Raw genomic sequence first — 144,179 nt, forward strand, 5'->3', positions numbered from 1 at the left:
TTACGACTTGCCTTACGCCTTTTGACTACGACCTTGCCTCTCGTTTTGGTTTGTTCGCCTGCCTCATCTATCACCCGTGCCTGCGTCTGCACAGGATCCGTGTATCTTCCCACCAGGGATTCCTAACATGAATGTACAGTAAGAGTCTTTCCATGTCTGGTGTCTCCATGGATATGGGCACTAACAGGACTTTGTTAGTGAATAAAAATTAAATATAAATAAACAAAAACTAACACAAATCTGTCACGGGAGCCAGTCCTGACTGCCGTAAAGTGCGTTGTTTTGGACCCTATATGGACGGTATAATGGAAATGACGAGAGAAGGACAACATGGAAAACACAGCTGGTACAGACAGGGGAGTGGTGACAGCAGTGTTACGGTGCTCAGGGGGAATGGTCAAGGCGAACGAGTCCGAAACAGTCCAAAGGAGAAATCAGGACGCAGTCCAAAATCCAATGTCGGGAGGTCCATCCAAGACAACACAAGGAACAGGGAACTTGGAACTAGGAACACAGAAGTTAAAATCATAACGGAGCCAGGCACTCCAAGCACTGGATGGTCAGGACACCGTTCTGAAGCCTATGCCGTCAGGTCTCTCCTGGACCTGCTGGTAGGCGGGCTTCCAGGCATCCGTCTTCAAGTGCTGAGCCCTGAGCTTTGGAGGCATGGGATTCAAATAATAAAGGGGAAACCAGGGACAGGTGTAAGTAATAACGAAACTAAAATACAAAAGGTTCGGGGCGCCCTCTAGAAGAGGGATGACGATCGTGACAAAATCTATATTTAGATGTCCTTATTCTGACAGGAATGAGTATCCCTCGATAATTTTTCTTTTTTCATTGTGTGATTCTACAAAAAGATGTACATAGAATGAATGTATATAAGAATTATAACACAATTTTCAGTGAATGCTGAATTTGATAGAAAACAACAACAAAAATGTTGCAAGATGTAAGGAAATCATTCCATATTTGTGTTTTCATTTAATAGGAAAATAGTGTTTCTCCCATTTTTCTTTTAGATAGGTTTCAGATAAAAAAAAATATTATGATGAAAAACCAAATCGTATATTGCAAAAATGACAAATAGACTATTCATAGACTAGTAATGTTTTGTAAATTAAAAGTGCATCTCATGTGAAATAATGAAGCTTAAACTAATTTGGGATGATACAAACTCAAATACTCTATAACATCAAAATGGAAACCAATAGGTGGAGTTCTAGGGGGGAAACTGGGGGTGCTCCGCCCCTTCCTCTAACATTCAATTATCTTTCCTATTTAAACCCTAACCCTGCTAACACACACATCTAGAGTTTTTTCAACTTACTTGAATTCTGAGCACTAGACCTATGGCTCACAGGCCCAACTCTCTATCCTTTCCAAACACCCTTCCTCTCCTCAAAGCACCTTGAAGATTCTCCAAGGCATTTGTGTTCTGCTGTTTCGCCATCTTGACCTTCTAATTTTCAACCTTATCCTCCTCTTCCCCATCACCGATGCTCCTGCTTCTTCCATCCAGCCTCCCGCATTACGCAGTCCAAACGCTGCCACACCAAGCCTCTTCCAAGGCTTCTCAAATCACTGTTTGACAGATGTATTCCTTTTCCTCCTCACTCGGACCGTTTAGCCCCTTTTTTCTACTTTTATGCGATTCCATTTCAGCTCAACCAGTCCTTAACATTAACATGGTACAGTCTGCTGTATTGTGGAGAGAGATAATCACACCCCCCTGAACCTGATGTGCATTATTATATGAAACTGAGCAACTCTTCTGGGTGCCTATTGCCTCACTGTACTGTGCTGAGTCCCAGCATACATTTAAATTTGATGGGGAGCTTTTCAGTAACCCAGGAAGTCAAAAAACATAAAAACATTATGAAGTCCTATTAGACTCAGCAACTTGCATTTGTCATGGTTAACAGAGCTATGTGCCCAGTCCTTGGATAGTGCAGATGTAAAATGTGCTCCACAGGTTGTACAGTAATTCTGCCGGGTTGCTCTCCTTCTGTTCACGATGCCAGTGGAATGCAGGAAGAACCCTGAAGGGCAGTGCTTCAATAACAACACCTTCTGGGAAAAGCCTAGGTAGCAACAGCTTCAGCTGGGCGGCCAGCGGGAGTGCTGGCTGTGACGAATTAAACCGGTTTCACAGGTATTTTCAAAGTAGAAGGGGGCGAGATTTCCAGCGAAAAACACCTCCCCCCCTCCTAAACCACCCAGTAAGTACAGTACTTACTAGTAAAGAAAGCTAGGCTCCTCAATGAAATCGCTTTAACATGCTAATGCGTTGGTGTAACAGTCCGGGCGTGGCAAGCTTCTAATGTCAACCCGACTACGGCGAAAGGAACCCTTCTTTCATTGGAAGACAATGAACATATTCTAGCCCTAAATGAATTAGCAAACATGGTTTACATAAAAGACATTTTTCCAAGAAAGTTTAGCCTTTGTCACTACTGAAACCACTAAATAAAGACATAAATATAGAAATCTTAAGATTTTTAAAATACATGACTTTGCTAAAATTTATTTAAAAATAAAAACGATTACAAACGCCAGCGGAGAGAGAGAACAGGGGAGGGATGTTGGTTTTGCATAAGGGGCGGGACTATGGAAATGAGGTCTATTTGGGAATGTGGAGTTACATGTTCTGGCTGTTTGTGAATTATCGTTGTTGAGTATGGAGTGTTGAGGTATTGATTTTGTGTAATGCTTTATGTTGAAAATTGAGGTGGATTTTGTTTATGATAAAGAGGATAAACTGGGATGTGAGGAGGGTTTGGTTTTGCATAAGGGGCGGGATTATGATAATTGGAGGAATTTGAGAGAGTTTGCGGGCTATTTTTGGTTTGTATTACGAATAATTCGTACAAGATATTGAGATTTGTTGATAATTGGAGGATGGTTTTGCTTTAATGGTTTGATATATTTGATTTTGTATTGTGGTTGTTATCTATGTTTTTGGTTGGTATTATGTTTATATGGTTGTTTTTGTTGGTTGGTTGTTATTATGGTTATTATGTTTATTGTGTCATTTTTGATTATTGGATGTAATAATCAAAAGAGAGAGAGAGTGAGCGCCTTCTTTTTACTTTTGTAGCCAAAGGGCCTTGCAGATCAGATTCCCTTCCCCCTACGGAAAGACAGACACATGTTTTCACAGTTTAGAAGCCGCTCTGGAAAGATTAGATTTAGAAGCCCGTGGAAAGATTAGATTGTAATCGTTTTTATTTTTTAAATACATTTTAGAAAAGTGTAATCTATACTAAAAAGCTGTAGACCACCTGCTATAAAGATACATATTGTAATACTTTGGGGTTCGGATAGGATGGACATAAGAACTCAGACTTCAGAACTCAGACTTGCGGAGTTAAAGCAAGTTAAAGTTAAAGCACCTTGAATTGAATTGAATTGAGAGAGAGAGCACAGCCAGGACAGACAGTCAAATAACATACGCTCCACAGACATTCACAACAGCGACATATCATAAAACTTTTGTACATATTGTTAAATTATTACTTGTTTTTCAGGAAGTTAAAAAAACACTTGAATTACTTATCCAGTCTCTCGAAATAAAATTATTTTTCAAGCAATGCAACTAACGTCGGGCAACGTGTTTTTTTAATCCAACATTGACAGCCACATCTTAAATCTTGTCAGTCAGCTCTTTTTTCTCTATTTGAATTGTGGCGATTCAAACAACTTGGGATAACAAATGATATTAGTTTTGGAACATAAACATACAGTATGTAAACTGTATATGGCTGGTCTCTGTACTTTAAAGAAAAAATACACACCAGTATTCCATTTCTCCCTAAACATTTTAAGCATCGCAGTCTTTAACTAACGTGAAATAACATGTGTATAAAAAGTGTTAGTTTTAAGCTTTTCTGCGAATACGCTCGATACCGGAGTCAACAAGCATACTTTTAGAATTTGATTAATAGGGAATATAATGTGGAATCGTGTATCTAAAGAAATTAATAACGATATAATTTGGTTTCTGTCAAAGCGCAATGAAACCTATAACGTGATTCTTATGGACGCCCGGTCCCGCCAGGGATTAAAGAAAAACATGGAATCGCGTATCTAAAGAAATAACAGTATACAGTAACTATGTTCATGCACAAACAGTAGCATGTTACATTATTAATTTGGGGGTCTCCTCTTGCCAGAAAGCGCTAAATTGCATTTTGAGTGCGGATTTTGACTTTTTTTAAATTACAACCTATACATAAGCTGATACTGTTTAGACTTTTAATTATTTTAAACTGTATTACAACAGCACAATGTGCTTTTTCACGAAACCTAGAGTAACGAAATGTCTTGCGTTGTACAGCTTTTCAGCTAAATATATTTATCGCTTACACCTGACACTTGAGGTGCCCGACAAAAACTGGTTGAACAGCTCTGTTGGAAGTTTGCAGATCAGATCAGATTCCCTTCCCCCCACAGCAAGACACTGCAACTCCAATTTCAGGCGTAAGCGATAGATCACAGTTTAGCCGATCTTGTTACAGCATGTTACATTTTACTCTTATTAACCATATTAATTTTAAGTGCTTAAAGCCATTTTTTGACCACGCACGAATATTCTTATGTCAATATCTTCGCAAGGGAATCAGTGCGAATTGTAATACTAATTAAATGACCGCGGGCACTTTCCACCCCCTCTGACAGCAGGAACATAACCCATTCTCAGCTCAGCAGCTCATTACAATATAGGGTGTTCGAATCTTTTGCTGCCTTTTGCTGCCTCCCAAAGCTTTAGAGAACTTAACATTTCTATTATCAACAAATTGTAAATACGACGTTTACATTTACTAATTTTTCACTTGAGTGTATGGAGGATTGTCAGCTGTCACTGAGAGCAGTTAATTAAATGTATATTTTGATTCACAATCAGACAAATGCAATGTAAATTTTTATCTTTGTCTTCTAAGTATATTAATAAACTTTCAGCATAGCTTTCTCCCCATTTAGATGTATTTTTCTTGGAATTTTGGGATCAAACGTGGAAAGATTAGATTAGTAATCGTTTTTATTTTTTAAATACATTTTAGAAAAGTGTAATCTATACTAAAAAGCTGTATTTATTTAATACCACTCGATACTTATATTAATGGAGTTTAGTTGATACTGTTTAAACTTTTAATTATTTTAAATTGAATTACAGCATTGTACACATGCTGAAAAGAGGAGAAAACGCAAGCCTTCTTCAGGTGTGAGGGTCTTCTGCTAAGAATGAAATGCTAAAATGTAATGTAGGCTCTGAATGTGTTCAATTATGATTTGGGCTTGATTGAGGTCGCTGCCTTTCATCTAAAATCCTGCTTGAATCCTTCTAAACTAAAAATTAGACACAAGAAGGGGCTCTGGTGAAATTTCTCTTTTTTTAATTTCTCTTTTTTTCTTGGAAAAATATCTTACCCGCTGCAATCCGGGCACAGAAGGATTAAAAGAAGCCAGACAGGCAGGGGGAAGAGTGAGTTCTAAATAAAGAGGTATCCAGGTAACAGTGAAGGTAACAGCCACAGACGTGGCCTACTAAGCCCGCCAGGGTTACCCTACTCTCCCGGAGGAGGCCCACCGGAGGATAGCGCTCCAGGCGTTCCTCTGGGCCCTGGCGCCGACTGAGGTGCAGTGCCACGTGATGCTGGCTGCGCCGGTTCTCTTGGAGCAGGCCCTGGCTTTGGCTGAGCAGGCTGATGCCGTATTCAAGGAGACCGGTGGGCACCAACGAAGGGGCGTACGGGGAATCAGATGGGGAGGAGGAGACGCCCAGCGCGGCGATGCTGGGGGAGCGACGACGGCTAGTCATCTGCCACCGTTGTGGGGAGAGGAGACACATTGCTGGAGCCCCGGGGACTCCGGAGGCCATCGGGAAACGGGAGCGGGGTGGCCTAAAGAGGGGAAGGCCGCCCTTGAGCGACTCTACACCCACTCCGGAAAGCCGGAAGGAGCACTTCACCCCACCTGCTGCCGTGGGAATGGTTGGCCACAGCAGGGGCTTATTTCTTCCCTGCCTCATCGAGGGCAGACCCTGCCAGGCCCTCGTCGACACCGGTTCGACCATCACTCTGCTGAGGCCTGGTATCCTGCCGAGCACCAAACAAGGCAGCCAGATCCCCAGGGCGCTCACCGTGCACTTTGGGGCTGCGAGGGTGAAACACCCCTTCTACAGTACCTTGCCCCAGTCCGTGAGGACTGTATCCTGGGGTTGGACTGGTTGCAGCTGGTGGGTGGTTGCCTTGACTTGGGCCGGCGAGAGTTGGTGGGGCAGGGGGAATGAATCAGTTTCACGGTGGGTGGGGCGGGAGGTGTCCGGGGTGTGTGGGATGACCAGAGCGGGAAGTGGAGGTGGCAGCGGCGTGCGTCGCCTGGGCCTGCCAGAGCCGCAGGTGTCGGGGCGAGCGTGCCAGAGCTGACTCCCAGTACGGTGAGATAAGCTTGCCCCTACCCGGTCTGTAAGGCACTCTGTGCACTGTGGGAGGCCTTGGAGGTGAGGGACTGGGTGCTGCGCTGGGGGTGGCAGGTGCCCTCCAGCAGCGAGGTCACTGCTTGGCAGCCTCCGGCTGGCCGTGCACCGCTTGGAGAACTGGAGAACTTGGAGAACTGCCACACAGAGGGACTGCAGCAAACAAACTGCCACCTGACCTCGCCGCTGGAAGGTACCCACCAACCCCGGCGCAACACCCCGTCCCTCACGCCCAAGTCAAGGCAACCACCCACCTGCTGCAACCAGCCCAATCCCAGGATACAGTCCACATGGACTGGGGCAAGGTAGAATGGGTTTTTCCTCCTCTCAGCCCCAAAGTGCACGGTGAGTGCCCTGGGGGTCCAGCTGCCTCGGTGCCCGGCAGGACACTAGGCCGCAGCAGGGTGATGGTCGAACCGGTGTCGACGAGGGCCTGGCAGGGTCTGCCCTCGGTGAGGCAGGGAAGGAATTAGCCAGCTCTTCCCACAGCAGGCAGGGTGAAGCACTCCTTGCTTAGAATAGCAATATTATGGACAATCAATTGACAATAAACATAGAAAAGCACATATTAAATTTGGGAAAGTTGGTTTCAAAAGTCCTCATATCAACGATGCCTATACTGTGTTCCTCTACAGTATGCTAATCTATTGTAGTGCATTTGCCCCCCTCTTAAGCTGCACAAACGATCTTTTAGATTTTTATAGAGAAATAGAGGGGGTACAGTATGCGTTACAATATAAAAATTTACTGTCAACCTTTAAATCAACAATTGATTTAAAGACGATCTGTCAAAGCGCAATGAAACCTATTACTCGATTCTTATGGACTCCTGGTCCCGACAGGGATTAAAAAATAACATGGAATCGCGTATCTAAAGAAATAACAGTATACAGTAACTATGTTCATGCACAAACAATAGCATGTTACATTATTAATTCGGGGGTCTCCTCTTGCCAGAAAGCGCTAAATTGCATTTTGCCTCAACACTCCATACTCAACAACGATAATTCACAAACAGCCATGTAACATGTAACTCCACATTCCCAAATAGACCTAATTTCCATCCGTTTAGGGAGAAATGGAATACTGGTGTGTATTTTTTCTTTAAAGTACAGAGACCAGCCATATACATGTTACATACTGTATGTTTATGTTCCAAAACTAATATCGTTTGTTATCCCAAGTTGTTTGAATCGCCACAACTCAAATAGAAAAAGAGCTGACTGACAAGATTTAAGATGTGGCTGTCAATGTTGGATTAAAAAAACACGTTGCCCGACGTTAGTTGCATTGCTTGAAAAATAATTTTATTTAGAGAGACTGGATAAGTAATTCAAGTGTTTTTTTAACTTCCTGAAAAACAAGTAATAATTTAACAATATGTGCAAAAGTTTTATGATATGTTGCTGTTGTGAATGTCTGTGGAGTGTATGTTATTTGCCTGTCTGTCCTGGCTGTGCTCTCTCTCTCAATTCAATTCAATTCAAGGTGCTTTAACTTTAACTTGCTTTAACTCCGCAAGTCTGAGTTCTGAGTTCTGAAGTCTGAGTTCTTGTGTCCATCCTATCCGAACCTGAAAATATTAAAATATGTATCTTTATAGCAGGTGGTGTACAGCTTTTTAGTATAGATTACACTTTTCTAAAATGTATTTAAAAAATAAAAACGATTACAATCTAATCTTTCCACGGGCTTCTAAATCTAATCTTTCCAGAGCGGCTTCTAAACTGTGAAAACATGTGTCTGTCTTTCCGTAGGGGGAAAGGAATCTGATCTGCAAGGCCCTTTGGCTACAAAAGTAAAAAGAAGGCGCTCGCTCTCTCTCTCTTTTGATTATTTCATCCAATAATCAAAAATGACACAATAAACATAATAACCATAATAACAACCAACCAACAAAAACAACCATATAAACATAATACCAACCAAAAACATAGATAACAACCACAATACAAAATCAAATATATCAAACCATTAAAGCAAAACTGTCCTCCAATTATCAACAAATCTCAATATCTTGTACGAATTATTCGTAATACAAACCATAAATAGCCCGCAAACTCTCTCAAATTCCTCCAATTATCATAATCCCGCCCCTTATGCAAAACCAAACCCTCCTCCCATCCCAGTTTATCCTCTTTATCATAAACAAAATCCACCTCAATTTTCAACATAAAGCATTACACAAAATCAATACCTCAACACTCCATACTCAACAACGATAATTCACAAACAGCCAGAACATGTAACTCCACATTCCCAAATAGACCTCATTTCCATAGTCCCGCCCCTTATGCAAAACCAACATCCCTCCCCTGTTCTCTCTCTCCGCTGGCGTTTGTAATCGTTTTTATTTTTAAATAAATTTTAGCAAAGTCATGTATTTTAAAAATCTTAAGATTTCTATATTTATGTCTTTATTTAGTGGTTTCAGTAGTGACAAAGGCTAAACTTTCTTGGAAAAATGTCTTTTATGTAAACCATGTTTGCTAATTCATTTAGGGCTAGAATATGTTCATTGTCTTCCAATGAAAGAAGGGTTCCTTTCGCCGTAGTCCGGTTGACATTAGAAGCTTGCCACGCCCGGACTGTTACACCAACGCATTAGCATGTTAAAGCGATTTCATTGAGGATACTAGCTTTCTTAACTAGTAAGTACTGTACTTACTGGGTGGTTTAGGACGGGGGGAGGTGTCTTTCGCTGGAAATCTCGTCCCCTTCTACTTTGAAAATACCCGTGAAACCGGTTTAATTTGTCACAGCCAGCACTCCCGCTGGCCGCCCACGTGTTATGCTCGTCGTTAATGTCTAAGCCGGAACACATCATTATATCTCATTTTGTATTTCTTTAAAAAAAAAATCGTTTGCCCAGCCTAACAGTATTGTTGTTAATGTTTTTATCCTGTAAAGCGCTTTGAGGAGCCACCTTTAAAGGCGCCATATACAATAAAGTTCATTATTATTACTATTGTAAATTTGCTGGACAGAGAGGTGAACATTATTACACAGAAGACAAAGATAGCGATTTATGTTGCATTGTGTATCGTGCTGCTTTAATACAGTTTTTAATAATTAAAAGTCTAAACAGTATCAGCTTTATTTATGGGTTTTAAATAAAGGTGATTTAAACGCGATTTAAATCAATATAAATGTTTATATTGTAACGCATAGGTGACTATTCATTGTTATTAAAATGACTTAAATTCGATCATGTTGTGATATTTAGAAATATACATTTGTTTGGTGCGAGTGAAGTTTTATTTAATCTCTGAGCCATACTGATTCTTCTGGAAGCCAGTTTCCGCCAGGGAGTAAAAAAAAAAAACACACTATGGTATTCTCTCCAATGCAGTGCAGTTAAAAACATACCTCTGATGCTGCTCCTAAATGAATATCGTTTATGACCATCAGAAGCTTTATGCTCCTTTTCTTTTTTCCAGTGGATTGAACAGGGAGAGGCATTTCATGATGTACTTTTCACTGATGAAACAACAGTGGCTCTGGAACAGTTTTCAACCATGTCGTTTTATAAAAAGGGGAGATATGTACACGTTACTGAAGCTAAAAGTTTAGCCTCTGTCACTAATGTAACCACTAAATAAAGACATATAGAAATCCCTACGTAACAGACTGTATATGGCTGGTATTGGTAGTTTAAAGAAAAAATACACACCAGTATTCCACTTTCTCCCTAAACATTTTAAGCATCAGAGTCTTACATGTGGTTATTTCGGAAACGTTTGTACGTGCTCCTTCTGACCATGTTACTGTTTACTGTTACTGACCATATTAAGTTTAAGTGCCTGTGGGCACTTTTCCTGTCCGTGGGGGGTGGACCGTCTTTCATTAGAAGGTTAGTCTGTTCTACTCTGAGAATGTAGAGGGGGTGGAAAGTGCCCGCGGTCATTTAATTAGTATTAAAATTCGCACTGATTCCCTTGCGAAGATACGGACATAGGAATATTCGTGCGTGGTCAAAAAATGGCATAAAAACGACAAAGTGAAGGCTGTGAAAACATTCACAATGTACTTTATACACAAAGCAAATATACCCCCCCCCCCTCTCTCAATTCAATTCAAGCTGCTTTATTAGCATGACAGATGGGTACAATCAGTGTTGGGTATTTACTTTGCTTTGAGATGCCACTTTTAAAGGTGATATATAAAATCAAGGCTTTAACTTGCTTTAACTCCGCAAGTCTGAGTTCTTGTGTCTGTCCTATCCGAACCCGAAAGTATTACAATATGTATCTTTATAGCAGGTGGTGTACAGCTTTTTAGTATAGATTACACTTTTCCAAAATGTATTTAAAAAATAAAAACGATTACAATCTAATCTTTCCACGTTTGGTCCCAAAATAAATCTAAACGTGGAGAAAGCTATGCTGAAAGTTTATTAAGATACTTAGAAGACAAAGATATCAATTTATGTTGCATTTGTCTGATTGTGAATCAAAAAACACATATATTTAAACCCGCATTTGCGATTTAAATCAAAACGTTATTTAAATCAATATAAATGTTTATATTGTAACGCCTTGGTGACTATTCATTGTTATTAAAATGACTTAAATTCGATCATGTTGTGATATTTAGAAATATAAATTTGTTTGGTGCGAGTGAGGTTTTATTTAATCTCTGACTCAGTGATGGCCTGGCATGGTGAGGTGCGCTGGCAGCTATGTGGTGTTACGCAGTGGTGGCCTGACACGGTGAGGTGCCCTGGCAGCTGTATGATGCAGTGGTGGCCTGGCATGGTGAGGTGCGCTGGCAGCTGTGTGATGCAGTGGTGGTCGGGTATGTAGAGGTGCACTGGCAGCTGTGTGTTGTGACGCAGTGGTGGCCTGGCACGGTGAGGTGCGCTGGCAGCTGTGTGATGCAGTGGTGGCCTGGCACGGTGAGGTGCGCTGACAGCTGTGTGGTGTGGCGCAGTTGTGGCCTGGCACGGTGAAGTGAGCTGGCAGCTGTGTGATGCAGTGGTGGCCGGGCACGGTGAGGTGCGCTGGCAGGTGGGTGATGCAGTGGTGGCCTGGCACCGTGAGGTGCGCTGGCAGCTGTGTGGTGTGACGCAGTGGTGGCCTGGTACGGTGAAGTGCACTGGCAGCTGTGTGGTGTGACGCAGTGGTGGCCTGGCACGGTGAAGTGCGCTGGCAGCTGTGTGGTGTGACGCAGTGGTGGCCTGGTACGGTGAGGTGCGCTGGCAGCTGTGTGGTGTGACGCAGTGGTGGCCTGACACGGTGAGGTGCCCTGGCAGCTGTATGATGCAGTGGTGGCCTGGCACGGTGAGGTGCGCTTGCAGCTATGTGACGCAGTGGTGGCCTGGCACGGTGAAGTGCGCTGGCAGCTGTGTGGTGTGACGCAGTGGTGGCCTGGTACGGTGAGGTGCGCTGGCAGCTGTGTGGTGTGACGCAGTGGTGGCCTGGCACGGTGAAGTGCGCTGGCAGCTGTGTGGTGTGACGCAGTGGTGGCCTGGTACGGTGAGGTGCGCTGGCAGCTGTGTGGTGTGACGCAGTGGTGGCCTGACACGGTGAGGTGCCCTGGCAGCTGTATGATGCAGTGGTGGCCTGGCACGGTGAGGTGCGCTTGCAGCTATGTGACGCAGTGGTGGCCTGGCACGGTGAGGTGCGCTGGCAGCTGTGTGATGCAGTGGTGGTCGGGTATGTAGAGGTGCACTGGCAGCTGTGTGTTGTGACGCAGTGGTGGCCTGGCACGGTGAGGTGCGCTGGCATATAATGAATATATTCATGTGCATCCAACACACAGTTCAACGCTAGCAACTACACAAAATCTAAAATATGAGCTCTACTTGCCACTTACAATACCAACAGTACCAGCTAACTTTAGTAGTGACATTTTCATGGATCTTTTTAACAATAAAATTTACAACATCAGACTTCAGACACAATTAAACAGGCCTCAAAAAAGTCTGGTACAAACATTTTCAGCATGGTGAAACATGGTGAACATTTCCACCACTGCGTCACACCACACAGCTGCCAGCGCACCTCACCGTGCCAGGCCACCACTGCATCACCCAGCTGCCAGCGCACCTCACCGTGCCAGGCCACCACTGCATCACACAGCTGCCAGCGCACCTCACCGTGCCAGGCCACCACTGCGTCACACCACACAGCTGCCAGCGCACTTCACCGTGCCAGGCCACCACTGCGTCACACCACACAGCTGCCAGCGCACTTCACCGTGCCAAGCCACCACTGCGTCACACCACACAGCTGCCAGCGCACCTCACGGTGCCAGGCCACCACTGCATCACCCACCTGCCAGCGCACCTCACCGTGCCCGGCCACCACTGCATCACACAGCTGCCAGCGCACTTCACCGTGCCAGGCCACAACTGCGCCACACCACACAGCTGTCAGCGCACCTCACCGTGCCAGGCCACCACTGCATCACACAGCTGCCAGTGCACCTCACCGTGCCAGGCCACCACTGCGTCACAACACACAGCTGCCAGTGCACCTCTACATACCCGACCACCACTGCATCACACAGCTGCCAGCGCACCTCACCGTGGCAGGCCACCACTGCGTCACATAGCTGCAAGCGCACCTCACCGTGCCAGGCCACCAGTGCATCATACAGCTGCCAGGGCACCTCACCGTGTCAGGCCGCCACTGCGTCACACATATTTCAGTGCCATATATTTCATGGATATTATGGAATATAATGGATGGATATCTTAGTTATCTTTCTAGTTCACAGGTTTGCATGCATAATTTAATTTTGAAAGCCACTGAGACATCAGGTGCTACTGTTGTATTTATGAAAAAGAAACAAAACAAAAAACATACTAACAACTGTGCCATCCTACTCCTTAGTTAATACATTTTATTATTCATAAACAGTTAACATTGTTAGCAAAATATTTTGAATTATATTTAACCCTATTTTTTCTTTAGTTTTGTATTTAACTTATTATATGATAGTCAGACTTAATGTATATTTGAACAATGAAAATATATTTTTACAAGATTTTACATTAAGCACTTAAAATTAATATGGTTAATAATAGTAAACTGTAACATGCTGTAACAAGATCGGTTAAACTGCGAAGAAAATGCTTTCAGAGAAAATGTTTCAGGTGTGAAGAACATAGATCTCCAATGCAATTTCAACCAAACCTGTTCCCACACACCCTGCCCTCACTACCATTAGAATATACACAAAGCACTCAAATCTTTCGAGCTAATGATCAGGTGACCCTAGAGAGAGCGAGAGAAACACTAAGGGGTGCGGAACCAGGGAACTATTTACATGGAAAACGGGCGATCTCCCCAGACTATCCGCCCGTTTCACTGTTACCTGGATACAGTACCTCTTTATTTAGAACTCACTAACACTGATTTTTAGTTTAGAAGGATTCAAGTAGGGTTTTAGATGAAAGGCAGCGACCTTAATCAAGCCCAAATCATAATTGAACCCATTCAGAGCCTAAATTACATTTTAGCGTTTCATTCTGAGCAGAAGACCCTCACACCTGAAGAAGGGGGAGGTGTTTTTCGCTGGAAATCTCGCCTGCTTCTACTTTACAACCGGAGTGCTGGCTGTGACGAATTAAACCGGTTTTACAAGTTTCAATCACAGACCATGTGACATGGGAGTCAGGAAACTAACACACAGCGCCACCAGATTTGATAACGCTATAAAAACGCTATAAAATAATGTGACTTGGCACAGAACAAGTTTACAGCACAGTACAATAATAAATGCTGACCATGACTTTAGAAGCATAAATTGCCTTATACTCAATTTAAACACAAGCTGTCTTTAGCCCTCTAAGCTGGTTCATACAGAAATGTAGAGATCCAGGCTCAGAACACACAGCTTCATTAGCGAATACATATGCAGGACAACTAGAGAAGACGTTTTACAGAGGATGGATTTTTAGAAACATCCCATCAGTGACATCACTGAAGTCAACTCCTAGGTACTGTAACTGTCGTGTGGATAGTTTCACAAGAATCAGACAAAGGTTTAAGCATCGCTTGTTCTAGATAAAACTGCAAAAAAAAAAACAACAACCCATAATGTACTTCTTTGCGGCTCTGTTTGCCCAAATCATATATTCACAACGTGAAATCTAGAAAATAATATTACGTAACCAAAATCCGCAATATGGAAACAGAACCTGTGTAATTATTGATAGATGATGTACTCGTAACATTTTTTCAAGACGAACTACAACATTTAAAAAATGACTTGTATGTACTTGATATCTCTAATCAATCCACGGGTCCCAGCACGAAACGAAACTAAAACGCATACCGTTTCGCGCTTCTTATTAGTTGCTCAAAGGTAATTTGACCGTATGAAATGCATAATATAAACCTAGAAACATATACGTGAGCAGTACTTAAGCACTGTAGTATCGGTGTTAAGACATACCTCTCAAATACTGTAAATCAAGTTAAAAATATCTCAAGACCGATTCTGGTCATAATGAAACCATGTTTCGTGTATGTTTTCTTTAAAGTACCGAGACCAGCCATATACTGTATGTTTATGTTCCAAAATTAATATCGTTTATGGCCTTCACACGCGTTGCAGTATGCCCCTATTCTTTTTATGCTCAGCTACTAAGATTTCCCTTCAGTGGTAAAATTAGATATGAATATTCAATACTTAAACGGGCACAGTTAAGACATTAAATATACATATACATACTGTATACAGTACAGTTTGCATACGGTAATATGTTTATGTTCCTAAATCAATCTCTTTTATGAGCATGTGAAAGGCATGGTGAATCACTGTACTTTGCATGATTGGAAACAAATGCGTGATTGCGAAATGCTGTGGTGTTACTTTTACAAAGATGGTCAATGAAAAAAAGAATGTTGACCAGGGCAATACTTTGAGTTTACACTTACAGCTTGTCCAAGGTCATTCATTATTAATACTATTAGTAATATCTTCGTTAAAGACTTTGATGGCCACAGCTCAAACATGAGAGGTTGAGCTTTATTAGCTCCACCTTGCGGAAATTCCGGATACTATTATTTTGCTTGTCGTATTATAGGAGAATTTACGGTAACTCGCGGTATTTACCGGTAGCTTGCGGTAGACTGCGTACAGCGTACCGCAAAATAATGCGGTATCGCCCGCGCATTTTGAATGGCTGCATCTGTATATGGCCTGGTCTCGGTACTTTAAAGAAAAAATACACACCAGTATTCCATTTCTCCCTAAACATTTTAAGCATCGTAGTCTTTAACTAATGTGATACCGGAGTCAACAAGCATACTTTTAGAATTTGATTAAAAGGGAATATAATATGGAATCGCGTATCTAAAGAAATTAATAACAATATAATTATATTCATGTGCCGCAACACAAGAATAGTGCACGCTGTACAATGTCGTTGATACTGTTTCAGTAGGGCTTTTTCAACAGCCTTCCTGTGACCTTGCCAGTGGCGCTATGGGCTAGGTCCCTGACTTATATATCATATGTTGCATGTTTGAATTGAGCTGGAGCCATGACTTTATTTTTAACAAACATTTCTTTGAAAAAATAAAATAGGGTTAGTGTTAGGGTTAATGTCAAACTTTAAATCAACAATTGATTTAAGGACGATCTGTCAAAGTGCAATGAAATACAATATTGTTGTTGTTGTTGTTGTTTTTATCCTGTAATGCGTTTTGAGAAGCCACCTTTAAAGGCGCTATATAAAAGCATTGATTCTTATGGAATGTGTTTTCTTTCTTCTTTTTTTAAGCATGGAATAAACCTATTACTTGATTCTTATGGATGCCCGGTTCCGCCGAGGATTAAAAAAAAAAACCCATGGTATCGCGTATCTAAGGAAATAGCAGTATAACCTTATTCATGCACAAACAGTGGCATGTTACATTATTAATTTGGGTGTCTCCTCTTGCCAGAAAGCTCTAAATTGCATTTTGAGTGCGGTTTTTGACTTTTGTTAAATTACAACCCATAAATAAAGCTGATACTGTTTAGACTTTTAATTATTTTAAACTGTATTACAGCAGCACAATGCACAATGCAACGTAAATCGCTATCTTTGTCTTCTGCGTAATAATGTTCACCTCTCTGTCCTGCAAATTAACAATAGTAATAATAATGAACTTTATTGTATATAGCACCTTTAAAGGTGGCTCCTCAAAGCGCTTTACAGGATAAAAACAATAACAACAATACTGTTAGGCTGGGCAAACGATTTTTAATTTTTTTAAAAAAGAAATAAAAAATGAGATATAATGATGTGTTCCGGCTTAGACATTAACGAACAGCATAACGAAGGTCATAAAGGTCATAAACGATATTAATTTTGGAACATCATTATGTAAACTGTATGTTGCAGTTATTGGTATTTTAAAAATAAAATTCTGTAAAATCTTGGGTTTGGTAAAATGTTTCAGGCATTCATGTGAAGGACAACAGAGCTTTCACTGGCCGATTATCAAACTTTATTGATAAAACAAAAACAAAAACTATCCGACCAAACCAGAAAAAGAAAAAAAGAATCAAGAATAACGGACACAGCGCGAGCCTGCATTCTCTCCTCATGTACAGCATTTGAGCTTTAAATTTAAACTGTGTATTACAGCATGTTAATCATCAGTCATTAAAAAGTTGGTATATTTTATGAAAGCAAGACTGCTCAGTTGAACTAAAGTACACAACCTACCTTTATCATAAATATTTTAATTATGCAGAAATATTTTATGCATCAAAGCCTTTACCGAAGATATTACTAATAGTATTAATAATGAATGACTTTGGACAAGCTGTAAACTCAAAGTATTACGCTGGTCCACATTCTTTCTAGCCGTCATTTTAAATGAAAATACTTTTATTTTTTTCTTTGACAAACACCACAGCATTTCGTTGATCTAAATAACGAGGACAGGACATTAGCTAGCCAATACGATAAAGGAATGACTTTTTTTGCTCATTTCTTTAGCACATTTGTACAAGCACTTGGAATCTGTCCAAGCCCTACTTTGTCAGGCATTTTCTTTTACTGTAATGGACATAAAAACTCCCTTGCTTTTAACAGAGCGTTTTATAATTTCTAACTACAAAAATTATTTAAACTGCGACACTTATCATTCAACCAGAGCTCAAAATATCACAAGGATCCTCAAGAGCACAGCAAAGACTGTATTAAAAGATACTTGTATCAGATACATGAGAATCCAAGCTTTTTTATCTACGCTTTCTTCTCCGTATACCAGATATTATGGAACCACTTCAGAAGGGTGTCAGCCAGTCAGATTCCAGGAATCGGTACTTTAAAGAAAAAATACACACCAGTATTCCATTTCTTCCTAAACATTTTAAGCATCAAAGTCTTTAACTAACATGTGAAATAGCGTTTAAAAAAGTGGTAGTTTTAAGCTTTTCTGCTAATATAATTTGGAATCGCGTATCTAAAGAAATTAATAACGATATAATTATATTCATGTACTGCGACAGGGCTGTGTAGGGCTGTTTCACCTCTCTCTTCATATGCTTTCCCCAGTAGCCCACTGGTCTATGTGCCTGATTAATAACCTACAGGTTGCAATCTCAAATCCAGCTGGTGCCATGACTTCTTTTAACAAACATTTCTTTGAAAAAATAGAATAGCAATATTATGGACAATTAGTTGACTTTTTATATTTCTAAATATCACAACATGATCAAATTGAAGTCATTTTAATAACAATGAATAGTCACCTATGCGTTACAATATAAACATTTATATTGATTTAAATCGCGTTTTGATTTAAATCGCAAACGCGTGTTTAATTATATGTGTTTTTTTTAATCATAATCAGACAAATGCAACATAAATTGATACAGTATCTTTGTCTTCTAAGTATCTTAATAAACCTTCAGCATAGCTTTCTCCCCGTTTAGATTTATTTTTCTTGGGATTTTGTGATCAAACGTGGAAGGATTAGATTGTAATCGTTTTTATTTTTCAAATACGTTTTAGAAAAGTGTAATCTATACCTGCCCAGACTGTATGCCCGCTTCACTGTGGGACAGCTGCACTAGTCGGCGGCCTTCCTAAACCCCGCCCTGACCACTTTCACTCCTGTCCTGCTCTTCCCCGCGCACCCCAGCCGGGCGCTCTTCGGCCTCTGCCCGGGACGAATGTATATTTAGATATTTACAACCGGCACGGCACCGAGGGAGCGTCTGCATTTATAACTTAGTTTTTAAAATTAGTCAAGCAATATGAAGCATCTCCTTTTACTTTTAAGTCCCTTAAATACATTGAGCACAGCTTTCTCACCACTTAGATTACTTTTTGATACCATCCTTACACAAAGCAGAAACTTCTTGTATTTTCCGATGACATACAGTACAAGTGGAAAGATTACAGATTTTAATACGTTTTAGGAACGTTTCATCTATACAAACACCACAAAACTATTCTCGATTGTATTTCTGAATGTTATGTTACACCTACATTAGTTCACTGCTTTAAATACATCTAATTAAGAAAGTTAGGTGTAGCACTTTAGATCTTTTTTTCTGAACCGGGGAAAATCTGATCATGTTTCTCTATAACAATAATAAAAAACTTTATTTTACATATCACCTTTAAAAGTGGTATCTCAAAGCAATACAGTAGATGTAAACCACAGATTACAAAGTAAATACCCAGACAAACACAAACGCGTTTTTAATAAAATGCTTTTATTCATTCAGCAGAGAGAGAGAGAGACATCCAGCAGAGAGACACACACACACAGGTTTTCATTGACAAAAAGTAATTGTTTTTTTTTACATTCCTTTTGTCTAACAGGAATGTTTTGTTTGTTGACAGACTGTCCAAAAACGTGAGACTGTCTTTCTCAGACTCACATTCCCGAATGTCCCCCGCCCCGGTCAACAATCCTAGGAAGAACACGAAACAGCCTGTTAATAAAATTGTTACAATTTTGTTCGGTCAGTTCTTCTTTCCAGAATTTATAGTTCGTATCGATCAGTTCCTGCTTTGTGACGGGCTTAGCAGTTTTCCGAACGTAGTCTTTCAGCAAATGCCAAACCATCTCTATCGGATTTAGATCTGGGGATTCGGCTGAAGTTTTCACCCAGTTCACTCCTTCTGCTACAAGCCTCGCCCTTGCTGCTGTGTGTTTCGGATCGTTGTCTTGAAAGAGACGGTGCCTTGATCCAAAGTGCTCCCTGATATATGGGGCGGCATGCTGTGTGACCACAACTTCCTCGAAGAATTCACGGTCCATAATTCATTCAAAAATAACAAGTGGTCCCGGGCCTCTTCTAGATATACCCCCCCAGACGTGAACCTTCAGTGGATGTTTGGGCTTTGGCTTGTCCACATATCTCCCCTTTTTGCAAAATGACATTGTTGAAAACTGTTCCAGAGCCACTGTTGTTTTGTCGGTGAAAAGTACATCCTGAAATGCCTCCCCCTGTTCAATCCATTGGAGCGCTTGTTTGAGTCTTTCCTCTTTGTTTTTTAGCCTTATCATGGGGCATGTGTTGGTTTTTCTGTATCTCCATCCAAGCCTCCTGCGCACTCTTCTTATCGATGTCGGACTAACGGTCGCACCGAGGTCAGCCCATAGCCGTCTTTGGACTTGCATCGCCAGTAGCTCATCATTTTCATCAGTCAGTTTGTCGATAGCTCGCACAATAGGACTTGAAAAAAAAGAGATCAACGGTTAGTTTTAAAAATAATGTGCGTAGTTGTATTTACATGCAAGAAAGTATTTTTAGAAAGTTATTTACCTTTGAATCGTCCTCGGTTTAGATTCTCTTTGCCTCTTCTCCCCTTTATAATGTCGTCTCACTGTGCTTTCAGAAACGAAGATGTCCATCGAAGCCAAATGCTGTACAATGTCCCGTGTTGACTCCCCGTTTCTGTTTGTCTGTTTTTTTGTGCTGTCCTTTGACAAAACAAGGCTCGCCAAATAATGTGAATCGAAACCTGTTTTTCTAGCTTTGTGTAAGCGGGAACACATCATTATATCTTACATATGAAAAATACATAATATAGCTCCCAAACAAATGCAAACGTGTTTTTAATAAGATGCTTTTATTCACTCATAATCTGACAATTTCAGGAAGACTAAGGAAGGACTAAGGGAATTGTCATCTGTTGTTGAAGCTCTGTGAGCTCGGTGACTTTGAGACCACTTGTTATCCCAGGTTGTTTGAATCGCCACAATTCAAATAGAGAAAAAAGAGCTGACTGACAAGATTTAAGATGTGGCTGTCAATGTTGGATTAAAAAAAACACATTGCCCGACGTTTGTTGCATTGCTTGAAAAATAACTTTATTTCGAGAGACTGGATAAGTAATTCAAGTGTTTTTTTTTAACTTCCTGAAAAACAACTAATAATTTAACTATATGTGCAAACGTTTTATGATATGTTGCTGTTGTGAATGTCTGTGGACATGTGCTGGCTGGACAGGAGGCTCTACTGTACACAGAGAGGGGCGGGAGGGGGGGACAAGCCGATACATACTCTTAGAGTTTGATTAATAGGGAATATAATATAAAAATATAGTACTAAAAATAAGATACACTCTACAGACATTCACAACAGCGACTGTCAGAAGATAGGACACAGCGGCTCAGACACCCACTGAATGGAAAGGGGCACTTTAATGTTCTGTATGGCTAATACTAAAGCCAATACTTTAATATTCTTTTCTGTATGTTTAACAATAGTGGGTACTGGCCTAATTCGGCCCTGCTCCCGTTGTTAGGTGTTAATGTGTTGTTGTTAAGTGTGAATTTGTCCTGTTTCCCTGAGGTCTGGCTTTTTTTCTGGAAAACCATAACTCTGGTCTTGTCCAGATTGACTGTCAGCGCCCTGTGAGCGACAGCAGGACCAGGTCGTCTGCAAAGAGCAGGGACTCGATTTCTGTAATTAATGCAGATCAGTAAATCAAGGGACAAAACAATTGTTGTACCCGGCTCCTCAATGGGCTTTGACGTGCTAATGCGTTGGTTTAACAGTCCGGGTGTGGCAAGCCTCTGATGTCTCCCGACTTCGGCAAAAGGAACCTGCCTTTCATTGGACGGGAAAGCAAGAGCCGACTGCTACGCCGCCCTCATGTTTCGAAATCTTGTGACTTTTGAAATTTACTGGGGGTGGACCACGTCTGTAAATTTCGATGGGTCCAGAGGCAAAAGTGCCTTGCCTTGCAATCTCCGGGAAACCATTAGTAGCATGGTGAATCGGAGATTCTCAACCCTTACTTCGTGCGACTGGAAAAGAATTTGTGATCGGATCAACGGAATGCTCCGTAGAAGGAGGCGCTCTTTTCCTGTAGTCTAACAGTCTGTCCACAAACAAAACATTCCTGTTAGACAAGAGGAATGTAAAAAAACAATTATTTTTTGTCAATGAAAACTGGTGTGTGTGTCTCTCTCTGCTGGATGTCCCTCTCACTCTCTGCTGAATGAATGAAAGCATTTTATTAAAAACGCGTTTGCGTTTGTCTGGTATTTACTTTGGTCCTTTTAACTGTTTTTCCATCTACTGTATTGCTTTGAGATGCCACTTTTAAAGGTGATATGTAAAATAATGTTTTTTATTATTGTTATAGAGAAACATGATCAGATTTTCCCCGGTTCAGAAAAAAAGATCTAAAGTATACTAGTTTGTCACTCTTCTCATCCCCTCTCTGCTAAATGGCTTTTGAATAGAGTCACATGAAGAGAGAGGTGAAACAGCCCTACACAGCCCTGACGCAGTACACGAATATAATTATATCTTATTAATTTCTTTAGATACGCGATTCTTTTAATACAGTCTTTGCTGTGCTCTTGAGGGTCCTTGTGATATTTCGAGCTCTGGTTGAATGATAAGTGTCGCAGTTTAAATAATTTTCGTAGTTAGAAATTATGAAACGCTCTGTTAAAAGCAAGGGAGTTTTTATGTCCATTGCAGTAAAAGAAAATGCCTGACAAAGTAGGGCTTGGACACATTCCAAGTGCAGTTTTGCAATTTACGTTGCATTGTCCATTGTGCTGCTGTAATACAGTTTAAAATAATTCAAAGTCTAAACTGTATCAGCTTTATTTATGGGTTGCAATTTAGAAAAAGTCGAAAACCGCACTCAAAATGCAATTTAGAGCTTTCTGGCAAGAGGAGACACCCAAATTAATAATGTAACATGCCACTGTTTGTGCATGAACAAACTTATACTGCTATTTCCTTAGATACGCGATTAAAAAAATAAATAATTTTTGAATCCCCGGCGGAACACATTCCATAAGAATCAGCGCTTTTATATATCGTCTTTAAAGGTGGCTTCTCAAAACGCTTTACAGGATAAAAACAACAATAACAGCAACAACAACAATATTGTATTTCATTGCACTTTGAAAACCAAGTAATAACTTAACTATATGTGCAAACGTTTTATGATATGTCGCTGTTGTGAATGTCTGTGGAGTGTATCTTATTTGCCTGTCTGTCCTGGCTCTCTCTCTCGCCCTCCCCCCCTCTCTCCCTCAATTCAAGGTGCTTTATTAGCATGACAGATGGGAACAATCAGTGTTGGGTATTTACTTTGCTTTGAGATTCCACTTTTAAAGGTGATATATAAAATCAAGGCTTTAACTTGCTTTAACTCCGCAAGTCTGAGTTCTCGTGTCTGTCCTATCCGAACCCGAAAGTATTACAATATGTATCTTTATAGCAGGTGGTGTACAACTTTTTAGCATAGATTACACTTTTATAAAATGTATTTAAAAAATAAAAACGATTACAATATAATCTTTCCACGTTTGATCCCAAGATCCCAAGAAAAATAAATCTAAACGGGGAGAAAGTTATGCTGAAAGTTTATTAAGATACTTAGAAGACAAAGATATCAATTTATATTGCATTTGTCTGATTGTGAATCAAAAAACACATATATTTAAACACGCGTTTACGATTTAAATCAAAACGCGAATTAAATCAATATAAATGTTTATATTTTAACGCATAGGTGACTATTCATTGTTATTAAAATGACTTAAATTCGATCATGTTGTGATATTTAGAAATATAAATTTGTTTGGTGCGAGTGAGGTTTTATTTAATCTCTGACCAAGGGAAACGTTTCATTTTTTCAAAGAAATGTTTGTTAAAAAAAAAAGTCATGGTTCCAGTGGGATTCAATTACAGACCACATGACGTGGGAGTCAGGAACCTAACCCACAGCGCCACCAGCAAGGTCACATAGAGAGTGTTGAAAAAGCACTACAGAAACATTATCAACAGACAATGTACAGTGTGTACTATTCTTGTGTTGCGGTACATGAATATAATTATATCGTTATTAATTTCTTTAGATACGCGATTCCATATTATATTCCCTTTTAATCAAATTCTAAAAGTATGCTTGTTGACTCCGGTATCTCGTTAGTTAAAGACTTCGATGCTTAAAATGTTTAGGGAGAAATGGAATACTGGTGTGTATTTTTTCTTTAAAGTACCAAGACCAGCCATATACTGTATGTTTATGTTACAAAATTAATATCGTTTATGGCCTTCACACGCGTTACAGTATGCTCCTATTCTTTTTATGCCCAGCTACTAAGATTTCCCTTCAGTGGTAAAATTCCATATAAATATTCAAGAGTAAAACGGGCACAGTAAAGACATTTAAATCTTTCTACGACTGACCAACGCACCACGAGTGCCCCTGTCGGTCAACCAATCACGTAATAATAATAAGGTGAATGTCTTTGTGACAGCTGCTTTTCAAATATCAGCCGTACAACAGTGTTCTATTTGGGCAGCAAGGGCTTTCTCCTGGCTATCCTTCCATGAAAACCATTCTTATACAATCCTTTCCTTATTGGCTATTATTGCAATTTTATTGCATTACCCTTCCCACACCCATCAACAATTCTTTCTCAAAGACTGTCACAGATTTTTTGTTTAATCTGGGCATGATGTGTTACCACAGAACTGGGTGCACTTTTTCACCACACTGTGGTATTATGAAACCTCTGACATAACTCTCTAATAGGCAAATTATTGTACAAAATGCACAGTTCACATCACTGTTAAACATTTTTTTTATTTTGAACTCATTTGTAAAAAGCATCTTCCAGGAATGTTTTTTCTATAAACAATCATCTTCTTTTACTTTGATATTTTTTATCAACAAAGGTTTTCAGGATGAATATGCACAATCAACACCTCATTTGTAGTTACACTAGGTTGTTAGCAAGAATTCTACTGGATCATCTTCAGTAATATAGAGAACATAATAACACTTCTGGATAATTTGGGTTTTCTGCTTCATCTGGTACTGGTTGTGCATGCTCTCCTTAGAATCATACATTATCTCTCTGTGTACATTATCAATGAATGACTACACAATTTAACACAAGTGATGGAATTATGTTATGTGAGACATAATTGATATGAGATATACTGTATAATGTCCAGTAAAAAAAGTTTCTGATGCCAAATGAATATGTAAATAATTATCTATGACAATAGACTATGAGATTGATTTTAGTTACCACAGCATATGTTCTAAATTATGTTTTCTCCATAATAGTCCATAATCTCTCCAAAATCACAATACATTACTAGCCATGGTTGCGTCTTTTAGAGAGAAAAAGGTTTCTGTCTCACATTGTTGTAGCTGCCAAATATAAAATAATAATAATAAAATTATCAAGATATGTCTCATTTATAGTGATGACCTGACCAGTAGGCTTATATTAATGTAACATACTGTATATATATGTATTAAAAAATAACAGGAAATGTCAGAGTTAACAATTGCAAATGTCAGGCAGGAAAGTTTTAATTATTCCACAGAAAACACCCTTACAAAACAAAGATGTAACTTGCACATCATTATTTTATGTCATTTTTCTATCCGAGCAGCACATATTAAGCCCAAATAAGATATGAGTCAATGTGCATACTACTGAAAAAAAAAAAGGTGACTTGAATAATTGTTGTGAACAACAGATGCATGATAAGATGCTTGTTTTATAGTTCTGACATAATATGAGTGTAGGCAACTGTTGTGTGGTTTCATGGATTTTCGTTAAAGAAACAGTTATCTTGTTAACCAGTCTAAGGTGACCTATTTTTTAAACTTTATTCCAGGTAATGCTGCACAGAAAAACATTAACCATCATTAAACATCAACAAGCATCTCAACCTTTGTAAGGCCACTACTAATTATTTAGTTCAAGGTTAGCAGAATCCTTTTAAAACCTACATATTCCTTTTATACTACTGATAGCCAAGTGATCACTAATTAAGTCATAATGTATCAGGAAAAGTTAAACTCCTTTTGCAGACCACCAGTATGGGATTGCATATACTGTACCTGTACATATAGAGAGACTACTGTATTTTATCACTGTTTGTGAAAGGCTCAATTGAAAATTTATATGGAGGATCAAAATGCAAAATTAGTAATAATCACGTTCTCAAAGACAAGAGGTCAGGGTACAATTACGGTACTGTTATGTAATTTACCTTTCGCCCTATCCCTTGGATGAACAGTTATCCCTTTCCATCTCTTTCCAGCCTGCATTCCCACTCGTTTTCCTCCCTTGCCCCCCAGTGGTGGGACCAGCTGTCAGTGTATATCAGAATTGCTCTGTATCAGTTAATATCTGAACAACCCTTTTAAAGTGAAAATCATAACTGCCCTATTTTAGTGAACTCAAAATTGCTCTGTTTTAGTAAAAAAACATTGCCCTGTTTCATACCACAGTCAGACACCTTGTGTCTGTTGAACCTGTGTACTGGTATCCAATTTTCTGCTCCTATGTATGCCATTGTTTTCTACACAAAATAAAAAAATACTTTTTATCACCAGTATTATTATTTTTTAACCAATTTTTTGCTTGCATGTTCTGAAACGTGCACCCTTTTGCTAAGGTTTGGCTTTAATGTCCCTCTTTATAAAATAAAATACTGTGGACATTTAGGGAAAGTGAAAATTGTTATTTTGTACCATCTCTTTCATTGGCTCAACATTATTATTAGCAAACATGCCATTGTTTAAGAGAACACCTATGCAACCACATTCAAAAACATTAGGACACACTAAACACCTTAAGTGGCATTGCCATTTGATCACTGAAGCTTCCTCTTACTGTACCTTTTCTGTTCAGTGTAGTACACATGTCCTTATCATGTGAATGGAGTTGTCTTTTTGAATATGTATGTGCTGTATGTCAGAACTCATTTACATTCTACAGTACATATTGTTATAAACAGTGCTTACATAATATTGAAAAATGTAACTTTTTAAACATGTTTTCAATTTGTGTTAAATGCTTTGATTAAAGAATGATATTTCATTACAAATTATTATTTTCTGTATATTTTCAATATTCAATGAATATTGACATAGTTTAAAAAGCACATAGTATGAAAGCCTAGTATATGTAAAATATGTTTATATAAGCGTCTGAGTAATCTCATCGAATCCAATGCTGTCATGCATGCAGTTTTAGACGATTTGTGGCATTGCTTCCATCGATAGATCGACAGATAATCAAAATAAGCAAAGAAAATCTTAACGGTAGTTTAAAGGTTAATTGCTTCCCAAAGTAAATACAGTTTTCACCTTCTATCGTTCTAAAATGAATTCCATTTTGATGTGGTAGAGACGTTTTTGGACGTCTGATGCGTATTAAATGGTGCAAGTGTCTGTAATTGCGATATGTTCCTTCACTGAAATTCGACTGACCTTGAATTGTAGGTAAACAAATGGTGCTACAGTAGATGCATTGAAATTACCGATAAACAATTGCTAAGTGTAACTTAAATACACGTGAAATGTGTAACCCATGATCAATGCATATTTGTGAACGATGATGAATTTTATTACTGACGGTCCAAAAATCGGATTTTTTGTGCTACGGAGGCAAAACCCAGTTTTAAAATAAAACGGAGCATATGCTTGTGTCACCTCCAGTCTGTTGATCATTCAAGTAATACGATCATGTGAAAAAGATGGTTATTTTTGGGTATTCGCCACCAACAGAGTTACGGGCTGGGGCACATTTGTCTGGCGACAACAAGCAAGATAACAGTAAGTAGGATCTTCAGCACAAGCGAGCTTTTTTTTCCTTTCCAAAAGAGATTGCGGGAAATGCAGGCGTTCGATTCATACAGTTCTGTTGATTTCTTCTCGGCTATAATCTTTCCTCGGGACAAGACATTTGGTGAGGGGAAATGTGAACAGGCTTAAAGTATGGCATGCAAAGATGGTTTCTGCCAAGAAGGAGATGGTGATTGCGATGTCCTCCAGTTACATTTCCACTCTGATTTACTTTCTCTGCGTGACAGCATGGTGAGTGCTGAAAAGCTATCTGATTCACTGGTCAATTTCACCTTTTATTTACTAGATCACTGTGGTTTATGCTTTAGTATATCAGATTACTACCTTGACTATAAAAGTAGTAATAATAGTATTATTAGTAGAGATGATAACATTATTAGTAATATGTAGGAATCGTTTGTTGTCAACGGCTATATATGTATGGCACAATTTATATCTGTTTTGCAGTATAAAGAAAAGCTCTGGACAGGTCAGAAAGGATGAGAAATTATATCCTGAAAATTTCACTCGCATATTAGATCGACTTCTGGATGGCTATGACAACAGGCTGCGACCTGGATTTGGGGGTATGTTCCGAAACCTTAATAAGTAGTTTCTTTTCCCAAGTAGTCGATCCACTTTGTGTGAAGAAAGGACAGAGCTAAAAAAAAAAAGAGTAAATGATTTGTCAGACGAAAGTAAAAGACAACTTCTCGAGCGGGATATGAGAGTAGGATTTTGGATAAAGACGTATGCATCAATAATAATAATAATAATAATAATAATAATAATAATAATAAGGTAAGGGCGTTTAGCTTAGGAAGCTGCATCAAGAAGACTGAGATCTGTTTATATACAGAATTTGCAAACGGCATGGAAGGGTATAAACTTTCGGGGAGGCGACTTTGGATTTTGATAGAAGGGCTGTTTTCTTTATTCGTATATTTATTTAAGAAGAATCTCTATAGTCAAAAATCGAGATATAAATGTTATATAATCGGAAATATACTGCTTAATGCTCAATTTAAGGACAGCGAGTGCAGATGTTCTTTTTTGTTTAAACCGTGCACGACGGCAGCAGGAGCGTGAAGTATTTGCCTCAGAAACGTGTTGTATTCGATTACTATGTGATTATAGATGAATAATGTGATTATTTGAATAAAACAGCTACAAACAATTAATAGTGAGGGATGTTTTTTTCCTTCTGTATTGTCTTCAACTTCTAATAACAATTACACGTACACGTATCTCCTTTGGAAACTAAACATTGCATTATAGCTGGTAATCTGCTTATGTCCCGGAAGGTTTTACAGTTTAAACGATTTTATCTGATTTTTTATTCGGTTATATAAAACGTAGTGGTACAGAAGTAATCTAGAATTCTTCGTGGAAATATTGTCTATTTCGTGGACACATGCAGTTTGCATAACAATTCATCTTCCGTTACCAGTTAGTGTTAGAGATTGCTTGTCCTGTTGGTTGCCAAGCTAAGCAATGTGGCAGTGCCTACCTGCAGCACTACCAGCTGCTGTTGTTTTTCTACATTTAGAAAAAAAACGTACTATCGTAACTCATAAATGCGCTTGTTGTCCTAGATATCATCAACGTAGTTAAGCAGATGAAACCTGCGAATTAGCTGTAAAGAGTTAATGCTACTAATGATACAGTCGATTAACGTTTCATTTCCGAGCCCTTTTTCTAGTTTCATAGTTCAGCTGTTGCATCCCATCAAGGGAAGAAATAAATAAATTTGGTTGCCTAGAAACTATAAGAACTTAAAAAGTCCCAAACTCAAAACTTGCTAAAGATGTGATTACCAATTTATCACAGTATGGACTCATCACACAGCACATTTTGAAATTGTCACAAGAATAAACAGAATCTGAAAGTGCAGAAGGTACAGTAATATACTGTAGCACTGTCACAATTCACAAGATTCTGTTTTGTCAAAAAACAGCAAATGTTACTCTTTATAAAGCTGTCTAGTCATGAAGATGGATGAAAACTGATTACCATAATACTGGTAGCCTACTACATCAGTATGTGTATACTGAAAGAAGCAATGAATTGACTGTTGATGTTCAATTGCAGAAAGAAAAGGTAGTACAGTATGTATGTTTATGTGTATGCAGACATTTGATATAAAAATGTCAAGACTCAGAAAAAACATTCTAAATATTAGTAACAGTAGGGTTTGTAGTTTGTTTATAATTTGTGTTGTCCAGGACTAAAAGATGTTTACACTTTGTGTGTACAAGATCAGTGATCCTAGTCAGCAGGGTGTCTTTCTGTTCCTGACACAGAATCTCTTTAAGCTAGACTTGGGAAGCAAGTTTAAAGGGGTGCTTTTGTGGGATTCGACTGAAGATTACACAAACATGCTTGCCATTCCAGAGTTGTGTTCCATATGTAGTAAGAACCTGGACAACAACTTTCTTAAAAGTACTCATCATTTCATATGCAAATTGCAGTTGATCCCCGTGAAAGACCTCTAGTAAAGCCACTTAACAGGTATCCCATATACAGTAGGTTCTGTGACAGGGATGACCTACTGTATAATGCCACACGATAAAGTTGTTGAGCTTTTCCACTTTAAATAAGCATGGTGTTGTGTTGTATCAGTTGTTACAAAGTATTCAGTTTACTTAGCATTTACCAGGAATAAGGCCAGTTCTAGAACTAACTGTGCTGTACAAACGTTGGTATATATTTATGTTGGTATAATGTTGGTATATATTTATGGTTATCCATGTTTTATTTATCTCAATTTGATTTTAGGATATGCAGTCGAATTGCAATTATACATATACAATAATCTGTAATTTTCACTGATTAAACTATTTTAAAAGAATCTAGCTCATCACCATTTTAGTCAAGAGCCAAAGGTAACTAAAGGTTTAACTAAAAATAAATGTATCTAAGTTTATTTAAGATTTTGTTGCACAGTATACGGCAGGAGATGAAGGCTGTAGTCTTATTATTTGAGACAGTATCTTTAGAGAGGAATAAATTAGAACAATCAAACTAGTAATTATTTCAATTAATAAATTATGAATAACAAAATTATGAATGGTCACAGTTAATGGCCACTATATTTATTGTACTAAACTGTAGTGTTGATATTCAGCTTGAACCTGTTCCATTCCACAGTTTTGACAGACCCACCTCATTAATTCCAATATTGATGCTGCTGATGATCAGTTAAAATATAAGGAGTTGATTATAGCAAAATTGTCAAATGAAGCAAACTGTAAGGACTGAAAGCTGTAAAGTATATAGTTATAATGCTTTCAAAGCATGTACTTTGAGAAAACAGGAATATTCGTTTTTAATAATTTTCTGGCTGATTAATAAATCATTTTGTAGTCACTAAAGTATTACATATACTCATCATGTTAACTTAAAGAAGTAAAACCAATACAGGTTACATAGTAGAATAAGTTCAGTAAGGTGATACTGCTAAGTCCAGATCTAAAAATTTGAGAGATTTTTATTACTTAGGTGTTTTTAAATGATAAACATGTTAATACATTTAAAGTGATTTGCAAAAGTATTTACCTTAATCCATTGCCTACAAATGTTATATATGTGTTTTTACAAAGTGAATTAATCAAAATGTTAATGTTCAATTTGACCAATTTTATGGATGAAATAATTTGAATGTCCGCAGAAACTGCAAAGAAAAATCTAAAATTAAAATATGTTAATTGCATAAGTATTGACCTCTCTGAGTCAATACCTGGTAGAAGTAAGTATGGCAGAGATTAAAGTTGTGATCTTTTTGGCCTCTACCAACTTTACAACCTGGGATGGTGCAAGTTTCACCTATTCTCCTTTGCAAACTTGTACAAGTGCAGCCAAGTAGTTTAAGGAACTTTGATGGACAGTAATTTTCAAGTCTTGCTATAGACTTTCAATGGGATTCAAGTGAGGACTTTGATGGGACCACTGTAGGGTGTTCATGTTATTTTTGTTATTACGCTTCAGTGTAGTTTGGTCTTGTACTTTGGGTCATTATTCTGCTGAAAGGTGAATTTTCAACCTCATTTTAGGTCTTTAGCAGGATCAATCAACAATTTAACTTTCCTCTAAAATTTTCCTGTACTTTTCTCCATCCATTTTCCCCTGTCTTGACAAGCTTTCCAGTCCCTCCTGATGAAAAGCAGTCCCATAACGTTATACTTTAATGCCATGACAGTAGGAATGGTGTTAATTGAGTGCTGTGCACTCTAATGAGTTTGTACTAGATATGATGCTTTACATTTAGACCAAAAGGTTCCAGTTTTTGTCTTGACCACAAACATTTAGCCACATGTTTGCCATATCTATTACATTCTTTATCTTACCTTCCTGAATGCCATACTGGAGCAACCAGGATATTATAGACTCATCTTCTCCCATTTGAGCTCTGTAGCTCTTTTCAAGTTGCTGTTGACCTTACAATGGCATCCCTAAACTGTCTTTATGTTGTCTGTCTGCTCAGTTTGGAGGGACAGTCTCTAGGCTAAGCTGAGTGCTATGGTTTAATTTTCTCTTTTTTAATAATCAATTTCACTTTGCTCAAAATAACATTCAGTTTTTGAAATATTGTATCCCTTTCTCGTGATCTGTGTTTTTTCACAATCTTCAGCGAAAGCCCTTTGGTCTTCTCTGCTGAACCTTTGCTTGAAATTCCCTATCTTATTGAGAGAGTATACAGACAGATGTATTCAGTAAAATCACATGACCCACTATTATTTGAGACAGATGAGCCCCAATCAAAGGATTGTGTGACTTGCCAAAGCAATGTTGCACACCTGAAATCAGTTTTACATTAATCTGAAAACTAATTTTTCACAATGGCAAAACAGCCTATATGTATATGTTAAATATACATTATAATTCACTGATTTTTCTTTTATTTTCTTAAATTAACAGGCTTGAGGACATTTCCGTTTTTAAAAGTGGCACAATAAAGTTTGTAAATGGCAAAGCAGCTTGTTATTGTACAACTGTTTTGCGATTTACAAAACAATGGCAACAGAACATACATGTACATTTATTTTTTGTAGCTTCTACTTTTACTGATACTACACATTGTTTTTTCTCAAGATTTACATACATTATGTAATTAATGTTTTAGGTCCAGTTACAGAAGTTAAAACAGATATTTATGTAACAAGCTTTGGACCAGTTTCTGATGTTGAAATGGTAAGTTATTTTACATTTATTTTTCCAATACTAATTTGTTTGCAAATTTAAGTTATAAATTTGATAAAAATTGATGATTAGTAATGAGTCTGAAGACAATGCAAAGATCTTGCAGTTTAAAAATTGCATCATTCTCTTCATATTGTGCTGTCGTGCTATTTAAAAATATTCTGTTTGTATGACATAATAGGGATTTATGAAAAATAAATTAGTTGCATTGTATTTCTTTTTTGTAAAATTTCATAGAAGCACTGAATTATATCATTGAAAAATTATGTTTATGTAATAAACTTTAAATTAATTTAAAATGATCTATTAATGTAACCAGAAAACAATTTCAGTTATTTTGTGAGCATTCAAAACAGAAATAGTAAGATTTTTAGAATCAGTGTTCTGTAAACATTTTATTTTTTTTCTGTTTTCCTAATGTAGGAATATACAATGGATGTTTTTTTTCGCCAAACATGGGTAGACAAAAGATTAAAATATGACGGCCCCATTGAAATCCTAAGGCTAAACAACTTAATGGTCACAAAAGTGTGGACACCTGATACTTTCTTTAGAAATGGAAAAAAGTCTGTCTCTCATAACATGACAGCTCCAAACAAATTATTCAGAATCATGAGAAATGGTACTATTCTGTACACTATGAGGTATGTTTCTTTCTTATCATTTGTTCATTTTACAGATTAGAAAATAAGCTTTTTACCATTCAAGGCATTTATGTCAGCTGTGTCACACATTAAAATCATGTTTTTGATTCCAGGCTTACAATAAGTGCAGAGTGTCCAATGAGACTTGTGGATTTCCCAATGGATGGACATGCTTGCCCTCTTAAGTTTGGAAGCTGTGAGTTGAATGTCAACATGATTTAAAAACACTGAAAAAGTGGGAATATTGTGAATTACTTCTTATGCTTTTTGGTTGATTGCAGTTGACAAGCATGCTGTCTGTAGGGATCTGCTTTACTGATAGAAAAGCAGTTTATTTGAAAATAAGTCACTATGAATAATAAAATAAAGGATAAAAAGTATAATGCTACTTAATTACTCCCTAGCACTTATTTCTGTATAGTTATGATGTTTTAGTTACTGGAACCAATAAAATTAAGACTTTCACCACAAGCATTTTAGCATACTCTTTCAGGCAATGACGTCAATGTGGGTAAAAAGGAAAATAGGCTGAATGTTCCCTGGGGGTAGGGGGTGTAGAGATACACACACATTTGTTCTCTCTGTAATGTCCATTGGTCAGATGTATACTGTATGCACCTCATTACAGAAACAATGAATGATTACAATTTATGGATAACTTTGACATTTTGCTTAAGCATTTTTGATTTAAGGATAGGAAAGGGAAAAAAAGCATTGTCAACAAATGTTATAGTTGCACAACAAACAGAAATTAGGAAGTCTGAATGTTTTTGAATTTTTTCTGATGTATCTTACTGTTTCTGTTTTTTATGTAGTAATTACAATTAAAATTATCTTTGTGTTAAGCATCTCCTTCCTACAATTCTGCCAGTCCTTAGAATACAAATAAAGAAGCACAGAAGCTTATTGTGTTATTGTGTCTCAAAAGGTTAGAATTGCATGTGCTTCCCAGGGTTAATGTGGACCTATTGAGCTTTCCAGTATCCCTGCATAACTTGTGATGAAAGTACAGTAGTAGCATTTTGAACATATATATTTCTGCTTTTAATAATGTTATCCAGAATTCCAGAGGAGGAATACTTAACAGAATTAACTTAATCTAGTATTGTTCCCCAAATCTAATAAAAAAATTAGAAATGTTTAGAACATATAAAATTAATTTTCATACTTTATGCATCTATAGTGCATACCAAGATATTTTTTTGTTTCCTTTTATATCCTTAAAAGTGGATCAATGTAATTACAACAGAACAGAAAACATTTCTTGCAATATACACATTTAATGGGTTGCATTTTACAACAACAACAAATGAGTTCTTAAGACTTAAATCGACACAGTTTCAGTATGAGTGTACTATTCATACTGAAAAACATTTTTTCAGTGTTATTTAGCCATTCATTAGTCTAGAGAAAAATATTTATTCTAAAAGGGATTACCTTTAAAACAGTTAAACGTATTTGAAAAGTACTAGGGAGTTGGAGTGGATTTTTGTGGATGTATTTTCTTTAGTAAAGCATTGATCCATTAACTCATGTTTAAAAATGTACTGCAGATGCATATCCCAAAACTGAAATGATCTATACCTGGACCAAAGGACCACAAAATTCAGTGGAAGTTCCTGAAGAATCATCAAGCTTAGTACAATATGATCTGATTGGACAGACTGTTTCTAGTGAAACTGTGAAATCAATTACAGGTAATGTCTTATTTATGTGCTTTCAGGGAGTGCTACAGTATGCTAGAAATAATCAGGTTCTTGAAACGTTTAATTAAAAATTATAAATTGGTTTTAAAAAGGTACTAAACGTTTATTTTCTATAACAATTGAAAATATAATCAATGTTAATTTATTTCTTGTATTCTATGCAAAATATCCTTTCATTGTAACAGAAATGTTTGTATGATTAAAGAAAATGTAGTTTTGAAGTATTTGTTTATACTTGCAATTTAAGATATGTATCTGCTTAAGTGCTTGGCTATTGCTTTTTTATTTATGGAAGTAATCAAGCTTTTATCTTATAGGTGAATATATTGTGATGACAGTTTATTTTCATCTGAGACGGAAAATGGGCTACTTTATGATTCAGACATATATTCCATGCATTATGACAGTAATCCTTTCTCAAGTGTCATTTTGGATAAATAAAGAATCCGTCCCTGCAAGAACCGTATTTGGTATGTATTATTCATAAAGCTCTATACATTTTATTGAGGGCAAAGTTGTCTATTATAATGCAAATTGTAAGTCTTCTGTGAAATTAAATTTATTATAATTTTTAAAGAATTTATATTGCCTTAGCGTTTAGTTTTGTCTATAGAAATTTTGAACCTGATTAAACAAATATGAACAGTAACAAAACAATAATAGTGTATACACTATAAATGTCATAATGGAGAATGCTGTTAAAAGCAGTCCTGGAATAGTTGTTTATTTTAAATAATTAATTTGAAATGTCACTAAAGAACCTTGATATATTTGACTAATTCATCTTATTTAAAGAAACAAACTCTTTATTAATATAACTTAAAACAGTATGTACAGTACAGTACAGTACACTACTATATTACCAAGAGTTTTGGAAAACAATTCCTTGCCAGTAATAGCTTCCAACAGATATCATGTATGGCATTATAAATCCAGCTTTTCAAAGTCGCATTCTACCTCTGTTGCATGCTTCATTGTTGAACTGTAATTTGTAGCTGTGTCACTGATGTTGGTGGTGAGACCGAGGAGCTTCTACAGTTTTTCATGGCCTACTGTTGAAAATATTGTATAAACGTGCATAGGAAGTGCCAGAGTAGAAACCAGAGCAGCAGCCCAAAAATATGATGGTCCAGGCAAGGCAAATAATGAAATGAGTCATAGAGACAAACCAGATGATCATTAAGTATTAAGTGTACAGATGCAGCCATTTAAAGTTTGCTGTACAAACCCGTACCGCACGCATCTACACACAAACCACTGCGGCGTACCACGGTACGTGGTTGACTGGCCAAAATGACCGACAGGGGCACTCGTGGTGCATTGGTCGGTAGTGAAAAGATTTAATCATTTAATCTCTTTACTGTGCACATTTTAATCCACTTAGTATTGAATATTTATATGGAATTTTATCACTAAAGAGAAATTTTAGTAGCTAAGCATAAAAAGAATAGGAGGATAACGCATCTGAAGGTCATAAACGATATTAATTTAGGAACAGAAACATATTATGTAAACTGTATATTACTGGTATTGGTATTTTAAAGAACAAATACACAACAGTATTCCATTTCTCCCTAAACATTTTAAGCATCAAAGTCTTACATGTGGTTATTTCGGAAACATTTTTACGTGATCCTTCTACCCATGTTACTGTACGTTTATATACAGTACTTTGTGAGAAAAGTGATAGTTTTAAGCTTTTCTGCGAATACGGTCGATAACAGAGTAAACAAAAGCATACTTTTAGAATTTGATAAATAGGGAATATAATATGGAATTGCGTATCTAAAGAAATTAATAATGATATAATTGTATTCATGTACTGTAACACAAACAGTAGTATATACACATATCTATTGATATGTATACGGCTGTTTCAGTGTTTCTCATGTGCCTGCGTCAGTGGTGTGATGGTTTAAGTGACTGACTTATAAGCGTGAGGTCAGGTGTTCATATTCAACTATCACTATGAGTTTTCTTTTAAAAAAATAAACATTTCTTTGGACAATGTTGTGAGGCTAAAGAAATCAATAACGATATTAATTCAAAGATCTAAATATATTTAACGCATACGCCTGACATTAGAGGGTGTGTCTGCTTGCCTGTGCAGTGACGTCACCGTCTTTCCCTCTGAATATCTAGCAGGAACCTGTACCTTGTGGATCAGGTAAGAAAGACATTTTCCCAAGAAAGATCTGATAACGAGGAAGAAAAATCACCCGTTTTTCGTGCACAAAAACTGGTTATTAACTATTTAAACATGTTTTTATCACTTTTAAAGTCATGCAATTTCTAAGTTAAGCAGGAACACATCATTACATCTCATTTTTTATTTTTTTTTAAATTAAAAAATTCGATTAGCCAGCCTAAGGGGCGTTTATAATATTGTGGCATTATTATATAGGATGGACACAGTGACTCAGGCACTCGTTGAATGAAAATCAGTGCTTTATTTTTCAGTACAGCTGAGTACAGAGAGACACACACACACTTTTCATTGACAAAAAGTAACACCACACTCTCTTGTTTAACACGCGCAGGCAGCTGAAGCACCACGTCTCTTCCCGTAAAAAGTCTTTGTCTCCATACTATATACTCGCAGATTTTTTTGTAATGTGAACTCAGCCCAATCCCTTGGTGTATTTATAGTATATTCTCATGTACGAGTAGAATAGGTTCATTGTCTTCCAATGAAAGACAGGTTCCTTTCGGCCAAGACAGTCAGGGGACAGTAGAAACTCGCCACACCCGGACTTTTACAGTAACTCAGTTAACCTTAATAGCCTTGCAGATGAGCTCACACTGTTGGATATATACTCGACGCTCCAGAGATGTCACATTTTACTGTACATGTCAAACCGGTTGCTTTCTATTGCAGATGTGCTCCTGCTGAGACTTTTTTTCCTCATAGCACTTAACACTTAGTTTAAACTATTGAATGAAATAGGTTTAATACAGGTCAGTAGCCGTGTACAGCATGTATAGGCTGCAAAGGAACAAGTAATAGGTTTATTCCATGCTGAAAAGAGAAGAAAGACAACACAACGTTTCAGTCGTTTCAGGCTACGCTGATTCCTATGGTGATATACGGGTTTTTTGCACAAAGCCATATTGAGCAGTATTTCTCGCATTATGAACATGTGTACACAGCGGTCCCCTCTGGGTTCCACTAAGTGCGTAATATGCATCGATGAAAAACTGGAGGTTTAAAAAAAGAGAATTAGCTCACTTATAGTTTTATGTGGAGGCTGTGAACATTTTCCCATGTCGTGGTCTTTAAAATGCATTTGGTTTGAAGGCTTTCTGTGTTTTCCTTCCAAAGATATGGACAGAAGAATATTCGAGCATGGTCAAAAAAATGGCTTAAAAATGACATAGTTAAGGCTGTGAAAACAGCCACATGTACACACAGCAAGTGTTTTCGTAACTCTAGGAGGTTTCGTGAAAAAGCTACAGTCGTGCCAATTGTAATCGTTTTTATTTTTAAATACATTTTAGAAAAGTGTCATCTATACAAAAAAGTTGCATTTAATACGATATTAATATATTAATAGAGATAAGCTCTCTATTAAAGCTCAGATCAAAGATCAAGCACAGATCAAACAGCAAGATCTCACACACTGGGACTGATGTGTGATCTGTGATGTGGTTGAGTGTGAATTGTGGTGCTCTAGCAGGGCTGGCTGTGCAGAAAAAAAAAATGGTTTAACAACTCTTAAGCATACTGTAGTTTTTGTTAATACAAGTTTATCAGTGAAAAGACCACGGGCATTTTTCCTCCCCCCTACATTCTCAGAGTAGAATAGAATGTATTATTAGCACAATTTATTACAGTGCTAAATTTAATATTATTGATTACTAATGTATGTATTAAAATGTATTTAAAACAATGAACTAAGTGTAACATAGCATTCAGAAATACAATCGAGAATAGTTTTGTGGTGTATGTTTAGATTAAACTTTTCTAAAATGTATAACAAAATTAAAAACGATTAAAATCTGTAATCTTTCCATGCATCTTTTTATGAATGCAGACGCCATTGGTGCTTTACGGCCATTGTGCAATACTGAGTTTAGCGTTTCCTCCCTCTCTCGGTGCCGCCTCCTCCTCTGACGCAGCGCAGTGGGCGGCACGCTGTTTTCAGAGCCTGTGATTGAGGAAAAAAAGACCTGCTGATCTCTTCTACATACCAGGAAGACAACAAAATATGATTTTTTCTATGGGAAACGTGTATTTTAAACATTTAATTAAGAAGTAAAAGCCTTAGAGCGTACACAGGGATTCTAAGCTGATCAGGAGGAATAAAAATCACCCCTTTTTGCGCGGATAAAAAGTGGTTATTAACTATCGAAACCTGTTTTTACAGCTTTTAAAGTCGTGCAATGTCTAAGCAGGAACACATAATTATATCTTGTTTTTGCTTTATTTTTTAAGAATTAAAAAAAACAACCTAATTTTAAAGACCTCTACTTGTGAATGTTTTCGCAGCCTGTACATAAAACTATATACACAACACTACTGACAGCAAGAACATTCCCATTCTTTACTCAGCAGCTTATTAAAAACAGCACCCATGGTGTTCAAACCAATTTTTTTAACACAGAATACTGACACAGCTTTGCGTTGTGAATCTGTTTTTCCGTGTTTACAAAGAAAGTGGAATACAGTAATACTGCCTGCTATATAGATACATATATTTAGATATTTAGATCCTTAAATTAATATCATTATTAATTTCTTTAGATACATGATTCCATGCTATATTCCCTATTATAAAATGGATAATTCCGGTCCTGAAATCTGATTCTCTGATATACAGACACCCCGGAATTTTGACTTTTTACTGTGTGATAAAGAAATTTTAAAGACTTAAAAAAATTTAAAATTTTTTTAAAGATTTTACATTTTATTTTTTTTTATTTCTTAGCGTAAATAAAAAAGCTTGAATTCTCATGTATCTGATACACGTATCTTTTTCTGCTGTCTTGGTTGTGCTCTTGAGGATCCTTGTGATATTTTGAGCTCTCATTGAATGATAAGTGTCGCATAGTTTAAATCATTTTCATTCTTAGAAATTATGAAACGCTCCTGCGGTGAAAAAGAAAATGCCTGATGAACCAGGGACTGGACAGTTTTTCAGTGCTTGTAGGATCGATGGAAATGTTACTTGTGGCTGTGTTTCTGCATTGCGTAGCAACAAGAGACTACATTCTCCGGCGGAGGAACGTAAACAGCTTAATTTTCGTGTTAAATACATTTTTAAAATTAAAATTTATTCTATACAGCAATCGCATATTTGGGGACCGTTTTATAAAAACAATAAGGCACTCGAGGCCTGTGCTATATCATCACCTTTAAACTATGACTATATCCACGATATACAGTAGCACGGCCTCTCGTGCCTTATTGCTTAAATAATTAGATTCTGAAAAGTATGAGTTTCTTTTACTGCGATAATGAGCGCAAGTATTCATGGAAAATGGTAATCCCTTAACTCACTTTGAACGTTTTGTGACAGAAAAAACAACAAATTCAATATAGTGTCGATAATATTTAATAAGTAATAATATCAGTAGCAGTTTGAAATTATTCGTTGTTACTAATAAATGACTTAGCTTTAACTTGTTGTGATATTTAGAAATATAAAGAATGTCAATATACAGTAGTGTCCATAATATTTGCTATTTTAGTTTTTCAAAGAAATAATGAAATATTTCTGCATAATTATAATATTAATGATAAAGGTGGTAGGTTGTGTACTTTTGTCCGACTGAGCAATCTTGCTTTCATAAAATATACCTACTTTTTAATGTAGAATGATTAACATGCTGTAATATACAGTTTAATTTTAAAAGTCTAAAGAGCATACAATAAAGATTGTCCGTCAGCAGTGATCGGGATTCGAAACCCAGTGTTTTCTGTTGACAGCTCAAATGCTGTACAGGAGAGGTTAAGCTTTATTAGCTCCACCTGCCGGTTTTACAAGGTGATTCCGGATACTATTAACATAATTGAATTTGCATATGGTAAATTGCGGTATACTGCGACACGCCCACCGCGTTGTACCGCAGCATACCCCGCTTGTTTTGAATGGCTGCATCTGTATGTTTTTTGTTTTTTGTTGAGGCAGCCATACACATGGAGACACAGCAAGACACATTGGAAGCAAAGATAGGTTCACCACACAAAATGTTCTGTCTGTGTTTGTAGTGAACCTATCTTTGCTTCCAATGTGTCTTGATGTGGGAGGTTGAGAATGCTTTTGGTCTGTAGTACATTCTTCAACTATCTGTTTTTTTAAAACCATTTAAAAGTGGTTGAAATTTGTAGGGTTAGTTCTTTGTTTTAAACTAAGCTATCATTAGTTTGTACACTTTAGGCGTGCTGTGTTAAATGCCTTAACTTTGTGTAGGGATGGATAAATTGTGTAGGGAATAGGATGAATTTTCAAGGTTCTCTTTGGTTTTTTGGTAAAGTACTACTTTATTATACAGCTGCCTTATTTCTAAAAAACACCCTTGTCTGAGTTAAGAACTAAAGTAGGGCATAATAACAGAGAAAAAGGAGGAAAATCATTTTATTGGTATACTGGTGTTATGATCTCAAACAATAACCAAAGAGAGACACAGTTAAATAATAAATCATTCATTCAATATATTTGAAACACATCATTTTTGTGAATTGACAGACAACATTTATTGCTACTACAGTAAGTGGTCATGTCAGTTACTGTATTTCTTTCTGTTGTGTACAAAAATACTTAAGTAGTATATCCCCTGATATGGATAAAACATGTTGCACAGAAATTGCTTCTATGAATGTGGATAGGCTTCAAATAGCTCTTTTTAGTGCTGTGTCTTTCCTTCATCTCCATGTGATGTAGTCCACATTCCTGAGTGGACTATGCAGCTAAGATGTCTTCTGTCTGAAGTAACCATTTTGGCTCATCTGGCAATCAAAGGTACTCAGTAAGCCAAAATGGTAACTGACAGCATAGTAGCTTGGAATATAAGCTCAATTCAACAGAACAGGGTTGTCTTTCTTGTGAAGAGACTAGGACAGAGAGGGACAGAAAGGATAAATGTGACTCAAGTTAAAGTGGTAGCCAAATCAAACCTGTGTTTTCAGTTATTAGGAATTAGTCCTGCTTCGGTTGAGAAGTTAAAGTGAAGTTAAGACTCTGCCAAGGAGTTAGGTTTGGGGGGGTTGAATGGTGCCTAAAGAATTCTTTGGCCTGTAAACAGTAAAACTATGATTATGTTCTAAATAAGAGAGATTATTTGTTATTAGTTGGCTATCCAACACCCAATAATACATTTGCAAATTAAAGGTAGCCACATCACATTCTTGCAGACCTAAATCAATTACATGCCATGAATTCAATTTGGTCTCAATGTATTTTTGTGTTGCAATATTTAAATTAGCATCTTAACAGAAACACAAAAACACTAAATATATCACATAAATATTACACAAAATATGACATATTAATAAGATAATTACCAAGTGATCACAGCACATTTTAATGTACTCAACATTTTTTATAGATCATCAGATTATTTTAATGCAGTACTATATACATATTTATTGGAGCATCTTAATATTTGTCATTTGAGTTATAAACACAAAATAAATGTTTAATTTCTACAGACATAATATTTTACCTTCAACTAATCCAAAACAAAAAAATTGGGCTTATTTCTTAAAGGTGTAAATATAACATTTCAATTTTAAATGTTATATTTAATCAAGAGCTGTTTTCCACTTTTGTTGTTTTTGACACCAAAAAGTCCCCCACATTGTACCAATTGTAGTCTTTCCCTGTTTATACTGATTTAAATAAATTTAAGGAAAATCGTAAATTTGCTTTTTGGAAATTTTCCAGTATTTCTATTTACAAAGGCAACAAATGAAAACAACAAAAGCAATTGTATATTTTATTCACACAGCTGTAGGGAGAAATGTATTGGTAACTCAGTTAAAATCATATACAGTATACAGTAGCACAAATCATCAGCTATGCCTTGGCAGTTTTGAATTACTCTTAAGTTTTGTTGCTAAGTAATGCTGTGCAAAAACTAAGACTTACAGTAATTGCCTATGACTTCTGTTTGAAATCATTTTGAGTGTATTCATGTTGATGAAGCTATAGCAAATAGTGATATTAAAATAAAGGTTTAACTGAGATGTATTACTATTACTCAACAATATATTAACCAATATATTATTATTAACTACAGTGTTGCTTGAAAGTATGTGAACCCTTATATTTCATACAGTATGTCTTAGACAAATAGTCTTAAAAAACCTTTATGTGAGCTCCAATATTTAATGAAGATGACCTGAATAATGGACACAAAAATATTTTGTTTCATTATTTATTAAAACATGTTAATTTAACAGAAATTCAATGATCCTTTTGTGCAAATGAAAAGATGGTGGCACATTCTTTAGCAGCTATGACAGCACCCAACATTTTATATAGTTGCTAATCAGTCTTTCAAAATCTGCTTTGAGGACCCTTTTGCCCATTTTTCCTTACAAAACTGCTTTGACTTCTCCAGTTTTGTTGGTTGTCTTGCATGAATAGCCTACTTTAGGTCTTGCCACATCTCTATTAGGTTGAGATATGGAATTTGACTTGGCCATTACAAAACATTTCTCCCTTTTAATCCATTATGTAGTTAGAGTTGCTGGAATTTCAAATTGTATGATCTATTTTTGGCTTAATTTCAACTCACGGACAGACCGCAAGATGTTCTCATGCGATTTTGGTACAGTATGACTCTGAATTCATAGTCCCCTCAATATATTTCAGTCGTCCAGGTCCATGGGCAGAAAAGCGGGCAGAAAAGCAGCCAGAAACCATGATATGCCCACCACCATGTTTGACAGTAGGGATACAATTATTTTGGTGTTAGGTTTTAACTAAAAGTGGCTTTTTTTTCTTATGGTCAAAAAGATTAATTAAATTTTACACTCACCTGTCCAGAGAACTGTTAAAGATAAATTTAGGGATCCTATGCAGAAGAGGAATCAGTTAAAGTATATCCAAAACGCAGTCCAAAATCATAGCAAAGAAGCCAAAGCCAAGAGTCCAATTAACCACAGAACATATAAAGCCAAGTCCAAACTGTAATCCAAGGATCGAAGTCAGTAAGGGAAATACAAAATGTAGCCAGGAAAACAGTGGCGGATTAAGGTGATCAGAGGTCCCTAGGCTGCACGTTGTCTACTCCCCCCCAAATACTGTAATAATTCAGTGACGCGTTTGGAGTAAGAGCCTGCTGCCGCCTCAAACGGAATGTAACACCTCAAACGCAGGGAACACACACGAACACAGGGAGCCCAAATACACACACTACTATAGCCTGTAATATAAGTATAGGATTGCAACCAATAAATCAGACCAGCAAGCTGACAACAGAAATCATGTGCACACTTACTTTGAAACCGACGATACACAACAACAACAAGATCAGCACAGCAGAGACCAGTGACCACCCTGTTTGAGCGCATTATTTCAAGAACAGCAGGACACTCCCCACTCGTGCAAGTCCAATGCAGTCAATAGACTCAAATCAGTCAATACACTGCATCGATGATTAGATATTTCTCTATATGGGCTTTCAAGAAGGGATCAAACTCACTGATAACTTTGAGGACACCCATGAAGATCCTGTTGTTGGGGTTCCCGAACATTTTGCTGCGCCCCTAAAAGGCAGCCCTCACTCTGCTAAAAACTTCAACACTGCAACCACCCTTTTCAAGACGTTACTCCAATACTCATTCATTGTCAAGCTGTCTTTTTAGTTTTGAATCTATTAGACCATTATCAGCACAGCGCATAACGTATGCAACCATAGCCTATGGCACTATAGCCTATGATCAGTCCGGACTGATAATCTCTGTCCCCAAATAATTGACATGGGAAACAAAACACTGCACCTTTCAAAGGGGAATACAGCAGCCATTCTCTTGACACACACTCGCCATTTACGAGTTTTCTTTTGAAGAGGGTTTTACAGAAATACCTCTTTTGACGTTTATGTTGTCTTTCCAATGCCCCGATAACACTCTCCAGACTGATGAGCACAGACCCCTTTCTTAGGTTATCTCAGGTCTCTTTTGATCACGGCATGTTGTAATTACACTAACTTATATGGGTAAGACCAAATTGAACTAGGTTTCATTATACCTTTATACAGATGCAGCCATTCAAAATGCGTGGGCGATACCGCATTATTTTCCGGTACGCTGTACGCAGTCTACCGCGAGTTACCGGTAAATACCGCTAGCAAAATAATAGCATCCGGAATTTCCGCAAGGTGGAGCTAATAAAGCTCAACCTCTCATGTTTGAGCTGTAGCCATCAAAGTCTTTAACGAAGATATTACTAATAGTATTAATAATAAATGACCTTAGACAAGCTGTAAACTCAAAGTATTGCCCTGGTCCACATTCTTTTTTTCATTGACCGTCTTTGTAAAAGTAACACCACAGCATTTCGCAATCACGCATTTTTTTCCAATCATGCAAAGTACAGTCATTTTTGAGAATCGATTCACCATGCCTTTCACATGCTCATAAAAGAGATTGATTTAGGAACATAAACATATTACCGTATGCAAACTGTACTGTATACAGTATGTATATGTATATTTAATGTCTTAACTGTGCCCGTTTAAGTATTGAATATTTATATGGAATTTTACCACTGAAGGGAAATCTTAGTGCCTGAGCATAAAAAGAATAGGAGCATACTGCAACGCGTGTGAAGGCCATAAACGATATTAATTTTGGAACATAAACATACAGTATATGGCTGGTCTCGGTACTTTAAAGAAAACATACACGAAACATGGTTTCATTATGACCAGAATCGGTCTTGAGATATTTTTAACTTGATTTACAGTATTTGAGAGGTATGTCTTGACACCGATACTACGTAAATACTGCTCACGTACTGTATATGTTTCTAGGTTTATATTATGCATTTCATACGGTCAAATTACTTTTGAGCAACTGATAAGAAGCGCAAAACGGTATGCCCAGGGCGTTTTAGTTTCGTTTTGTGCGGGGACTGCTTTAACTATATCGCCGTGGATTGATTAGAGATATCAAGTACATACAAGTCATTTTTTAAATGTTGTAGTTCGTCTTGTAAAAATGTTACGAGAACATCATCTGTCAACAATTACACAGGTTCTGTTTCCATATTGCGGATTTTGATTACGTAATATTATTTTCTAATTTCACGTTGTGAATATATGATTTGGGCAAACAGAGCCGGAAAGAATTACATTATGGGTTGTTGTTTTTTTTTGCAGTTTTATCTAGAACAAGCGATGCTTAAACCTTTGTCTGATTCTTGTGAAACTATCCACACGACAGTTACCTACAGTAGGAGTTGACTTCAGTGATGTCACTGACGGGATGTTTCTAAAAATCCATCCTCTGTAAAACGTCTTCTCTAGTTGTCCTGCATATGTATTCGCTAATGAAGCTGTGTGTTCTGAGCCTGGTTCTCTACATTTCTGTATGAACCAGCTTAGAGGGCTAAAGACAGCTTGTGTTTAAATTGAGTGTAAGGTAATTTATGCTTCTAAAGTCATGGTCAGCATTTATTATTGTACTGTGCTGTAAACTTGTTCTGTGCCTAATTACATTATTTTATAGCTTTAACAAATCTGTACATTGTCTGTCGATAATGTTTCTGTAGTGCTTTTTCAGCCCGCAGCATGTGACCGCACTGGTGGCGCTGTGTGTTAGTTTCCTGACTCCCATGTCACATGGTCTGTGATTGAATCCCATGGAACTATGATTTTATTTTTTAACAAACATTTCTTTGAAAAAATGAAACGTTTCCCTTGGTCAGAGATTAAATAAAACCTCACTCGCACCAAACAAATTTATATTTCTAAATATCACAACATGATCGAATTTAAGTCTTTTTAATAACAATGAATAGTCACCTATGCGTTACAAAATAAACATTTATATTGATTTGAATTGAGTTTTGATTTAAATCGTAAACGCGTGTTTAAATATATGTGTTTAAAGGCGATATACTGTATAAAAGCGCTGATTCTTATGGAATGTGTTCCGCCGGGGATTCAAAAAATTTATTTATCTAAGGAAAATTCAGTATAACTTTGTTCATGCACAAACAGTGGCATGTTACATTATAATTTGGGTGTCTCCTCTTGCCAGAAAGCTCTAAATTGCATTTTGAGTGCGGTTTTTGACTTTTTCTAAATTGCAACCCATAAATAAAGCTGATACAGTTTAGACTTACTGTATTCTAAACTGTATTACAACAGCACATTGGACAATGCAACGTAAATTGCAAAAATGCACTTGGAATCTGTCCAAGCCCTACTACGAAAATTATTTAAACTTACGACACTTATCATTCATCTTTAAATAAACTTTATTTTATATAGTGTTTTAAGCGAATAGGTAATTAGATTGCTCATAAACCTAATCACTTTTTCTACATAAACACAGCGTGATTGCTCTCTGAAAATGCTTTTCCTTTATATTTAGGCTCAGATTTCAACTATAGATCGTATTATTATAAACTTTCTTGGAAAAATGTCTTTTATGTAAACCATGTTTGCTATTAATTCATTTAGGGCAAAAATACGTTCATTGTCTTCCAATCGAGTCGAGTTGACATTGGAAGCTTGCCACGCCTGGACTGTTACACCAACGCATTAGCATGTTAAAGCGATTTCATTGAGGAGCCTAGCTTTTTAACTAGTAAGTACTGTACTTCCTACTTTGAAAATACCTGTGAAACCGGTTTAATTCGTCACAGCCAGCACGCCCGCAGAGAGGGGAGTTGTACTCGTTAATGTCCGATGACATACAAGTGGAAAGATTACAGATTTTAATTGTCTTTTTTCTGAACCAGGGAAAATCTGAATGCTGAATGAATAAAAGCATTTTATTAAAAACGCGTTTGCGTTTGTCTGGTATTTACTTTGGTCCCTTTTAACTGTTTTTCGATCTACTGTATTGCTTTGAGATGCCACTTTTAAAGGTGATATGTAAAATAAAGTTTTTTATTATTGTTATAGAGAAACATGATCAGATTTTCCCTGGTTCAGAAAAAAAGATATAAAGTGCTACACCTTACTTTCCTAATTCGATGTATTTAAAGCAGTGAACTACTGTAGGTGTAACATAACATTCAGAAATACAATCGAGAATAGTTTTGTGGTGTTTGTTTAGATGAAACGTTCCTAAAACGTATAACGTAACAAAATTAAAGACGATTAAAATCTGTAATCTTTCCACTTGTACTGTATGTCATCGGAATGTTTCTGCTTTGTGTAAGGATGGTATCAAAAAGTAATCTTAAGTGGTGAGAAAGCTGTGCTCAATGTATTTAAGGGACTTAAAAGTAAAAGGAGATGCTTCATATTGCTTGACTAATTTTAAAAACTAAGTTATAAATGCAGACGCTCCCTCGGTGCCGCGCCGGGTGTAAATATAAAAATATACACAAATATAATCATATCGTTATTAATTTCTTTAGATACGCGATTCCATATTATATTAGCAGAAAATCTTAAAACTACCACTTTTTCACACGCTATTTCACATGTCAGTTAAATACTTCAATGCTTAAAATGTTTAGGGAGAAATGGAATACCGGTGTGTATTTTTCCTTTAAAGTACCGATTCCTGGAATCTGACTGGCTGACACCCTTCTGAAGTGGTTCCATAATATCTGGTATACGGAAAAGAAAGTGTTGATAAAAAAGCCTGGATTCTCATGTATCTCAGAGAGCGAGTGATCAGAAAAAGGAACAGCTGTTACACTGTTTATTAAAAACGTGTTTGCGTTTGTCTGGGTATTTACCTTGTAATCTGTGGTTTACATCTACTGTATTGTTTTGAGATGCCACTTTTAAAGGTGATATGTAAAATAAAGTTTTTTATTATTGTTATAGAGAAACATGATCAGATTTTCCCTGCTTCAGAAAAAAGACGATTAAAATCTGTAATCTTTGCCCTTGTACAGTATGTCATCAGAAAATACAATCAGTTTTTGCTTTGTGTAAGGATGGTGTCAAAAAGTAATCTAAGTGGTGAAAAAGCTGTGCTCCTCAAAGCGCTTTACAGGATAAAAACAATAACAACAATAGTGGCTGGGCAAACGATTTTTTTTATAGAAATACAAAATGAGATACTGTATAATGATGTGCATGAACAAAGTTATACTGCTATTTTCCTTAGATACGCGATTAAAAAAAAAATAAATTTTTTGAATCCCCGGCGGAACACATTCCATAAGAATCAGCGCTTTTATACAGTATATCGCCTTTAAACACATATATTTAAACACGCGTTTACGATTTAAATCAAAACGCGATTCAAATCAATATAAATGTTTATTTTGTAACGCATAGGTGACTATTCATTGTTATTAAAAAGACAAATCCGATCATGTTGTGATATTTAGAAATATAAATTTGTTTGGTGCGAGTGAGGTTTTATTTAATCTCTGACCAAGGGAAATGTTTCATTTTTTCAAAGAAATGTTTGTTAAAAAAAAACTCATAGTTCCAGGGGGATTCGATCACAGACCATGTGACATGGGATTCAGGAACCTAACCCACAGCGCCACCGGTGCAGTCACATGCAGAGGTCTGAAAAAGCACTACAGAAACATTATCGACAGACAATGTACAGCGTGTACTATTCTTGTGTTGCGGTACATGAATATAATTATATCGTTATTAATTTCGTTAGATACGCGATTCCATATTATATTCCCTTTTAATCAAATTCTAAAAGTATGCTTGTTGACTCCGGTATCTCGTTAGTTAAAGACTTCGATGCTTAAAATGTTTAGGGGAAATGGAATACTGGTGTGTATTTTTTCTTTAAAGTACCAAGACCAGCCATATACTGTATTTTTATGTTCCAAAATTAATATCGTTTATGGCCTTCACACGCGTTACAGTATGCTTCTATTCTTTTTATGCTCAGCTACTAAGATTTCCCTTCAGTGGTAAAATTCAATATCTACAACGGGCACAGCAAAGACGTTTACTGTAAGTCTTTCTACGACAGACCAACAGACCACGAGTGCCCCTGTCGGTCAACCAATCATGTACCGCGGTACCGAGCGTCATCTTGCGTCACAATGCGCGACGCCACCTGCGTTACGTGTCTGTAACGTGCACTTTGAATGGCTGCATCTGTACCTTTATATAGTAGAGGGGCTGTCCTTGTAATCAGAGTGGCTCTTTGATTAGTTAACACGGTACCCATTTATTTTAGCACTTAACCTTGTTGACTGAGCTATTGAATCTTGTGGTTTACTTAGTTGTGCACATGCACTAATTATTATGTACTATTTATTTTTCTATAGCATGCATCAGTGCCTCTAAACAAAAAATATAATGTATGTATATAAATCCTTTCTTTTAGAAAAGTAAGGACTAGTTTTGATTAAGCAATGAAGTCATAGTAAACATTGAAACATTAACTTTAACATTGAAAAAACTACAACCGAGGTTCACAAACTTTCAAGCAGCACTGTAATCATATTATTAATAAGATTAGTGAGTGATGAAGGGAAATAGACTTTTTATAATTCTGACTTGTGTTTTATCATTTTTGCAATTCTGATCATGCAAGTGTTAAAATATAGTAATGTAATATACGAATATGACCATATGAATAAATGGTTTTAAGTAATATTTCCTAGAGTGACACAGCTGATATGATTCTGCATATTTGATGCCATTAGGGCAAGATAAAAAGGGAAAGAGGGCTCAATTATTGTAAAAATTAGATTTGAGCGAAAATGGGCTCTCATATGTAAAAGAATGAAAGATATGGGGAAATGGATTTTGTTTTTACAAAATTTTTTAACTAAATAAAATTTCAGGCATCTTTGAATAAATGCAAATATAGCATGTACTTTAAATACAAACTCATAAAAAAAGAACAATATAAATCTTCTAAAGTAATAGTGCTAGTGCTTTAGGCTTAGCTCTGGAACATATCTGCTAATATGTTCTCCCCATGTCCACACAAGTTTCCTCCAGATGCTCCAGTTTCCTCCCACAGTCCAAAGACATCCTGATAGGTTAATTGGCTTCTAGGAACATTGGCCCTGGTGTGAGTGTGTGCATGTTTGTGTCTGAGTCTACCCTGCAGTGGACTAGTATCCTGTCCAGGGTGCATCCCTCCTTGTTCACAAGCTTGCTGGGATAGGCTTTGACTCCCATATAGTACTATTTTGGATAAAGAAGTTAGAAAACAGACGGATGGATAGATAGATCCATGATAAATATCTCATACCTTGGAAAAGTAATGGAGAAAATGATCTCTATTGTCACCATTTTGACCAGATTTTATTCAGGAGTCATAAATTATTTGTTCAGTAAAAACATATGTATTTCACTAAAAGAATGAATACTAATAAAATGACACATGCAATGTGATTTCAATAATATTCCTATACTTTGTGGAACCAGGTTAACACAATGTTAGGAGAAAAATGTATAATAGAAATTATACATTATAATTATACAGATGCAGCCATTCAAAGTGCGCGGCACAAACACGTACCGTGGGCATTTGGCTACATCATAATGCGTCATCACGCGTCATGCCGCGGTACGTGATTGGTTGGCCAAAATGATCGACAGGGGCGTTGGACTCGTGGTGCGTTGGACGGTCGTGGAAAGATTTAAATGTCTTTACTGTGCACGTTTTAGTATTGAATATTTATATGGAATTTTACCACTGAAGGGAAATTTTAGTAGCTGAGCATAAAAAGAATAGGGACATACACGTGTGAAGGCCATAAATGATATTAGTTTTAGAACATAAACATACAATATTATGTAAACTGTATATGGCTGGTCTCAGTACTTTAAAGAAAAAATACACACCAGTATTCCATTTCTCCCTAAACATTTTAAGCATCAAAAAGTGGTAGTTTTTAGCTTTTCTGCGAATACGCTCGATACTGGAGTAAACAAGCATACTTTTAGAATTTGATTAATAGGGAATATAATATGGAATCGCGTATCTCTTTTTTACCCTTGCTATCAATGTCCTCAGCTATTTTTCCGTCAGAGTCTAAAAGCTTACCATACAAATCTACATAAAAAGTCTTCCACTGCATAATTTCTTCCACTATATTCACTAAGACACCATATTTTGTCTTAAAGTGAGAGCAATGCCCCTTCCTTTTCTAATGTCTTTTCTCTTCTTAAAATGTTTATTCTTTGCTCTCTTGATATATTTTCCTTATGCTTTTTTCACTTCTCCAATTTTTGCAGAATCCCATTCCAAGTCTTGTAGTATACAATGTAATTGTAACCTGTTCTCTTGTCTTCTTAACCTTCATTGCTCCTCTGCTTTCTGCTACTTTCCCATTTCTTGGAAAAACCCTGTTTGATTATTTTACCTTCTACCATCATACACTGTGTGATGCAAAGAAAGTCTTTGTATTTCTTTCTAAAACAATAATTTATTTCAACCTGTAGAAATGCAGTTTATAACTTCCAGCATCCACACCCAATCTTTTAATTTAAGCCATGAATGATCTGAATCAAATGACTTCATGTACATTCCAATAATCTGCTAAAAATGTAATAATTCTTGTAGCTCATTTCCTAATATTCTTTATCCAGGTAAACATTGATTCTATCAGTCACACCATTCTAAAAGAATCCTCTAACCTAAAATCCTCTCAAATATTTTTAAAAGTGCCATAGACTCATCTCATCTATTGTTCTTCAATGCATGTTTCTTTAATAGTAATTGCTTACACTTATAAAGCACTTTTATAACTCCCCTCCACCACCACCAATGTGCAGCATCCACCTGGATGATGCAACAGCAGCCATAGTACACAAGAACACTCACCATACATCAGCTATCAGTGGGGAGGAGAGCAGAGTAATGAAGCCAATTCATAGATGGGGATTATTAGGAGGCCATGATTGGTAAGGGCCAATGGGAAATTTGGCCAGGATGCCTACTCTTTTCGAGAGATACCCTGGGATTTTTAATGACCACAGAGAGCCAGGGCCTCGGTTTTACGTCTCATCCAAAGGACAGCACTTGTTTACAGTATAGTGTCCCCGTCACTATACTGGGGCATTAGGACCCATGTGGACCACAGGGTGAGCACCCCCTGCTGGCCCCACTAACACCTCTTCCAGCAGCAACCTTAGTTTTCCCAGGAGGTCTCCCATCCAGGTACTGACCAGGCTCACACCTGCTTAGCTTCAGTGGGTTGCCAGTTGTGAGTTGCAGGGTGATATGGCATGCTGGCAAACTTCATGCCTTTATCAGAAAAGTGATCACTTTTAAACTTTATCAGAAAGTTACAGGATAATTAAAATCAACTAAAATTACTCTTTCCCTGCCTTTCTTTTTTTCTTTCTACTCCTCAAACACTTTACTTGTCTTTGTGATATTTATAGCACTGTAGAAAATTAAGAAAATCAATATCCTTACCAAAATAAGTCCCTTTCAGTTGTAATATTATTCCACATTTTATCACCATAGTTTGTTTCAATGCAGCTGTTGCACCAATCTGCTGGTCAATCCCAATACTCTCACTCAAGAACAAGGTCCCTAGCTACTGAAACTCCTCTACTTCAGATATCTGTTCCCCCCTCACTTGAAAAGAGCTATGGTATGCTATGGCATAGTTCCAAATGTTTAATGGTGGTGATAATTTATAATAAAATACAGACATAATTTGTATATGCAGATAGAACATTATGTAGCTTTTGCTACTCACTGATGAATATTGTAAAGTAATTTCTAAGGCTTTACTACTGTAAATATTATACTACTGTGCAACCTAATGATATATGTGATATATAGAATGAAAGTACAGTATGCAGCAGTGTATAGCAGTTTTGAAAAAAACCTGTATAGCTAGATTGGAAATTAAAGTATGGATTAATAATATTTCATGTCCCTTCCATATTTATACATTTTTATTAAAAAAGCGAGAACTGCAGAAACAATGTATCTTAGACATAATGTAATTGTTAAATTAATTATTATTAAAATAACTTAACTCTAATTTTAATGACTTATTGTAACGCTTCGGGGTTCTGGCGGGCGCCCTTGCCATTGCCGCTTACGGTCGGCCCTGCACCGTCAGGGACGCGAACCCGGGCCTCCGGCATCACTCAACAGGGACCCAGCCTGGTGAGCTAAAGAGAGATCTCCCTCCAGCCCAGCGGCTGTGGTCCTGCTATTACAGGGAAGGGCGGTGACGTCACCGCTCTGGTAAGCCGGCTCTTACACAGTACCTGTCGGCCGTATGCGTTACATTATACACAAGTGCTTACTGCAATAATTCATGAGCCTCCTGGGTGGCAAAAGTTACTTTCAATCAGCTTCACTACTTTCCATATTTGTACCTGGAAGTAACATTTGGTTTTGCTAAAAAAATAAGATATTATAATGTTTGAAGATAAGGATTTGTGTGTTAGAATGGATTTTCACAGTGCCTTTCTTTGTTGGTGGTAAGGGTAGTTCTTTCTGGGGAAAACCGATGTGGCTGATGATGCACACATGTCTGAGTGTGACAGATAAGATATGGGCCTCTCTTGTTTTTTAGCACATTAGCTCTGTTGTTTGTATTTGATCTCAGGAGAATATAAAATGAATGACTTGGTAATCTGTATGACTCACAAGAGGCCTTTACTTTAGGCCACTATGTTATCTTCATTTCTTGCTAGCTGGGGTGAGGTGGCAGCAGTGAGTCATAGTGAATGACAATTTACCATTTTCAAAATTGAGGATTATACAAATGGCACTCTACAATCCTTTATGAAAAGAAGGAAACAAAAAAGGGATATGAATGCAAGTCTGAGGCAAAAAAATCTAAGCCTATAATGTAAGTAAAGAAAGTGAGCTTTAAGATGTGAGTAAAGCAAATTCTTGTTCTGTATTAAATTAGTAGTTGTACTGAGCTTGGATAAAATTTCTTTAACAGGTGTTGTGCTGTTGCTCAACTTCTTTCTCCCCATCTCTGTGCCTGTGTGTCTCATGGAGAGCTAGCTGGAGTATGCGAAAGACAAATTCCTATATATGGCTAATAAAGTAATCTTATCTTGTCTAGAAGCATTAGAAAGAATAGCAGTGAGGTTCATTAACAAAAGTATTAGAATTATAGTATGCTATTGTGGGAAATTCTTCATCAGAGGAGCAGGACACAGCCTTGTGCAGATTCAGTTTTATTGAGCTCAGCAATGCGCACTGGGTCTGCCCCACAGAGCAGAGTCATTGCAAGGGGTTCCCAGCGCTTATATAGAGTTAGAAAGAAGTTTGTTTCACAATCTGAGTGTTTGTCCTGTTCTTTGATATGTAATTACTTGTCCTGCTCTGTCATGCTCTAGGTTCTATCCTTTGATATGCAGCAGACATTGATCTGCTTTATCCTGTTTATAGTATGTTTGTGGGTGTTGGTCCTGACTTGTTATGTAGTGTTAAGTCGCTGGGGCTGCTAAAGCAAGTCAGCTTTATTGCATCTTAGCATAACTTTTGTTGAAGGCTAAATTAACAGACCCCAGCAACACCTTCCACAATGTGGTTAAGTGCAATTGCAATAATGTGGTTATTGCAATGCTGGATATGTGAGATATTTACATGTCCCACTTCAATGCAAATGCAAGTACATCCTTTTGTTTTATATTTATTATTTTTACTATACTTGAACACCCTGTTAAATTGTGAGTTAAGTAGTATAACTTGGTTTGAGCTGCATAGTCAGTTCTCTAAAATGATCCATTCCATTCAGACACTGCAGGAGGGAAGTCATAACTGCTGTTCAACATACAGCCAAAGTAAAAGGTGCAGAATGCCCAATACAATAGGATAAAGGATAAAAATGCAATCTGCCAACCAAAATGAGAAATACATGTTCACAAAAATAGAAAAGAATGACTGTAGTCAAAACTGTCAAGAAACATGTAACTGTTTAAAATAACAATCTTTTACTTACTGTAAACTCTAACACTCTTTTACTTTTTAATTCTAAATATTTCTAAATAAAAATGTATGAGGTGTGCATAATGAAAAGCAACACTGTATCATAATGTACAGTAACAATAAGAACAGTTTATATTTAATTACAGGATTTAAATACAGGATTATTAGTAATTGTGTATAAATAGTAGTTAGAAGTCAGATAAATATATTTTAGATTTTGAATATTAAAAATATATTATACATAGTGCTTTCAAATAATATAGAATTTAAAAACAAATAAGCTTGAAAGCTGGCTAGTAGTGACTTGAATGACTTTCAAAGAATGACTTCCGATTGCATACTGCAAGTTACATTGGAGCTGATACGAGTCTGAACGATATAAACGAAATGATACAATAATACAACAGTGCAATACAGTACATACAATACAGTCAGTACAGTCAGTAAGAAGTGCACTAAGAAGAGTTGTTCACAGTCCAGAATATACAAAGAACAAATCAGAACAGTACACAAAAAGTTGTATTGCACATTATAAATATAAATATATTGCACAAGTCCCTGGGATATATTGCACAAAAAAACAGTTGTAGACAGGAAAAGCCATATGTAACAGAGAGTTTACTGTTTAGTCCAAAAACAGGTCAATGTCAATGTTGCCCCTGCCCAGACACAAAGTGGATGAGTTGTACAGTCTTATGGCAGAAGGCAAGAATAACCTTCTGTAGCGCTCCCTGTCGCACTGTGGTTGGATCGGCCTATTGCTGAATGTGCTCTTCATTCTCACAAAGCATGTCATAGAAGGGATGGGAGATGTTGTCCATGATGGCCTCTGGTTTGGACACCATTCTCCTCTCAGCCACAATAATTACAGCAAAATGTTTTTGATTTATAAAATGCTGTTTTTAGAGTTAATGCCTGTTATTTTTCAGTGTTTTTATTCACATTGTTTAATTCCAAAACACTTTGAAATTAAATTGACTTGTAATTTTAATTGTTTGTTGTTTATATATTGTTGCAGGGTGAGGTAGGTGACAGTGGAGAATTTAGACACAATGGGTAACACTTAATTCGTGTCAATATTTCCACTACCTAGAGGTTTAAAACAATGAATGTTTACTTAGTTGTGCTAGGTGTGAGTTGCAGATATCAAAATATTCTTCTAATCTTCTGGTTTACTCTAGTTAATTAAGTTCTGGGTAAATGATTAAGAGTGTCAAAATTGTAGGATTAAAGACAGAGGACAGAACAAGAGAGAGGACAGACCACAAGAGAAAGGAGAAACAGGAGGATATAATTTAGAGGTTAAAATTTGTGTGCAAGGCGAGAGGTAGTTAACCAGATGATCCAAGAAGACCAGATTGGAGCTAAGTATTTGAACCTTGTTAAAAGAGGTTCTATTCTGTGTTTTTTTAAAAAAGACAGACTTAAAAAGATTAAAAAAGACAGTTCCACTTCAGGGTATGAGGTTGTTACTACAATAGAGATTGCATACATCATGATATCAACTGTTCCACATTGCTGTTTTTGAATACAGTACAATTGTAATGATATCTAGATATAGCTGTCTGGAAGTGATGGACAGAAGCACTACTGTTTTAGCAGTAGTTTTATTAAATTAACCATGTAGTTTGAAGAGATTGTGTTAACAAATGTCTTCCATGAGAACCGCTCTTAAATTATGTTTGTGTTCTTCAGTTAGCTTATTATCGCCTCAGAGGCATGTCCTTCATCTCGACAAAACACACACTTGTGATGTATGTTATCTTTTCAGTGTTTTGCAATTTCTGATTTGTAAATTTGTCAATTTACATTTGATAGTGTAAATATGTCAACATCCAAAATTTTGCAGTTTGCCTGTCACTGTTTATTACAAGTACTGTAAATTGAAAATACAGTATGTTCAGAAATAAGTATAGTGAAAAATCAGTTTATTGCCAAAGTGTTTAATGTATTTACTCTGGGAGTATTGCTGTGTTATGCAATATTAATATAATATAGTATAGTCTTGTATTCATTCTATACTTTATTTCCACAATAATGTTCTTAGAATAACTTTTTTAGATCTCAGCAGTTATTTTTTTTCAAATTACAATGACAGTTTTATGTTGAATACAGGCATGTTGCATGATTACATTCAAAGAGATTTGTTTTTGCATTCAAAGCAACATTTCAATAGATGAAATGATTTAAAGCATGTTAATATAATAGTTACATTAAAGGTCATAAATACAAGGGATATGTATTTGACAACTGGCTCCAGTGGTCTGAAATATCTGTAAGAATGATTTCCTACTGCAAAGAAGGTTCTTTTTTCTATTAATCATTCACATATGTAAAAATAATTCTTGTTTTTTTTAATTGTTTTATTCAGTTCCAATAGCTAAAGTTCAGGATGTCTTTGCTTTTTGTTGCATAGAAAGACTTATACCAGACAGTTGTCCCATAATTCAAAATGCTTTGTATCACAGAACTGAAAAACATGGACAGCATCTAACTACTGATACCAAAAACCTATAACCTGTGAAAAAAAGTAAATTTGCTGTTGTACTTTGTCTCAACACTGCAGCTGTTGCTGTCCTTGATTCAGTGGTTTTCTTGCAGAATACTTACTGTCTTACATTATACTGTAAATGTGATTTGTTCAATGGTCTTGCTACAACAAAGATTATTGTTTTTTTAAATGGTAGGTATTTGTAATACTATTATCTTTTTTTTTGCTAGTACAAACACTGCATCACAGATTAAATAAAAGTGATATACTTGTCCTCCAAGTCAATGTGAAAATTATTGATTTTTGGCATTATGGCACACCACCCAATGCTTAAAGACATTTAGTTTCAAATTTAAGTTCTAAATAAATGTTAGAACTGTTAGGAATAAGTGGACTTTACACATGCATTTTAACATATGCTTGTACCAGTCTTAACCTTTTGTTTGATATTAATTTCCAAAGGCCTCCACTCCATGGATGCTGGAAGCCACATCTCTCCTTGTTAATGTCATATTAATCTGATTTACCTTGTAAAATAATTTCTATTTCTTAGTCTCCTGTATGTAAAATACATAAAATTGATTCCCTGTGCTTTCAATAGATAAGCTGTAATAGCAAAAACTACTACTTCATCTGCCCTGCTACATTTGCAACTATAAACTTTTAAAATTATTTTAAAAAATAAATACATTTTGCTCTGGGGGAAAATTAGGTTTTCCCCCAGAGTAAAATTATACTGTGCATAGCCATTTGAAAAAGAAAGTGTGAATGCCATGTGAAAATTTGGGTAAACAGAACTAAAAATGCAATGTTTAAACACTAAATCAAAACAACATTCTTGTAGAATGAAAATCGAATGTTGACTATTCCAGAGCTATTAAGTTGTTATCACACACCACTCCCATTAATTCAAACCTACACAATATTTCACAAATGACCAATGCAAGAAACAAAAGGGACAGATAGATGTCATATAAGCAAGACCTTTCAGGTTTATGGTGTGCTGTAAGAGCCTACAATTGTTCTGAATAAACAATGGGAATGAAAATAATTAGATATTATGGTTTCACACTTTGTACTGTATATGAAAGAGGTGGAATTAGAACTCTTTAAATGGTTCTTTCCTGATTACAACTGTGAAATTAAGAGTTAATCAATATTAATTTCCATTATAGATAGATGCTGGTACTAGAAATATTGAAAACCTTTAGATACACTGACTTGCCAGGTATAACTTTTTTGATTTATTATAATAGATATATTGTAATAGGCCAATACAGAAGCTTTTATTGCAATTTTACATTTTAAGTACAGTAAGAGATTTACCACAAAGAGATCTGCAGTTCTCTTTGTACTTTTCTGTGGAAAGGAGGCACCAAATATATCAACTTCAATTTTATAAGGTCAATCATATTTTGTTGTACCACATATAGCACAATCACACACTGGTCATTGGGGCCCATTATGTGTTTGTGTCCCATGCAGGGTGTATCATGCCTTGCTCCGGTTGTCTGTTGAGATCTGTCATATCTATTCAACTTAACAATTAATGATGCAAAAAGCAAAATCACATGTTGATTTATAGATCTTACAGATTTACAGATCTTTTTACAGAATCACATGGGAGCCAGAGCCCATCTCAGCAACGAACAAACACAAGGCATCACGAACTCTGAATGGCATCTTGACAATAGTTTTTGATACATTTCCATGCTCATATTCTTTGGCGTCTTAAAAGACCATTTGAAACATTTGAAGGTTTTACAATTCTTTCCACTTCTTTCTTGATAATCAATGAAATACAGTATAATACTGTACTCAATTCCCGTTCAAAATCCCCTATATAATAGTATGCCGTTTGTCCTGAGATTTCTGTTGAGAAAAAAGATTCTGAGGTGGCCCTTTTAAGATCACTTTATTAGCCATATACAATTTGGCATTAGGAATTTGTCTTTTCACATATCCCAGCTTGCTCTCCCTGAGACACACATTTGGGGAGAAAGAAGCTTGGGGTCAGAGCACAGGGGTCAGCCATTTATATGGCACCCCTGGAGCAGCTGGGGTTGAGGGCCTTGCTCAGGGGCCCAACAGAGTAGGATTCTTCTGTTGGCCATGGGATTTGAACCAGCAACCTTCCAGCCAAAGGTGCAGATCCTTAGTGTCACTGCTCCACTCTAGTGTTAGTGTTTTTCCAAATATCCAAAAAGTTTGTGTTTGATTTATAACATATTGCTATACACTTATAAGTGTAAAAATAAAAAAAGATTAACAGTTTAAAAATGTACTCATTTATTTATTTTGTTACAATTCATAACTTATTGATTATTATTTCATTGTGTAATGTTTAGATTACATGTGATTTAGATGGAGCTTTCAATGTTCCTTCCATATGGCCAATTACAATTCAGTTCTGATTTATTCTATATGTGCTATTTAGATAGTACTGTATGTACAATTGAAAGAGTATAGTGATTAAATGCTGCTTAATTGCAGTCATACAGCTTATCAGGTATTAAATCAGAAATCTAATTATTTGGTTTTTACTAAATTGTCTAATGGACTATAAAATGTCTTGTGTTTGCTTCCATACAACGCTGAATAAAAGTGGTTATCATCCACAGTAAAAAATATGCAGGCATACGGTTCATGTAATGTATTGAAAAATTCAATGTAATATATATTTTTTCATAAAATGTATTATCAGATACATTACCAAATTTAACTTCCATCTTATGTGTGTTGCCTGCAAAGAAGCAAGTACAAGGTTAATCCAGGGTGAAATAAGGAAATATCTATTTTTTCCCCAGACTCACCTATCATCTCATGCTGTTGACCACTTAATTGCAACCCAATTTACCTCTCCCAGCTGACTTTTTGGCTGCATCATTTTATAAGTATTTCAGGACTTCTATTCCAGAAAAACATCAGTCATTTTATAATAAATAATAATTTTAAAAGCTGTGTATGCATGCTCTTGGTGGCTCAGTGGTAGGATTCCACTATCATGCAAAAGGGTCCGGGTTCTGTTCCAGCTCTGACCTGAGTCTTTTAACAGACTGTTCAGTGGACATAGTAAGCACTCTCTAACAATAAAATAATTTGTAAACTATATTCACAATATTATGAATATTAAGTAATAACATGAATGAACCCCCTGACCAACATACCAACATACCGAAAATCTCGAGGTATCACAGAAACAAAGATGCCTTTAAACAGAAATCACAATTGAGTATGAGTATAAAGCATTTAATTTTATATACAAATTTTATGGCCTTCTTGTATCTAATTTCCAGGGATTAGCTCTATAACATAAGAAAACAGCGCATCAGTCCTTGATTATGGTTATACAATACTTACGATGTCTGGTGGAGTTTCAGTGTTCACTTTTTTGTAATTTGTACACAACCATAATGTCCCATCAAGTTTTGGTATCAATAAACAAGGGGAACTCCACAGACTATTACTTCTTTGAACTAAACCTTGCTCCAGCAAATAATCTACAGTACCTCCTTCTGCAACCCCACTAGTTCAGCAGGATTTACGCGATAAGCATATTGTTTAATTAGGGTGGCATTACCCACGTCTATATCTCTCTATGACACAAGTTTGAGTCGTAGTGTCTGATAATAAAACAGTGCCTTCCAATAAATTTAACTATGTCTTCTTTTTACATTTCAGCTAAATTAGGTGAATAGAAAGTCAAATCAGTCTAGACCTCGGAGTTAATAGTGAGCGCTTTGGTCTGAAAATTTTCACATAACAAGAAAATCAGCATCTAGACAGTGTAGATTAATAATAAACAACAGAGTGAGTAACTGGCTCTCTTAAAAGTGTAACACATCTGTCTTCTCCATTATGGTACAGTTTCAACATATTGATAATCTGTTCTCTACTTACTGGCAATTGTAAAAATAACCCTTCTTCCCTCCATTGTTTACCTTCCATGAAGAAATCCTTAATCATAAAACCATCACTTATAATAATTAATCCCAAATTATTATACATATTCACTCCAGAGCCACTTTTTTCAGAAACAACCTCCCAGTAAGTCTTTGGACTACACAGTATTGTACATTATATGGTACTGTGCAGTAATGAACTTCAGAATTATATAATCAGTATATAAATATATGGTAAACACAGTAAGTACAGTATGATACCATATGGTTTTAAAGCCACTACAGTACATAATGTGTGAGATATATTTTTATAATCAAAATTTAAAGTGAAATTGTTTCCTGATTACTCATTGATTAAATTTGCATTAAGACAAAACAGATTTTCTCAATGCAGATATAAACATTGCATTTACAACAACCTATAATAATTTTTTATAATATTTTTTTTAACCTATAACTATTTTTTTATATATCCAACTGAGTAATTGTTTTGTCAAATAACCCTACTTTCTTTTTACATTAATTTAATATTTAACATACCATAATACACAGTTTGAGATTCAAAACCAGCAGTTTTCTGGTGACAGTCATAATGCTTCCTCACGCCACATTAAGCATTCACTGTGCCACCTGGTGGTTGTACAAAATAGTGCAGTCTGACAACAGAATATTAAAAAAAACTGTGGCATGGTACATTGCACTGAGGCATGTAGTACGCCACAAATTGCTGCATTATCCTGAGTCCATTCTCAGTGGCTAGATCATCCTTCAATGACCAGACCTCCAGGGACATTACAATATGTTTCATCTAGGTTTCACTTTAGATAAAACAAACTTAAAATAAAAATGGATCAAGGGATGTACAGAATGAAGTGCTGTACAGTATATCCATGAATTGTTGTTTAGTGACCAAAACATTTCTAACTTGTGTGCTGTACAGTATGCCTGTAACAGAGTTACAAAAAATGTTTTAATCATAATAGTGGCAAATAACACAATTTGGTTTATCAATTAAGCTGCACTGAATGCTTTTTCTACAAATTTGAAATCATACTATTGTATATTATGATACTGCTTCTAACAGTATCGCCACTAATGGGACTCTTCATAAATCCATTACTCAATTAGTTACGGCAGCAACTTGTGGGGTGTCATAGAATTGTTTTTGAATTGTTGCATTCCTGTATTTTATTAAATTCATGGCTGTCCAAACCTATACAGAAATAAAATACTGTCAGTTTCTTCTTCCTTCACATCTAACGTTTATTGCCGTTTGCTGTGTAACACTAAATTCAAATGTTGGTATTAAGCATAGGCTGAAAGCTTTTTGTATTTTTATGCTTAAATATAGAATGATTATAAACCAACAGTAAAACCACATTTTACTGCTGCGATATTATAAATGCATTCTGTTCAATGTTTAAAGTTTAGGCAACAACCTATCTACATGTTTCTGCAGTTTCACATCAAAAATAAAATACATTTGTGAAGCCATGTCTTTTCTGCTTTTAACAAAAATGGTGAAAGTGGTTAACCAAGGAATGCTAAATAACAAGGTGTTATACAAATATACAGAATACTTTTAGATTTTGTGTGTGGCATTTATTTTACAAAATAAAATATTTTTCTTTTATTTGTCAAGGGCCTTTTTAAAACAAAACAGGAAGTAATTCCCTTACCAAACAAAACACATATTGTTGTTTTTAATTTGGTGCATGAGCCAAATACATGGAGAAAAAAACTATGTCAAGATGTTCCACACGTTAAAGAATTCCACGAATAATCCACAGATATCATACTGTACATCAACTACATTTATTAATGTTGTCCTTGCAGACTGTCTTAATCTAGATGCAATTATTTACATCACTGGTTTGCAAGTGAAAATGATATTAAAATATTTTGAATGGTGCATACTGTACCTCAACAATATAACAGTAAATTAAAATGTTAACAAGTTCAAAATTTTGATCTACATATAGTGCAGACTTGTATCGGCTACCATGCAACTTACTGTATAGTATGAGACCAAGTAACTCTAATCACTGCTAAAAACCTTTATTTTAAGCTGGGCTTCTTTTTGCATGTTTATTTGCTTTTTTAAATACAATATGTTTTAAAGCCACAATGTATATTTTTATTATTAATATCTGAAACAAAAATATCTGTTTTCTAATTACTATGTATACAAAATATCGAATACGATATACTGTATGCAATTAAAATATCCAATAATTCTGTTATCATTATACAATATTGTAACATATCTCATTTGGAGTTGTGGTAGCAATGTGTTAACAAATCCTGTCTCAACAAAGTAATTATTGCATTTAATGAAATTATTGGTAGAATGCGTACTGTACCGTATGATTAGTGCAGGAAAGCACTAAACTGATTAATAGACATTTAAAACTGTACCAATTTATCTGACAACAGCACACAGCTGCAGTATGTGCCAGCTGGCAGTTATACAGTGTGGTGTTGTTTAGATTACTCCATTAAATAAATTAAATAAAAAAAATCATAAGCAGCACTCAGTGACAAGGAATTCAGAGTTTCCTAAGTCGGAGTCTACTACTCCTCGGTATACGTCGTGCATTGTAGATGGCTGCATCAGTAAATACTCTTTTCGATATATAGTAATACACTACCAGCTCTTCTATTTTTATTGTCTCTCCAGTACAGAGTCTCATTCACTTTAGGATTAGTAGGTTTCCATGAACCTAGGACTTCAGCGCTGCGGGGCAGAAATGCTAACCTTCGTGGCACCATCTTCTGTGGTAGCTTTTATCTCATTTAATTTGTTTCAGATACTCCTACCATTTAGGTATAAACAGTTAACTACCTGATCATTTGTTATGTTTTTACCTTTGTTTCTCCTTGGTCTTTGTCCGTCATGTGACCTCCTTGTTGATTTTCTCTAGTTTCTCAAAGATGAGGCCTTCTTTTGTATACCATGTCCATCTCCATGTGTTGCATTGACCATTTATAATCTTACATGTTCACCTTGCTTCATTGCTGGTAAAATTCCTAAGTATAAGTAAACAATTATTTAGTGCTGTTCTCCAGTTCATTGCCAGGTTGTATGAATTTATTCTGGATGTAAATTGTGCTGTTTATTCCAATTTCATTTGTGTCTATATGGACATCAACAACTGCGCCATTACTGTCACGATCGCAACCCCTCCTCTTAAGGGCGCTCCAGCCAGACGCAGATGCTAATTCGGGCTCTGCATTGGTTTCCGCATCATGCGAGCCCGGGACCTGGATGCACCTGGCTCCGTTATGGTTTTAGCTTCTGTTCTTGTTCCCGTTCCCATTCCCGTTCCCCTTGCCGGTCCCGACCCGGTTCTGGATTTTAATCGTCATTCTCGGATGGATCTCCTGCCCTGGGACTTTTTCCGTTTTGGATTTCCCGTTTGACTCATCCCTGGATCGTTTGCCTTGGCCACACCTCCCCCGGCCACCAGCACTCCATGGACACGCTCCCCCTGTTCTCATCCCCGTATCCTACATGCTTTTTTCCCCGTGTTTTCTCACTTTACCTTGTGTCGTCTGCATAGGGTCCGGAAAGAATGCATCCTGACAATTACCTGCACAAGCTACAAAAGGAATCTGTTGACTTTATGAATCTTATTTGTCACCTTAGTTCCAGGGAGACAGCAAACTGTTCTCTCATAGATGTACTGGCCTTCATGTCCCTCCAGGACACCTCCTAGGCCTGGACTAGGGAATTTGTTTTTGGCAATGTATTTTGGCAATACTCTAGGATTCTTGCCAAAGATTATTTTCTTTGTCACCTGGGACCTGCTTCTTTCACTTTGTCTCTAAATTGTTTCTCTGAGGGTGCACACCACATTGAGTGTTAGTTTTGTTAGTTCATTCATCTCTTGGAGTCCTGTGAGTGCCTTTTGTTTGTTCTCTATTGTATTAGCCTTTTCTTTAAGGATCTGGATTTTCTGACAATTAGCTGTTGTGATCCCATATGTCACACAAGATTATGCAGATTATAGGTTTAAACACCATTTTTGAAGGTCTGCATATGTTGTTTACTCAATTCAGAGAACTGTGTTTTGGAGACAAAGATTTGTTACACCAAACTTCAATAGTTACAGTTCCTTCACCCAGGTTTAAGCACCCTTATAAAGTCATTCTGTTTGCCTATATTATTTTCACACAATTGTTTCTAACATTAACCTAGATTTACATATTTACTTTAACATATACTGTAGTAGATTTTTTGAAAATGTATAGTAACAAACATTTGGCTAAATAAAGATTTTAGACTATCCATTTATGTACCGTGGTGCCATGGGGGTAGTTGACACCGCATTGGGCATGGTAAGGCTCCCATTCTCCCCTGTCATGCCCCTTATAAGTTCTTTTAGGTTCCTTTTCTTTATCTTACATGCACTCTCATCCGAGAGTGGTGATCACACTGACCCCCTCATCGGGGTAACAGGATACATGACTCCACATTCCGTTACCCGTTACCTTCAAAATCTCAAGATCACCAAGTTCATCCTGTTGTCCTTACTGCTAGAAACCTCCTGCTCCCAGACACCAACACGGAGCCTCTTGCCCCTACTCCATTAGGCCACTGTTTCATATACAACCCCAGTGCCTCGGACTCCCAGGTTTGCCTCCAGTCTTGACATCCTCTCCTGACGCCACCAGGTTGGGTTACACAAACACACACACTACCTACATCACCAAGTCTCTTCCGCACTACACATCGTGCCAAGATAAACACACTGTTCCTCTCTAACACACACTCACAACCCCTCTGGCATTTCACTCTTACGCCCTTAGGTTGTGAACTCACAGCTGCCAGCGCACCTCACATCATGACCAGCCATCACTGTGTTATATCTACGCAGCTGCCAGCGCACCTCACTGTGCACCCTCTCAGAGGGTGCAGTTTTATAGACCCCACTCACTTCCGTGATACCAATGTATTGCCAGGGGCAGGGTCCCTCTACCAAACAACCCACTCTTGTCCACACACACTAATTCACAACTCACTCATACAGCCTAAATATTTCGATGATCTCATAAAGCTCCATTTCTTCTGTCAGTCTCCTTGCAGACTGACGTTCTCACTCTTTTCCTCACAGGCTATTCCTCTCACAATCCCCTCCGGAATTGTAGTCCTTCTCCACCCCCTCATGGGGTTACTACAGCGGCTAATCATTCTTTGTTCATTCATGTAGCACTAAACTGATTAATAGACATTTAAAACTGTACCAATTTATCTGACAACAGCACACAGCTGCAGTATGTGCCAGCTGGCAGTTATACAGTGTGGTGTTGTTTAGATTACTCCATTAAATAAATTAAATAAAAAAAATCATAAGCAGCACTCAGTGACAAGGAATTCAGAGTTTCCTAGCTTCTAACATCACCCTGACTAGTAGCATCTCACATCTGCTACTGTCCTGCTGGATCTTTCCCCTTCTTTTACAGAAAGTATTCAGGCTAGTTTTAAACCACTTCTACACCTCCTATTCATTCACGTCAGGTGTGGTTTCCGCCCCCCACACCAGACACTCATTATTATCTTTGGCATTATAAACTGGTCAGAAAAAAGTATTTTGTGATTTTGTGAATCATTGTATTGCTTTTAAATGTGACAATTTGCATTTACAAGTGCACATAGATTTACAAGATAACATAAATTTACAGGTTTAATTAATACACCTACTCACAGATGTTACTTCTGTAGTTCCCCTGGTTGTTCTTTGCCTGTCACTTTCATCTCATAAATGTTGTCACCAGATTCCAGCTGGTTTGCTGATATGTTTCCTGTAAAATATTTTTAGAGAGCCATAATAGCCTGCAATATGTTTGAGTCTAGCAGCATAGTGCAATATTTGTGTGATAGTCAGCTGATAATGATGCAATGTATACCTTACAATTTGATTTGTGTGTGATAAATGCCAATTCTGCACAACAAAAGGGACCCCAGTCTATATAGTATACAAAATCTGTATGATGAAACAACATAGTAGTCCTAGTATCCTAGTATTCTTTTTATGCCAGGTTTTTTCAACGAACAGTTTTGTTCAATGTCATATGTTCTATTTACAGAACTAACATCTCTTTCAGGTTTTCAGGTTCTGTCACTACTGTTTTCCAAATAAAGCACAAAATAATCTTCAACTGAATTTTAAAATTCTCTTTGTTTTTTTCTTGGACTATGTTGACCTAGATCTGATCTGCCAGTTATATTGAAATTAATTTAATTAATAGATCCTTTGTTGTAAGAAAATGACATATTTCTTTCCCTTACTTTAGGGATAACAACTGTTCTGACAATGACAACGTTAAGCATAAGTGCAAGGCATTCTTTACCAAAAGTTTCATATGCCACAGCAATGGATTGGTTCATAGCGGTATGCTTTGCCTTTGTGTTCTCTGCTCTCATTGAGTTTGCTGCTGTGAACTACTTCACAAATACACAAATGGAGAAAGCAAAAAAGAAGCAAATGAAATGTCCACCAGCACCTAAAGCTACTCCAATAAAGAAGGCAAATGACACTGAAGAAGTGCTACAGGTAAGCCTCTCTATCGTGTGCTAGTTAACGGTTAACTGCTACTGCTAAGTTCAAGATTACTTACAGCATATTATAAACATATAATTGTTCTTGAAAATAACTTATCTAATTGGTTATGCAGACTGCTATCGATAAACTAGTAGTCACAGGCATTTAAAATGTGTATAATTTTAAAAATCTTCTGTCTGTTTATGATCTTATTTATTATAATATGCTCAAAATTCTACCACATTTAAGTGTATATGTATACAACAGTAACTGTTTTTTTTGCTATTGCTTGTAACTGATTTTGATTATGTGTTTCTATTTTACTCCACATTCGGTATTGGAAACTACAGATAACTACAGATAACAATATAGTACAAGATCACCATGTGATTAATTAAAACTGCTTGGCATGTGTGTACTTCACTGATATTTCCTACTTAACATGTTACTGTACAGATCCAGCCATTCAAAATGCGCAACTTATGCTGTGCTAAAACGCGGTGGACGATTCGCAACTAACTGCAAAGTACTACAAAGTACCTTGTAATACCACCTGGAGATGGGCTTAGCTGAGCTGAGCTTAATTTCTCATGTGCAGCATTTGGGCTGTAGGCAGAAAAAGCCCAGTTTTGATTCCTGGTCAATGCTGAGGGACAATCTTTTGCCAATTACAGAATTTAAATTGTATACTGTTCAGACTTTTAATAATTTTAAACTGTGTATTACAGCATGTTAAACATTAAACTGATTACAAAGTAGGTATATTTTATAAAAGCAAGATTGCTTAGTTGAACAAAAGTACACAACCTTCCACCTTCTTCATACTGTAAATATTTAAATTAAGCATATGTAATTTATGCATCAAACTTTAACTTGGTAACTTACATTGGGTTGTGGTTTTAAAGTGCTTGATCTAACATAATAAAGCTTATATACTGTACTTCATTAACAATTATAACATTTTATCTTTTTCTAAGAATACGTGGTAAGAACACCACTTGCTGTTATTGTAAAAAAAAAATAAAACCCTCGACCTCCAGCATGTGGGTCACACACCAAAGCCATTACACCAATGCACTGCTTGACAATTTAAGCTCTTGCTGAAAAAGGCAGGCAAAATGTTTCTAAGTAGTCGCAGGTGAATGATGTTTACAGATGTTTAAGGAGGTTAAAACTTTTTTTTTATAATAAATAAACTTAATATAGTCAGAAGGAGCACATAAAATGAAAGACTTTGATACTTAAAATGTTTATGAAGATTGGAATACTGGTGTGTATTCTTTATTTAAATGACCAATACCAGCCATATACAGCTTACATAATATGTTTACAGTATATTTCTAAATTGATATCGTTTATGACCTTCAGACACATTATGCTCCTCTTCTTTTTATGCTCAGCTACCAAAATGTCCCTTTAGTTGTAAAATTAGATATTAAATATTCAATATTAAGTGGAATTAAACATGCACATTAAAGAGATTAAATGAAACAATTGTTTCACTAACAACCAATGCACCACGAGTGCCGCCTGTCTGTCTTTTTGGCCAGCCAATCACGTACTGCGGTATTCTATGCTAATCTGCAGATAATTTGGCACAGTATGGGCTTTTACTGTGCATTTTGAATGGCTGTATGTCACAGCATTGCATTCATCCCTCTTGGTCTGAGTGAATGGTCATTGATTTCAGAGACAAGTTTTCTAAAAAATGGGATAACTTCAAGGCACAACTGTAAATTCTTTACTCTCTGACTGATACAGTCAGGATTTGTTGATTTACTCACGAACACCATTCAAAACACTGAGCTGCTCCTGCAGCATAATTATCCATGCTGAGAACATTGATTTCAAAAGTGAAACATTTACATTTGCTCAATCTTGCTGAAAATCCAGTTGGTAGAGTGTTTTTAGAAGCTATTCACTTTAAATATTAAATGTTGTATTAAAAGAAGTCAGGAATGAGAGCATTCATGTTGTTTTATCTAGTCTTTTTATTGTTTGAAAGCAAAACCAAAAAGTATACGTGCCTGCTCCCAGTTTCAATATTATTCTTTTCATAACTGATGTGTAGTTCTTAAAATTCTACATATGCTAGATATCTATATAACACACATACATAAAGAATAACATTTTGTTATATATCTGTGAAAGGGTATTAACATTTTGTTATATATCTGTGTTACAACAAAAGTGTTTTGAGTACACATCAGTGACCACAATCAGACGTATGAGATTTGTATTACAGTAGATACTTGATGGTGTCAAGTGCAGGACCATTAATGTCAAGTACAGTAAGAATTTAAAAAGAATTTGTAGTTGTATGACATGGTCTGTATTTTTAAGGTATTTGTTATAAAATATATTAAATATTAGGGAGAAGTTTGTAACTTTTGGAAAGCTCATAATATAATATATAGGTATAAAGTTGACACCACCAAAAAGTTCAAGTTCAAGTTATTGTGAAGACTTAAATTAGTATTAGTTTAATTTTTATTGGACTGTAAAAAACTCCAGTCTCTGCTCTTTATACTGATTTTATTTAAGCAAAAATCTGTCTAAAGGATCCAGAGATCATATTACTCATATATTACTCAGCTTTCTGGCTGTGCAATCAGTGATTGAATGACTCCATTGATGTTCACTAATACTTGTGAACTTTATATAATATAGTTCAGGTGGGTAGCTGCGTCAGCATGCGTAGTCTGTAAAGGAACAAGTAATAGGTTTATTCCATGCTGAAAATTGACCCTCAAATACCTGGATCAATTCTGGTGCTGGGCTCTTTCCCATTGGCATGTGAAGCTATAGATACTGACACATGGTTGTTGCAAAATACAGTAAGAGAGCATGACTTTTCATCCACATCCCTCATACCTGAAGAAGGCTTCACAGCCGAAACATTGTGATTTCTCTCTTCTCTTTTCCCTTATTTCTTACTACTTCGCACTCAATATTGTGTTTACAGTCCTTTGGAAAAATCGAATTCCCACTCCACACCACATCAGTTGTTACTATAAATGATGTAATTGGCACACTTTTCTCTGGGTCAAAATGTCCAAGCCCAGACAGCCACATCATTTGTATGAGATGCTAAATCAAAGTCCTGAACACTTGATCATCTAAAAGATCTCAAACATCCCATGACGCTGTTTGGAAGTGTAGGACAATTACTCCAGTGTCCTAAGTAGCACTTTGGTTTTGCTTAGTCAGGCCTATCAAAATGCCCTCTTTAATTCAACTGTGAAACAAGACACTTAGTGTACAAAACATTAGGGACACCTGCTCTTTTCCTGAAATAGACTGACAAGGTGAACACAGGTGAAAACCATAATCCTTAATTCACTGTTTCACCTGTTAAATCCACTTCAATTAGTGTTGATAAAGGGTGGAGACAGGTTAAAGAAGGATTTTTAAGGCTTGAGACAACTAAGACATGGATTGTGTATGTGAGGGATAATGGGCAAGAAAAAGATTTAAGTGAACATGGTATGGTAGTAGTTGTCAGGTGCACTGGTTTGAATGTGTCAATAACTACAATGTTTCTGGGGTTTTTAAGCTCAACAGTGTCCCATGTGTATCTGTAATTATCCACCACCCAAAAGACATCTAGCCAATGGCAGGCCAGTGGTGGAAAACAGCTCGTTGATGAAAGGGGAGGACACAAATTCTGAAATCAACAGATATTGTACAGTTAATCACCTGACAGTTAAGTACAACATTGGCACACAAAAGACCCATTAAAGAATGCACAACACGTCACACCTTGACGTGAATGGGGTATGGTAGCCAATGACCTTACAGAATTCCAATTCTTTCAGCAAAAAAACAAGAAACCACAGTTGCAGTGGATTAAGGATTGAAAACACTAGGCACTGGAGGATTGGAAAAACATTGCCTGGTCTAATGAATCCCAGTACCTGCTGTTTTAGACTGATGGGAGGACAATGCTATGGTAAAAACCACATGCATCCATCATGCTGTGTGTTTACAGGCTGGTGGTGGGGGTATGATGGTTTACAGTGTGTTTTCATGACACACACATTGAGCCCCGTGATAAAAGTGGAGCAAAGTTTGAATGCCACAGGATATCTGAACATCATTGCCAATCGGCCATCCTTTCATGGTAGCAGTGTATCAATCTGCAAATGAATTTTTTTTTCAGTAGGATAATGTCCTGTACCATGAGGCTAAGATTGTCCTTGAACCGTACCATGGACATGACAATGAATTCTGCTTAATGCAAAGGTCTGCCCAGTCACCAGATCTCAATCCAATTGAACATCTGTGGGATGAGATGGAATGAGATAAAATACACTTTTTCTGAACAAGAATAACTCTCAGAACATTACTCTTTATTGCAATAATTATACATTCTGAGACAAACCAGGTTTTACCACTTAGTAAAAAATAGAACTTTTACTTAGTTCAAAATATAACTTTTCACACACTTTCCTCCCTCAATGACAATACTGTATTCTAGATCTTTTTGAAACTCATAAGAGTGCTCTGAAGTGCTCCTTTATGTTCCACAGATGCATGTTTATGGAAAAGCACAAGTATTTTTATCAGCATGTGTAAGTAGTTTCAAGTTGGTATCTATTCAATTAAGGACCCTCTTTATAATGACTCACAGACTCCTTTCAAACTATTTCAAATGAAGGTTCCACTCAAAGATAGCCAATATTTTTATTTTATTCACAATAAAAGGCAGACATTTTGAAAATTTCTGTATCAACCAATTTCTGTATCTACCAATACCAGTAAGTGAGAAGCTGCTATTGTATCCTGTATCACTTAAACTACTCCAGTGAATGTCCTACTATATAAATATTTACTGTCCAGTTTACCATTGTACAGAATTTGTTCTATATTGATTTTCTCTATTGCTAAAAGAACCAACCACTGTGTCTCAATCTGTACATTTCAAAATATACAGTGCTAATTGGCCACCTGTCTACACAGAGATAGATTTTAATATGAAAAACAATTGCATTTGTCTTGTAAGCAATCACCAGCTAACCTTTACAAACATTTCACCCCTGATTTGAACGCCATCTAGTGGTAGCTTTGTGGCACCTGGACTTCAGGTTCGCTGACAAACATGAGTATTCGACTGGCAAAAATTCTGAAATGTCTATAAAAATGTTTATGGAATTCTAAGCATTATCCCTGGATTGGATTCCTACAGACCATAGTCTCCAAGGAATCTTCCTTTCCTCTTCATTGTTTAGGTGGATTTGTAACCCAGTGAGGGTGCACAGCTGCGTTTGATAAAATACTGGGAGGGTTTGGGGGGCATGCATTATCTGTGATTTCTTATTTTTTGGGAAGGTGTCTATTTTGCATCTTATGTCTTTCTATGAAGGGAATTAAGAGAATTTTGGGTAATTCAGGCATATCAGACAAGAAACATCCACTACTCCTTGCGTCTTGTGTCACCGGTGCTAATGCTTTATATTCTGTGGTGTTATTAAGATAAGCTGAACAGGAGAATGAAAAGTAAAGACAGAACTAAATGGGCAAAAAATAAACTGTATAAATGACCAAATGCCAGTTGTGACTGTTAAGGAGTGGGAAATTTTATAAACTTCTGCCAATTCCTTCAAATATATGTATTTAAAATAAGGCTGTATCATATTTTGTATGATTGGAGATATTGGAATGGAACTGTTGTTTATTAAAGTTTAAATTATATGCCACAAATGTGCAGAGTGCAGAAAGGTATTTTACAGAAATGTATGGATGAAGAATAAAACTAAGCTTATATCTTGTAGACATAGAAAATATTTTTTTAATAAAAAAATAATTTTACACAAATGTTTTGAGGATGGTTTTCAGTCTGAAAACTGGAAAAGGACATTGAATGGAGTAAACCATAGCCTATTAACAAGGCAGGCTATTTAAATACAGGAGTATTTAAATAGTGTTAGATGTCAGCAAATGAGATTCTTTTCATTTTTCTGTCCTAAAAATCAAATGTATTTTTCTTGTGGATTCCACAGCAAGACTAAATCAACTGCATTCTAGCTATGACAGTTTACTGAAACCCTTACATCTTTCTGAAGATTTCAAAGGTAGTAAATATTCAGGAATGAAGTCATGTAAGAAAAGAAACATAACTTCTTCTATATAGTATATACACATATTGTCACGAACAGTTCTTTCCGGGCCCTATGCGGACGACACGATCCAGAATAGTGAAGACACAAGGGGAAAAATGGTCATGCAGGAAAAGGGTCTGGAGACGGGGGGCGTCTCCATGCAGTGCAGGTGTCCAGGGGAAGTGAATCCAGGCGAACAATCCATGTAGGAAATCCAAACGGGAAATCAGAAACAAGGGCTGAAGTCCATAGCCAGGCGATCCATCCTGAGGGGGGGGGAACAGGAACCGGGTCGGAACCGGCGAGGGGAACCAGGAACTAGGAACAGAAAGTTAAAAGCATAACGGAGCCAGACGCAGCAAGACCCCGGGCTCTCATGATGTGGAAATCAATGAGGAACCAGGAGTGAGGTCCGCGTCTGGCTTTTAAGGGGGAACGGGAATAGGGAACAGGTGCAGACAATGGGAGGGAACGAGGAAGGGCTGGAGCTCCCTTAAGAGGAGGGGTTAGCGATCGTGACACATATGATATGTAAAAGATATAGTATACAATATAAACAATATACACATCATGTACTTTTTGTGTTTTCTTTGGAGAACAACCAATTCAAAACAGAATTATAAAGGCACAGTCCCAAGGTAAAAATAAACATAGCCAATGTATCCTCCACAGCTTTGAAAAATGCTTTGTGGAGTTCAGGTATCAGTTCAGGTATTACTGACACAAACTGATGTGGACATCCCTGTGAAATCCCTGTGAGAACACATTTTGATAGCACAGTCTGCCAGTGATGTGTTACTCATTGTAGAAAAAACAAAGATATAATAAAATTGTTTTAATTTCTGATAATTGTTATAAAGTTCCAACTACAATATTCTGTGCAGCTTTTTATGTAACAGCAAATTCAATTACAGTATTTTAGTGTTTCCTGTCAGAGTAATATAGCTTATGCTGCAGTAAGAATATGAAACCTAAATATTTAACCAGGATGTTTTCATGGTCTTACTGTAACCTATAGGATACAGACTTTGACCCCATGAACCATCTCCCAAGAAAAAATAACAAAATAATATACTCACAACAGTTTCTTGCTTTTAATCCTTCAGCAGCATACATACAATACAGAATTCATATCTGTTAAAATCAAACAAATATTTTAATTGGAAGTACCACTCCTGCAACATCTCTTCTAAACTTGAACAACTGGTTTAACATAGTAAATTATGCATTAACGTGTCATATTTCTAATATTAACTATACATTTAATTGATAATAATATCAATGTGGACTTGTTATAAAAGTGCATTTATACATATTGCATGATAAGAAACCTGTGAAAACTAGGAAAATCACAGAAATGCATTAACTTGAAAAGATTTAAATTAAAAGAAAAGATTATTTGGTAGGGTGCTGCAATTGTTAGCATTTCTGCCTCACAACGCTGGGGCCCTCAGTTCAATTCCTCAGGTGCTATCTCCATAGAGTTTGTACAGTATGTTCTCAATGTGTTCGCTTGGGTTTTCTCTGTAATCCCGTTTCATGAAAACCTACAAGTAGGTTCATTTGCTTCTGGTAGAATTGTCCCTAGGTGTCAGTTTGTGTGTGACTGTGTTTGTGTCTGCGTGTCTGCCCTGTAATGGACTGCCATCCCATCTACAGTGTATCCTGCCTTGCACCCGTTGCTTGCCAGAATAGGCATCGGCTTCCCTGCAACCCTGCATTGGAAGAAGCAGTTATAAAATGGATGAAAAAGATTAAAGTTGAAATTGACATTGCTGCTGTGGGCTTATGGCAAGTTGTTTTTCTTATCTTTTTGATTTTTATATCTCATGTTAGCAACAGATTATTACTGATTATTAAGTGGAAGTAAGCAGAATACAATGATAATTTACTGTCGTACCTAATCTGCTGATAAAACTTTAAAATGTTCATCCTAATACAGATAATAACTATTATTTATATTTCCTTGCACTTATCTAGTACTCTTCATTCTAAAGGATTCTACAGCACTGTGCAAATATGAAATGAAACTACTACATGGGTGATGAAGTTAGACCTGGTAATCAAGTTAGACCTTAGAGTCTCCCTTAGATAAATGTAAATATGTCAAACATATTTTTAAAATATAAATATAACCCATTTATTTCTTAATTAAAAATTAGGTCAAGCAGCAACCTGGATACAGCAATTATGTGCCCCGTCATTAGCATTTCCTAAAAATATTAACTGTGCCATGACCCTCTCGGCAAGTAGAGTGAAATGATTAAATCTTCTTAATCTTTTAATTGAACTCAATTAAGGACATTTAAATGTTAAAGAACATTATTATTATTAATATTATTATTATTATTATTATTATTATTATTATTTCCTTGTAACTTTAGCTGGGTGTTAGTAGTTAATAGAGTTTGAAGAGTTGATCAATATTAAGTCAGATATTATTAGTCTGTCCTGACACAAGCAATTTGGAGGTGGAGAAATAGACAGACAATAGCTTATGAGATTAATAATTAACTCAAAGCTTTAGGATACAATTGGAGTCTTAGAGCCCAACATTTAGCCTACAACTTTCCCTACTAGGTCCCTACCATCATCTGCTCTAGTGCACCCCAGCTGGTAACCATTTATAAAATATTGTGTCATGCAAAAGTAGAGTTTTCATAGTTTCATCTTGTTGTTTCTCCTCTCCTGCTATATCCTGATTCATTCTCTTTTTACTTTTGATTTCCCTTTTAAAAGATGACAACATTATCACATAAGGTGCTGGTTATCTTCTAGAAAGTCCACTGTCATAAGTTGGGAAATTCCAACATGATAAGTTGTGAAGCCATCTGTGCACCACCCAATTGGGGTTATCTAGTGTGATAAACCCTCAGATTTGCAAAATTATTAGGATTAACTATGTCCAGCATTTTCAGTGCCTGGTTTGGGATGGTGTATCAATTTCTAAAATATGGAAGCTCTAGTAAATGTAGTTATTTTAAGACACCCGACTCACTAAAAAGTGATTTACAAATTAAAAAGTAATGCATGCATTACAGTAAAATATTAACACATTGCTGTTAGTTTCTGCTTAAACCTGATGTAGAATAATCATACATGAATGCAGCTCATAAGTCTAGGTGTAGTGGATTTACAGGGTGCCATGGCAACAGTGCAGAGAAGCATCGGTATAGGTGCTAGATGACTCAGACCAGGATTATAAAACAACCACTTTCTTGCAATAAAGCAGCACTGTTCCTAATGAGATTATCTTTATTTCTTTTATTGATTTGCTGTTTGTGGACTGCTACTACTTTACTAGCATACTTTGTATTATTGGTATTTGTTTATTTGATATATTAACTGCTGTAATACTGTATATAAGATGATTGTTTTCTACAATGACATTCCAAAAAGTCAGAGATATCCATACATTAAATAAACCATGCCTCATTTTTGGACAATATTGCTTCTCTATTTAGTCTCTGTGTTTTGTTTTCAGTTTAAATTACAATTGCACCATGTCTGGTCTCATGATTATTGGAAAATCTTTGACCCCCAGAGACCTTTTAGCATTCTGTGGACTCCAAGAGACCAGATTTTTTGTTACAAATTTCTTACATTTACACATTTCATAGAGACAGGAATCACCATCTACATCACAATATAACAAACTACAACAGGCTAGAGAGCCACTAGGATTCACATTTTCAAACCATATTATTATTATTGTTTTTGTTGTTGTTGTGGTTGTTAACTTCATGATATATTGGAACTTTGATGTTATCTTTCTGTAACAATAACTTAATTCTTATTCTTAATTCTGTTAATAATAATAATAATAATTTTACAGAAATATCAAATGGAACTATATTGTTACAAATATGGGTTATGATAATAGTGAATATTAGAAATAGAGTGGGTTAATCAATAGTTGAAATAAATACTCATAATCTCCAAATCATCAAGATTTTGCCATGAATATAACTGAGATTGGTATAGTTAGTTAGAGTTCTTTGTTCTCTGGCACAGATGTAATGAAAAGAGTAATGACTCGGGCAGACTTGGTTAAACAAATATTTATTCATAATAACACAATATACAGCATGCAAGTTATACTATTTACAAACAAGGCATCTAAAAAGACCATGTCCTAACTAACCAGACAAACCCCAGCCTGCTACCAAATATTCAAATCCTATATAATTAACTGGCCCAAAAAGCCCCAAAACAGAGGAGACCTGGAAATCTGTTTATTAACCTGGATGCTACAAAATGAATGAACTCCCTATTCCAAAAATGCATCCACTAACCCGGAGAGTTTCCTAAAAACAAGAGAATAGCAAGCTCTTTTAGGTTCAAATACTGAACTTGAATCTGGTCTTAAAGGCTGTTCAGAACAAACAATTATTCATGGCAGTTTCTGGTATGACCATAATTAAAATATTTAATAAATGACTTTTTTTCATGTATTCATGTATTTTTTATTCATTTCTTAACATACAGATGCAGCCATTCAAAGTGCACGGTACAAACCCGTACCGCGGGCAAATCATTATGTCATAGCGCGTCATAATGCATCATACCGTGGTACGTGATTGGCTGGCCAAAATGACCGACAGGGGCACTCGTGGTGTGTTGGTCGGTCGTGGAAAGATTTAATTATTTAATGTCTTTACTGTGCACGTTTTAATCTGCTTAGTATTGAATATTTATATGGAATTTTACCACTAAAGGGAAATTTTAGTAGCCAAGCATAAAAAGAATAGGAGCATAACACATCTGAAGGTCATAAACGATATTAATTTAGGAACATAAACATATTATGTAAACTGTATATTGCTGGTTTTGGTATTTTAAAGAAAAAATACACACCAGTATTCAATTTCTCCCTAAACATTTTAAGCATTAAAGTCTCACATGTGGTTATTTCGGAAACGTTTTTACGTGCTCATTGCTCCTTCTGACCATGTTACTGTACGTTTATACAGTATACAGTACTTTGTGAGACAAGTAATAGTTTTAAGCTTTTCTGCTAATACGCTCGATACCGGAGTAAACAAGCATACTTTTAGAATTTGATTAATAGGGAATATAATATGGAATCACGTATCTAAAGAAATTAATAATGATATAATTATATTCATGTACTGTAACACAAACAGTAGTATATACACATATCTATTGATACTGCTGTTTCACCACTTGTCATGTGACCGTGTTAGTAGCGTGATGGTTTAAGTGCCTGACTCATAAGCAAAAGGTCGGCTGTTCAAATCCAACTATCGCCACAGGTTTTCTTTTAACAAACATTTCTTAGAAAAACTAAAAAAGCAATATTATGGACAATTAATTAACTTTTTTATATTTCTAAATATCACAACATGTTCGAATCTAAGTAATTTTTTAATAACAATGAATAGTCACCGTCTTTCCTTCTGAATCGCTCCAGTAGCAGGAACCTCTATCGTGTGGATCCCTTTAGATCTCCCTTCAGATTTAAAAGGTTATTAATAATATATTCAGTGTTGCATCTTCCCAGTTTAGCTGATCTTTTGCTTCCTACGCATGCTTACACAGCTCCCTAGGTAAATTAGCATACTTGATTGAGAAAGCTTTAGAGAACTTAACATTTTTATTATCAACAAATTGTAAATATGACGTTTACATTGGAGTTATTAATTTTTCACTTGAGTGTATGGAGGGGTGTCAGCTGTCAATGACTGCAGACCCCCCCTCTTAGGCTGGGCAAGCGATTTTTTTAATTTTTAAAAAAGAAATAAAAAATTAGATATAATGATATAAACATTTACTGCAATACAATACTGCAGCATTTCAGCTGTGAATCCTTCTTCACGTGTGAGGGTCTTCAGCTCAAAATGAAACGCTTGGAGTTTGTAATGTAGGGCACTCTGGATGGGTTAAACTTTAATGCAGGAAAAATGTATTTTCCAGAAGCTACAGTATACTGATTCTTATGGAAGCCCGTTTCCACCAGGGAGTAAAAAAAAACACACACTTTTTCATTGACAAAAAGTAATGCCACACTCTCTTGTTTAAATTACCATGTCTCTTCCCGTTAAAAGGAGGAGACACTTTACACTTTAACTCTTCAGTTCACAGAGAAATTTCACCAGAATCTCTTCTCTTCTTGTGTCTAATTTGTAGTTTAGCAGGATTCAAGCAGGATTTCAGATTAAATACAGTGACCTCAATCAAGCCCAAATCATAGTTGAACCCGTTCAGAGCCTACATTACATTTTAGCGTTTCAGTTTGAGCAGAAGACCCTCACACCTGAAGAAGACTTCACAGCCGAAGCGTTGTGTTTTCTCTCTTCTCTATTAAGCATGTGTACGATGCTGTAATACAGTTTAAAATAATTAAAAGTCTAAACAGTATCAACTTGAATTCTTATCTCTATTAATATAACTATCAAGTGGTATTAAATAAATACAACTTTTTAGTATAGATTACACTTTTCTAAAATATATTTAGCTGGTTTTTGTTGACAGCTGGTACAGCACCCTACCATGCCCACGCGCCAGCATTATATTCTCATGTACGGGTAGAATATGTTCATTGTCTTCCAATGAAAAATGGGTTCCTTTCGCCCAGTTCGGGAGACATTAGAAGCTTGCCACACCCAGACTGTTACACTCACGCATTAGCAAGTTAAAGCAATTCCTTTGAGAAGCGCGATAATTGTTTTCTGCCTTGATTTTCTGATCTGCAAGGCCATTTGGCCGCAGTGAATGTGAATTCTGTCTGGCATTGCCAGATTGTGAAAAAATAAAACTATTTTATGAAACACATGATTGCAATTTTAATCAAGATGGGGGTAAGGGAGTCTTCTCTATGACACTCTCCCTTATAAAATTAATGTGAAACAAAACAAAAACTAAAAATAAGATACAATCTATAGACGTTCACAACATAGACATATCATAAAACATTTACATATATTGTTAAATTATTACTTTAAATATATACTTTAAGTTACTGGAACAGTCTGTTAATAAAATTGTTGCAATTTTGTTCTTGTTTGGAGGGGGGATATTCTGACAACAATTGATTAAAAGACGATCTGTCAAAGTGCAATGAAATACAATATTGTTGTTGTTATTGTTGTTTTTATCCTGTAAAGCGCTTTGAGAAGTCACCTTTAAAGGCGGTATATAAAATAAAGTTTATTATTATTAGTATTATTATTATTATTGTTTTTATTATTATTATTAATATGCTGGACAGAGAGGTGAAATATTATTATGCAGAAGACAAAGATAACGATTTACGTTGCATTGTCAGATTGTGAATAAAGACATTTAATTAAACATGCGTTTGCGAATTAAATGGAAATGGGGGTGACAGGGACTCTTATTCTCTTATTATCGACACTCGTTCAATTGTGGTTCTTTTGGTTTCACGGAGGGCTCCTCAGATAGTTGGGCAGTCAGTTTTTTGCGACACATAAAAGACATATTGTGGCATTATTACAGTATATAGGGCGGACACAGCAACTCAGACATTCATTGAATGAAAAAGGGCACTTTAATTTTCTGTACAGCTGGTACAGCACCCAGACAAATGCAAGCACGTTTTTAATAAAATGCTTTTATTCATTCATAATCTGATTCACATAACCCACATTCCCGAATGCCCCCCACCCCACTCAACAATCCTAGGAAGAACACAAAACAGCCTGTTAATAAAATTGCTGCAATTTTGTTCTGTCAGTTCTTCCTCCCAGAACTAAATCACATTGATCAGTTCTTGCTTTGTGCTGGGTTTAGCAGTTTTCCGAATATAGTCTTTCAGGGAATGCCATACCATCTCTATTGGATTTAAATCTGGGGATTCAGCTGGAGTTTTCACCCAGTTCACTCCTTCTGCTATAAGCCTCGCCCTTGCTGCTGTGTGTTTCGGATTGTTGTCCTGAAAGAAACGGTGCCTTGATCCAAAGTGCTCCCTGATATATGGGGCGGCATGCTGTTTGACCACGACTTCCTCGAAGAATTCACGATCCATAATTCTTTTGAAAATAAGAAGTGGTCCGGGCCTCTTCCAGATATACTGTACACCCCCAGACATGAACCTTCAGTGGAAGTTTGGACTTTGGCTTGTTCACATATCTCCCCTTTTTACAAAATGACATGGTTGAAAACTGTTCCAGAGCCACTGTTGTTTCATCAGTTGTTATCCTGTAAAGCGCTTTGAGAAGCCACCTTTAAAGGCACTATATAAAATAAAGTTTATTATTATTATTAATATTGATAATATTCTTCCTCCCAGAACTTGTAAAGTGTTGTTTTTATTGTTGTTATCCTGTAAAGCGCTTTGAGAAGCATACTGTCCAGCATATTGTATTTCATTGCACTTTGACAGATCGTCTTATAATCACTTGTTGTCAGAATATCCCCCCCTCAAAAAACCCTTTTTTTTGCTTACAGTAGTACTACTTACAGTAGTACTTAAGTACAGTACAGTAAGTAAGTACAGTACATACTTACAGTAGTACTTCTCGCGTTAAGAAAGTTAGGTGTTAGAATAAACTATTAGTAATCAATAATATTAAATTAATAAATTAATAAATTAATAAATTGTGCTAATAATAAATTCTATTCTACTCTGAGAATGTAGGGGGGAGGAAAAATCCCCGTGGTCTTTTCATTGATAAACTTGTGTTAACAAAAACTATAGTATGCTTAAGAGTTGTTTAACCGGTTTTTATTTATTTTTTCAGCCTGCTAGAGCACCACAATTCACACTCAACCACATCACAGATCACAGGTCAGTCCCAGTGTGTGAGATCTTGCTGTTTGATCTGTGCTTGATCTTTGATCTGAGCTTCAATAGAGAGCTTATCTCTATTAATATATTAATATCGAGTAGTATTAAATGCAACTTTTTTGTATAGATGACACTTTCTAAAATGTATTTAAAAATAAAAATGATTACAACTGGCACAACTGTAGCTTTTACGATACCTCCTAGAGTTACGAAAACACTTGCTGTGTGTACAAATTATATGTGTCTGTTTTCACAGCCTTCACTATGTCATTTTTAAGCCATTTTTTTTACCACGCTCGAATATTCTTCTGTCCATATCTTTGGAAGGGAAACACAGAAAGCCTTCAAACCAAATGCATTTTAAAGACCACAACTTGTGAAAATGTTCACAGCCTCCACATAAAACTATCAGTGAGCTAATTCTCTTTTTTTAAACCTCCGTTTTTTCATCGATGCATATTACACACTAACTGGAACCCGGGGGTACCGCTGTGTACACACGTTCACAACGTGAGAAATACTGCTCAATATGGCTTTGTGCGAAAAACCCATATATCACCATAGGAAGCATAACAGCATAGCCTCCAATTACCCAGACCACAAAACAAAGGAATAAAGCTTTGTTTGATTTCTGAAACCCTTTCTTTATGTCCTGTTTTCTTTCAGGTAAGGGTCAACTATATACACAATACTGCTGACAGCAGGAAAATCCCTATTCTTTACTCAGCAGCATCTTAAAACCAGCACCCATGGTGTTCAAACCGATTTTTTTACACAGAAGACTGACACAGCTTCGCGTTGTGAATCTGTTTTTCTAAGAAAACATGTGAGTGGGGGAGGTGGACTTGCCCTTATTCTACTTTGAAAATACCTGTTAAACCGGTTGGTTTACAAATAATGTAGACACAGAGAGAGAGATGCGCCAGGTGAATGCACATTAATGTAGGGCTTTTGGGCTCACGTGGATTTGCGCCTTACAGTACAACCTGCGGTACCGCTGTGTACATACAATACAAACATGTTGTAAAATTTTGAAATATAAAAAATGTCGATATAATGCCAATAATATTTGTTATTTTAGTTTTTCAATGTTTTTGTTAAAAAAAACAGATGGCGACAGCTAGGTTTGAACACTTGACCTCAGGCTTATAAGTCAGTCACTTAAGCCATCACTCCACCAAGGCAAGTCATATGACAAACACATATCAATGGAAAGTCTTATACTACTGTTTGTGCAGCAGTACGTGAATATAGTTATACCGTTATTAATTTCTTTAGATACGCGATTCCATATTAAATTCCCTATTAATCAAATTCTAAAAGTATGCTTCTGTTTACTCCGATATCAGAAAAGTTTAAAACTATCACTTTTCTCACAAAGTACTGTATACTGTATAAACGTACAGTAACATGGTCAGAAGGAGCAAGGAGCACTTAAAAACGTTTCCAAAATAACCACATGTAAGACTTTGATGCTTAAAATGTTTAGGGAGAAATTGAATACTGGTGTGTATTTTTTCTTTAAAATACCAAGACTAGCCATATACAGTAGTTTACATACAGTAATATGTTTATGTTCCTAAATTAATATATTTTATGAGCATGTGAAAGGCATGGTGAATCGGACATTCTCAAGAATTACTTTGTATGATTGGAAACAAATGCGTGATTGGATCAACAAAATGCTGTTGTGTTACTTTTTGTCAATGAAAAATGAAAAAATAAAGTCTTTTCGTTTACAAAGACAGTTACAAAGAATGTGGACCAGGGTAATACTTTGAGTTTACAGCTTGTCCAAGGTCATTCAGTAATTAGTAATATCTTCGGTAAAGACTTTGATGGCAACAGCTCAAACACTGTACATGAGAGGTTGAGCTTTATTAGCTCCACCTGGCGGTAATTCCGGAAACTATTATCTTACTTGCGGTATTATGCAGTATTATACGGTATAATATGGTAACCCATGTTATACCGCTACACCTCCAACGCGTTTTGAATGTCTGCATCTGTAATATGATATTGTGGAGTATGTATCTCTTAAAATAGGCACCTTCTAGTTCTATTGTACTCTGGAATTATGGGATGTCCTAATTTCAATATTTATTATGTACAATATAGTCTCTTGTTGTATACAATGAGTAGTAATACCAACCTTAGATTTAATAATTCTATATTACAAAGTCTTTTTTTGTGAATCATTTTTAAAATTTTGTAACATATCCTTGCAGATATTATTTTCAAAATAACTGATCAAGTAAAAAAAAGTAGCAACATGTCCCATGTGTATTAGCATGCCAGAAACCTTTTTTCTCATTTCCTTTTTTGAAAGAAATAAATAGGCTAGAAGAAATTCTTTCTCCCCTTTATATTAAGGAGAGCAACTGGAGAAGCTGTTTGCCTGTTAAAGCATTACATCTATACTTGGATTGATCACTTTCCAAACTGTTATTTGAATAATAAAAAGTTATATAATAAAAAAATATATTTTCACTGACAGTCCTGGAGCCCAAGCCCACATTGATACTGAATAAAGGTCATGTTGATTCATGGGTTTTGCTAAATGCAATATGGATTTTGTACTAGAACTTGACACTTAATTGGATTATGTGTTTATGGATTCTCAGAAAATATATAACTTTTGTCATGCTCTACAAAGCAATATTGACATCATTATTAATAAAACAATAGCACAATTTTGCTTTTGGTATCACAAAAAAATGTTTTTAATTGTTTGACTTATTTTTCACTAAATTTAGCATTTAGTTTTCCAAATTAAATTAAAAGGTCTACTTTTAAAAATAATTTTATATTTTCATTAGGTTTAATTTTTAGTGTTTCTGATGTATGAGATGTATTTAAAGCACTGCAAAGCAGACTTACAGTACCAGTAGGCATTTATATAGCGCTGTACTATCTAAAAGCTTGGGACTGGCATGGTAGCATAGGGCAGATTATTGAGAAAGGGATTCAACTCCTGCTTATATAAGGACAATTTAGCATGACTAATCAAACTATCAATACCTCATTGTTACATCTGAGGTAAGCAGGGCACCCAGGGGAACACACAACAACATGGAAAGAACATGCAACCTGTACACCTGTGGAAACGTCAGTTGAATATTGGAAGGCTGAAATATGTACAGTAGCATTAAATATGTACTGAAATATATACCAGGAACATGGTACCACCTGACATATTCACTGCTTCTTTCTTGAGCATTACAATCCTATTATGAATGCTCACAAGCATGTCTGTTGACATACAGATAAATTACCCCCTTTCTCTACGGGGAGATGCAGAAACAGTGCTGAGGCTGGATCAACCCCAGTAAAATCAATCTTTGCAACCCTAGTATGGTCTGTAATTTACAGACCTTTCCATTTCTTTTTTTAAGACTTACAGTTGTACGCAAAACTTTGGACACCCCTGGCCAAATTACATGTTTTGTTGGTTTTCTAAGTGAAAAGAAGTTAACACAACCTCTGCAGTGAACAAATTTCAATTTAACATATTTGTGCAAATTTTAATGCACAGTTACTATTTATTTGCTGAATTTAACAGATGGAAAAAATAGGGCACCCTATAAGTCAGTACTTAGTAATACCCCATTTGGCAGAAATCACAGCCTCTAACGTTTCTTGTAGCCAACTAACAGTCTTTCTATTTTTGCTTTAGGAAATTTTCCCCACTCTTTCTTTCAGAACGCTTCTAGTTCAGAAATATTCTTAGGTCGTCTTGCATACACTGCATGTACCCACAGATTTTCAGTAATATTCAAGTCTGGGGACTGTGAAGGCCAATCCAAAACCTTAATCTTTTGTTTCTTGAAGTAGTTCATGGTTAATTTTGAGGTAATGTATGTTTTGGATCATTGTCTTGTTGTAATATATAACCTCTTTTCAGCTTCAGTTCCTTCACTGACTGTGGGACACTGGGACACTTAGTAGAATCCATTCTTCCCTCTACCCACACAATATTTCCAGTGCCATGGGCTGCCACACAACCCCAAAGCATAATAGATCCACCCCCATGCTTAACAGTTGGCAAGGTGTTCTTTTCTTCAAATGCTTCTCTTTTTCTCTCCAAATATACCTCCGGTGATTGTAGCCAAATAGTTCTTATTTTGCTTCATCAAACCACAGATAAGCCTCTGGTATATCTAAGTGTTGTGTTGCATACTTCAGACATTGAGTTTTGTGATGAGATTGCAGGTAAGGTTTCCTTCTGATGATTCTTCCATGCAGATCATGTTTGTGCAAGCAATGCTGCATAGTAGACCAGTGCTCCACTACTCCTATGCCAGCTAAACCTTTCTGCAGTCCTTTGCAGTGGTATGGGGGTTATGCTTTGCATTCCTGACTGGTTGAGCAGTTCTGAGATTTTTCTTGGTTTTTCAAATCTTGTCTTGACCTCAACAGTTCCCCTTAACTTCGATTTCTTAATGACTTTACGGACAGTGGAAATTGCAAGTAGGAAGCCTTCCCCTGCTTTGTAATAGTCAATCATCTTTATTTTCTGATCCTCAGTCAGCTGCTTAGAGGAGCCCATGGTTGTGGAGTGTAAGCACAACACCCTGTGAGGTTTGAAGAGTCAGAGAATTTATTAAGCTCTGGAATTGTCACTTGACGGCCTAACGAGTTAATTAAGTTCTGAGACCTTACAAAAAATAACACTAGTGGATCAACTGGAAGGGTGCCCAAACTTTTGCACATGCTACATTTAATGTTTTATTTTTTTCACGAATATGCCAGCTCTGAAACTATCCTTGCTACTCAAAGTTTAAGTTTCAAGTTCAAGCTCACGTTTATTTGACATGCCAGCCATATACAAGTATACAGTGGAACGAAATATCGTTTCTCCTGGTCCACAGTGCAAATAAAGACAGGACAGACAGGACACTGACATAGACATTGTAGACAGTATACACATAGTGCAAAGTGCAGAGGAAAAATTACAAATTACAAGGAAAATACATAATACAATATACACAACACACTGGGAGGATTTAAACCCTGTTTCTGGAGTTATAGGAATTGGATTCCAGGGTGTTGAGGAGCCTTCGGGAAGAAGCTGCTATAGTGTCTGGTGGAGCTAGCCCGTACACTGTGATATCTTTTCCCAGATGGTAGGAGGGAAAAGAGTTTATGGGAGGGCTTGGAGGGGTCATCTACTATACTGGAGGCCCTGTGTAAGCAGCATATGTGATAGGTGACAGAAATGGAAGGGATGGAGGCTCCAATGATCTTTTCAGCTGTTTCCACAATTTGTTGCAGGGTCTTGCTGTCTGAAGCATTGCAATTCCCAAACCAAACAGTGATACAGCTGGTCAAGGTGCTCTCAGTGGTGCTTCTGTAGAAAGTGGTAAGAATGGGCAGGGGAAGGTTTGACCTCCTCAGTCGCCGCAGGAAATAGAGTAAACAGTTGCTGTGCTTTCTTGGCTGGGGAGTTGGAATTGAGGGACCAAGTGAGGTCATCTGTAATGTGTACACCAAGAAACCTGGTGCTTTTAACTGTCTCCACAGGGGAGTCATTGATGTACAGTGGGGAGTGATGAGTGTGGGCCCTCCTGAAGTCAATGGTTATCTCTTTTGTTTTGTTTACATTAAGAGATAGGTTGTTGTTTGTGCACCAGTCCACTAGTTGCTCCACCTCCTCTCTGTGTAGTGACTCATCATTGTTTCTGATGAGGCCCACCACTGTCTTGTCATCAGCAAACTTGATGATGCAGTTTGAATAGTGCTTGGCAGTACTGTCAAGAGTCATCAATGTGAACAGCAGTGGGCTGAGCACACACCCCTGGGGGGTTCTGGTGCTCATTGTGATGGTGCTGGAGATGTTATTACCAATCTGGACTCTGAGGTCTCTCAGTCAGAAAGTCCAGAATCCACTTACAGAGGGAGGTGTTAATGTTTAGCAAGCTCAATCTTTTCTGTCAGCTTCTGGGGGATGATTGTATTAAATGCTGAACTGAAGTCAATGAAAAGCATTCTTACGTAAGAGTCTTTCTTATTCAGGTGGGACAGGGCCAGGTGAAGGGCAAAAGATTCAGCATCATCATTAGACCGGTTGGGGTGGTATGCAAACTGAACGGGGTCCAGAGGGGTAGGGAGTCTGGACTTTATGTGGTGCATGACTAGCCTCTCGAAGCTCTTCATGGTAAGTGGTGTGAGTGCCATGGTGCGATAGTCATTTAGGCAGGACATGGCTGACTTCTTCAGCACTGGTATAATAGTGGTGGATTTGAAGCATACGGGGATGACCGCCTGGCACAAGAAGATATTGACAATATCTGGGAGGACATCAGCTAGCTGTTCTGCATAGTACTTGAGCATGCGACCAGGTATATTATTGGGTCCAGCAGCCTTACGTGGAATAACTTTAGCTAGTGTCCTCCTTACATCATCAGGGGACAGGTGTAGAAGGAAGTGTGGTTTTCCTTGCAGGCACTGGGAGTCATCTGGCATCTGGGAGTGAGGCATCACCGTCACTGACACGTGGGGTAGTCCTGTAATCAGTAATGGCCTGGATGTCCTGCCACATGCTCCGCATGTCTCTGGTGTCCAGGAAGTGGCCATGGATTTCTTGTGCATAAGTGCGCTTTGCTTCTCTGATGGCATTGGACATGTTGGCCCTCACAGTCCTGAGGGCTGTCTTGTCGCCTGATCTGGATGCAGCATCACAGGTTCTTAGCAGTGCGTGGACCTCTGCAGTCAGCCATGGTTTCTGGTTTGCCCGTATGATGGTGGATTTGTGATGTCATCTATATACTTACTGTTGTAGCCAGTCACAGATGCTGCATACTCCTCTAAGTTGATGAGATGCTCATAGGTAGCAGCCTCCCTAAACATATAACAGTCTGTGTGCTCAAAACAGTCCTGCAATGCTGAGATGGCTCCATCTGGCCATACTCTGATCTGTTTCAGAACTGGTTTGGCACGTTTGAGGAGCGCTCTGTATGCTGGGATTAGCATAACAGAGATGTGGTCAGAGTAGCCCAGGTGGGGCCGGGGAACAGCCTTGTATGCATCGCAGATGTTTGTGTAAACTAAGTCTAGTGTGTTCACCCCTCTGGTTGTAAAGTTATCATATTGATAAAATTTAGGGAGAACTGACTTAAGATCCGTGTGATTGAAGTCGCCAGCAACAATGTTAAAGCCGTCAGGATGAGGCAGTTTGCAGATCGCTGATGGCCCCATAAAGGACTCATAGCACCTCTTTGGACTCAGCACTGGGCGGGATGTACACAGCCACAATTATAACTGTAGTAAATTCTCTTGGTAAATAGTAGGGCAGACACTTAACCATAATAAATTACACTAGCAGTGAGCAGTAACTAGAGACTTTTAGACTTGGCAGCATTTCTGCATCATTTTTTGTTCATATAAACACACAAACCACCTCCGCTAGACTTACCGGTCTCTGAATGACCATATCCAAAATATTGTCCTGTAGTCATGTTTAAGTAAAAATAAAGATGCAGCACTCGCTGAGCAGCCCATTATAATCTTAGGTAGTCCAGCTTGTTCTCCAGAGAACAGACATTGGAAAGAAAATTTGACGGGAGAGCCGATCTGTTAGGGTTAGCTTTTAGCCTGCAACAGATTCCAGCCCTCTTGCCTCATTCCTATTTTCTTTAACACCACTTTCAGCACCTCCTCATTCAGACACCTGCAACAGGTTGTGCTGCTGTCCCGGGACCTTTTCCTCCTAATAAGCCAAGGCTACTTAGCTTCTCCATCAGAATACTCAGCGGGTAGTCCTTGCGTCGTTTTTCAATTTCCAGCACGGTCAGGCGATCGTAAATGTTTGAAAAAATTGGACAAGAGAAAACATTTAACACTAGTACAACATTTTGCGCCATTTTTTCCAGATCTGGATCAGCTGCTGCGTCCGTGCGCACCGCCATCTTAGTCATTTCAAGACAAAACCACGTACGACCTAAAAATACTTGCCTTACAACTTTTCCTGTGCATCCTCACCTTAGGTTTCTAAAAATACCTTGTTGATCTCACCCTGAGACTTTGGTGATGCAATCCAATTCTAAAACTATACAACCATTCCAGCCTGATGAAACTTTAAATTGAGAAAACCAACAAAAAACAACTGTATTAGATTCATCAATATATCTTGTACTAACACATATCCTCTATCTCTGGAGTGTCTCTAAGCTGCCCTCTAGTGGTCTTCAGCACGCACTAACACCCCCCAGATCCAGCCTGTCCACTACATATGCTATAATACAAAATCTCACTGATTCATTGCGTACCTTTGTTTAAGCAATGCCCAAGAAAATGCTTAGCAGATCTATATTCTATTTGAATATGATTATGTTGTTAAATGTTTATAAACCAGGGTTGGTTTGTGTGATAAGTCATCATGATAAGTCATGATAAGTTGTCTGTTTAAGAAGACACATATGTATGGATTTGGTGGTTCTGCAGTGTCTCTGTACCAGACCGTGAAAAGAGAAGGAAGACTTCTTCTCCTTAGCAAGGGCTATAGGTATAGAACACTTCCAGTCCACCGGGAGATGTTCACCTAGCACATGGCAGGGAGAGGGCAGTTGATGTAGCTGGCTTTCATAGCTGAGTGGCTGTTGGTCACGGATGACCTAGAGTGGCGGCCTGAATGCTATGTGTGAGAGTGTGGGAATTCAACAGGTTGTTGAAACACCATTGTCTACCCAGAAGGGGAACAACATGGTGAGATCTAGAAGCCTGGAGACAATTTGACAGAACAGTGTTTTTAAATTGCATCCGTTCTTTTGTACTGCCTTGTTATACCCAGGTGAATGGAATAAGTGTGACTGAGGACCAGAGAACCAGAAGTACAACTGACCCCAGCTGTGAAAATAAAGAGTGCCAGGGGGTGCCTGTGTAGTTTGTTGCTATCTGGCAATGAATGGTGTCTGGGTGGCTAGACTACAGGGTCAGAGAAGGATCCCAGCAGGAAAAAGTACAAGTCAGGAAGTAACTGTGACTGTAAACTATGATGATTTTTGTACAGTAGTTGCCTGTCCATTCCTGGCTCTCTCACTTTCCTGGCACAGGGTGTTTAGGATGCCCGCATTCACACATCACAGCTGCCCCTGCTTCTCTCACTTGCCTGACGAGTAGAGAAACAAGTAGCAGAGTTTTAAAAGAAAATTGTGAGTGAAGTTTTCGGAACTGTGAAGTGTGTAATGTGAAAAATAATTAAAGTGTAGTGAGTTGTAGGGTAAAAAAGACCTGAACAGAGTGTCATTTATATTAATATTTGCATTGTATATACATTTTGATTTCTATATTTTGTATTCTTACTGTATACAGAATCGTTAAACTAAAGCAAAATGTGTCTTTTTATTTTATTTAATGTAATATCCTGAGAACATAAAAAATATTTGTAACTACAATCTGTAAATTAATTTCTTTATCCTAGCACATTACATGTAATTACCATTCAAGCTTAAAAATGTCCGTGTATAGCAGTAATTATTGGCCAAATATTAAAAGATAACCTCTTATATGTAAGTATGTGGTGCAAAGATTTATTAATAGAATGGCAGATAACAACATCCTTAGATAGCAGGCCATGCCACTTGGTTTCAAGGATTGTCTGCGACTAAACCATCTGCTTTTCTCAGTGGTCCCTTTCATTAGCACTGGTCTTCCTCCATATGCAGAATGCCAGTTGAGGAGTCATCCTTCTCATTTTTGAGTGTATTCATTTGTTGAGCTCAAGTTTCAAACATGAAGCAAATGCTCTAAAGCCACATATAAGCACATTATATTACTGAATAAAGTCTAAGAACAACAAAATATAATAACTGTATTATTCCTGAGCAGAGAGTATATGAAGGTAAGTTAAATTTCTAAAGTTAATTTCTAATTTATCCACCAAATGCAGTATGCATGAAAGTGTGAAGGACTAGATTTCAAGACAATAAAATTAGTTTGTATTCATATATCTTGGCAAATGTTATGCTCATTCCTATCTGGAAAATGTGTTAATCACCTTGAAAATATTTTAAATAAAACTGACTTCTTTTTACAGAATCCTGATACAAATGGCAACTTGAGAAAAAGAATGAACTACATGACTCAACCAGATTCTAACAGTGACCAAAGAACTGATGCTGGCAGCAATAACAAAGGGGGAGTTTCAAAACAATCCTTAGTGGGCCAAGTACCTTCAGCAGCATTGTCCTCTATGTGTCATTCAAGTCCCAATCCTTTCAGTCACTCAAATATAACCTCAGCTACACTGTTATCAAGAAGCACTCCACCGGCACCACCCTCAACTCCAACTGCATCAACTCGTACCCCAACTAATGTTTTTGTTGGATCTGCCTCTATACAGCAATTGCTTGGGCCCAAACTTGAGTACATTCAAATGACTGGAGACAAAATGGAGTTTAATCTAAAACAGGCATCACCAAGTCCCGCAGCTCCTGCTTCTACTCCTACTGCATCTGGAACAAGTAAAATCGACAAGTATGCACGTATTCTTTTCCCAGTTTCCTTTGGGGCTTTTAACATGGTTTACTGGGTAGTCTACTTATCAAAAGACACCATGGAGTCAACAGATGGATCAGCCTAATCTGGTGTTTATGTATTTTTCTATCATTGCAAAAAAAGTAACAGTACTAACTGTAGGGGCTTATTTATCTAGTTTTTAAAAGATGTCATCATTTTTCAACATTGATAGTACAGAAAAAGCTAAAAAATTAAAATTAAAACAATTACCTCAGTCATTGTATACAGAAAGTAAACATAAAAAACATTCATGTGTTGTCAAAAAAGCTATTTCATAATGAGCATGTATAGAACAAAAGCATTCCAAATATATTAAATTGCATTATTTAAGCTTTGTGTTTTTGGTGGATGTATTTGGATGTAAGTGATAAATTATTTAATCCAGCAATATTAATTTGTTATTTTATGTTACAAAGCATACATTCATTATTAAAAGACAAACTCATTGACTCTAATGACTTATTAGCTGGAACAAAAGAATGATTTGCTCATCTTTCCTATCATTTTTGTGACAGATATGTGCTCTCAAAACACATTAGAAATCTGTCATTTTCATGTTTTAACCATGTGCAATGCTTCCCCTTGGGTCTATAATAGGAATAGTATCAGTAAATGATTACTTGGTTCAGATGTTTGGCTTTTATTGGTCTTATGAGTCCCCTCCAAATATATATAATGTATACTGTAGATGTGTACTTTACAGCTCAGTTTCTGCATTTGCTTTTGTATCCAGCATTACCTGTAAATTAATTTTGTAATATATCTTAGAATGATTCACACCATACCTTTGCTTTACACTGTAGTGTTAAACTATTGTAAAATAGCTCAGTGGTATAATGACACTTTTGATCATCCATGCAGTAGTATACCCTGAACCTTCAAGGCCTTGTTGACCTTTCTACTAGAGTGGGCTACTCTTGTGATAAATTCAATTGTGTATCCTTCACACAAGCAACTCAGGACATGAAAGCAAACAAAGAAACTGAGATGACAGCTGTGAAATGTATTGTTTTGTGGGGATAAACCATAAGACCTTATATTTGACCATAATAACAATTTTTTTGGGAATGGCTACAATGTTTCTTAACTCGCAGTTGCATTCCATTTGCTCTTCCTTCTAATAAAGGTTTTCCACATTAATTGTTTTTTTCCAGTTTCATTAGGTAAGCTAATAATTTCAGATGGAATTAAATCACTGCATACTTTTGCTGAGTTTTAGACAAAAATATAAATTTTTGCCATTATACATAAATTATTGCCTACTGTATGACTGGCATGAATGTTCAGTTTTAGTTTTTACCAAATAAGCATATAAAGCATGTGTATGATGGATTTTGTCAGCATTAGCATATTAATAAAATTTGATATATGTAATTAGATTAAATTGTAAATGCTTTAACAATGTAGATAACAGTGACAACAGAATACTTGAAATCAAAAGTGTTTGAAAGAATCTATTAAATAATGCCAGAAAAAAGTTAAACAAAAGTTCACATGTTGGACATACATAAGAATTACAGATCCTCAGAAGTGTTGCCATAACTTTCTTTTAACCATTAACCAATTGGCAAATGATCTTTAAATTGTCATGTTGAGGGATTTCACAGATACTTTAAGACTGGTGATATGATGTTCCAGAAGAGCTTTGACCATCTTAACTCCATCAGCCTAACTTCAGGATCAAGAAAAATGAGGAGCAAGTGATATAGGAGTAGCATGATGCCAGGTTACTTCACTGAAGAATCCATAGTTTGCCTTGATGAACCTAACAGTTATAGCGGGGTCTACACACAGCAAAATGCTATTGATTAGCGATTAGTAAGGTCACTCAAGGGAGGGGCTGAAGTCAAAATACTAGGAAGGTCAAGCTTCAATGTCATGTACAACAGAACCCATACTTTTTTGTAATCCTTTCATTTAAATTCAGACATTTTGGCCCTGGCATTTCAAGCAATCTTCATGGTGATTGAATGGGATACCTGCATCAAGGATTGTTAGTTCCTACATTCATCAGAAGTGATCAAAATAAGTATGACAATCCTGACCTGAACAATGTTGACAAGATTTTAGAGAGTGTGACAGCAAGACTTTAAAGAATAACCACAGCTTATGCCATACAAATGCTATCTGATTCATGTATTACACAAGTCATCATCACAGTTTTGTTTTGTGGAACTATGCAAGTTTTGAATTATTTCAAGCCTTGACTTTTTGCAACGGTAACTTTATGTGGTTAAGAAATGTGGTTCTTTTGTCAATACATAAATTAATATCATGATATTCTTTATACTATATCACTTTAAATGTGATAAAGGACATACCATATTAATAGCCCATTAAACTTTCAAGGGAAATCTCTTATTCTCCAAAGCTGAATAGTATATTTTCCTTACATTTAAATTAAATGAAGCCACTCTAATGCTATATGTCTCAGTATCAAAGTTCAAAATGAACAATTAAAAAAGAAGAATTTTCTTAATGAAGCTAAATAATAGACCTCACAGCAGATATTATACATGTTATTAGACACATTCTATAATCTAAGTACATTATTTTGGCATTTTTCAGACATTCAGAAGAATTACTGAATTGTTTTCAACATATTATGTTTTGGGATGGAATTACAGAGTTCCATCATTCTCACAATTAAATAAAAAAAATATTCATATCAGCCTTAGGCTAAGATTAAATCAAACTTTGGCTACACAGTGAGTGCAAAATACAAACACTGATCTTGAGGTAATATTTTGATGGTACACATAAGATTTCTTGTATTTGGTAAACTGGCATCAAATTTTGGATTTACTGTATTTTTAATTGAATTTGAGCTATAAAATTATATTTGCATTATTTTGTTTAAAAAATAATTATACAAATTATCTTGTCAGGTAACTCTGCATAAAATATACATTGACTAAAACATTTTGTAAATGTTAATTGCATTCAATTTAAGGGGCATAAAACACAGGGTTATGTAGATATTAACTTATCACAATTTGTACAGCAGCAAGCTGTAACATCACTGAAAGGATGTGCAAGAAAGTGTTTAATGCCTTTCATTGGCCTTTTCTCAGTTTACTTTATTGTGAACTAACAGAGTTTTTACTGCAGGTGGAGTGCAGAGGATGGGAGGTACAGTAGGCCTTGTGGCAAATCAAGAACTATACTGTTGGAAAATGCAGTTATGCGTGAAATTGCTTCTTTTTTCAAAGGCCCTTGTTAAATGCGAGCACAATGTCTTTTTCGTTGTTACTCTGTTTTAGAAGTTCGAAATACCCAATAAATAATTGATCACAATGTCACATTCAGGCTTCTTGATTGCTTAAATCATCCCTAGTTCCCATGCTCTAGAAAGGTTACATGAAAAGCTCTGATGCCTTCCAGTCATGTATGCTATTATTAAGCACAAAGGTTGAATTAGTTCAGCATATAAGAAAAACTGAATTAATGTAGTTCCTTGACAATGTTAAAATATATTTTTCCACTAGCCTTACATGATATTGGAAAATTTATTTGCCATTCCTTTAATCTTGTAAATCTTCTTAGGGTTACATTTTACTATAATTTGGTAAAATGTGCTGAAATTAGACATGTAATCCTGTATTCAACTCTGAGTTTGCCTTCTATTGGTTTAAAAATAAAGTTGTATAGACTCATAGCGTGATTGCAAATGATCCAATGTTCTTACATTAAACTTGAAAAGCAATGTTATTTGTGGGTTTTTGATGATGAATGTATGCTTTTACCCAATTCATTTCAACAAGAGTTCAGATCCCATAGACCAGTGCATGAAATTGATTCCAAATTAGCACAGCAAGCTTTAAGTTTATATTAAGAGATAAAACATACTGTAGGTCTTTGCAGTGAAATTATCACTGAAAACAACAAGATGAATCCTAGAGGTAGCATTAATAGCCCTTCCATACAATATTATCCCCAGCAAATCTAACTTACTGTATCATCTTTTTCCTATAAGCACAATTTCTACCTACAGCAACTTAGACAATAACTGAGGATCTTTTGCCAGGATCCCAGTACTGTATTAACCCAATTACACAGAGTTATTGAGTGATGACATTACCATTATTGTAGTTCTTAATGACTGTAACCAGGTTGACATAGATTTCCATAAGTCCCTGGACTTCTGCAGTATTTCTGGCATTTGGATTCAAGAGTTCCTATGTAGATTTCCTTACTTTCTCTATTGGGTACACCATAATAGATTTGCTGCCCACTTCTCTGTCCTGCCTTTGATGTGGACAAGTTTACATTCTTAACTTCCCTTTGTTACAAAATAACCAAATTAGACCATTTATTTAATTGTTTTTATAGTTACCATATTTATGCAGCTGCTAGGGTTAGTGATGCACTTGTAGTCTTTGTACTATTACAGTACATTCATGAGAGCAGTGGTTATTACTGTCACTGTGGGAGCTTTTGATTAGGCGTCCAAGTGGCATTTCTGGTTTCCTGCAACACTCCCTTACCACAGAGCAAGAGCAGTTGCTGTGTGGAAGCTATGCCTGCAGGTTTTCAACCACACCTTCACCCAGATTTGATCTTGGTACATTTGGTTGATGAGATATAGGCAGATCATAGGTGCTTACTGTTAGTCATTAGTACTACTTGAGTTGAGTAATTCACAGACCTATGCACTTCATGTTGTTACTTTCCAATTAGTGGAAATCTTAGAGCTCATTCTGTGTTTTACTTAGCTGTGATGTTATTGCATTCTGAAACTTAAATCTGGCATATGTGTACTTTCAATGCATGCGCACATCATCATTGCATATGCACCTCACAAGTTAACATTTCATCTCACACATACATAGAAATTGTACCTAGTGGATCAATGACCAATAAATTAGCATTTGCATGAAGCACAGATTAAATCACCAAATCTAGACACCACCGGTAATTACAAAATAAATGTACAGGTGGAAGGTTGAGCATTAAAAGACTAACAGACTAACTAACAGCATTAACTTCATCTAGTGTTCCACACAAGGCCTGAAACAGACAGGTACAGTATAGAGAAGACTGGTATTTTCTCTATGGCATGAGGGAAGATGGACCACTGTTTTAAGAGATACTTATTTCCATAACACAGGAAACAGGATATAAGGATTATATTGCTTCTCAAATTATATATTGTTTTCTATATTTTGTTAACTTGACATTGTGCTTCTAGTTATCCATTTGCCCCCATTGTGGCCATTGGGAAAATACAAAAATATTTGTTCTTATTGTTCAACCCGTTTTCAAGCAAGTTTTGTTGTTGTAATTTTTTGTAAAAAGCATTCATTAATCTGTTATATTTTTAATTAATTTATAAATATTTAAACAAGAGGAATTAAAAAATGACCTGAAATGGATTGTTAAGTGTCTAACAGTGTATATCACTGACACATTTATCCATCTGTATATACATGCTGCTCAATTTGTGTTGAGCCTGTGAGGGAAGGACTCTCATTTTGGGCTACATGGTTCTTTTTTCTAGGTATGCTGTCTTATGTGGTGTGACTATGCCAAATATTAATCACATGTTACAATTTTCATACTTCGACACAATGCTTCTGTTGAAACTATATGAGGTCATGTAGTTCTGAACAATTGTTGCTCTTATAATGGCTTTGAATTACTAAACGTGTTTCTCTTTCCACAGCTCAAGGATAATTTAAGACTATGTCATTCTGAAACTAATGAAAACATTTCAGCAGACCAGAAACTGTGCTTCTTGGCATGACATGTTGAAATATAAGCACTGATGGAAGAAACACTTTAGTATTGTAGTATCATTATGTTGAAAAATAAACAGTATGAAAATAGGATTTAAAAAGCATATAACGTTCTCTTCTAGATCAGGCTCAGTACATTTTGAATGCCCATCATATACACAAAACTAACAGAATGTGTTTGTATAAAATACTAATTTTCTGTGTTTTCTAGTTTTAAAAATACTTTTGTCCTATGCAAAATAATACCATAGAATTGTGAAATAGTGCAGGTGCCTCAAACTTGTTTTCTAAATTTATGGTGAAAACAGCATATAACAAAATAAAAGTAGAAAACGCTTCTATTGTATCCTTTTTTAATGGATGGAACTTATAAGAATCTAGGAACAAGTAATAGGTTTATTCCATGCTGAAAAGTGAAAAAAGAAAACACAACATTTCGGCTGTGGAGCCTTCTTCGGGTGTCCCACATTAACACAATAACCATTACCTTAACAGTACTTAACTAACTTTTATTCACCTATTACTTGTTCCTTTGCAGCCTATGCATGCTGACGCAGCTATGGACCTGAACTACTTAGAAGAATCTAAACATTTTCTTATTACCCTGACTGGAGTATTTTTATATTTTTAGCACTTCATAGATAGTTTTACTCTTCATAATGACCCGTTTTACAAGGTGTACTGTTCTAAAAAATCCCTTTTAACAAAAATTTATGTATTAAAGGATTTGAAAAAAAATGTATTAAGAATATTTAGAACGATAACTGCTTACACAAGTAAGACTCAACATCGTCATGCCAGATAATTTCACATTATAAAATCCAACCATTCAGGTCTGAAGACACAGCAGTTAAAAAGGTTAAATTAAATTAGAGTCATAATTTAACCTACTATTATTCGGATGAGACGTTAAACTGAGGTCCTGACTCATAGTGGTCATTAAAGATTCCCAGGCATTTCTCGATAAGAGTTGAAAGTTACCTTGGTGTCCGGGCCAAATTTCCCTTCTCGGCTTTTACCATGGCCTCTTAATTGTCCCCTTGTATGATTGGCTTGCACTTGCCCTGCAATGGACTGGTGCCCTGTCCAGGGTGTACACTGTCTCATGCTCGTTACTTTCCGGTTAGGCTCCGGCTTCCCATGACACCGTATGGTATAAAGTGGTTTGGGAAATGACATGACATGACATTTAACCCATACCTATAATTTCATCAGTGTGCAAGGAGAAAACACTTACAGTGCTGACTAACAGCACTGGGAAACTGCAACAGTTCACCTTACAATTTAGATAATCCTTCAACATAGCACAGTGGTTGTGAAGTTAAGACAAGGTAGAATAAAGCTCATTCACTTCAATGTCTTCAAATATTTAGTAGTGAGTACGACCTGCATATGCTAAGAAGTTTCTTGATGTGCATTTATCAGAGGCATGATACAATTTAAAATTGTCAAGGCTAAGAAAATGTTTTCTATCAGAAAGGTAAGACTAAAATCATTACAGTATGTTACGTCTAGATCTACAGATGCAGCCATTCAAAATGCGCGGGCGATACCGCATTATTTTCCGGTACGCTGTACGCAGTCTACCGCAAGTTACCGGTAAATACCGCTAGCAAAATAATAGTATCCGGAATTTCCGCAAGGTGGAGCTAATAAAGCTCAACCTCTCATGTTTGAGCTGTAGCCATCAAAGTCTTTAACGAAGATATTACTAATAGTATTAATAATAAATGACCTTGGACAAGCTGTAAACTCAAAGTATTGCCCTGGTCCACATTCTTTTTTTCATTGACCTTCTTTGTAAAAGTAACACCACAGCATTTCGCAATCATGCATTTTTTTCCAATCATGCAAAGTACAGTAATTTTTGAGAATCGATTCACCATGTCTTACACATGCTCATAAAAGAGATTGATTTAGGAACATAAACATATTACCGTATGCAAACTGTACTGTATACAGTATGTATATATTTAATGTCTTAACTGTGCCTGTTTAAGTATTGAATATTTATATGGAATTTTACCACTGAAGGGAAATCTTAGTGCCTGTGCATAAAAAGAATAGGAGCATACTGCAACGCGTGTGAAGGCCATAAACGATATTAATTTTGGAACATAAACATACAGTATATGGCTGGTCTCGGTACTTTAAAGAAAACATACACGAAACATGGTTTCATTATGACCAGAATCGGTCTTGAGATATTTTTAACTTGATTTATAGTATTTGAGAGGTATGTCTTGACACCGATACTACGTAAGTACTGCTCACGTACTGTATATGTTTCTAGGTTTATATTATGCATTTCATACGGTCAAATTACTTTTGAGCAACTGATAAGAAGCGCGAAACGGTATGCCCAGGGCGTTTTAGTTTCGTTTTGTGCGGGGACTGCTTTAACTATATCGCCGTGGATTGATTAGAGATATCAAATACACACAAGTCATTTTTTAAATGTTGTAGTTTGTCTTGTAAAAATGTTACGAGAACATCATCTGTCTACAATTACACAGGTTCTGTTTCCATATTGCGGATTTTGGTTACGTAATATTATTTTCTAATTTCACGTTGTGAATATATGATTTGGGCAAACAGAGCCGCAAAGAAGTACATTATGGGTTGTTGTTTTTTTTTGCAGTTTTATCTAGAACAAGCGATGCTTAAACCTTTGTCTGATTCTTGTGAAACTATCCACACGACAGTTACCTACAGTAGGAGTTGACTTCAGTGATGTCACTGATGGGATGTTAGCTGTGCGTTCTGAGCCTGGATCTCTACATTTCTGTATGAACCAGCTTAGAGGGCTAAAGACAGCTTGTGTTTAAATTGAGTGTAAGGTAATTTATGCTTCTAAAGTCATGGTCAGCATTTATTATTGTACTGTGCTGTAAACTTGTTCTGTGCCTAGTCACATTATTTTATAGCGTTTTTATAGTGTTATCAAATCTGGTGGCGCTGTGTGTTAGTTTCCTGACTCCCATGTCACATGGTCTGTGATTGAATCCCATGGAACTACTGTATGACTTTATTTTTTAACAAACATTTCTTTGAAAAAATGAAACATTTCCCTTGGTCAGAGATTAAATAAAACCTCACTCGCACCAAACAAATTTATATTTCTAAATATCACAACATGATCGAATTTAAGTCTTTTTAATAACAATGAATAGTCACCTATGCGTTACAAAATAAACATTTATATTGATTTGAATCGCGTTTTGATTTAAATCGTAAACGCGTGTTTAAATATATGTGTTTAAAGGCGATATACTGTATAAAAGCGCTGATTCTTATGGAGTGTGTTCCGCCGGGGATTCAAAAAAATTATTTTTTTTAAATCGCGTATCTAAGGAAAATTGCAGTATAACTTTGTTCATGCACAAACAGTGGCATGTTACATTATAATTTGGGTGTCTCCCCTTGCCAGAAAGCTCTAAATTGCATTTTGAGTGCGGTTTTTGACTTTTTCTAAATTGCAACCCATAAATAAAGCTGATAAAGCTTAGACTAACTGTATTCTAAACTGTATTACAACGTAAATTGCAAAAATGCACTTGGAATCTGTCCAAGCCCTCCTACGAAAATTATTTAAACTGCAACACTGATCATTCATCTCTAAATAAACTTTATTTTATATAGCGTTTTAGGCGAATAGGTAATTAGATTGCTCATAAACCTAATCACTTTTTCTACATAAACACAGCGTGATTGCTCTCTGAAAATGCTTTTCCTTTATATTTAGGCTCAGATTTCAACTATAGATCGCATTATTATAAACTTTCTTGGAAAAATGTCTTTTATGTAAACCATGTTTGCTATTAATTCATTTAGGGCTAAAATACGTTCATTGTCTTCCAATCGAGTCGAGTTGACATTAGAAGCTTGCCACTCCCGGACTGTTACACCAACGCATTAGCATGTTAAAGCGATTTAATTGAGGAGCCCAGCTACCAGTTAACACTGTACTTCCTACTTTGAAAATACCTGTGAAACCGGATTAATTCGTCACAGCCAGCACTCCTGCAGAGAGGGGGTTGTACTCGTAAAGTAGAAGCAGGCGAGATTTCCAGCGAAAGACACCTCCCCCCCCCCTCAAAAACCCAGTAAGCAGTAATGCTTTATGTTGAAAATTGAGGTGGATTTTGTTTATGATAAAGAGGATAAACTGGGATGGGAGGAGGGTTTGGTTTTGCATAAGGGGCGGGATTATGATAATTGGAGGAATTTGCGAGAGTATAATGGTTTGATATATTTGATTTTGTATTGTGGTCGTTATCTATGTTTTTGGTTGGTATTATGTTTATATGTTGTTTTTGTTGGTTGGTTGTTATTATGGTTATTAATAATACGATCTATAGTTGAAATCTGAGCCTAAATAAAAAGAAAAAGCAAGTGATTAGGTTTATGAGCAATCTAATTACTTATTCGTTTAAAACGCTATATAAAATAAAGTTTATTATTAATTTGCTGGACAGACATTATTATGCATAAGACAAAGATAACGATCCTGATCAGTTTAGAAATCTGTGTACGCTGTAAGGTTTTTACTTCTTAAACTTTTAAAATACACGTTTCGAATAGAAAGAAATCCTCTTCCTGGTACAGTCGCATGAAGAGAGAGGCGAAACAGCCCTACACAGCCCTGTCGCAGTACACGAATATAATCATATCGTTATTAAATTCTTTAGATACGCGATTCCATATTATATTAGCAGAAAAGCTTAAACTACCACTTTTTCACACGCTATTTCACATGTTAGTTAAATTTTATTTATTTATATATTATATATTTATATCTCTGACCAAGGGAAACGTCTCATTTTTTCAAAGAAATGTTTGTTCACAACGGCGACTGTCAGAAGATAGGACACAGCGGCTCAGGCACCCGCTGAATGGAAAAGGGGCACTTTAATGTTCTGTATGGCTAATACTAAAGCCAATACTAATATTCAATACTTTAATATCCTTTTCTGTATGTTTAACAATAGTGGGTACTGGCCTAATTCGTCCCTGCTCCCGTTGTTAGGTGTTAATATGTTGTTAAGTGTGAATTTGTACCTGTTTCCCTGAGCTCTGGCTTTTTTTCTGGAAAACCATAACTGGTCTTGTCCAGATTGACTGTCGGCGCCCAGGTCTGACAGTGCTGCTTCAGCAGTGCCAGGTTCTGGCGCAGCCTCTGTTCTGTGGGCGACAGCGGGACCAGGTCGTCTGCACAGAGCAGGAACTCGATTTCCATAATTAATGCAGATCAGTAAATCAAGGGACAGAACAATTATTGCGCCCGGGTCCTCAATGGGCTTTGACGTGCTAATGCGTTGGTTTAACAGTCCGGGTGTGGCAAGCCTCTAATGTCTCCCGACTTTGAAAACCAAGTAATAACTTAACTATATGTGCAAACGTTTCATATGTTGCTGTTGTGGATGCCTGTGGAGTGTATCTTATTTGCCGCGCGCCCTCCCCCCCTCTTTCCCTCAATTCAATTCAATTCAATTCAAGGTGTTTTATTAGCATGGCAGATGGGTTCAATCAGTGTTGGGTATTTACTTTGCTTTGAGATTCCACTTTTAAAGGTGATATATAAATTTTTGACTAAAATAAATTGATATCTTTGTCTTCTAAGCTCTCTGTGTACAGTGGAGCCTCCTGTCCAGCCAGCACATGTCCACAGACATTCACAACAGCGACATATCATAAAACGTTTGCACATATAGTGTGCAAAAATGCACTTTATTTACTAAAAATAAGACAGAGATACTGTATCAATTTATGTTGCATTAGCCTGATTATGATTAAAAAAACACATATAATTAAACACGCGTTTGCGATTTAAATCAAAACACGATTTAAATCAATATAAATGTTTATATTGTATCGCATACTGTCCAGCCTCCATTTCTCTATAAAAATTTACTCTATCACACACACACACACACACACACAATAGAAGCAGGAAGCAGAAGCAGGGACCGTTGTCAGAAGGGAGGAAGGTGACTATTCATTGTTATCAAAAATGACTTAGAATCGATCATGTTGTGATATTTTGAAATATAATATCGCTATTCTATTTTTTCGAAGAAATGTTTGTTAAAAGAAAAGTCCAGCACCAGCTGGATTTGAACACACAACCCGTGAGTTGGTAAGCGGGCACGTAGACCAGTAGGCTACAGGGGAAGTTGCATGAAGAGGGAGGCAAAACAGCCCTACACAGCCCTGTCGCAGTACACGAATATAATCATATCGTTATTAAATTCTTTAGATACGCGATTCCATATTATATTCCCTATTAATCAAATTCTAAAAGTATGCTTGTTGACTCCGGTATCTCTTTAGTTAAAGACTTCGATGCTTAAAATGTTTAGGGAGAAATGGAATACTGGTGTGTATTTTTTCTTTAAAGTACCAAGACCAGCCATATACAGTACTGTATGTTTATGTTCCAAAATTAATATCGTTTATGGCCTTCACACGCATTACAGTATGCTCCTGTTCTTTTTATGCTCAGCTACTAAGATTTCCCTTCAGTGGTAAAATTCAATATCTACAACGGGCACAGCAAAGACGTTTACTGTAAGTCTTTCTACGACAGACCAACGGACCACGAGTGCTCCTGTCGGTCAACCAATCACGTACTGCGGTGCCGCGCGTCATTTTGCGTCACAATGCGCGACGCCACCTGCGGTACGTGTCTGTAACGCACACTTTGAATGGCTGCATCTGTACATAACAGCTCCATTACTTAATCAAAATATGATTTACAGTATAAAAAACTGCCAATAGGTCATATAAAATGATAATGGATGGAAAACCAGCATCTGAAGAGATAAGAAGGTCATCAATAACTGTTACCAAAGCATTTCAGTACTATAGGCAGCCCGAAAACCTAGTGTTGCAAAATCAGTTCCACTCGATGTTCTAAGGTGTCCATGGACATATACAGTGAAAAGCACAGGTATTGGAGAGTTAAAGTGAAATTTGTCATTTTTTTCTGTGAACAAATGAAATCTGTATTTTAGTTCAAAGGACTAATACTAGGCAAAAGAACAGAATGTCAGCTATTGTTCCTGGGTAATATTTTGCATACAGAAAATCCTCATTATAACTTGCCCTGCAACATATTCATTATGTCATCAATAAATTTAGGAACTTGTTGGAAAAAATCACCCTATTTACAGTACATTGTTTTCAAGACATCGAAAGTTAGCAACAGAGGTGGTTCATGGATTATTTTGTTCTGGAAATGAAAAATATATATATATTATGAAGATAAGATCAAAATTCTACACTTACACTATGTAGGCATCCTCTCATGATGCACCAGTAAATGTAGGGGTTTTCTGCATTTACTGGGACAATTATTAATTGTAGCAGTAAGTCACAAAATGATTCTTTGATGGCTATTAGAATCAACCTTGTGGGATAACTCAATTAACTCACACACACGAATACTAATAAACAAGAATACATTTATTAATACATAAAAGGTGCATATAAACATAACAGATCTTATCGTGAGGGTTAGCAGAATACAAAAAGTATATATTCAATCACGAAGAGTTACAAATACCAAGAGGGAGATACGTTCAGTATATCATTCAATTAGACCATTTCATAAATGAACTTGGTTACAACTTCTACACTAGATACTCAAAAGCAAGTACATCACTCTTAGGAATTAAAGTGACATCAACTCAGGCTGAGGTAACAATTAAATTCTCGAGCTGTAATGCAGAATGTTGAATACTCATCCAATCTGTGGGGATTCAGATCTCCCGCAGACACAAAGAAACAGTGGCAGGCTGTTGCTGTGTCCAATCGGCACTCTCTGGCTCGGTGCCAGGCAGTGCTGTTGCGACTTGCGACGTGGTGGAAGGAGGAAGAGATTTCTGCTGCGATGCGCTGCTGATGCTCTCTGAAGACCGGCTAGTTAGTGTTGGCTGAAACTAGCAAAGTTTGTGCAGAGGAGAAAAGTGACTGCGGGTCCAAGCAGGTCACACTCTTTAGGCAGGAAGAAGACCGGTTTGTTCATGATGTAGCGCTAGTTCTGAATACTTAGATTCAGCTGTCCACAGTTCCAACCGTAGTTCACTTGTTGATCAGGTGAGCATTCGCGGTGGGCTATCCTTGGGTGGATCCTCTGGTTACGTGCTGGCAACCTCCGTTCTCGACTCTTAGAACAAAGTAAAGTCTTGCTACTCGGACCCACTGGCCGTTACGTGGTGGTCCAAGCTGAGTCGGAGGATGTTCAGGAGGAGCTCTGAGTCGAGAATGTCTAGGAGGAGCTCTGAGTCTGAGAATGTCCAGGAGGCGCACTGAGTCTGGAGGAACTCTGTGTTGCCTGTTTTACCTGGAGGAACTGCGGTCGTTCATTGGTTGAAAGTTCCATGGGCATTCGAGACCCACGTGGGGTTAACCTGCCCTACCAGTTCCTGATTTGCTGAGGATGAGTAACAATGCACTCTGACCTTAGGGTTGTAAACAATCTTGGGATGAGACTCTCCCAGAATCTCTCAGACATTAAGGTGCCAGAGATGACCATTTATTAGGGTAGTAGTATAAAGCTACACCTTTCATCAAACTTTTGACAGGTACCACGCCCCCTTTTTCAGCCAATGGGAGTCCGCGGTGGGTGGATGTCCCACCCCCTTGCCAGCCAATGGTGCATCATTAAGGGTCGGAACTCCCCACCTTCCCCCGGCCGGTCGGTCCGGAGCCTCAGGGTTCAAAAGCCCCAAGCCGCCGCATCCTTCGCTTTAGGTGTGTGAAAGCGTGTATTGGTTTGGAAGGGGGACATGTCTTCCGTGGGGTTGGGTGCGCTCTATTATAAACCTAGGGAATCGGGCAGTTACGGCGGTGTGGGGAGTCTGGTGAGGGCCGCGAGATCCCGTGGTGTGAGTGGCGCCAGCCGCGGCCGGGTGGCCAAGTGGTTGTCCGGCCAGGCTGCTTATACGGTGCACAAGCCGTGTCTCAAAAGCATCAGGGTTGTAAGCACACACACACACGCACACACACACACACACACACACACACTGACTGCGTAAAGTCTCATGGAAAGAACTCGCAGGACAAACACCATGTGAAATGTGAACTGCTTTATTTCATCAATAGGTTTTCAAGCACCAAAACATCGCAGTACACAATTTTCACACAAGTTACAGACTCCTGTTTGCAAGTATGTGAAATGTGAACCGCTTTATTTCAACAGTGGGTTTTCAAACACAGAAACATCGCAGTACACACGTGTTATCGGCTCCTGTTTGCATTCAACAATTAAATGTTGATGCGGAAAATTAGTTCGGTACACGTAACCACCACCCCAATATAACTGAGAAACTTTGAGGCATCTGAAAAAGCATTCCCATGTCTAAAACCATGCGAACCACACCGTGCGATCCGATCTAGCAGAGCAAAAAAATTTGCCTGCGTAATCAGCGGGATGGTGTTACCACAGGTTCTGTGCAAAACACGCTGTATTTTGGAATACACACTGTAGAACCCCCCAGGCTTCCATTTCTGATCTGAAAACATCAGATCAGCAATAATTTCACTCATGTTCTTGACATACGCATCTATCTCTTTAACAAATTTAAGGACATTAGCATTCGACTCTTTGTTTTTCATATCAAGCTTTGTAGAGAGAAGTGTGTAAAGCACTCTTAGTAAGAATTCAGACATATACATTCGAAATTCTTAATTCTTCAGACGATGGCTCACCCAGGTCTGTAAAACAGAGTGAAAGCTGTATTCACATTTTACATAGATCTTTTTTTTGCATCTGTAAAAATAAGAATAATGTTTCTTTTGCAACACATCAAAAGTCACGTCTACTAATTTTTCATCCAGCTGTTGAAGTATGGTGTGTACATGCGCGTATGGAGAGCGTCAATTATGTTTTTCAGCAACTGTTTTATGCCCCGCTCAATGTCATTTGTAATGGTGTACGAACCCAGACACCTGGCGATGTACAGAACAGCTGATAAAATTCGGGCTAAACTGAGAGACTTATAAATTTCTAAAGCGGCAAACGTCACATCTTCAAACCCATCTGTGTAGCCGACAGACAGGCATGTGTGACCCCGCTGACCGGGATGGTCAATCAAATAGGCAGGGCATTCATCAATCAGAACCCCCTTTAAACAGTGTTTGAAGATGCAATAAACTACTGCTTTCACAATCTGGGGCATAACATCGGGCTCATTAGGGACATCGTTAGCTAAACCTGGTTGGGCATCAGCTTTATTAACATTTGGTCAAACACACAATCATAGACATGAAACATTCAGTTGAGATGGTAGTTTGAAGATTGATGCGTTGACCTCCTCTTTATTCTATTAAAGGAAAAAGAAAAGGAAGGCTTAACAAAATAAATAGACATGCTTTGTTTTATTTTTTAAAAGTACTGTAATAAGATACAGCTTATTTTTAATAACACATTCGCGACAGCTTTTCAAAAGTTTGAAATGAATTTCCACGCACCACATGCGTAAAAGTCTTTAAAGTATTAACAGGCAACAAATGATGGGGTGTTGTTCTTTATATTTTAACGGACTGGTCTTAACGTTTTAAAATAATGTATTAGAGATCTTTGGGAGTCGTGTGGGTGGTCGGCGTCACGGTAGTTAAAGTTCTGGAATACAGAGACAATGTATAGTTTTATCTAGCAGACACGTGTGCACACCGGTGGGGGGTGTGCTAAAATTGACCACATAGCGAGGGGGGTGCTAAAATTGACCTCAGAGCGAAAGTTCATAAAATTTTTTAATTTTAAGCGGGTACAATTAACAGTGACTATAAACGGACGGATATAGGAGTTATAGTTTTTCATTTGTTTTAAATGCTGTTTTGTATATACATTTTATATTAATGTAAAGTTTTCTAATTTATAATCACCACATGTATTTCACGCAAAAATTTTCTTAACATCGCATTGCGAAAAAATAAAACCTCAAAACGTCAAGGTTGGTTTGTGAACACGTCGCAATAAAGAATAAATACATTTTCTCATAGCGATACCGTTAATAAAAAACATTTTTCTTAATAATATTCTTAGTGGTCTGTTGGTGAATCAAACACAGACACCGGGGCACATTTTCACCACATTTTAACAGCTATGAAATTTAGACACCATTGTATGTCTTAAAATAATATAGATTTTAACATTATAACGGTCTTAAACGTTTTCTAAAAATGTTTCTTAAAATAATTTCTACAGCCCAGCACGTGCACGCCCCATGATACCTAAGATTAATTGTTTTATGGGGGCGGCCATGTGTGTTTCTTAGAATAGAATGTTTATCAGTTTGGGGTATAAGTACCAGTGGTGTAACAGGCGAAGTTTTGGCTGGATTCCAATTCTTTCAGTCTCGTGTTATCGACTAACTTGTCAGAATGGATCACACCGATCAATTTCAACAGTCTGAAGATAGTCTATTTACAGACTTAACACTGCTCGATTTGATAGACAAAGACGAGGACTTCACGAATTACAGCGGTATGTATACCTGGCTTATTGTGAGATAAGATTACAACGTCACGGTGCATGTCTCATGTTGACGTGTTGTTAGCTATAGTTGCAAAACGTTGTATAATATTTGTATACTAGGCAATATTGAATTATTATAATGGAATTACCAGGGAGTTGTTCCGTAATGTGGCTGTGACTGTGTGTATCCATTCATTTCCATTAGCACCGAAAACAACAACTATAAAAAGACCAGTTACGGCGCAACCCAACGCTGGTGAGTAATTATGACAATGTTTTGAATAACGCTTTACGACCATGTGAGTCTTAAAGACACACGGGTACTTTCTCCACATCAATACACGTATGTGTCTATTTCACAGACGCTGGCGAAGGGACAAGTCGATTCACGTTTAAAAAACCTCGTTTGGGGTTTACAATACCCCCTCAAAACCTTGTGGAGACACATGCAGATGTTCACGTTATACCAGAGGGTGCAGAGCATATTACCAGATCGCCTGGGAGAAGAGGTCGGTATTAAGGATTGTCTGCGTCGTGTTATAAAACATTTTTTTAGCATGCACATTTAAACGTGTCTATAATAAAAATTCCCTCCGTTTTCTATTTTTGGTAATTTGCGGTGTTGAGTTCTTTCACTAATGGTATTTTCCCTCTCTGTGCAGAACCCGAACCTTCAAAAAATAAACTGCGACGCAACGCCAAGACAGGAACAACGAACTCAAAACGTCTCAAATCAACAAACAAAGGTTAATATCATTTAAGCATGGTCAAGATGTGTTATGATCCACTTACTGCAACAGTTACTTCTTTTGTTAGAATGTTAATTTGTTGAAAGATCCTAGTTCACGTAGTTTTCTGTTTGGGGTTATTAAAAAGCCTTATTTTAAAACTGCTTAGCCTTTAAAGTTAAAAGCGACTGGTCTGTGCCATGTGTCTATATGCCGTTAACTATACCGCTTGACCCAGTAGCGCCACCACAGTCTTAAAGGAAACTGGTGTAACAACATGTCCGGGTAACTTGTTCCATTCACCCGCAGCCCTTTGTGTAAGGATGCGCCACATGTGTGGCATTTTTATCCTAGTTATCGTAGTTTTCTGATTTTGACCGTTTAGATTGCATTGATTGGTGTGTTGAAAAGTCTTTTATTTTTATCATAGTGTAGTTTTCTGATTTTGAGATAAAGTACACTGGCATGGTATTAAAAAGTCTTTTATTTTTATTCACACAGCCGCTGTATCGACAAGCAGTGAAAAAAGTGTGGAGGAAACGTTGGGCCCTAAGGTGGTGACAGCATCGAAGACGGCCGTTAATACGCTGACCAAAGCCAGACGTGTCAAGCCTTTGGAGAGAAATCATAACGCGACTAAAGACTTGGTGTTGGGTGATGTGCTAGATTCAGTGCGCTGTATTACACAGTCACTATCAACTGCGATCACTAATGAGGTGGATAAAAAACAAGCTTTAGAGCGTCTAAGAGCGGCTTTAGCCGGTGTACAGGCCTTGTTTCCAAAACCAATCCAGGCTTTCACCGCTAACCTCTTAGATATAATTTCTACAGAGGATGCAGCTCTAAGCTCAGGATTTCACAACCTGATGATGATATTTCATGCTTCATTGGCGAAGATCTCCGGTGATAATTGACAAAGCATGCGGTCTAAAAAGTGTTTAAAAGACCGACCGCTTGCCATCATCAAGCGTTTGTACATTAATAAAAGAATTAAACTGGCAAAAGCATGTTTGTTGAGACGTAAAAGATTCAGAGAGAGGCCTCAGATTTCCCAAGGGCAGCCAAACAATGAGAATGGTGGTACATTTGAAAACCAAGAACCGGTTGTGATGAATGTTGTGAATCAGGTTGGTGACGGCGTCGGCGCAAATAGAGACCACTTAGTTTTCCTGGAGCGTATACGTAGTTATAACTGGTCTTATAATAATTTTAGAGCAACAGAGCACTATGAAGAATTTCGTTTTGTTAATCTTGACAGAATAGCCTCGTATGTACAGGCTATAGATGCTGTGCATGGTGCAGTCCAGAGAATATTGGATGAACTTTCTCCAAACATCGGGGCGAATGATTTTGTACAGCTGCATTTGACTGCGGGTGCTTTTAACAAACCCTTGTTCTCACGCAGGAGACACCCCGGAGAATTAAATGCTGCCGATTTTTTAAGCCACATCTCAGACCTCTTACAGAGCCACACAGAAGTTCTCACCGATGACAGCCTCCGATTAGTGGTGACAATAGTTAGGAATATGCAGGGGGGTGCCCGCAGAAGATTTAAATCCGTTCTGTACAGCAGGGTAATTAAGCTGAAAAAAGTGCACCTTATCAACTTACATTGCACGGGGGGTAATCTGTGTTTCGCCGGGAGTGTGTACGGATTGCTAAATGAAGGTTGTACCAATGGGGAAATGTTACAGGGCGCTAAACGAATGCACAAAGAGTTGGGTTTTCCAGAGAATCGGAAAATTAGTTTGTCAGACATTACAGTGTAGTGTGCTCACAAAATTGATTCTTTTGATGGCTTTAGAATCCAACCATGCGATATAACTCAAACAACGCACACACACAGGTACTAATACACGAGGACACATTTATGAATACATAGAATATGCATGTAAACCTAACAGATTTTATCGTGAGGGTTATCAGAATACAAAAGGTATATATTAATTCAGTTACGAAGAGTTACATATATCAAGAGGACATACGTTCAGTATATCATTCATTTAGACCGTTTCGTAAATGAATTTGGTTATAACTTCTACATTGGATACTCAAAACAGGTACATAACTCTTAGGAATTAAATTGATATCAACTGGTTGGGATAACAATTGAATTCTCGAGCTGTAATGCATTGAAGTTGAATACTCATCCAATCTCTGGGGATTCAGATCTCCTGCGGGCTCTCTGGCTCCGTGCCAGGCTGTGCTGTGCGGCTTGCGACGGTGCGCTGCTGATGCTCACTGACCGGCTAGTTAGTGTTGGCTTTAACTAGCACAGTTTGTGCACAGGAGAAAAGATAACTGTGGGTCCCAACAGGTCAGGAAGAAGACCGGTTCGTTCCTGATGAAGCGTTAGTTCTGAATAGTGATTCAGCTGTCCACAGTTCTGACCTGTTCACGAGGCTTGCTGCTGGTGCTGGTGCTAACCTCGGGTGGATCCTCTGGTTACTCGTGGCAACCTCTGTTCTCGACTCTTAGAACAGAGGAAAGTTCTGGCACTCGGACACACTGGCCGTTCCGTGGTTGTCCGGGCTGAGTCTCAGGATGGTCAGGAGGCGCGCTGCGAGAATGTCCTGCCCTTGGGAGCCTTCTGCTCCTGGGCCATCCTGCCCTGGAATTCTCCTTTAGAATTCTCCTTAGAAAAGTCTAGAATAGTCTTGGAGCTCTGTGTTGCCTGTTTTTACCTGGAGGAACTTCAGCTCGTTCATTGGCTGAAAGTTTCATGGGCATCAAAGCCCTACCAGTCCCTGATTGGTTGATCAAGGTGAGATATGAGTCACTTACTCCTGACACCTAGGAATGCAGTCCAGATGTCCATCTGGCACTCCCTAGACAGATAGGCGCCAATGGATGACCATTGATCATGATAGCCAGGCTTAGCTAAGTGCATCCCCATTTGGGAGCTGTCCCTTATCAAAAGAAAACATCTTTAAATCAGCCTGCATGAATAGTTTCTCTGTGGCTGCACCACAGAGATGAAGCGAGAGATGGGGCCTCATTTGGGAAAGCACAGCAACACTTAATTCTGTCTTATTAATAAGCCTCACCGCTACAACAGCTTTTGAAAAGCATTTAAAGGTGATCATTAACATTTTGTACCACGATCAGGGTGATTGGAAATATTTTACAACGGGGCCCACACCACCAGATTCTAAAATACTTTTTGTTCTACTGCATGAAGAGCATTTTTACTGGTTTTTAAATATTAAAGCTTTTGTGAGGGCAGCGTATTTTTGCACTAACTGCCATGTGGCGTATAGTCACAAGAACGCACACGCCTGTGTTAAAGCTTGTAAAACCTGTTTAGATCCCCAGTGTTGCGAAATTGATGCAGAAATTCAGAATTGCCATAGCTCTCAGTGTTTGGCGAGACACTTTCAGAATACGCCGACGGGTGTTAGTAAGTGTGAGCGCAGGGTCTTTTGTGAGAAACGTGGGGTTTATAACCTCGCAAGTCACAAATGTAAAGAGAAACTGTGCTCGCGTTGTAACAACGTGATCGACACCCCTGACACACATTTGTGCTACATACCGCCTTTGTACAACCCCAAAATTTCAAACAAGTACATTTTTTTCGACTTTGAATGCATGCAAGAAACGGGGACACACATACCAAATTACATCCATGCCCTTCATATTAACAATAAACGAAGCTGGGAATTTTATGGTGAAACTTGTCTAAAGGATTTTGTGTGTAAATTTATCGATAGTCGTTTCAAAAACCATACTTTCATATCGCACAATGGCAAGGGATATGACAATTACCTAGTAATCAGACAGTTGTTAAATGAAAAGATGGATGTTGAACTAATTAATCAGGGTGGTAAGATAATGTGTATGACCGTAAAAGCTCTGAACATCAGATTTATCGATTCTCTAAACGTTCTCCCTATGAAATTAAGCAAACTGCCATCAGCCATGGGGTTCCCCGGGGGTAAGGGTCATTTTCCACACTTGATGAACACTTCAGAAAACCAAAATTATGTCGGCCTGATGCTGCCGCCAGAACTTTACGGCGTTAACTACATGCTGCCGAGCGAGAAAGCTGAGTTTTTGGTTTGGTATGAAGAATCCAAGGGAAGTGTGTTTAACTTACAGAGAGAGTTGAAACGCTACTGCCAGATGGATGTGGCAATTCTAAGAGAAGGCTGTGTCAGGTTCCGGGACGAGGTCATGACTATGACCAGACAGACACGCGTGACTGAGTCAGGGGCAGCCTGCGTTGTATGCATCGACCCCTTTCAGTTTGTGACCATCGCTAGTGTCTGCATGGCCATGTTCAGACTTATGTTTTTACAGGAAGAGACGATAACGTTGCTACCCCATGACAATTACCACCGCCAGCAAAAACGATTTTCTTCACCCAGCATTCAGTGGCTTATATACATCGAACACACAGAGCACGTTAAAATCCAACACGCGTTAACCACGGCCGGTGAGTTCAAGGTTGGACCATATTTTCTGGATGGTTATGCTGTAATTGACGGAGTGCAGACAGCCTTTGAGTTCAACGGTTGCTTTTTTCACGGTTGTAGCGTTTGTTATTGTGAAAACAATTTTAATCCTCTGACAAACACTACTTTTGGTTGGTTGTACAGAAAGACGATGGTGAAAATTAATTTTTTGAAAATGAGAGGTTTTAGCGTGCGTGTTTTGTGGGAGCACGAGTTCAGAGACATGCTTGTTGAAAATGGAGACTTGGGGAAATTTCTAACAGCTGCGCAGTTACCAGAGCCTCTGCAACCGTGCGATTTGCTTTTTGGGGGGGGGAACAAATGCTATTTGTTTGCATTACACAGCGCAGCCCGGTGAAAAAATTCATTACTATGATTTCACCAGTTTGTATCCGTTTGTGAACAAAACTAAAAAATACCCACTGGGGCACCCCCGAATAATTTATAACAACTTTGGAGATTTAAAACGGTATTTCGGTTTAGCGAAGGTGAAAGTTTACCTACTCAGACGTTTGTACTTTCCAGTTCTTCCAACCAAAATTGACAAAAAACTGTTTTTCACACTGTGTCGTATGTGTGCTGAAACAAAACAGACCACTCCCTGCGAGCACAGTGATGAAGATCGCGCCTTGACTGGTGTCTGGTGCACCCCTGAATTACAGATGGCCTTAGATCTGGGGTATAGAGTGAGTAAAATTTACTAAATTTGGCATTTTGAAAAGTCCTCACACGATCTTTTTTCCGACTACATCAAACTGCATCTGAAAGGGAAACAGGAAGCTTTGGGGTTTCCAGAGTGGTGTACAGATGTCGCGAAACAACAAAGATATATCAATGAATATTATGAAAAAGAGGGTGTCCGGCTGGACCCCGGCAACATTAAAAAGAATCCGGCCAAAAGACAGCTTTCAAAAATTCCTTGAACAGTTTGTGGGGCAAGTATGGGCAAAGAGACAATTTACCACAGACCACCATTGTGAGAAACCCCGATGAATTGTTCAGGTACTTATTTACGCCATATCATGAGGTGTCAGCCTGCGAGTTTATCGATGGAAACAGCCTGTGTTACGTGGAAACACACTATACAGGCCATTCAAACACTAACATTTTCATCGCTAGCTTTACAACAGCCTATGCCCATTTGAAGTTATACAACCTGCTAAATGCTTTGCAAGGCCGCTGTCTGTACCACGACACAGATTCCATTATCTTTGTGAGCTGGGAGGGTGAGTGGAATCTGGGGCTGGGTGACTATTGGTGAACTGACCAGTGAAATCGATGCTGGACAACACATCACCGAGTTTGTATCAACAGGACCCAAGTTGTACAGGTTCAAGCTGTCTGGTTTCTGAAAGCCTGTTTAAAGGTGAAAGGTATTATGCTCAATGTGAACAATTGTGAAAAAGTTAACTTTGAGAGTCTGCGGGACCTGGTTTTTGACTATGGCGTTAACCCTTATGCAGAGTGCCGGGAATTTAAACACATTTCTATTCAACAGCCAATGATCGTGCATGTTAAAAAGGATTGGCGCGTTGAGACCCGGACCTTAAAGAAAACCCAGAAGGTGGTGTACGACAAGCGAGTGCTGCAAGAAAATTTGACATCATTGCCCTACTGATATTAACACGATGGATGTCAGGTTAAAACACCCTTTTTCATGCATTTTGTCTCGACCCTCGAATTGCAGTAAAAGTTATTTTATGAAACAACTCTTGGAGAACAGTGATCCTGTTATGACTCGTAAACCCAAAAACATAGTCTGGGGTTACAGCTGCTGGCAACCTCTATACGCTGAGTTGCTTGTGAAATTTCCATACATTCAGTTTATAGAAGGACTACCGACGTCGTTTTCCGACGACCAGCTACTGCCACCGGATAGATTAAATTTGATTATAGTTGATGATTTGATGGAGTCTGCGTGTGAAAATAATGAGATAAAAATGCTTTTACCAAATACGTACACCACCGAAACCTCAGCATCATGTATATCGTCCAAAATGTGTTTTGTCAAGGCCGGAAAAGTAGAACCATAGCGTTTAATACAAAGTACATGGTGCTGTTTAAAAACCCTAGAGATAAACTACAGATTACAACCCTGTCCCGGCAGATGTACCCAGGTAAAGCCAAATTTTTTTTGGAAGCGTTCGATGACGCTACTAAAAAACCTTTCGGTTACTTGTTGGTGGATTTAAATGCCGACACCCCAGATGACTATCGCTTGCGAACAGGTCTTTTCCCCCCAGATGTACCCACGGCTTATGTATTTAAAAAATCTAAGTCAGTGATCTCGCAACCATAGACTGAGTCGAAAAAACACGTTTGGGCCGTTGTCATGTCTTCACGCGTTCTGAGAAACCTGACTCTCTTACATTTTCTGGTAAAAGCCGCCCCCAATCAGCGGAAAGCTATTCTCTGTGGGGCTTCAAATGATCTTGTACAGGCCATAGCTGAAATCGCCTTGAATACCTTGAAAGGGAACATACCGTTATCTGCTAAGCAGTTTGGGACCCTGAAGAGAAAGCGTAAGCTTATAAAGACTTTGAGTCAAAAGGGTCTTTCTCTTAAAAGAAAGAGACTCTTGGTGAACCAGTCCGGCGGTTTTATCGGGACCCTGTTGAGTATTGCAGTACCATTGATTACGGGGCTTCTACAACGTCAATAATGGAGCACGCTGAAAAAACGTACCTGGTACCTCAGAAACAGCTTGATCAACTCCGAGAGCGGTCTGGCTTTGAAAGTGATGTAAAAAAAATAACAACCCGCCGATTGGATGGTGAAATGAGAGACATTCTTCAGAACTCACATCTGGCCGAATATGAAAAAGTGAAATTGTACAGTCAGGTGTTACAACGGTATTTGACATTAGTATGCCAGGAGACTTCCGAAAAGGGGACTTTAACTGTTGTACTACCGGAAAATGCACCCGCCAAGCTATCACGCATGTTAGCACAACAGCCGTCATCGTGTGACGCTGACTTTGGGTATATTTTGGACAGCGTGTCTCAGCGGTTCCAGAGAAATGCCAAGATATTGTTAAAGACTATGGCCCGCAATGAACCATTAATAACCTGGAATGAAAAAGGGGAATTTGTGTAAAAGGGGGCACCCGTTGAGGGCTCTCACATGATTGATCTTGTCAGGGCTCTCACGCAGCAGCAAGTAGTTGTGGTCGGTAAGAAACCAAAAGGTTTGGATGTGTTCATGGAGGCTATAGCAGAAATCAACGTGCCGGGCACCTTGCTAGCCAACGCTGGTAACCGAGAGCTACTTGAAAAACTCAAGGCTGCCCCGCTGGGGTGTGCAGCGTCGGTCAAAACTTTAAAACAACCAGTAGAGTTGTCGACGCCCAACCCGGTCTCTAAGATAACCGCAGAAAGGAGACGATCGTTAATACCCAGAAAGTAACCACATGGTTGACTTTGTAACATTTTTTCTCTGGGTATGTGTGTTTGTGATAAATAACTTGAAATGTATATTAAAAAGTGTGAGCAATATAGTTAAAAATGTTTGTAATAAAATGGCTTGGATGTACCATGTATTAAAAAAAGCTTGATCGCTATAACCGGGAATGTATAATAAAAATATTGTATTGATTTTAATTGATATTTTGTGTTCTTTTTGAAATAATAACCACACAGACAATGAAATGGTTCGATTTCATTTTTATTTTAGACGGTCAATTAACATTTATGACGTTTTAAATTGTCATAAACACCCGCATAATTGAACATTCGTATTTTCAAATGGCTTAAAAGGGTACAGGGGTCTCCGTCTCACACGTCGTCGGTTTTTCAGAAACATTTCCACCATGTGGTCATTCTGGATTGCATTCGTAGAATAAAGTTCTAAAATGGTTCTAAAAGATAAACCTTTACATCTATGGTATAGAAAAAAGATGCAATGTAGTCCACAAGTCACCGCAAAAGAATCTTGCAATTGTCTGTTGTTGTAAAAGATGGAATTAGCATTTCTGTTTAAGAAATCAATAATGTTCTTGGGAAAGGAAAAAGGCTTCGGGTGAAAATCTGTAGGAGTCGAAAAATTCTGCTCCCTCGTCATCGGGTAAGTAAATAGCAAGCCAGTGTTCACTGGGGCAGTCGTGTGGGTGAGTATTAACTATTAAACTCAGAGGGCGCTGCGCCAGTCTCTCGCTCGGTAGGGCATCACTGGGGAACACGCCTAGAAAACTGTCTCGGGTGTAGCGGTCTCGGGTTAGAATGTCTTCCAGCTGTTTGGTGTTCATCTTTATGTGCAGGTTGTGTGGCCTCCCGTGCTTTTAACTGAAGTCGTAAATGACTTGACGTCTCATATCAAGCTCTATCACGTTGTCGAACAGCGCGTACACAACCATGTTAACTGTAGTGGGTAGCGGTTGCGTGAAGCGTATTTCAGATTTCAGATTACCCGTTTTGATAAGTGAATAATGACCTGTGCACTTGTCATGGGGGCTGAGATTGAAAGCGAACAATGTGTAACCGCGCGCGTACTCCTCGCGGTCCACCAGAAGTGGTTTGTCTTTCAGACGCTTCCCGGATGTTTCCACCAGATTAAAATATTCACGGACGCAATGTCCATTCTGGAAGTCTGGTTGAAGCGCTTTCGTGGGGATTTGTTCACTGTCAGCGTAGAGAGCCAGAAAGTTAATGTTGTAGTGTTTAAAATTGAAGGGGTTTTGTGTAAAACTGCCCCTGAATGCCGCATTGTCCACAAACCCCAAAATTACCACTTTGGGTAACTGCCCAAGAAAGAGTTTTTCTTGGTTACACACACGGCTCCCTGCAGGCAGACTGAAGACTTTCATCTGTACGCGGTCTATAGGGTATTTAGCGTTGGCCGTCAGGAGTGCTTCGGCGTGTCCCAGTCTGACCCCTGGTGACACTCTGACTCTTTTCGCAAACAAAGATGCAGAAAGTACGCTCAGTTTGTGTTCTCTGACGTTGTTCATTAAGCAGAAAGCATCTCTGTTGCGCGTGAGTTTTATTTTCAGGTCAATGCCATTCAGTAGTAGTTTGTCCTGAAAAAGCAGGTCTGCATGAATGTGACCCAGGAGCTCCAGTTTTCGGCTTTGCGTCGTGTATGATGCTCTTTTTCAGAACCCCTGATTGGGTCCATCCAAAATTGTGGACTCGTGTTGCCCGGCTGTGTCTTTGTAAAAGAGCCCTGTTGAATACTGCGTCTTCAGCGTCTCTTTACTGTAGTTCAGGACAGACTCTATAAAGGCTCTGTAAGGATAACAGTTGTTACTCCGGCTGATCAATCGGTCTCCTACGGTGATGTCAACCTGGCTGAAGATGGCAGCGATGGGGTAATTCACCAGACTCACACGGGCTGCCGCATCAGTGTCCCGACCGTCTGCTTCCGTTATTTTACAGGTCAAATAGAGCAGCATGTTGTTTAAATCTAAATAATCTCTTCCATTGCCTGCGATGTAAAACTCCAGAGGTGCGTTTTCTGTTAGAGCTGTGAGGGGTGGAACTTCTATGTAAAAGCTTTTCTCGATGCTTGTTTGGGTAGGCGCTAATTGAAATATGTCCAGCTCCGACTTGGCGCATTCTGCAGACCATATTTAAAATATGTCTCGTATCGTATCTTGTTGATTGCGGTGTGTCACACCCCTCTTCTTGGTCGACCTGAAGCTTTTATGAGTTGTCTGTTTTCGCTTGGCCGTTCTTTTATCAGGTTTCAGAGGCACCCGACGGTGAGATGATGACGTCTGTCTTTTTCTCTTGACACCTCTGCGGATGTATGCTAGACCTGAAACTTCCTGCTGATGTGCAGCCACCTTAGACATGACCGCGTTTGTAACGTTGCTAACCACGTCTTTGATGAAGTTTTTAGCCGCCAATGCCATGTGCGGCTTAGCTATTTCAAACCCTCGTTTCAGAAAAGGCACGGCTTTTCTAAATAGTCCTCTAAAAATACCCCCTATACCCGCGCCGTACTGAACCGGTAGCCCTGAAAATCCTGGTAATCCATAACCAGCCTGTTGTTTGTAGTAGTGTGTATACAAAGAAGGATCCCCATAGCTCTTGATGACCATCATCCTTTTAGATGTTTGTCGCTTTCACAGGTCTGAAATGCAGCTTGACGATGACCTTACCAAATGCAAATGACACGTGCTCATTTTGATCCGTCTTTATTTCAATAGTGATGTTGTTAAAATGATCGATGTTCACATAATGGGGTTTGTCGTACAATACGGTGACGAATTCACCATCCACGCCTCTGAAGGGCACACAACGCAAAAGCGGCGCGTAGACGTCGCCTATTAACTGGTGTTCTATGATATCGGTGTATATATTCATGGTGTTAAATCCGCCAGTCATATTGACGGGGTGCGGTGATTTCACACTTCCGACACCTGATTTGAAACCCAACATCCTCGCCAGATGGTTATGCACCTGTATAACAAACCGTTTATCACTAACAATCCTTACCGACCAGCTAATGGGGTTGTGTTTAAGACTTACAGTCGTTAACTTGGATTTTTCTTCAGCCCGTTTCATTTCATGCAAGAGCTGCTCGATGTTGCTGTAGTACCCTCTCGGTAAGGTACATGTCCATATGGTCTTGAGCTCTTCGCTGACGAACAGAAAAACTTTGTCTTCATCAAATGTGTTTAGCGTATGCGGATAGTGCAGCTAGACCAGCCCCACTTCCCAGCTCCCATCCAGGTCAATCGCCTTTGCCAGATGCTCTGTGAAGCACGCGCTGGTGTTCTTTGGAAACATCTTTGAGGATGAATTACTGGCCAGCGTAACATAGAAGCCATTGGGGTTCATTTTTCACCACCTCTATATGTCTCGGACCTCGGAAGCCTTTACCCAACTATTGAATTTATCGCTCCAACCGCGCCACTTTACCAAAAGCTGTTTGTTTTTGCCACGACCCCTGGCTGCTAAAATCTTTTGGATGCGGTAGACGTTCTCAACATCGGGGTTTATCTTCTGTAGCTCTTCTGCATAGAAGGAACCCTTAATGTCGTCACCTGAGAAAATTTCGTCTGTGAAGGTCTGTTCATATCCCTTCTCAAACACTCCCTTTATTTTGGACACCCGCACGCGATCACCCACATTAAATGAAAACTTTGACGGTGTTCGTCATAGACCGTTCTCCACACCTCAAGGGAGTTGTCGGACGTAACAGAAGCCGGGGTTCATTTTATAGTCATGTGGTAACTATGGTTATAAGAGTAAATAAGATCTGATAGGACGTCAATATATCGAAAGGTGTTTTTGTGTGTCAGGTACCTCCACATTTTTGTTTTAATAGTTCTGTTAAACCTCTCGACCATGCTAACCTTCACATCGCTGGCCGTAACAAAATGTTCAATATTCTCACATTTGAGAAAATTTTGGAAGGTCCTGTTAAGAAATTCTTTACCCTCATCCATTTGTAGCTTTTTGGGAGCACGCCCTTCTTGCAGTATATTTCGGAAGGCGTCTGTCACGGCCCCTCCAGACTTGGTTTTCAGCGGCACGGCCCAAGCGTATTTAGACAGCATGTCTATACATGTTAAGATGTAACAGAAACCGTCGTTGAACTCGTGGTGTTCTCTCATGTCCACCAAGTCAGCCTGCCACTGCCAGTCCATTTTGGACACCAACGTCCTGTTTCTCTTAAAACGTATGCGCGCCTGCTTGTGCAGTGTATAAGCAGCCTGGCCGGACAACCACTCGGCCACTCGGCCACGGCTGGCACCACTCACACCCCGGGATCTCGCGGCCCTCACCAGACTCCCCATGCCACCGTAACTACCCGATTCCCTAGGTTTATAATAGAGCGCACTCAACCCCGCGGAAGACATGTACCCTTTCTAAACCAATACACGCTTTCACACACCTAAAGCGAGGGATGCGGCGGCTTGGGGCTTTTGAACCCTGAGGCTCCAGACCGACCGGCCGGGGGAAGGCGGGGAGTTCCGACCCATAACAACACACCATTGGCTGGCAAGGGGGCGGGACATCCACCCACCGCGGACTCCCATTGGCTGAAAAAGGGGGCGTGGTACCTGTCAAAAGTTTGACGAAAGGTGTAGTTTTATACTACTTAGGGTGGCTGATGTGTCTCAGCTTTGGGAGTTGTTAAATATCAAGACACTCTATCAGCTAGAAAAACACCTTACATGTGAACCAAATGGAATGGCCTCTCTGTATCAAGCACCACTGAGATGAAAGAGAGAGGGACTGGCAAGGGAGCAGCAAACTTAATTCCTGTACTTTAATAAGCCTTGCCGCTACAACTATAAATTCTACTTGTAGACATTGCTGTTGCATGTGACGTAAATTATCAATTCAAATCAAATCAAAGTTTATTTATCAAATGCACAACAATACAGCATGCAGCAGTAGTTGCTGGCAATGAAATGTCTTTTCTGTGAACTCACAAAAATCACAAGAATCACAGAAATCACAAAAATCACAAAAAACACAAAAATCACAAAATTGAGGTTATGAAAATAAGGTTACTTAATAATAGATGTAATAGAAACTGAATAAAACTCAATATGAGTAGAGCTGCTGTGTGTCCATGGTGTATGCAATATATACAAGTAGTGCGGTTATGCTGAATACAGTGAAAACTGTGTGTCCATATAGCCATTAGAGGTGATTTGCTAAAGGAGCTGCAGGTTGGCTATTTAGAAGTCTTATTGCCTGGAGGTAGAAGCTGTTCCGTAGTCTGTTGGATTTGGACCGAATGCTTTGGTACCATTTACCTGATGGTAGGAGGGAAAACAGTTTTGTGACTGGGATGACTGGGGTCCTTGAGAATGGACCTGGCCTTCTTCAGACATCTAGCTGAGTAGATATCCTGGATGTTTGGTAGCTCACAGCCGGTAATGAGCTGCGCTGACTTCACAACCCTCTGCAATACTTTGCGATCCCGGGCGGAGCAGTTCCCATACCAGGCAGTGATGCAACCAGTCAGGATGCTCTCAATAGTGCACCTGTAGAAGTTGGCCTGGATATGTGATGGCATGCCAAACCTCTTTAGCCTACGGAGAAAGAACAGGCGCTGCCGTGCTGTTTTGACCACGGTGTGTGTGTGGTAGGTCCAGGTTAAGTCCTCTGAGATGTTAACTCCCAGGAACTTAAAACTGCTGACCCTCTCCACTGCAGTCCCATTGATGTAGATAGGTGTGTGATCTCCTCCCTGGTGTTTTCTATAGTCCAAAATCATCTCCTTAGTCTTACTGATGTTCAGAGAGAGGTTGTTCTCCTGGCACCATGCTGCTAGGATTTCAACCTCCTCCCTGTACGCAGACTCTTCACCATCTGTGATCAGGCCGATGACTGTTGTATCGTCAACAAACTTAATGATGGAGTTTGAGTTATGCCTGGCGACACAATCATGAGTAAATAAGGAGTAGAGGACAGGGCTAAGCACACAACCTTGGGGGGCTCCAGTGTTTAGAGTCAGGGTAGAGGATATGTTGGTGCCCACCCTCACCACCTGTGGACGTTCTGTCAAGAAGTCCAGGATCCAGTTACAGAGGGAGGTGTTCAGTCCCAGGTCCTGGAGCTTGATGACAAGCTTTGAGGGCACTATGGTATTGAATGCTGAGCTGTAATCAATAAACAGCATTTTCACATATGTTCCTTTCTTATCCAGGTGTGAGAGGGCAGTATGGAGGGCAGTGGCAATAACATCTTCTGTTGACCTGTTCTGGCGATATGCAAATTGCAGTGGGTCTAGGATGTCAGGCAGTGAGGAGGTGATGTATACTTTGACCAAACGCTCAAAGCACTTCATGATAACTGATGTGAGTGCAACAGGGCGGTAGTCATTTAGGCAGCTGACTCTGGGTTTCTTAGGAATGGGGACAATGGTGGTTTTCTTAAAGCAGGAAGGAACTATAGACTGAGCTAGGGAGAGATTGAATATGTCCGAGAAGACATCTGCCAGCTGGTCTGCACATGCCTTCAGAACGCAGCCAGGGATGGCATCAGGGCCAGGAGCCTTGCGTGGATTGGTCTTTTAAAAAACTTTACACACATCCGCTCTGGATATGATCAGTGGGTTTCTGTCTTGGATTTCTGGAATCTTCCTGACTGGATCTGTGTTACTGACCTCAAACCGAGCATACAGTAGAATGAATTTAGCTCATCAGGAAGAGAGGCATACTGTTGTGCAACATAACTAGGTTGCGTTTTGTAGTCCATAATGGTGCGTATACCACTCCACATGGTCCATGTGTTGCAGCCGTGATAATATGACTCTAATTTTACTCTGTACTCTGTAGTTGTATTTAGCTATTTTGATAGCTTTCCTGAGGTTGTATCTGGATTTTTTGTATTTATCCATATCCAGAATTAAAAGCAGCTGTCCTAGCTTTCAGTTTGGTGCGTATCTCGCCATTGACCCACGATTTCTGATTTGGATATGTGCGAACAGTAATCCTGGGAACCACATCTTCAATGCATTTACTGATGTAGCCAGTAACATCTTTAATTGTAACATCAAGTAATTATCTTAAGAATGCTTCAAAATACCTACTGTACTATAATACCAGTACCTAAGATGGTCTCTCAACGACTACTGACCAGTAGCCTTGACATCTGTTTTATGAAAGTTTTTGAGTAACTCAATTTCATATCTAATGTGCACTTGTACCCATGCCTACAGATCGAACAGATTAGTGGGTGACGTAGTCTCCCGGTGGCTGCATGCTATAATTTAACATACAGTATACAGTAGATGCACCCAGCATATATAATCTTTATTGACTATAGTTCTACATTTAACACAATAGCTCCTCTCAAGCGTTTTGATAAGCCAGCAGAGATGTGAAATAATCAGACTCTGTTATTGGTTACTGGAATTCATTTTTGATAGGAAGCAGGTAGTGAAGCTGCAGGATAGCAGCACAGAAGCTCCTCAGGGTTGTGTCTTATTAGCTTTCCTGCGTTCTCTGTACACAAAACACTGTATTTATGATTCAGATTCAGTAAAAATTTTCACATTTACTGATGGCACTAATCTCTCTTGTTATCTATACTAGTCACTACTTGTTATCTATACAGTCATACTGGTCAGGTTGGTAGAGAATTTTAAGTTCCTAAGCACCACCATCTCCAGCACTCTAAAAAGGGAGGTCAACACATCCATTATGGTAAAGAAAGCTCACCAGAGACAGTTCATTCTGAGACAGGTAAAGATATTTGGAGTGTCACAGGAAGCAATGGCCATCTTCTACAGTTCTGTCATTGAGAGTGTTTTGCCCTTCTCCATTATTGTGTGGTATGGCAACACTTTTGCCCAGTACAAGAAGTAGCTAGAAAGAGTAGTATATATAGCTTCCAAAAATGTAGGATGCCACCTTCCCTCTGTGGACTCACTCTTCTCCTCTAGACTGAAACACAAAGCACAATCAAAACACAATCCTCAATGACCCTTCCCACCCCGCCCAACCTCTGTTTACTTTCCTCCCCTCTGGTAAGCAGCTTAGGTCTATCTAGGCAAGGACTACTAGGTTTCATAACAGCACCTAACCGGAGGCTATGAGTTACATAAAATCTGCACTTAAATTTTGACATTTTTTCATGGCTCATTGTTATTTTATTAGGCCTCACTGTTATTTATCTAACTGTTACTATATATGTTTTATTACTGGTATGTGTTTAGGATGATTTGTAAATGTGTTGGGTGTATGCATTATATAATCAGCTTTATGTTATACTGTATATCTGTATTGCATGTCTTTAATTATATAACCAAACCAAATTCAATGCAACTAGTTGTAATGGTAATTAAGTATTGTACTTAAATTTATGAATCTCTAAGCCCCAACATTAAATTGGAGTTCATACCACCCCGCAACAAGTCACTGATCCAATCAATGGAGCAAGGAGTGATAGCTAACTTTAAATGCATGAGCAGTGTGTGGAAAAATTGTACCCTGAAGAAATGAATGACTTTTTTTGTTTTGAAAAATATGTCAGTTCACTATACATTGCAAACTTCTGGTTCCAAAACTGATGTATATTGGGGGACTGCCTGTACATATTAAACCATTTTACAATAATGTCATTTGTTGTGTTCAAATCTCCCCAGTTCATGCAAGTACTGTATAAGTATTGGAACAAAACTGTTTGTAAATGATCAGGTGTTCTGTTATATGTTGCATTACTGGTGAAACATAAAACTGCTATGTATATATAGCCTTGGTTCCAGCCTTTGGAATTTAAGTTCAAGTTCAGGTTTATTGTCATTATACTCATACACAGGTATATTGTATAACGAAATGCTATTTTGCTAGCTCTCAGATGGCATTCAGTACAAAAAAAAACAACAACACAATTGTAGAAAAGAAAAGAAAAACAGAGACAATAGGCAATGTGCAAACCAACAACAGGCAATGCGGCAAAATAACATCAGTTGTGTAAAATCACACATCAACAGAATGAAATAAAGGATAGAAAATTATGGGGAGTGAACTTCTTTACATGTGAGGTAGAGGTTGATTTCAATTTGTGAGTTTTGATAAAGAGAGAAGGCACTGTGAGGGTTCAGATAGTAGGTGAGAGAGGCTGGGAGTTTAATAGTTTGATAGAGCAGGGGTAAAAACTGTCTCTGAGTCTGGTAGTATGGGCCTGAATGCTCTGGTACCGTTTTCCAGATGGTAGAGGATCAAACAGTCTGTAATTGGGGTGTGTGCAGTCTTTGATGATGCTTAGAGCTTTCCTCAAGCACCGTCTGTCATAAATTTCCTGGATGGATGGGAGAGCAACCCCAGTGATGGACTGGCCAGTTTTCACCACTCACTGTAGGGCTTTGCGGTCAGCAATACTCCAGTTGTCATACCACACTGTGATGCAACCTATCAATGTGCTTTCTGTAGTGCATCTGTAGAAGTTAGTGAGGATCTGGGGACATATCTTAGCCTTCTTCAACCATCTTAGGAAGTACAGGCGCTGTTGCATTTTCTTAATCAGACAAGTGGCATTGAGAGACCATGTGAGATCCTCGGTCATATGGATGCCAAGCAATTTGAAGTTACTGACCCTTTCGACTTCTGTCCCATTGATGTGGATAGGGGCATGACCGTTTTGCAGTTTTCTGAAATCAACGATCTGCTCCTTGGTTTTGCTGACATTGAGGTTGAGGTTGTTGTCTTCACACCATGTTGTAAGGAGATTAACCTCCTCTCTGTAGGCTCTCTCATCATTGTCCGTGATCAGACCTACAACTGTGGTGTCATCGGCAAACTTGATGATGGAGTTGTTTTTTTGTTTGGCCTTACAATCGTGGGTGTAGAAGAATGGACTATGCACACACCTCTTGGAGAACCCAGTATTTAGAGTTAGAGTGCCGGAGGTGTGGTTTCCAAGCCTGACAGCCTGAGGTCTGCCTACAGAAAGTTCATCTGCAGACAGCAAGATCAGCTGTTGACTGGTTCTGTGTTGCTGATTTCAAACTGAGCATAGAAGGTGTTGAGCTCATTAGGTAGAGAGGCATCATGGGCAGGTGCACAGATGTTCTTCCTTTCGTAGTCTGTGAGGGCCTGTATACCTTGCCACAGGCGCTATGGGTCATTAGTAGTGAAGTGTTCCTGTAATTCCTGTTTGAGTGTGTTTTTGCATGGTTAATGCCATTCTTTAGATTGATCCTGGCTGACTTCAATTTTGATTTATTGTCCAATTTGAATACTGCACCTTGTGTAACCAAGTTAAAAAAAATATATAAACCTTCACCAAATCCTGACTCACTCTATGTAAATACTTTTATTTGTGTTGCATTGTTCATGTATGTTGTGTTAGTTATACAGCCACACTGGAGAACTTTGTTGATGGCTGTTCTGTCACTTTCAGAGACTTCAGTAGTTGGTGATGTCATCATTGCAAACCTCTCAGTCCATACTTCGTGAACTGTAGAGCTAAGCGATATTTTAGTTGCTCTAAAAAAAATTTGATGTATAACCAATAGATCTTATCAACATTGTACTGTGCAGTTGTATATGTTCAATTGAGTACTGTAAGCATAAAGTGACTCTGTTACACTGGTATATTGCAAGGAAACACAGATGCAGCCATTCAAAATGCACGGTACAAACCCGTACCGCACGCAACTTCCCACAAGCCACCGCAGTGCACCGCAGTAAGTGATTGGCTGGCCAAAATGACCGACAGGGGCACTCGTGGTGCATTGGTCGGTAGTGAAAAGATTTAATCATTTAATCACTTTACTGTGCACATTTTAATCCGCTTAGTATTGAATATTTATTTGAAATTTTACCACTAAAGGGAAATTTTAGTAGCTGAGCATAAAAAGAAGAGGAGCATAACGCATCTGAAGGTCATAAACGATATTAATTTAGGAACATAAACATATTACTGTATGTAAACTGTACTGTATATGGCTGGTCTTGGTAGTTTAAAGAAAAAATACACACCAGTCTTCCATTTCTCCCTAAACATTTTAAGCATGAACGTTTTATGAAACGGTACCCAAATATGCGATTGCTGTATAGAATGAATTTTAATTTTTTAAAAATTATTTAACATGAAAATTAAGCTGTTTACATCTTCCGCCTGAGAATATAGTCACCCGTTGCTACGCAATGCAGAAACACAGCCACTAACTAGCAAAGAGAGGACATTAGCTAGCCAATATGATAAAGAAATAAATGATTTTTTTGTTTATTTCTTTTGCACATTTATTTGAACATTTCCATTGATTGTACAAGCAGCACCCCTGCTCCAGCCTGCGCCAGTGAGACCGAGCCGTTATAATGGGGAGGTCCCATGGCAAATGTTTGATGCCCAGTCCCAGATGGCGGCCTGGGCAAATGGCTGGTCTCAGGTGGAGATGGCGGGCCACCTAGGGGATGGTGGGTCCTGGAGGGGAAGGCCTGCCAGGCGTTGCTGGATATACCCGGAGACCAGCGGTACAACTACGCGGCGTTGGCGTTGGCCCTCTGGAGGCGTTTTTGCAGGAGAGGGGAGGCACTGGGACTGCTGCGGGCAAGGTTGGCCCAACGCTTCTGCCTAGCGGGAGAGCCTCTGGGTCCGGTTGCCGCAGACGTGGCCTACTTAGCCCGCCAGGGTTACCCTATTCTCCCGGAGGAGGCCAACCGGGAGATAGCCCTCCAGGCATTCCTCTGGGCCCTGGCGCCGACTGAGGTGCAGTGCCACGTGATGCTGGCTGCGCCGGTCCTCTTGGAGCAGACCCTGGCTCTGGCTGAGCAGGCTGATGCCATATTCGAGGAGACCAGTGGGCACCAACGGAGGGGCGCACAGGGAATCAGATGGGGAGGAGGAGACGGCCAGTGTGGCGATGCCGGGGGAGCGACGACGGCTGGTCATCTCCAACCGCTGTGGGGAGAGGGGGCATATCGTCCGGGAGTGCCAGGCGCTGGAGCCCCAGGGACTCCGGAGGCCATCGGGAAACGGGAGCGGAGCGGCCTAAAGGCGGGAAGGCCACCCTTGAGCGACACTACCCCCACTCCGGAAAGCCAGAAGGAGCGCTTCACCCCACCTGCTGTGGGAAGAGTTGGCCACAGCCGGAGCTTATTTCTTCCCTGCCTCATTGAGGGCAGACCCCTCCAGACACCGAGGCTGCTGCTCGCCCCCAAAAGGCGCTTTAGGGGGTCACTCGGCTGCTGGGGGAACCGGCGCTTCTCTGAGTCCTACATCATTGGCTGTTCACTGTCCATCCTCCCGCTTCTGACACCAATGTAATGAATTTGGGTTCGTTGAGGACAAACACAGAGACTCAAACTTGTGGAGTTAAAAACTGCGCTTTATTTCTTCTCCGTCACCACCCGCCAGCAGCACTCCCGTGCCCAGAAGAGAGAGAGACACAAGACAAGCCTGCCAAGAGCCAAGAGTGCGGGCCCAAGAGAAAGAGAGAGAGAGAGAGAGAGACCAAGGGGTGCGGAACAAGGGAACTATTTACATGGAAAATGGGCAATCTCCCCAGACTGTACGCCCGTTTCACTGTTACCTGGATACCTCTTGGGGGATATCCTCTATATCCTCTATATCCTCTTGGGGGATATTCTAACAACAAGTGATTATAAGACGATCTGTCAAAGTGCAATGAAATACAATATGCTGGACAGTATGCTTCTCAAAGTGCTTTACAGGATAACAACAATAACAACAACAATTTTACAAGTTCTGGGAGGAAGAATATCATCAATATCAATAATAATAATAAACTTTATTTTATATAGCACCTTTAAAGGTGGCTTTTTTTTAAAAAAAACTTTTTTTAAATGCATTTGCATTTGCACACAGAGCAATGTTTGCTTGAACATGGAGATGCCATACTAAAAAATTCCTGCACACAACCATTGCAGTGGAATTTGCATCGTTTGGCAGGGCTATGATTCATACAAGTGGTGGTGGATTTGGAGACAAAATGTATTTACATTGGGTTGCTGTAAGTGGAGCACTAATAACCCCAAAGCTCTACTTATTATTTTACAAGAGAGTGCACCTGACAAGCTGGACAATATGCTTCTCAAAGCGCTTTACAGGATAACAACAACAACGATTTACAAGTTCTGGGAGGAAAAATATGATCAATATTAATAATAATAATAAACTTTATTTTATAAAGCGCCTTTAAAGGTGGCTCCTCAAAGCGCTTTACAGGATAACAACCTGTAGCGGCAATGCTTGTTAATAAGACAGAGTTAAGCGTTGGTATGCTCCTAAAGGAGGCCCCATCTCACCCTCCATCTCTGTGGTGCAACCACAGAGAAAGAATTCATGCAAGTTGATTTAAGATGTTTTTCTTTTGATAAGAAGCAAGCTCCCAGACGGGGATACCATTAGCTAAGCCTGGCTATCATGATCAATGGTCATCCACTGGCGCCTATCAGTCTAGGGAGTGCCGAATGGACATCTGGACTGCATTCCTAAGTGTCAAGAGTAAGTGACTTATATCTCACCTTGACCAACCAATCAGGGACTGGTAATACCACGTGGGTCTCCAATGCCCGCCAAACTCTCAACCAATCAGCACACATCTGGGTCTTGATCAAAAAGGGAGCGCAAGCTCAGTTCTGGGCTCTCCTTGGCCATTTTCGCGCATCCTCAGAGACAATCACGTGACAACTGCTGTTGTCTGCAAAAGGACTTGGACTTTGTTCTAAGCGCGAGGCCGAGGATCCCGTACGTACTCAGAATTCTACCAACGTGAATGCTCCGCTTGATCAACGGCAGCCTACAGTTGGACCCTCGTCGACAACCTGAATAGCTTATTCAGAAGCAGCGCTGGACCGGGAACGAACCAGCTTCTTCCCAGGCAAAAGAGTGACTTGTGAGGACTCGCGGTCACACTCTGTGCATAGAGACTTTCTACTAGCCAGCCGGACTGCTGGTAGATCCCCTCGGAACAACGACTGCCCTGCGCGCCGCAGTCAGATTCCTCCGCCCGTCCTACTCCGAGCTGCACCTCGACTGGTTGGCCGGTAGCCAGAGGACGCCGACACAACGCCCATTGGACAACCGCTGCAACAGAGGCTGCAACAGAGCCTGTCAGCTGGTTTGGTGTTCGTGCCGGGAAATTCCAAATCCAAACACAGTGGATAAGTAAACCCCATGTTCTACATTGCGTCTCGAGAATTTAATTGTACCTCAACACAAGTTGTTATCAATTTAATTCATGAGTAATGTATTTACTTCCGAGTTTAGAGTAACAGTGGGTAATAACACTGATTAGCGATTTGGTAACCGAACGATATATATTGACATATATTCTCTGTTGTGTATCTCTTTGTGTTTGCATCTCTTCGAGATTATATACCTTGTATATTGATAACCCTCACAGTAAGGTCTGCCCCTCGTATCCAGGCAGACTAGTATATGTTTGGTGCACAGTTTATATTAATAAATGTATCTAGTGTATTGAACCCGTGTGTGTGCGTTGTTAGTTGTTCTGACGATTGATTTTCTAAAAGCCCCAACGAACAACCTCGTGATTACTGCTACAATTGATAATTGTCTCAGTAAACCCATCAAACCACTACAAACCGATGAAACAACAGTGGGTGGGGGTTGAAAATACCTGTGAAACCGGTTTGTTCACAAACAATGTACTGTAGACACAGAGACTCAGTAGCAATAGCAATTAGCAATATCAAAACAGCAGTATTATGGACACACAATTGACTTTTAAAAAAAAAAATCTTTTTTTGACAGCTGGTTTTTGTTGACAGATTGACACAAGTTTATCAGTGAAAAGACCACGGGCATTTTTCCTCTCCCCTACATTCTCAGAGTAGAATAGAATTTATTATTAGCACAATTTATTACAGTGCTAAATGTAATATTATTGATTACTAATAGTTTATGCTAACACCTAGCTTTCTTAATGCGAGAAGTACTACCGTAACTAAGTACTGTAAGTACTTACTGTACTGTACTTAAGTACTACTACTGTAAGCAAGTTAAGGAGTAAAGGGTTTTGGAGGGGGGGGATGTGTCTTTCGCTGGAAGACTTGCCCCCTTCTACTTTGAAAATACCTGTGAAACCGGTTTAATTTGTCACAGCCAGCACTCCCGCAGAGAGTGATGAATACCGCGCAGCGCCAGGCGAATGCACATTAATATGTTGGGCTTTTGGATTTGCGCCCTACAGTTCAACCTTCGGTACCGCTGTGTACTGTACATACAGTACAAACGTGTTATTTTGAAATATAAAAAATGTCAGTATACTGTAGTGTCCATAATATTTGCTAGTTTAGTTTTTCAAAGAAGTGTTTCTCTTAAAAGAAAACTCATAGTGATTGCTGGATTTGAACACCCGACTTCACGTTTATACAATACTGTAAATCGGTCACTTAAGCCGTGACGCCACCGAGGCAAGTCATGTGACATGCACTGAAACAGCCATACAGATATTACAGTAATATGGTCGGAAGGTCAACCACATGTAAGACTTTGGTGCTTAAAATGTTTAGGGAGAAATTGAGTATTGGTGTGTATTTTGTCTTTAAAATACCAATAACAGCAACATACAGTATACATAATATGTTTATGTTCCTAAATTAATATCATTTATGACCTTTATTACCTTCATTATGCTCCTCTGCATTTTATGCTTAGCTACTAAATTTTCCCTTTAGTGGTAAAATTCCATATAAATATTCAATACTAAGCAGATTAAAATGTGCACAGTAAAGAGATTAAATGATTAAATCTTTTCACTAACGACCAATACACCACATTATTTTCCGTGTCGCATTAACATTGGAATGGTTTTTTTACAAGTGTCAAAAAAAGCGATACACAACCTGTCTCCTCTATAACTCTTCAGTTTACAGAGAAATTCCGCTAGAGCCTCACAACATTGTCCAATAATACTCTTCTTGTATCTAATTTTTAGTTAAGCAGGATTTGAGCTACAGACCATAACAGACCAAAAAAAAAAGAATCCACCTGCGATTCGGGTGTTAACAAAACGTGTTTACAAAGAAAGTGAAATACAGTAATACTACCAGCTATATAGATACATAGATTTAGATATTTAGATCCTTAAATTAATATAATTTGTTAATTTATTTAGATACTGTACGTGATTACATATTCTCGATTATAAAACAGATAATTGTGGTCCTGGAATCTGACTGGCTGACACCCTTCTGAAGCGGTACCATAATCTCTGGTATACGGACACCCCAGAAATTTGACTTTTTACTGTGTGATAAATTTTAAAGACTACTTCTTAGCGTAGATAATGTAACGTAACGGGGGCTCAGGCGGGCGCCCTTGCCGCATCAGATCGGCCCCACACTGTCCGGGGCTCGAACCCGGGACTTCCGCGTCTCTCTGCAGCGACCTAGCCCCGTGAGCTAAAGAGAGATCTCTCCACAGCCCAGTAGCTGTAGTCCTGCTATCACAGGGAAGGGCGGTGACGTCACCTGCTCTGGTACGCCGGCTCTTACACAGTACCTGTCGGCCGTAAGCGTTACACTCTCCCCCGCTTAAATCGCCGTCCCCGGCGAAGGACTATCCCACCCCGCTGCTGACACCAATGTAACGCAACGGGGGCTCAGGCGGGCGCCCTTGCCGCATCAGATCGGCCCCACACCGTCCGGGGCTCGAACCCGGGACTTCCGCGTCTCTCGGCAGCGACCTAGCCCCGTGAGCTAAAGAGAGATCTCTCTACAGCCCAGTAGCTGTAGTCCTGCTATCACAGGGAAGGGCGGTGACGTCACCTGCTCTGGTACGCCGGCTCTTACACAGTGCCTGTCGGCCGTAAGCGTTACAATAAGAAAGCGTAGATAAAAAAGCTTGGATTTTCATGTATCTGATACAAGTATCTTTTAATACAGTCTTTGTTGTGCTCTTGAGGATCCTTGTGATATTTTGAGCTCTGGTTGAATGATAAGTGTCACAGTTTAAATAATTTTCGTTGTTAGAAATTATGAAACGCTCTGTTAAAAGCAAGGGAGCTTTTATGTCTGTTATACTAAAAGAAAATGCCCGACGAACTAGGGATTGGACAGTTTTTCAGTGCTTGTGCAATCGATGGAAATGTTCAAATAAATGTGCTAAAGAAATAAACAAAAAAAGTAATTTATTCCTTTATCCTATTGGCTAGCTAATGTCCCGTCCTTGTTAGTTAGATTAACGGAATGCTGTGGTGTTAGTTTTTGTCAATGAAAAAATAAAGTCTATTCATTTAAAATGACGGTTACAAATAATGTGGACCAGCGTAATACTTTGAGTTTACAGCTTGTCCAAGGTCATTCATTATTAATACTATTAGTAATATCTTCGGTAAAGGCTTTGATACATAAAATATTTCTGCATAATTAAAATATTTATGATAAAAATAGGTTGTGTACTTTTGCCCAACTGAGCAATCTTGCTTTCATAAAATATACCAACTTTTTAATGACTGATGATTAACATGCTGCAATACACAGTTTAAATTTAAAAGTTCAAATGCTGTACATGAGAGGTTAAGCTTTATTGGCTCCTCCTGGCTGTTTTACAAGGTGATTCCGGATATTTTCCGGTATGACGTCTAAGGACGCGTTACACCGCGTGATACTGCATTTTGATGCGACACGCCCACTGCGGTGCACCGCGAAATACCCCACGCATTTTGAATGGCTGCATCTCTACCATCTTTGTGAGTTTTGTGTGATACATGAGCTTCCTACAGGTCTTCCCATATGTAATCTTTTTACTAGACTGATGACCTGTATTTAAGAAGCAGCTTAAATACATGTCTACAGCTTCATGTTTATTTTTCTTAGTATACAAGTATGTTGTATTTCCTGATTGTATTTCATTGTATTTATGTAGAGTCACAGTGCGGAGTATTGAGTGGAAATTTGTTTTGGTTGTAAAATGTCATTTTGTTTTTGTTTTTATGTTCCTTGCTTCTAATAATACCGTTCAATAAGTATTGGTAAATACTTTGTCAATATTAGATCATTTCATCACGAACCATGGAGTCCATACTTTGTGAGCTGTAGAGGGGACTGATGACCTGTATTTGAGAAGCAGCTTTCTACATGTCTACAGTAGAAAGGCTTCAGTCTACAGGCTTCATGTTTATTTTTGTTATTATACAGATGGATTCATTAAAAAACTGCCAGATTCAGATTAGCGTCCAGTTGTTCATTTTTCAGGTCCGTCTAACGGATGTCTAAATAAGAACACAACACAGAAGACTAATGTGCAGTTAATCATGCACAGAAGAAGTCAATTACAATGGTACTGTGACCCAGATGCAAGTGAAGATCGACGCTAGTTCGTTCATCATGGGAAGTTGCAGGCAACTGTCTAGTATATATATATATTTGGTCTATATACAAATAGTATTCAGTTTTTTTCCTTCTTTTTATTTCTTTGAGAAATAATTGTGAACCATTTTATATATTGTTTTATTTGAGGAGCACAGTGATTGATACAATGGATGACTGTAGAACATATCATGTGGGTAATGATGCCAGCAAGGATGTTAATCATGAATTTTTCGAAGGCCGGTTGAGTATAGGGAGGATTTTTTTCAACAAAACTTGAAATACCAGAATACCAGAGCCTAGAGTAGGTGGTTTAGATACACCTGTGCTAACTTCCACACGTTATGAAGATCACAGCATGTCACAATTGAACAGTGCTCAGACCTAGGGGTTCTTAGTGCACAGTTAGCTGAGAAACTAGGTGAATCCACAACCACTCACCTTCAGTCGGATAATCAGAATAGGAGCATGCCTAACAGTGCAGGCCCTGAGGGACCAATAGAGATGACATTGTCTAATATCAGGCTTGTCATGCAGTCAGATGCAAAAGAACCTCCAGTGTTTAGGGGTGACAACTCAGACAAATATATGGTTCACGAGTGTGAAGATGTCATGACTCTGTATATGAGAAAGAGGGCCATTCCAGTACAGGAGCAGGCACAAGAAATTCTGGATAGACTTATGGGCAAGGCAGGTGATATTGTAAAGATAAAGCTGTGCAACAATTCATCCATAGATAGCCCTTTGTGATTTTTTATATATTAAAGCAGAACTTCAGTGATTTGGCCTATTCAAACATGCCTTTGTCCAACTTCTATAAATCTCTATAAATCCCAAAGCCAGGCGAAGATGCTATGGGTTATTGGATTCGACTTAATAAAGCTGTAGATGTGGCAGATGAGTGCCTGAGAAGGCAGGGTTGCAACATCGATAACCCACACCATAAGGTCAGTATGATGTTTGTCAAACACTGGCCAGACCAGTCTCTCTTCAGCATCTTCAAATTAAAATCTGCTGACAAAATGGTCTGCTGATGAAATTCAGGAGAGACTCAATGAGTATGTACAGGAGAAGAGAACTCGTACTGCTGTGAAACCATGAAAGCATACTTTAGTTGGAAAAATTGTCCATGCTCAGTCTACCCTGACACTAGCAGATGAGCCCCCACACACTTCATCATCTGTGTCTGTCCCGACGCCTTCACCTTCTGCTACGGTTGATAATGACTGTATGAAAAGTTTAGTGAGTTTGTTAGATTGGCTTGTCACACAGCAGAGGAAAGTGCCAGTCAATCATGACACTCCATATACTGCTTCACAGCTTACCTTTCATACAGCATGCAAAGTGTGTGGTGTCTTCAGTCATTCAACACTGTCCCATTGCAGATGTGAAAATAGGTGCTTAAGGTGCCTCACACCAGGTCACGGGAAAAAAAACTGCCCTCATCAAGGACCACGTCATATCAAGTTCAGTGACAGCACTGTTGAATTGGGCACAACGTTAAACTTGAACAGCCCACACTTGTGGGAGGGGTGAAGGCAACAAAACCCTCATTGAAGTCGGTGATGATTTGGAAGTGTTGTATGAGGAGAGTTTAGCAAAGGCACCAGAAGGTTGCAGAATAATTGTTCAGGGCAACCAAAAAGTTTGTGCATTCAGCAATTTGTTTTATGTTCCTGTTCTTGTCAATTGATGTGTGGAGCTCAGAGGAATGCTGGATTCAGGTTCTATGGCTTGTACTATGAGTACCATTGTGGAACAGAAACTTAGTGCTGCAGATGTTTTGCCTTAAAAGAGATGCACAGAAGAAAATATCGTCCTGGTTGGCTGTGGTGTTTTACAGACCCGGCCTGAAGACATTTATGACTTGGAGTTTCAGCTCTATGGCACAAGCTGTGTTGCTCCCACTCTAGTTGTTCCAGCTCAACATGACGATCTTGTCGTGGGCTCAAATGTCATCAAGCATCTACTCCATTACATGAAGACTAGCAGCCAATTCTGGGATCTTACAGCAAGATTTAAAAACCAGGCTCACCCAGATGTTGAAAAGTTCTTTTCCATGATGACAGAAATTGAATGCTGGAGGGGAGATGAGTTGCCTGACAAAATTGGCACTGTAAAACTGACCCAAGCTGTCACACTTTTGCTCAGACAGGAGCACCTAATTTGGGGCAGACTCCCATTTCTCATCCCTATGTCCCCAGGTAGGCCATGTTATCAGTCCTATGTGGGGGAGCAGGTGGATCCCATGACTGTTGTGAGTCCATCTGACAAGGCAATCACTTTGAAGCGCAATAGCAAGTTGGCTGATGTGTTTCCATGTTTGGCAGTTGAGGATTTGGACATTTTTCAAGGCCTTCCGGTTAGAGAAGAGGAACATCCGTAAAGCAGCTCTCCTAGTCTTTCCAGTGCTACTTCCATACCGGCTAGAAGTCTGGAAGATTTAGGGTTAAGTGACATTGACATTGGCTCATGTCAGATCAGTGAATCCTGCAAGCAGGAACCGTTGCAGATGTTTAATGAGTACCAGGACATCTTTTCCAGAAACCCACTGGACTATGGAGAGGCCAAAGGGTATACGCATCAAATTCACCTCACTGATGATCACCCATTCCGCTTACCATACAGTAAGGTGCCTCTAGCTCACTATCAGAAATTGAGACAAGTTCTTACCGAGATGGAAGAATGGGGGATAATAAGAAAATCTATGAGCGAATATGTATCACCTTTAGTGATGGTGTGGAAGAAAGATGGTGGGGTGCGCATCTCTGCTGATTTCAGGTGGTTAAATGCGAGAACCATAAAGGATGCCTGTCAAATAGCTTGGCTGCTTTAGGTGCCAACTCTTCATTCAGCACAATGGACCTTACTTCGGGCTTCTATAACATTACTATGCATGAAGAGGACAAGAAGTACACAGCTTTCACTACCCCTCTAGGATTGCATGAATAAGATTGCATGCCTCAGGGATTGTGGAACAGCCCTGCGTTCTTCATGAGAATGATGATTGGCATTTTTGGGGATTTTAATTTTTCCAAGCTCTTGTGCTATTTGGATGACCTCCTGTTATTTGCACCTTCAGAGGATGTGGCCTTGTGCAGACTTTGCATAGTGTTTCAGAGGATGCGTGAGAACAACTTGAAGCTGGCCCCTAAGAAGTGTCATTTGATGCGAAGACAAGTCAAATTCCTGGGACATATCATTGATAGTTTTGGTGTGTTTGCTGATCCTGCTAAGGTGGAAATAATCAACAACATGAAGGTAGAAGATCTTATGGAGGGTGATGGGTGTACACCCTGTGTCCAGAGAATTAAGTCTTTCTTGGGGATGGTATTTTAGTACCAACATTTCATTCCCAACTGTTCTTCTATTGCCAAGCAGTTATTCACACTGACTGCAGGGCAGAAGAGGAGGGGAAATGGGGCTAAGGAGAGGAAGGGTCAGGGTGTGTTCCGGAAGCTCACTCCTGCAGACTGGACAACGGAGTGTGAGGATGCTTTTAACAAGCTGAAGTCCATGCTGTTACAGTGTGTTGTGCTTGCACACCCAGACATTGATGAGCCCTTCATCTTGTCTGTTGATGCACAACCTATTGCCATTGCAAGTAAAACCCTCAGTGCAGCACAGCATAAATATCCAGCCCACAGGCTCAAGTTTTTGGCTATTAAGTGGAGCGTGTGTGAGAAATTCAGCCACTGGCCATAACTTTTTGGTTTGGACAGATAACAACCCAATTTCTTAGCTGCTGACAAAACCAAAACTCTATGTATGGGAGCTCTGTTGGGTGGCTAAGCTTGCATCCTATTCTTTTGACCTGAAATACCTTCCTGGAAAGTCAAAATGTTATTGCGGACACTTTGAGTCATGATCCATTTGCTAAGCCCATTAGTCAGCAACTTTTCAAAGAGCCATATGGAACTCTTGTTCATGAAGCCAACAGAGTAAAGGAAGATCTGGTACAGGATGTTTTTAGGATCAGCTGTAATTCTCAATTGCACAGTCTGTCCAGTACAATCCAGAATTCATTGTCAAAGGTTGCTTATGAAACAGCAGAGATTGGAGCTCTTTGCCAGGTTCATTGTGATAGGGCCACAGCTGCAGAGTTTAGGGCCATCTGCCTAGTCTAGCAGTTAGCAGGTGGTCAGGATCCTTTACTGGTACTCTTGGCTCATGAACTCCAAATAGGTCAACAGCAAGACATGCGCATTTCTTAAGTGTTGCCTTTTGTGAATGTGGGAAGACAGCCTATCAAGGAGAGACAAGCACATCGCCGATTTGAAAGTACAGAGGTTTCTGAGACAGCGGGACAAGTTGGAGATTCATGATGGTATTCTGTACAGGGTAACAAGAGATCCTGTTACCAAGCAGAAGAGATTTCAATAAATATGTGTTACCAGTCCCTGAGGGATAAAGCTTTGTCTGGGGTCCATGATCTAGCAGGTCATCAACATCAGGACCAGACTGTGGTCCTTGCTAGGCAGTGTTTTTACTGGCCGGATATGGAGAGAGACATTAGGGATTACGTAAGATGTTGCCCAAGGTGTGTTTTTTCGGAAAAGCCCCAGAACCTGCTGCTCGTGCACCATTGGAGAGCATTAAAGCTTCAAGACCAATGGAATTAGTATGTATCGATTTTTGGACAATGGAAGACAGAAAACAGCAGTCGGTGGATGTCCATGATGTCACTGATCACTTCACCAAATCGGGTCATGCATTTCCTTGCGCTAACCAGACGGCGAAACAGGTGGCTAAGAAACTATGGGATAACATCTTCTGTGTTTATGGGTTCCTAGAGAGAATTCATTCAGATCAAGGCACAAATTTTGAAAGCAAATTAATAGCAGAACTCCTTCGTCTGTCTGGTGTTGCAAAATCCCACACGACAGCCTATCATCCCATGGGCAATGGAGGCACAGAGAGGTTCAATCGCACCTTGGATAACATGCTCCGCACCCTTCTGCTTAAAGTGAAGCACAAATGGCCACAGCAGATCTAAACCCTCACATTTGCTTACAATGCTACAGTCCATGAGACTACAGGTTATTCACCCCTTTTCCTTATATTTGGGCGTGTCCCTAGGCTACAAGTAGATGTACTTGTCAAACAAGTACTGAATGATTTTAATTTGACTGACTATGATTTGTATGCTAAAACTTTGCTGTCTGATCTACAGAATGCTATAGAAAGTGGTAAGAAACTCTCTTCAGTCGAACAGCGACATCTGGCACGGCAATACAATACAAATGAGTCAAGAGCACTTACTTGTGGCAAATAAAACAGAACAGAGAAAAAGAAAATTAGCAGACAAATGGGAAGATGAGGTTTACACAATTGTTTAACTGAATCCAGGCATTCACATTTACAAAATAAAGGACATAGCTGGGCACCCTAGAGTTGTGCACAGAAATTTGTTATTGAAGGTCAATTTTTTGCCTCTTCGTCCTGAAGTAAATGTCGAGGATGCTCCCAACTTTTTAGGTGGTGAAGGGGAGACCAGTTATGTTGATCGTGATGGAAATGACGAGACAACTTCAGTGTGGGAAGATTCTGATTTGGGGATTGACACGTCTGCATTGGCCAGGTTCAGAAGAGATGAGCAGTTTATGAACTCCTCTGAAGAGTCACCCATGTCAGAAGGAGGAAAACAAATGCATGTGCATCCAG

General features: G+C 38.2%; 1 protein-coding gene across 2 annotated transcripts; it reads left to right on the top strand.

Moving 5' to 3' along the window:
- Positions 1 to 27,480: 27,480 nt before the first annotated feature.
- On the top strand, positions 27,481 to 97,700 carry gabra4 (gamma-aminobutyric acid type A receptor subunit alpha4). 2 transcript variants are annotated; one of them, XM_088915438.1, is made up of 9 exons: positions 27,481 to 27,779; positions 27,996 to 28,114; positions 32,650 to 32,717; positions 33,150 to 33,370; positions 33,484 to 33,566; positions 34,924 to 35,067; positions 35,394 to 35,546; positions 68,768 to 69,027; positions 93,920 to 97,700. In XM_088915438.1, exons 1-9 carry the CDS (start codon positions 27,694 to 27,696, stop codon positions 94,463 to 94,465), a joined length of 1,680 nt encoding a protein of 559 aa, XP_088771564.1. In that variant the 5' UTR covers positions 27,481 to 27,693; the 3' UTR covers positions 94,466 to 97,700. The 2 variants fall into 2 exon arrangements, with proteins under 2 accessions (XP_088771564.1, XP_088771573.1); XM_088915447.1 differs by lacking the exon at positions 35,394 to 35,546 and having other exon boundaries at positions 27,497 to 27,779.
- Positions 97,701 to 144,179: the final 46,479 nt, after the last annotated feature.

Source organism: Atractosteus spatula, chromosome 1 (assembly GCF_055471065.1).
Source record: "Atractosteus spatula isolate fAtrSpa1 chromosome 1, fAtrSpa1.hap1, whole genome shotgun sequence".
NCBI classification, from domain to species: domain Eukaryota; kingdom Metazoa; phylum Chordata; class Actinopteri; order Semionotiformes; family Lepisosteidae; genus Atractosteus; species Atractosteus spatula.

Bases quoted from the DNA above. Each gene is read 5' to 3' on its own strand.
- gabra4 (XM_088915438.1), top strand. From the start codon at position 27,694: ATGGTTTCTGCCAAGAAGGAGATGGTGATTGCGATGTCCTCCAGTTAC. The intron at 27,780-27,995 runs GTGAGTGCTGAA...TCTGTTTTGCAG, and splicing joins TTTCTCTGCGTGACAGCATG to TATAAAGAAAAGCTCTGGAC. The intron at 33,567-34,923 runs GTGAGTTGAATG...AATGTACTGCAG, and splicing joins CCCTCTTAAGTTTGGAAGCT to ATGCATATCCCAAAACTGAA.